At 38.9% G+C, this 144,179-nt stretch overlaps 4 protein-coding genes and 3 pseudogenes across 4 annotated transcripts; all 7 read right to left on the reverse strand.

The window, feature by feature from the left end:
- Window positions 1–8,056: 8,056 nt before the first annotated feature.
- On the reverse strand, window positions 8,057–9,309 carry LOC113054834 (trace amine-associated receptor 13c-like). The gene has a single exon (XM_026220628.1). It carries the CDS (start codon window positions 9,059–9,061, stop codon window positions 8,057–8,059), a length of 1,005 nt encoding a protein of 334 aa, XP_026076413.1. The 5' UTR covers window positions 9,062–9,309.
- Window positions 9,310–39,306: 29,997 nt separating this feature from the next.
- On the reverse strand, window positions 39,307–40,304 carry LOC113054835 (trace amine-associated receptor 13c-like; annotated as a pseudogene).
- Window positions 40,305–67,841: 27,537 nt separating this feature from the next.
- On the reverse strand, window positions 67,842–68,900 carry LOC113054836 (trace amine-associated receptor 13c-like; annotated as a pseudogene).
- A 10,839-nt stretch (window positions 68,901–79,739) lies between these two features.
- On the reverse strand, window positions 79,740–80,798 carry LOC113054837 (trace amine-associated receptor 13c-like; annotated as a pseudogene).
- Window positions 80,799–88,036: 7,238 nt separating this feature from the next.
- LOC113054838 (trace amine-associated receptor 13c-like) lies at window positions 88,037–89,424 on the reverse strand. Its single transcript, XM_026220630.1, has one exon. The coding sequence runs from the start codon at window positions 89,039–89,041 to the stop codon at window positions 88,037–88,039; it is 1,005 nt and encodes a 334-aa protein (XP_026076415.1). The 5' UTR covers window positions 89,042–89,424.
- Window positions 89,425–106,972: 17,548 nt separating this feature from the next.
- Window positions 106,973–108,071, reverse strand: LOC113054839 (trace amine-associated receptor 13c-like). Its single transcript, XM_026220631.1, has one exon. The coding sequence runs from the start codon at window positions 107,963–107,965 to the stop codon at window positions 106,973–106,975; it is 993 nt and encodes a 330-aa protein (XP_026076416.1). The 5' UTR covers window positions 107,966–108,071.
- Window positions 108,072–136,648: 28,577 nt separating this feature from the next.
- On the reverse strand, window positions 136,649–137,668 carry LOC113053912 (trace amine-associated receptor 13c-like). Its single transcript, XM_026219081.1, has one exon. It carries the CDS (start codon window positions 137,666–137,668, stop codon window positions 136,649–136,651), a length of 1,020 nt encoding a protein of 339 aa, XP_026074866.1.
- Window positions 137,669–144,179: the final 6,511 nt, after the last annotated feature.

A 144,179-nucleotide genomic window follows, 5' to 3' on the forward strand; every position in this document is an offset into this window, starting at 1 on the left:
ACTTTAATTACACTTTCAGTTTTGATCGTACAGATAAGAGCAATACATCAATCGAATCTGTAAAGGGACTACTTTTTTTTTAAACAGACATAATACATATTCAGAGGCGCTGTAGTGTACGTGATTACGTCATCGCATTTTGAGAACATTGATTTGTCAGAAGAAACCAATGCTTTCGTTCCTCTGAGCCAAACAGAATTTTATTTTTGACGCTTAGTCCCACCCCGTGCCCAGATTGGTTCAAACTGTCCCATATTAAACCAATAAGTAGTCTTTTAAACTACTACTTAACATATTGCTTTGGTAAATGAATTAAAATAAAGTGAAAGTAAGGCCTGTAGTGAGTGCATGAATACAAACACACATTAGCATGAGAAAATGCTCCGAAAAAGCACAAAAAACTTTTGACAGAGTACTTTGACATAAATCAAAAACAAGGATGAAACAGTGGTACATATCTGATAAAGCACTGGAATTTATGTCTTGGGTTGCTATAGGCGATGTCCCGGTAAAATCGATTCTGACACAGATTAAAGCCATTGGATCGATCATTTATTTTATATATATTATGTATAATAAGTAAATCATTATATAATTATACAGTTCATTTGTTTCTGTTGCACTCTGAAGATTTCTCACTCATTTTGTGTGTAGTTTTTGAATCATTTGCACTGTTTTTGTAATGTATTGTTGACAATTTGTGCATTTGTTTTTACTATTTCTCAGAAGAAAAAATAAATGCAATTTTTGTTAAACTTTTAATAAATTGCTGTGAAAATGTATAAGTGTTTTGATTTAAATTAATTAGACATGCTTTTTGATGTATACAATTAAATTTAACCATTAAAAAGGATTTAAGAAAAAATAAAACATATTTTATAGGGCCCTAAATAAAGTAATAAGTAGTGAAGTTACTTTTCAAATGCAGTAACTAGTAAAGTAATCTCATTACAATTTACAGAAGTAACTAGTAACTGATTAAATTTTTTGAGCAACTACCCCACACTGATCATTTGGTGCATCCGCAGCAATGTGTGAGAATTCATTCTCCACTCTGAAAAATGTTTTTTCGGAGCACAGACGCACAATGCTACACGAGAGAAAGGCCAGGTTAGTGCAGCTTGCATTCGAGAAAGACTTGACACGAAAATGCACAAGCGAATGGAAGGACACAGTACTTAGACAATTCAGTAGCAACACTCGTCGCCTGCAATTCTTCTGAGGGTAACTTGTTTGTTCAATGCATTTATTGAAGCCACCCCTGGCTTTCATAAGGCCTACTAAGCAGGTGAATTGTTGATGAATGTTTGTGGCTTCTAACTGCATTTGTGTTTTGTACTTGGCTGTCTGTAAAGATATATAGGCTTATGTCATCTCTGCTTGGTGCATGCATAAACTGCTGGGAGGTGTGTAACCCAGGTTAAAAACAAGTATTACCATAAAGTAAAAGCAGAATATGCATTTATTTTTGTCCTTTATTTATTTGGTTTAGAAAATGAGTCCTTTAGAGTATTTAAAATCCTTGAAACCCTAAGAAAAAATGGCTCATTATATTTGTGACATCCTTATTCTCTGCAGGCGAATTTTAGTCTTCTGATTTAACTTGGCCATACGCAGACATTTGTGTGATGATGTCCACCTCGTTTTATGAAGAAAACAGCCTTAAGTTTTCAGAAACATCTATACAAAAGTACTTTGTCTGATGGGGACATTTTTTTTTTGCTGGTTTTTCAAAGCTTCAAACTGATTCAGTGTTTTATTTTTGTCGTCGTAATTTGTATAAAAAATATATAGCTATTTATTGCAGGCCTATTCTATGTTTTTTTTATTAAGCCTATATTATTTTTATATTATTATTTTCTGTCCTGTTCTATTGTTTAGGCTATCTGTTCTGGGTCGGGCTTCCCGATAACGATCTTTGCGCTTAAGCGATCTCTACGTGCAGGGCCGGCCCTGACCAATTTGCTGCCCTAGGCAAGATTTTACCTGGCGCCCCATGCATCACAGCCCATTTTTCCCTGTAAATTGTGTCCATGATTTAGCCTATACAGTATGTGCACAGTTCCAAAAACTGCGCTTTACATTTTGCAAGATTGACATGCTAAATGGCTAACTGACCTGGTTTACTCTCATCAGTTTTGTTAAGATAAGATATGTACCAGTTTATTGCGTTTACGAACGACATATCTGTTTAATCAACTCGACATGTATACCGGTTTAGTCCTTTCGTTCACGAATAAGAGCTCTCGATCTCTGAGACTCATATGAAACTTGCTCATTATGGATGACAACTCTGAAAGATTCTTCATGAATGAGTGTAAACTGAGAACGATTCGTTCGCCTAAAAGATTAATTCAAAAAACGATTCTTTCACGATCGACATATCATTACAACGCACGGTCTTCGCCGCTAATGGAGGCAGAATCGAACGGCGCCATAGCTGAAAAAGTGAGAGAGGCTTGCTGCGGTGAGAACTGGAGCACGGCTGCGATCCAGCATTATAAGAGAGCCCGGTCCTGGCTGGATAATTATGTTGTCGAGTGAGGCGGGCTCGGGGATTTGCACGATCTTTTGGCCACAACGTGTGGCTTGGCGAGAAGAGCAGCTGACGCAATGATGCTTGTTGGTGTTCAGCGGATTGATATCTTTGTCTGAAGGAAGATTGGGCCTGTGATAAGATGACAGATAGAGCGAACCGAATGCTGACAGAGCAAACCGAATGCTGACAAACGGTCCATGCCGAAAAACTGCTGTGGGACAGGAGGTAGGAAGACCGGATATATATACGCTTGTGTTCTATTTAAGATGATTAGCTAAACGAGATGCACCTGTGCCAAATTGGATGATTATCTGATCGTGCTACTTCCGAACTTTGTTAATAAAACCACATGTTGAGACCGCTGGGAAGGACGTTGGGTTGAAAATCGGTCTTGGTGGGAGCACGGGACTTGAAATAGAGCACGCACGTCACATTCACATCATATGTCTCCAGTGCAAGAATACGCCATTTTCTCAGCGAGAAAGAAGCGAAAAGCGAATGAAAGACATTAAGGTAAGTAAAGATTCAAAATGTAAGTTCCCTTTCAGTCACGTTCGAAATAACGAATGGGATCTCGCTTGAGAACCCAATCACCTTTGAGTGGTACAAAACGAGCCAATGGTACACAAAGTACCTTGGTCTGCGGGATTTGCATAGCGAGCTCCGCCATGCAGAGCGGCTATATAAGGAGCAACGCGAGCAACTCACATTCAAACTTCAAGCTTCAGAGCTGAGCACATCGCTTGCTGCAATCACCGGAGTGTTACAAGCAAGAGCTGGTGTTGGTGTGACGGTGTGATTCAGCGGTTCGTCTGGGTTTCCTGTGACAGCTCCCGCGTTCAACTGAGCGCTTCATCAACTCTGAAAGAGCCAATTTCTTTTACAAAAGAGATAGGGGCCGATTTGAGTCTTTTTAAAGATGTCATTTCGCCCGTGTGTTTCTGGGTGCGGTCGATACATTGCTCCTCTTGGCGGTCACGATCGCTGTGTCACGTGTCTGGGCTTCCAGCACGCTAAGTCTGCATTCGTGGATGGGTCATGTTCTCATTGTGGGGACATGACCATCTCGGCGTTGAGATCGAGACTTGATTACCTTAAAAGGTATAGAGTTCCCTCTGCCACACCCCGTTCTAGCTCTTCTTCTCGTAAGAGGGTTACTTCGGCTGGTGGCCAGGGTGATCTGAGGGTTACTGTGTGGGCTTCCCTGATGAGCCAACCTCCTCGGGCCACACCCCCTTCACATACGTCGCAGCCGGTTGAGTTTCTGGATGAGTTTGCTGGACCCTCTCAGGCTCCTGACATCTTATTCGGGGCTCGCGAAGAGGACTGTATGTTGATCACCACATCACAAGTAGGGATGGGTACCGAAACCCGATATTAAAATGGCCCCGGGGCTAAATTATGAAAGACCGTAGTATCAGTAAGATCTGACGGTATCGGTTATAGAGCTGTAATCGGGCCTTAAAAGTTAGGCCCGACAGGACCCGAGCCCGACAGGTTTCGGCCCGAGCCCGACAAGTACATTTTGATTGACAGCTTTTTTAAAGCCCGAACCCATTTACAGCCCGAGATTATTCAAATGTGCGCATGCACACAGCTCTTTTGCCTTTTGTCAACAATGAGTAATTTATTCATGTTTTAACATAATTTACTCATAAATAACGTAGACTAGACCACTTGGAAGTTGGAATAAAGAAATAAAATAAGTCCTCTGTGACATCGTAACATCTCAGCATTCTAGACATAGGCTCATTTAACCTATAAATAGACCGACGCACCAATAAAAACGAGTCTTTTAAAAATTTTTTAATTAAGATAAATTTTAAATTAAGATGGGTATTTGGCAATAACGAAATTAAGATAAAGGCTTCGCCAGATTTGCTTTATTTAATAAAAGAATAATGCCAACATTATGCATTTAAGTCTCAATGAATATTTAGTTATCATTTGTAAAACCTTTACTCACAGAGATTAGGCTAGGTCTACATGTTTTTGTGGAGGAAAATGATTGAATCTACTGTAGATGTCTTCAGCGCGTTCCTGCGCTCACTGATGGTGCGTCATTATTCACTTATTATTCTCATTATAAGCATGGTCAAAACTTTTCCACTTCTCGCTCACGAGTTTGCTTTAGTTGCAGGTGCCTGCTGGTGCAACCAAGACGTAATCACCAGAGGCAAGCCTCCATTACACCTGCTCAGCATTCATTTTCGCATCTTTCTCGCGCTAATCGAAACACATCACATGACCGCTCGTTTACCTCGCAAACCGGAGCGCAAGCCCGAGCCCGCGTAAGTTGATAGAAATTAAGCCCGAACCCGACCGAACTCTTCGGGTCCCGACGGGTCCCGTCGGGTTCGGGCAAAGATCTTCAGCTCTAATCGGTTATGCTTTCGTACTGGAGAGGAAAAAATTAATGTACTATGTATTTTGCTTAATAATGTTATTGTGCACATTTTATCTCACCAAACATTTCTAATGTGCGATCATATTAAGATGTTTGTCTGTGAAATCTGCGAGATCTCTCATGTGCGCCGTGGAGGCTTTCTGTCAGTCACACACACACACACACTCACACACAACAAGAACGAGCGCGGCGCACACACGCATAATGGGCCTTTCACACAGGACGCGATATGTGCGGGGCTTGCTGCTGGGTTCAGCATTGCCCTTCAGATACAACGCGATTTGCGCTGCGCTATGGCGTAGGCGGAGTTTTAAAAACTTTTAGCGGGAGCTCTTTCATAGTCTGTTGCAAACATGTATCTGTTCCGTTGTAAGAAGCAAGCGACAGCACTAGTCCTGCTGATGAGAATTAAGAAAGAATCAAGGAAGAAGAGGCTGTGGGTACATACAGCTATCGTACATCTCAGGAAATTTTGACATACAGTACTAGTCGTTCATCCATTTTGATTTCCGTGCTTGTTTAGATCCCCCGATTCTATTGGTCGCGCTGGTAATCGTCACAGAGCGCAGCGACAAAAGTTGAACTGTTTTGAACTTTGACCTCGGCGTGCATGCAAGCAGGCAAATGATGCGCACCGCTGCGGTTGCACTTTGGTCGACGCAGCAACAAAACGTCCTTGCGCAGCGCAAGCCATTGAGATGAATGGGTTTTATAGCGCAGTGCCGCGCATACCACGTCCTGTGTAAAAGGCCCATAAGTTGCCATCCACATCATGTCTTTTGCGCGCTCGAGTTCGTTATTTCAAATGTAGGCGCGCGGTATGCAGGCTCATAATGGAAGCGATGTGTTCGCGATGCGCACGCCGTGCGATGAGCTTGTTTTTTCCAAGCGCGTCTGCACCGCATCGAGTTAAAAACATCTCAACTTGCCGCAAGCGCACCGCAAGTAATGTAACTTCTTCATCTTTTCCATAACAACGTTGAAAGCTCAGCCAAAATGAAGTAACAGCGGATAGCTGTATGTGGATTTTTAAATTAGTTAGTAGCAGTGCTACTGCAAACAGTTTTTAGTGCTTCAAATCCATTTATCCATTGCTGAAATTTCTGCGTCTTCATGGAGAGAGCAGGTCATGGTTGCTTAGCAACGGCAGACTCCTCGGGAGCACAAGTGCCCGAAGGCTTTGGGAAAAAAAAAAATCAGAAAGCGGCGTGCCTAGCGTTTTCCACACAAATTTTAGACGAGATATGTGAACGGCCCCTTACAGTATGAAAACTCCTGCTTAATACAAAGAGTGTTGATGGCGGACACAGCAAAATTTTCCAAAGTGTGGTTATACTTCACTAGAGTTGATGCAGACAACGCTGACTGCACAAGCAATCTGTCAAAGCATCTTTCAAAAGTGCATTATGTGCAGACAGAGAAATTCTAAGTTTTCGACTGCCTAACACAACTAGGGATGGGTATCGTTAAGTTTTTAACGGTATTACTACTTTTACCGATACTGCTTAACGGTCCGGTACTTTAACGGTATTCTTATCGGCACTTTGTGTTGTGTTAGGCAGTCAAAAACTTTGCTAAAAACGTGTGGAAAACGCTAGGCACGCCGCTTTCTGATTTTTTTCCCCCAAAGCCTTCGGGCGCTTGCGCTCCTGAGGAGTCTGCCGTTGCTAAGCAACCATGACCTGCTCTCTCCATGAAGAAGCGGAAATTTCAGCGATGGATAAATGGATTTTCAGCACTAAAAACTGCTTGCAGCAGCAAGCATAATAATAATTTTCTGGTGGCACGTTACTTGATAGTGCATGAGAGTAAGTCAGTTAGATAGTCAGTTAAATTGTCAGGCCTAACTTAATCATTATCCTTTATTTTTCTAGGAAAGTCGGACCCACTTTATATTAAGTGGCCTTAACTACTATGTACTTACATTTTAATTAATAATTTAATACAATGTACTCATTGTGTACATACATGTTTTTACATTGTACTTATATATATATATATATAAAAACTACATGTAATTACATCTGTATTTAATTTCTGTAATTACATTTATAATTACACTGTTGACCCATACTTTATACCTTAACCCACCCTTAAACTTACCCATACCTCTAACCCTCTCCCTAACCTTACCCCATCCCACCTCAATAGCAGCAAAAGTGTTTTACAATACAATATGAACACAATAAGTACATTGTACTTATTTTTTTATGTAAGTACATAGTAATTAAGGCCACCTAATATAAAGTGGGACCACATCAAATTATTAAAGGTGCAAAACAAACACAGGCAAACACACACAACAGACTAATTTAACAGCTGCCACTTTCTACTGCAGAGTCAGTGTTTTAAGAATTATTTAACAATTTAATATATAAATTAATCGATACACTAAAATAATTGGTGTACACCATTTAAATAATAAATAAAAAGATAAGTGTGTGAGCTTCAGAATTTACTAGATAATTATGGTTTGTATAATTTTAGCCTTTTGTTTGGATCATAAAACAATCGGCCTGCTATACACATTAGTTCATTTGAAACAAACTTTACTTCAATAAACATAACTTACTTAAAAAGTTAGAATAAAATACATATTTAATATTTTTATTGTTAAACTTTACCTTTGTGTGTAGCTCAAACCTTTAAATGCCTTTTGGATGAATCTGAAGTTGCTTTGATTCAGATGTTTTAATCTGAGGTGTGTTGTAAGCCATTTCTATCATTCTCTTTGTGAAGAACCACCATACTAATACATTGGTACTTATACAATAGTTTCTATATGACTGTACTCTTTTTGTCATTGTGTTTTTAATTTATATCAACACATTAAGCATGGCTGATACAAGATTCGTTATTCTTGCTCAATTTTCCTAATAAGCTACTGCAACAGAACTGAACATTTTGTCACTTAAACTTACTGTGTGAAAATAAGTTTGCTTAGTTGTTAAATTCTGATGAAACCTGCATTTAAGCAGAGTATAATTATGACAATGATTCTCGATGAAACAAACTATATAAAATTAAAATTATAATTATAACTATTATAACTTTATGATAATTGCAGTTTTTGTGAAATTGTTTGCCGAATGATGGCTTTATCAGTTTATTTATAATTGATGTTCTGTAAGAATATTGACCATAGAGGATGCTGCCTGAAATATTTTAAGAGTTAAGATGAGTTTAACTGTCTTTTTAAACCAGGGATAAAATAAAGCATAGATCATAGGATTCAGACCTGAGTTAATAAACAAGACCCATGACAAAACATTTACGGTCATGGAAGAAACTGCGGTTAAGAAACAGATATAGTACGGAATCCAACAAAGCAGATAAACTGTGACAATGATTCCTAATGTCAGAGCAGCTTTGCTTTCAGATTTCCTCCTCACAGAACCTTCATTTATGCTTTTGCCACTCTTCATCAGAGTGTTTATAACTTTCACTTGCTGATGTACAACATAGAAAATCCTCAAATATAATGATATGATCAGGATACAAGGAAAAATAAAAGACATGAACAGATCAGTAACTCTCCAAGCAAAACCAAGCAAAGCAAAACACTCTCCAAAGCACTTGTTTGTTTTGTGTAACATTTCAAAATAGCCACTATTAATAATAAAGGCACTGTTATAAGCTGAGATGCAAACCCAGCTCAGACAGATGCTTATTAATGTTTTAGTAATGGTTATTTTCTGTAGGTACAGTAAAGGGTGACAGACAGCCACATAACGATCAACAGCAACTAAAACTAAATTATTAAGAGATGCTGTGAGAAGCATACAAATAAATATAGAATAGAGTCCACAAAAAGTGTCTCCAAAGTACCAACACATCTCAATGAGCTTTATGGCCTCTATGGGCATCACAAGTCCAATGAGCATGTCAGTCACAGCCAGAGAGAGAATGATCAGGTTGGTTGGAGTGTGAAGCTGCTTGAAGTGAGAGATGGAGATGATCACCAGTAGGTTTAGAAACATAGTCCACGCTGACAGCACTGATACAAACACATAAATTATATTGTTTTCATGTCTGGACCGTTTTCCCTTGATACATGATGAGTTGATGGCAGGAAAGCAGTATTGCATCTCATGATCCTCTGTCTCATAGGCCATGTGTGAGTCTTCTCCTGTTTGTAGTTTGTTCTGCTCTCCTTAGTGTCCCTTCATTTATACAGTGTCTGGATCAGACTGACCAACCCATCTACCGCCCACTCTGATGCTGCATAATGACATAAGATCCAACACTTTCAACCTTGATGTGATCATTTAGGACCACAGTATATTTGCCATTATTTATTTAGAATATAGTGGCCCTTAATAGTTTAATTTGTGCCACCACGGTTTCATAATGAGCCAACGCCCCTGACACTCCCGAAGAAGAAAAAAACAACAACTTATATGTTTATGTTAGGCTACTCAGTCAGGCGCTCGCTCACTCAGCACGCGCTGAAGGCTCGTTGCAAAATGGCCAATGCGTTTAACAGACCAGAAATAGAAGATCCTCCAATAACCAACAGGACTGGTGTTTGGGTGCACTTTGGATTCCCTGTAAGCTATAATGGTGATGGCAAGTGAGTGGTGGATAAAAACAACAACGGTATGTCGCATCTGCTACATAGCATTTAGTCAGACATTTCCAACGGATTCAAACAGGGCAAAAGATATCACTGCGGCGATTGGTAGGCTTACATTACATTTACATTTTAGCCGACCTTACTATTTACCATTCATTCTGTCATCACCATTATAGATTACAGGGAATCCAAAGTGCACCCAAACACCAGACCTGTTGGTTATTGGAGGATCTTCTATTTCTCGTCTGTTAAATGCATTAGACATTTTGTAACGAGCCTTCAACGCGTGCTGAGTGAGCGAGCGCCTTAGGGGCCGTTCACATATCGCGCCTAAAAACGGGTTGAAAACGTTAGGTGCGTCTTTCTCCTCCTTTCCAAAGCGCTCGGGCAGAAGCGCCCCTGAGGCGTATGCCTTTGCTAAGCAACAATGACGTGCTCTCTCCATGAAGACGCGGAAATTTCAGCAAACGATAAATGAATTTGCAGCTCTAAAAATCGCTTGCAGTAGGCTAGCTCTGCTACTAAATTTATTTCAAAACTGCAATCCATATACAACTATGATCAGCTGAAAAGTTGAGATGTTTTTATATTTTGCTGTATCTAAAACTTACCGAACCGTACCGTTTTAAAAAAAATTTAGTTGCCCCCCAAAATATGCGTGTAGGGAAGAAAATGCAGAGCGACCGGGAGAGCCCGAGCAGTGTTCGACGAGAGCTGCGGCTCACAACGCCTTACCGGCGAGCCCTCCGTGCCGCTTATGAGAGGAGTACGATGCCGGATATCAAGAAATGAGGGACTCTTGCTGCCTCCGAAGGAAGCTGCGGCTCTGCTACACCGGAAGGGGGAGTCCCCCATTGCGGGTTTATGTGAGGCATGTTTTTTTTCGCCTCAGAGGGTTCTCCCAGCCTCCGTAGGGGGTTCACAACTCTGCAGCGGGAGTGCTGCCCCGGAGGGGAGAGCCCTGATTGACGCTAACTGGAATACGACTGTTGGAGGGACTCTTGCTGCAACCTAAGGGAGCTGCGGCTCTGCTGCACCGGAAAGGCGAATCCCCCTTGCGATGTGAGGCATGGCTTGATGCATCTGATGGAGGGCTCTCACTGTGACTGAAGGGAGCCAGCAGCTCTGTTCCACCTGGAGGGAGATCCCTGTCCGCCATTGAGCATGCAACATAACTCAGACAGGGGGTTCACCCTGCGACCGAAGGGAGCCGTGGGTCTGCTGCACCGGCAGGGGATCCCCATCTGATGCGGAGTAGGCAAGAAAAACGCGACTGATGGAGGGACTCTCACTGCGTCCGAAGGGAGCTGCGGCTCTGCTGCACCGGAAGGGAGAGTCCCCCTTGCGACTGTATACGAGGCGTAATTTGATTCATCGGATGGAGGGCTGTCACAACGACCGAAGGGGGCCTGTGGCTCTGCTGCACCGGGAGGGATAATCCCATCTGCCGCTGAGCGCGCAGCACAACTCAATGACAGATGAAAGGCTCACACTGTGACCGAAGGGAGCCACTGCCCAGCTGCACCGGAAGGGAGAGCCCTGTCCGATGCTGAAATAGGCAAGGAGATTGTAACGATGGCTGGAGGGCCCTTACTTTGGCCGAAGAAACGATAACTGAGAGGCTTCTATTATTCAAGTACACAACATGACTTAAGGAGGAATATTTATTTATTTATTTAATTTTTTTATTTAATTGTTTTTTATTAATTTTTTATCGGATTATGTGAGAGGCCCCTTTTGAGCTGCTTAAGTTTAGGGCTGAAATGATTCCTCAAGTAACACGATTACAAAAAAATGATGTAGGCAAATTCCTCTGCCTCGAAGCCTCTTTTAATTTATTCTAAATCCCACGTCAGGTTCTTTCGCAATGATTTATTGTATTTATTTATTTATTTTTAAATGTGACAATTTTTTTTTTTTTTTTTGGCGGAAGGAGACAAGCGCTGCATCCGAAAATCACGTACTACAAGTAGTCAGCAATGTTTTGATTTGAGGACATAAAGAGAACATCGTGGCATGTGTCCATTGCAAGATAGAGCTGGCATACCACGACTAGGGCCTTAAAATTTCCACGATGCAGAAAACGTGGAGGGAATCGCGGAATCCAGTCACAAAAACAGAATTTACAGTTGAATGCGGAATGGCACAGAACTTGCCAATTATTTATTTTAATTAATTAATTAATTTATTATTATTTTTTTATGTAAATGTAAATCTTGCATGTTCTGTGTGTCTCTGCCTTTATCACACAAACTGAAGCGCGCGTTACGCTCGCAGTAATATCTGCATCTGCTGTCTCACTAAATAAGGACTTGAACACATGAACAACATCTCCAGAACTGCTCTGACAGTCAGTTCATGAGCATTTGACCATTTGATTTAAGTAAAACTAGCGTCACATCACATACACAGAACTGAAAAGGTACGTCAACCCATCGAAATAAAAGTCGGTGTCCTGACATTTTATCCTACCCATCAGATTTACGATGCATGCGCACATCAGTATAATTAAGCAAAAACACATCTTATTACTCAATGGAATCGTTAATGAAGGGAGGGTCCAGCGCGAATTTAGATTGAGCGTTCCGGAGTTGGACATAAATGTGAGCCTGATGAGGTTGAATTGGAGAATCGACATGAAATTATTGTTATTATTATTATATTTTTTTAATTTATTTTTTTTTTATTTTTTTTATTATTATTATTATTTTTTTTGAGGCTCCTGCGGGAGCGAGAACTGCGGCAGTAGGGAAGGATGGAAAGAGCTCCTGCGGGAGCAGACACTGCTATGGCAGTGGTGAAATATAGGTAGAGGCTTCTGCGGGAGCAGACACTGCTAGGGCAGTGGGGAAATATAGGTAGAGGCTCCTGCGGGAGCGGAGACTGCTGCGGCAGAGAGTTAAAAACAGAAAAGGCTCCTGCAGGAGCGGACAATGCTGCGGTGGTGGGGAGATATAGAGAAGGCTCCTGCGGAAGGATGGCTGAAGTGAGGATTGACCGTTACAGATTAAGTCATAACGTCGTTTAACAAACTTTGGTGTCTTCATAATCGCATTCTATATATATAGTCAAATTGTTCAGGTGAGCAAATCACAAGGTTTTCTTGCATAATTAGCATTTTAATTGTTTGGTCAGACGGTTCATATATTGGTCTATATATTATATACGTTATAAATTGGGGATTAAACGTGGAATTATCTTTTGTATGCTAAATATGTAAACAAGCATATGTGCACAGTACCTATAACTGCGCTTTACATTTTGAAAGATTGAAATGCTAAATGGCTAACTGACCTGGTTAGCTCTCATCAATTTTGTTAAGATAAGATATGAACCAGTTCATTGCGTTTACGAACGACATATCTGTTTAATCAACTCGACATGTATACCGGCTTAGTCCTTTCGTTCACGAATGAGAGCTCTCGATCTCTGAGACTCATATGAAACTCGCTCATTATGGATGATAACTCTGAAAGATTCTTCATGAATGAGTGTAAACTGAGAACGATTCGTTCGCCTAAAAGATTCATTCAAAAAACGATTCTTTCACGATCGACATATCACTACAACGCACGGTCATCGCCGCTAGTGGAGGCAGAATCGAACGGCGCCACGGCTGGAAAAGTGAGAGAGGCTTGCTGCGGTGAGAACTGGAGCATGGCTGCGATCCAGCATTATAAGAGAGCCCGGTCCTGGCGGGACAATCGTGTTGTCGAGTGAGATGGGCTCAGGGATTTGCACAATATTTTGGCCACAACGTGTGGCTTGGCGAGAAGAGTAGCTGACGCGATGACGCTTGTTGGTGTTCAGCGGATAGAAATCTTCGTCAGAAAGGAAGATTGGGCCTGTGATAAGATGACAGATAGAGCGAACCGAATGCTGACAAGCGGTCCATGCCGAAAAACTGTCGTGGGACAGGAGGTAGGAAGACTGGATATATATATACGCTTGTGTGCGACCAAAGTACCTTGGTCTGCGGGATTTGCATCGCGAACTCTGCCCCGCAGGGTGGGTATATAAGGAGAAGCGCAAGCAACTCGCATTCAAACTTCAAGCTTCGGAGCCGAGCACATCGCTTGCTGCAATCACCGGAGTGTTACAAGCAAGAGCTGGTGTTGGTGTGACGTTCTCTGGGGCTCGCAAAGAGGACCATATGTCGATCACCACATCACAAGTAGGGATGGGTACCGAAACCCAGTAATAAAATGGCCCCGGGGCTAAATTATGAAAGACTGTAGTATGAGTAAGATCTGACGGTATTGGTTCCTCTTTCGGTACTGGAGGGGAAAAAAATAATGCACTATGTATTTTTGCTTAATAATGTTATCGTGCACATTTTATCTCACCAAACATTTCTAATGTGCGATCATATTAAGACGTTTGTCTGTGAAATCTGCAAGATCTCTCATGCGCGCCGTGGAGGCTGTCTGTCAGTCTCACACAAACACACACACACACACACACACACACACACACACACAACAAGAACAAGCACGGTGCACACATAATGGGCCTTTTACACAGGACGCGATTTTTTTGAATTTTTTTTATTTCAAATGTAGGCGCACGGTATGCACGCTCATAAGGGAAGTGACGCGGTCGTGACGCGCACGGCGTGCGACAAGCTCATTTTTTCCAAGCGCGTCCGCACCGCATCGAGTTAAAAACATCTAAACTTTTCAGGTCATGTAACTTCCTCACCTTTTCCGTAACAACGTTGAAAGCTCAGCCAAGATGAAGGAATAGCTGATAGCTGTATGTGGATTTTTAAATTAGTTAGTAGCAGTGCTACTGCAAACAGTTTTTAGTGCTGCAAATCCATTTCCGCATATTCATGGAGAGAGCAGGTCATGGTTGCTTAGCAACGGCAGACTCCTCAGGAGTGCAAGGGGCCGAAGACTTTGGGGGAAAAATAAAATCAGAAAGCGGCGTGCCTAGCGTTTTCCACACGTATTTTAGACACGATATGTGAACGGCCCCTTACAGTATGAAAACTCCTGCTTAATACAAAGAGTGATCATGGCGGAGACAGCAAAATGTTCAAAAGTGTGGTTATACTTCACTAGAGTTGATGCAGACAACGCTGGTTGTCATAAGTTCAACAAAATTTTTGCATGTAAGGGCGGAAACACAAGCAATCTGTCAAAGCATTTTTCAAAAGTGCATTATGTGCAGACAAAGAAATGCAAAGTTTTCGACTGCCTAACACAACTAGGGATGGGTATCGTTAAGGTTTTAACGGTATTAATCGAGCGCAGCGTCAGTTCAGTCAGGCCACAGAGGCAAGGCTGTGAACAGCTGATGCGGTCAGCTGTCAAATCGCTCCAATTAGACAGGGGACATATATATACGTGCCACTACTGTTCGGTAAGTATGCTCAACAACTCGCAAGGCTCGAACTGCTCACGAGAACCTTTGCTCAGGAACTATCAGACGGCGAATCTATCTCAATACAAGCGTCAAATCAGGTTTTGCAGGATTTCCACAGAATATCTCACCAGATTTCAGTCGCGAACTTAAGCGAATTTGCCGTGTTGTTTGTCAAGCAGCAGACTGAATTTATACAAGTAAGCTTGATATAGACTTTCGCACGCGATTCATCGTCAGTGTGTACTAATACGACCGAATCACAACCTACACGAGATCTGCTCCTCGCTGGAAGAAGCTATATATTCAACAAACCAAAGCATCCACGAACAACTGACCATTTCAACTTTAATTCATCTTTGGACGTCTTCACGAAGCTAAGCAAAGTATTTCATATTTACAAACTAGTGCTATTAACTAGTGGCGAACATGCTTCAGACATTGTTTATTGAAAGGCTATTGTTCAGTTACGTTGTGATGCATGCTATCATATTACCACACCGGTAACACAGTTAATATACCCACGAGCCTCGTTAATCTTTGGTCAATGCTGTCGATAATAACGACTGCTGCTTCAGGGATGCTTCATCAAACTTCTCTGACAACTACAACACACTGGGTTTAATCCGCGATTTGCTGTTGCTCAACACAATGAAGTGCTTTATACTACATGTACAGATCGTAATTATGCTCATATAAATGCTAAAACGTATGCTGTTGCCTAAATGAAAGTCTGACCATAAAAAAAAAAAAAAGGCCTTCCTGCTTTACAGGTGCACGCTGATTTTCAGCTGTTTAAAGAGCACCCTTCGCTACTCCTATTTCCGACTGCCGGCGATCCCGCCCCACTCCACACACTAAGAAGATATTTGTTTAAAGCTATCAAGATATGGGACTGCTTGCTTGTGAGGTTTATATATTGTCCAAAATCACGTGCTAGTCCTGCTGTGCATCGGAGGGATTAATGCTTTTGCCGGCTCAACTGCGAGCCTCCGCTGACTGAGCGCGCACCTGATCAAACGCTTGGCTAAACTCTTTGGCTCACACGCGTCACATTCGCCGTCGTACAGGGTCATAGTACGGGTGTCGAATCCTCGAAAATGCTGAAAATTAATGCAGTGTTTTCAGGGTTAATTGTATAAGCACTTGGATTCAATAATTGCCTGGAAATGCGCATATTTGAGTTAATATTTGCTCTTATGGGTAACCATGGTTCATTTTATAAGCAGCTCCGCTCGAGTCTGCACCTGTGGCTATGGTTGCTCTATTACGCAAAAATAAATAAATAAATAAATATTCCCTGCTCAGTTAAACTACATTCTAAGACCGCAATGCATACAATCATATGCAGGGTAGGTATTATTGCCATTTTATAATCACACACGGTGTTGGATGCTACAGTCGTGTCAGATCATGTCACTGGACTGGACTCTCTCGAACATCGTCATCACTACAGCGGAATAATGTAAACAAGAATTAATTGTGGCTAGTCCGCGAAATGCAGTGGAATCGTCAGTCATCAATCAGGGAAATGTGCAAGTCTGTAAATTAAATCCAGAATGGATTAACCATTTGTTATGCTACAAAAATCACATATCGAAGGACGTATGAACATGTTGTGTCATTCTCCCACAAACATTAATCGTCTTTGGGACAAAATCCAAGGACATCATTATTGTAAGGACATCGAAGCACTGTACCGGGCCAAGTGCGCAACCTGTTGGCAATTTGATGATTTGTCTAGAACAATGAATTGCTTATGCACCTTAAAATCCAAACGTTTTACAAGTAAGGGTGTCCGTTGGGTTTCTGTGCATGTGCTTAACTAAGGTAAGAGTATTTTTGCAGCAAAAAAAAAAAAAAAAAATAGGTAATTTAAATGTCTCGGAAGTGCTTGGATTTACTCAAGGTCGTAACAACCCTGGTGTACCTTCTTGGAAAAACAGAGGGCGACGACTAACCATACTCCGAAACCATCAGGAATCATTAGTGAGAATTACTGGCTGCATCCGATCTTGAGCAGCTGACTCGATGAGCATCAGGTGTGTTCGAAAATGCAAACCAATCGCAAATCTGACTGAAGCAGTGCATACCGGGTAGAATTGTCTGACTAAGACTGCGCCGACGCACATGACCGTCACACGTGCCATCAAGTATCGCGAGAGTGTTCGAGAGCAGCCGGCTGATTCAGCCTACACTTCTCCCGAGTGACAGCTGGAGCGCCTATGACAATACAGCTGTTCACGATTGGCCAGACTCACCACATGACTACATTCACGTGTGCTTCGGGGTTTATTCAACATTTCAGTCCAAAAAATGGTCACAAATCTGCGTTTAGAAGGTAAGAGCGTTCATGTAGTCAGCTGTTGTATTGAGTCACGTCATCCAAAAAAAAAAAAAAAAAAATCAAGTGACCTTATTCTTGAAATATATGGCACCGTATTAAGTAGTGTTGAGTATCTGTGCTCACAAAATGTTCTGAAACGCCTGCGTATTTGACAATCTGGATTTTATTACTTCATATTGATAAGTATGTGATTCTAGACATGTCTGTTTCTCCTCATGAACCGTTTTTGGACAGGCTTCTGAAGCAGAGTAATGTTTTTAGCTGATCTACAGCTAAATATCGTTGGTTATAACCAGTGGATATTTTGTACTACGTACATTCAATAATAATAAAATACGACACTGACCGCAAGGGAAAAAGGAGAATGAGGAGGAGGATGAGAAGAATGAGGAGGAGGATGAGAAGGAGATGAAGAATGAAGAGGAGGATGAGGAGGAGGAAATGAAGAATGAGGAAGATAATAAGGATAAGGAAGAGGATGAGGAGATGGAAAATGAAGAGGATAATAAGAATGAGGAGGAGGATGAGAAGAAGGAAATAAGGAGAAGAAAAAGGAGAAGAAGGAGATGGAGGATGAAAAGAATGAGGAAGTGAATTAGAAGGAATGGAGAATGAGAAGAATGAGGAAGGAACTGCTGCTTAGAGAAAACCCACACTGCTACGTAAAAAAAAAAGGGGGGGGGGGGCTGCTGTTTTGTTAATGGAGATGGAGAAGGCAAAGTTGAATGAGAAGGAGATAAAAAAAAAATATAAAAAATGTTAAAGGAAAAGGGGCTGCTGTTTTCTCCTGCTGGGAGATTACCCCTTGCCGCGATACCTGAGGGGGCCGCTGTTATCCCTCAAGCGAGGGATGAACTCCCTCTCAGAAGAAAGGGACCTGCTGTTCTCTCCAGCTGGAGAGAGCACCCTTTGCTGCTATGGCTGCAGGGGACTGCTGTTCATCCTACAGCAGAGGATGAACACCCCTGCTACTTAAATGGAGATGGAGAAGTTGAATGTGGAGGAGAAAAAAAAAAAAAAAGAATTACTTATAAATTCAAAGGGGCTGCTGTTTTCTCCTGCTGGGAGATTACCCCTTGCCGTGATACCTGAGGGGGCCGATGTTATCCCTCAAGCGAGGGATGAACTCCCCCTCAGAAGAAATGGACCTGCTGTTCTCTCCAGCTGGAGAAAGCACCCTTTGCTGCTATGGCTGCAGGGGACTGCTGTTCATCCTTCAGCAGAGGATGAACACCCCTGCTACTTAAATGGAGATGGAGAAGGCGAACTTGAATGAGAAGGACATGAGAAAGTAAATGAAAAATAATAATAATTATAAAGGAAAAGGGGCTGCTGTTTTCTCTCGAGGAGATCACCCCTTGCCGCGATACCTGAGGGGGCCGCTGTTATCCCTCAAGCGAGGGACGAACTCCCCCTCAGAAGAAAGGGACCTGCTGTTCTCTCCAGCTGGAGAGAGCACCCCTTTGCTGCTATGGCTGCAGGAGACTGCTGTTCATCCTTCAGCAGAGGATGAACACCCCTGCTACTTAAAATAAGAGGGGACTTGCTATTCTCTCCCTCGCTTTAGACATGAGAACACGCCTCTCCTACCATAGGCTGCTTAAGGACTTCTCCATAACATTATCTTTCTTTTTTGCAGGAAGGAAACGCTACTCTCCTACCACTCATACCAAGCTTAGGGACATGCTGCTCGTTTGCGGTTCTCCCGCTGGAGAAAATACCTTCGCTGCTATTACCATCTACCTTAATTATAGAGAGGCCCGCTATTTTCTGCCTCATAAGAAGGGAGATACCCCTTCGCTAGCCAGTAGGTTACATTTAAGGATATCTCAATAACACTGTCTTTTCTCTTTGCAGGACTGGAACAAGGTTGGTTTTGGGGGTTCTTCTTCAGGCCATAATACTCTCATTATGTTTTGGGGGTTAATGTTAAAGCTCTTGTATGTTCAATTATTCTGGGAGCAAGAACCCCCATAAGGAACCATACCGCCAAAGATAAATTGTGTTCAATAAACTCAAGTAAACATGCCAAAGTGGTTCCTGTCTGAAATCGAGCGCAGCGTCTGTTCAGTCAGGCCACGGAGGCAAGGCTGTGAACAGCTGATGCGGTCAGCTGTCAAATCGCTCCAATTAGACACGGGACATATATATACGTGCCACTACTGCTCGGTAAGTATGCTCAACAACTCGCAACCCTCCCTCCCTCCCCATTATATGCATGAGCACATTACTGGGCACCTTCTGGCTGTTGTCTTGTTTGTTTCAGATCACTAAGGCTTCCAAAAATCTTAGTTGGCATGGACCTCTTTGCGGAGAGACACCCATCTTCATAACCAGGCTACAGGATAGACGTACCACTGCCACATCTACATGATTATCATCGTTTGCTTTAAAGACTTTATTAAAGTCTTAATTATTACGTATTTCTAAATTCATGGTTCCGGGGGGTTAATGTTAAAGCTCTTGTATGTTCAATTATTCTGGGAGCAATAACCTCCATAAGGAACCATACCGCCAAAGATAAATTGTGTTCAATAAACTCAAGTAAACTTGCCAAAGTGGTTCCTGTCTGAACTACTCTTACCGATACTGCTTAACGGTCCGGTACTTTAAAGGTATTCTTATCGGTACTGTGTGTTGTGTTAGGCAGTTGAAAACTTTGCATTATTATTCATAGGGGCTGTCATCGAGTTGCGTAAAAAAAACGTTAATACCAAAAACTTAAAAAATAGGTCTTTAAGACCATTTTTGAGACATTTAAAAAATGATATACATATCTTGAGTGATTTATGTATATATATGTACTATATATATATATATATATATATATATAATCTGAATTAAAATGTGTTTGATTTAAGCCTACTTCAAAATTTGTGTCATAAAATTATATCCCACATACAGCTCAACTAACGCGATCGTTATAAAGGTGTTTAAACACCAATACACTTCCACTTGCATGTATTTGACAATCGGAATATCAGATATTTAATTTCATAGCTAACACATTTGTGAATATGGGCCTAATCTAGGCTATCCATTTTTTTTTTTTTTTTTTTTTATTGCATCTGAAAATTGTTCAGCTCATTCACATGCGCCTTCTGGCGCAGATCCGCCTCTCACGATGCTCAGCTATGAATGACTTAAAAATGGGTGCGTTCGACACCAACAACCTGAGACGGTGATTTGATTCGCTTTTTTGTTGTTATGTTTTGTTTCAGGATCAAAAATACAACAAATGAAAGCGTTTATCTGTATTCCGACTGATGAGAACTATGCATATACATTCATAAGTCAGTCAATCTTGTATTTTATTACCAGATACTTTATTCTAATGTGATCAGTGACTCAAGCACTGATGGACCAAAGAGCACGTATTTGCAGTAAAAACGTGAAATATAAATTCTCCCGAAAATGCATTTAATACCAATATACTGAAACGTCTGTTTATATACTCGATTAATAAAAGAGTCCAGACAATGGAAAATATCAGTCCACATGCCTTTTATACTTTATATGATGGAAATAGACATGCATGCATGCGTGAAACAAAAAATATTTAACTTTTAGGTAGCATTTTTAAGTATTTTTTAGTAATTCTGTCAATTACACTAAGGTTATTAGCTACACTGTCTGCTATATATTTGCTTCTTATTCATTAAATACGGGCAATTGATTGATAAAACATTGATCAAAATTAAGATAAAATGTATAAAAAATGAATATCTTTTAAAAAGAGTTTTCCATAAATAATTTCTGACCTGTCAATAAAATTTGCGGGTCGGGTCGGGTGCGGATTTTAATTAGTGCTGCTGTCAGAAAACGGGTTTGGGTGCGGTTTTAAGGTTTTAAGCGGTGCAGCGCTCTGCAACAATATATGTTCAAACTTCATCACCTACTCTTATCTACGTCAAATCACTCTCCTTCTCTTCACTGGACTCATAGTGTTGCTTCTTCATTTTAAAACATTAACACTGACACAAACAAAGTTTATCAAAAGTTATTACAGTTTTTCTCAATTGCTAAAACACAATTTCTGAAACCTTGCTCCATTTTCTGAAAACATTGAACACAAAACCTCATCTTCAAGCACTATTTACAAAACCTCTGACTCCTCTTGCAAAATGAAACTTTCGCCTCAAAACAGTTTTATCTGTGTTTAAAATCAAACACTGCTCTCAAATCATGAACAAAGTGATCAAAATGATATACACTATCAAGCAGTCAGTAAACAATACACCAACAAATAGAAAATACATTGTTCAAAACATAGTTCTCAGGGAGAAGTAAATTTTTAATCTCAAAACAAAGTTCATATTATTCCGTCATTTGTCTTTTGATGAACGAAAACATGTTCTATCATAGTAGCTCAAAATTGATCAGAAATTACTACTCTGCTTTGCTCTTTGCATGTTTTTTTTTTGGTTCTTCCTCCTTCTACCCCTATTTTTACAGTACTGTACCCTGCATCTCATAAACTTGTGCTTGGTCTCTGTGATAGTTTAATTATTGTTATTTGTTGATATGAACCTGCAACCATTCATAATCTATTGAGCAGTCAGTACTGTTCACAAATGGAAAGCACAATGTTCAGGGCCAAACAATTTGTTTATTGTACAGTATACAGCCTACAATGTACTGTAATATAAAATCAAAGGAGTTAGCATGTGATGATCAATGTGCTTCTTGTCTTTGGGCTGGGTCAGGCCAGAGCACTTCATCGACGTCACAAGCAATATTGTCCCTCCTGAGGCAACGGGGGAAGAAGCCTCTTGTGTGCCGTATCCAGCCCTGACATGATTCCTCACCTATATCACCACAGGCTAAATCCATGGCTTGCAGCAGATTTACTCTTGTGTAGGGTTGTCTATCATAAACTTTCCATCTCCAAGAGGAGAAAAACTCCTCAATCGGATTCAGGAAAGGCGAGTATGGAGGGAGGTACAGGTTCATAAACTGCCCATTGATGTTAAACCATTCCCTTACCTGAGCAGCTCGGTGAAAACTGACATTGTCCCACACTATCACATAGGTGGGAATGGGATTGTCATTTAGCTCTTGACCCTGCTGCTCTTGAACCTGCTGCTCAAATAAAATATCTCTTAGATTTGCAACAAATCTTAGAAGAAGCTGGGTATTATATGTCCCGAGTGTAACATGGTGATGCAGAACACCATGGTTGCTGATAGCAGCACAGATTGTGACATTGCCACCTCGTTGACCAGGGACTTCAATAATGGCCCGCTGTCCAATCATGTTTCGGCCTCTCCTTCTCCTCTTCGTTAGATTGAAGCCTGCTTCATCGACAAAGATGAACTCATGGGGTCTGTCCAAGGATTCCAAGTCAAATATTGTCTGTGTAGAAATACAATATACTGTATTTAGAAGTTTGTAAGTTGTACAGAGAGAGTGCTATACTGTAGGGTACAATTAGGCCTACTGTATGCACTTCTGATTCACATACATTGTACTGAAGAGTAATGTCATTCACATAGTATGTGTTAGTACTGTAGACAATCTGAATTACAGTAAATGTTTCTTACAGTAATGTACACTTACTTGCACATACTGAGCTAGCAGTTCTTTCACCCTTGGTGAGTTGCGCTCAAAAGGTACTCTGTAAACTTGTTTTATTCGCATCCTGTTTCGATGGAGGACACAGTCAATTGTGGAAATGCTCACACTGTCGATTCCCTGGAAGTGTGTGTTGTCTTGTATCACTCGTTCCTGGATTTCTCTAAGTCGTATTCGATTATCTTGAAGGACCATGCCCACTATAACGGCCTCTTGCTCCCGAGTGAATATAAGTGTCCTTCCACCTGCATGTGGCAGCCTTACAATTCTACAAAAAGTAGATGTGCAGTTACAAAAAAATATTCATGCAGTACTATATACAGTGATGAACTTTACAAATGTCTATTGAAATAGCTGCATATAGTGTAGTACAGTAAATTTGCAATTACAAAAATAAAGTAGTATACTGTACCTGTTCTCTTCTCTGAAGGTCCTTACTATGGTGGACACAGAAAATCGGCTCAAATTGGGTTGCACTCTAAGTCCTGCTTCCCTCATTGTCAGTCCATGGACAAGAACATGGTCTATGACTGTTGCTCGAATTTCATCAGATATTTCCACTCTTTGTCTTCCTCTTTCTCTTTGTCCTCCTCCTCCTCCTCCTCCTCTTCTTCCTCCTCCTCCTCCTCCTCTTCCTCTTTCTTGCCCTCCTCCTCCTCCTCCTCCTCTTCTTCCTCGCCCTCCTCCTCCTCTTCCTCGCCCTCCTCCTCCTCCTCCTCCTCTTCTTCCTCGCCCTCCTCCTCGCCCTCTTCTTCTATTTGTATAGCGCTTTTTACAAAACAAATCATTACAAAGCAACTTTAAAGAAAATTATGTTTCTACAATATTTAGTAGTAGCTAGTAGTTTGTGCACATTTGACAGGATTTTAGAAAAAATAAAAATAATAATAATAATAATACAAGACATAGTCAGCTAGACGATGAACTATCAATATTATTAATTAAGTTATTATATGATTCAGTCACACATTTAGCAATAATTGTTAGTTCTGTTTGTTGATTCAGGGTTAGCATCATCTGAGGTCCTCTGAGGGTCAGCATCATCTCTTCTCAGGTGTTCTGGATCCAGACTGGAGCTTGTGTAAATCCTAGTTACCACGGGATGTAAATCCCGTATCGAAACATAGAAACAAAATACAGACATCATTAGCATAGCTGCTGATCCAACAAAGTAAAATTAGTTTAACCCAAGCTAATGAATAAAAAAGCACCTTTGATCAGATACAACTACACTCACAATTTAAAAGATACATTATTCGAATGCTTGGCGAAAGAGATGTGTTTTTAATCTAGATTTAAACAGAGAGAGTGTGTCTGAACCCCGGACATTATCAGGAAGGCTATTCCAGAGTTTGGGAGCCAAATGTGAGAAAGCTCTACCCACTTTAGAGGACTTCGCTATCCTAGGAACGACCAAAAGTCCAGCGTTTTGTGACCTTAGGGTGCGTGATGGGTTGTAACGTGGTAGAAGGCTAGTTAGGTACGCTGGAGCTAAACCATTTAGGACCTTATAGGTAAGTAATGATAATTTGTAACTGATACGGAACTTAATAGGTAGCCAGTGCAGAGACTGTAAAATTGGGGTAATATGATCATATTTTCTTGACCTCGTAAGGACTCTAGCTGCTGCATTTTGGACTACCTGTAGCTTGTTTATTGACGAAGCATGACAACCACCTAGAAGTGCATTACAATAGTCCAGTCTAGAGGTCATGAATGCATGAACTAGCTTTTCTGCATCAGAAACAGATAACATGTTTCGTAGCTTGGCAATGTTTCTAAGATGGAAGAATGCAGTTTTTGTAACATTGGAAATATGATTTTCAAAAGACAAATTGCTGTCTAATATAACACCCAGATTTCTGACTGTAGAGGAAGTAACAGTACATCCGTCTAGTTGCAGATTGTAATCTACAAGATTCTGTGTAGTGTTTTTTGGTCCAATAATTAGTATCTCTGTCTTATCAGAATTTAATTGGAGAACATTTTCTGTCATCCAATCTTTTACATTTTTAACACACTCTGTTAGCTTAGATAATTGGGAAGTTTCATCTGGTCTCGTTGAGATATATAGCTGAGTATCATCAGCATAACAGTGGAAGCTAATTCCGTATTTTCTAATAATATTACCAAGGGGCAACATGTATACTGAAAATAGAAGGGGACCTAAGACGGATCCTTGTGGCACTCCATATTTTACTGATGATAAATGAGATGACTCCCCATTTAAGTAAACAAAATGGTAGCGATCAGACAGGTAGGATCTAAACCATCTTAGAGCCTGCCCTTGAATACCTGTATAGTTTTGTAATCGATCTATGAGTATGTCATGATCTATGGTGTCGAACGCAGCACTAAGATCAAGTAAGACTAGAAATGAGATGCAGCCTTGGTCTGACGCAAGGAGCAGGTCATTTGTAATTTTAACAAGTGCAGTTTCTGTGCTATGGTGGGGCCTAAAACCTGACTGAAATTCTTCATACAGATCATTTTTATGTAGGAAGGTGCTCAATTGAGCAGACACAACTTTTTCTAAAATTTTAGACATAAATGGAAGATTTGAAATAGGCCTATAATTTGCCAGTACACTAGGATCTAGTTTTGGTTTCTTAATAAGAGGCTTGATAACCGCCAGCTTGAATGGTTTTGGGACGTGTCCTAAAGATAACGACGAGTTTATGATATTGAGAAGCGGTTCTTCGGCTACAGGTAACAGCTCTTTCAGTAATTTAGTGGGTACAGGATATAATAAACATGTTGTTGGTTTAGATACAGTGATATGTTTATTTAGCTCTTCCTGTCCTATGGTTGTAAAGCACTGCAGTTTATCTTTGGGTGCGATGGATGAAACTGAAGTGTTAGATGCTGTAGAATCTACATTCGCTATTGTATTTCTAATGTTATCTATTTTATCAGTGAAGAAATTCATAAAGTCATTACTATTTAACGTTGGTGGAATATTTGAATCAGGTGGCGTCTGGTAATTTGTTAACTTAGCCACTGTGCTAAATAAAAACCTTGGATTGTTTTGGTTATTTTCAATGAGTTTGTGTATATGCTCTGCCCTAGCAGTTTTTAGAGCCTGTCTATAGCTGGACATACTGTTTTTCCATGCAATCCTAAAAACTTCTAAGTTAGTTTTTCTCCATTTGCGTTCAAGACTACGAGTTACTTTCTTGAGAGAGTGAGTATTACTGTTATACCATGGTACAGTACGTTTTTCTCTAACTTTTTTCAATTTGATTGGGGCAACAGCTTCTAATGTATTAGAGAAAATAGTGCCCATGTTGTCAGTAATTTCGTCTAATTCATGTGTATTTTTGGGTACAAATAGCAGTTGAGATAGATCAGGCAGGTTATTTGCGAATCTTTCTTTGGTGGCTGGAACAATAGTTCTGCCCAGACGGTATCGCTGCGACATATAGTTAATATCAGTTAGACGCAGCATGCACGATACAAGGAAATGGTCTGTAATATCATCACTTTGAGGTACAATATCTATAGCAGTAAGATCGATTCCATGCGATATAATTAAATCTAGTGTATGATTAAAACGATGAGTGGGCCCGGTGACATTTTGCTTGACTCCAAAGGAGTTTATTAGGTCAGTAAACGCAAGTCCTAATGTATCATTTGCATTATCAACGTGAATATTAAAATCTCCCATGATTAGCCCTTTATCAACTGTAACTAGAAGGTCTGAGAGGAAATCTGCAAATTCTTTTAGAAATTCTGTATACAGCCCTGGTGGTCTATACACAGTAGCCAGAGCAAGAGATACATTAGATTTCTTTTGCATGTCTGACAGAGTAACATTTAGCAGAAGTATTTCAAAAGAGTTAAACCTGTATCCTGTTTTCTGGGTAACATTGAGAACATCACTATATATTGTTGCAACACCCCCGCCACGACCAGTCTGACGGGGCTCATGCTTATAACAGTAGTTTGGTGGAGTAGACTCATTTAGACCAAAATAATCATTTGGTTTTAATGTGTTGAGGTGCTCAAAAATATCAGCAAGATATGCAACTCGTACGAGCCACATTTCGTTGTCAAACAGTTCTGCATACGGGGAGTTAGTCTCTGAGAGGAATGTGGCGATTTCTGTTTTAAGTTCGTAAAACATGACAACACGTTGCCCCTCGACAGCCAGAGGACTTCTGAGTGATACAGCACCTGCATGTGCTCAGAGCCCAGGTCTTTACATAGATGTGAAAAGCAATGGCTATTTTTTGCACTCCGTTTTATGTGGTTCACCACTTTGATGACATTAGTTAAAGCTTCATCAAGTAGAGGCACCATATTCTTAGCCGCCAGCGCTTCTCGGTGCAAAAAGCAGTGGTTCTATGTCGCGTTAGGTGCCCTCTCCAGAATTCGCTTCACCACTCCGGAATGTTTCCCGGTCATAGAGGCAGCTCCATCAGTGGTGATTCCCACACAATATTCCCAACTGAGGCCCAGTGAGCTCAAATACAAGTCCAGGGTGTTAAGAATGTCCTCTGCTTTTGTAGTGGTAGGGAGGTCTCTGCTGTAGAGAAATTGTTCTTGCAAATCACCGTCCCACACATGCCTCACATAAACCAATAAAATGGCATGGTTAGCGATATCTGTCGATTCGTCCATCTGTAAGGCCTAGTAAGGGCTTGCCTGGATGCGGGCTGTGGTCTGTTGTTTTATGTTACCAGACATGTCTTCAATCCGCCGAGCTATGGTATCATTGGAAAGTGGTATGGTTATCAGTTTATCCGCCGCTGACTGATCCAGCACCTCTCTTACCATATCCATTGCAGCAGGTAAAATGAGCTCTTCGGCTACTGTGTGGGGTTTCTTGGCCTTTGCAATGCAGTGAGCTACTAGGTAAGATGCCCAAAGAGCTTGTTCTTGTTTGGAGCAAGACGCTGTCAGACACTTTTGTGATGCCCTCAGCTACTGGAGACGTCTTTGAAAAAACTCCACCGGCTTGTCTTTCGATGCGGGATGTTTTGTTTCTAAATGGCGCTTCAGTTTGGACAGTTTCATGCTCTCATTGGCAAGCACTTCACTACAAAGCACAGACTGGGGTTTCTGTCCATTTTTATCCTCAATGTATGAAAATCCATTTTTTAAATAGTTTGGGTCATATTTGTGCTTCGCCATCTCGAATCTGAATGTCAAAACAACACAGGATGGTTACCATGGCTACCATAGTAAACTACCACACATCTCTGACGAATGCCTGTCAAAATAAACCCTTTTTAAAATAAAAGACCAATCAAACATAAGACGCATATCATTTTTTTTTTTGACCAGCTTACCGAGACCCACCCAAAACAGGTCTGCGACCCAGTTTTGGGTCGCGATCCACCAGTTGAGTATTTAAAGTCTTTGAAACCCTAAGAAAAAATAGCTCATTATTGTTGTGACATTCTTATTCTCTTTTTTTTATTAAGCCTATATTATATTTATATTATTATTTTCTGTCCTGTTCTGTTGTTTAGGCTATCTGTTCTGGGTCGGGCTTCCCGATAACGATCTTAGCTCTTAAAAGAGCTCTCTACATGCAAGGTTATGAACGTTAGCTGCAATTCCTCGCGTGTTTCCCAAAAATGTAGGCTACTGAACTCGCAGAACGCGAGAACAGGCTACTACATGCTAGTCGCTGTCCATTCGCAAAGTGCTGAATTAGGCTCCTAACCTTATATGGAATTGTATTCTGAACGTTTAACCTAACATACGTCATCTGTTGTGTATTAGGAATCAAGACAGGTAAAAATAAAAAATAAATGATATAATGACATTCTATATAGATAGGTCATTGGAGCAAACTGACTCTTGTCGTATCCGGTCGGCAAAACAGCAAATTTCAGCGCTGTCTTCTGTTCCTCTTTTAGATAAAAACCCAAGACTAAATTGTTCATTGTCATTCTATATAGATCTTTCAGATTTAGGTCTGGATTTACATGCTACTATGATGTTGCCAATGCGTCAACTTTTATCGAATGACAGTGCCCCCCCCCCCCACTGATGATCCAATGAACCCCCAAGTAGATCTGCTCTGACTCCGACTCTGTACCAGTCTCAAGAACAGTTGATCAGGGAGGCTCACAGAGAGCATCAAAACCTGTGCTACGAGGATGAGGAGGCTCAAGTCACTAGCCTCCTTCATCAGTAATGTAGATAACCCACATTATACACAGTTCCTATTGTGTAAATTTAAACAAAAAGGAATTCTGGAAGAAAAGGCATTTTCTCGTGCAAACGCTGACCTTTGCTCTAGTAGCTCTGCGAATGCAACATCCTTCTCTCTTGTGAGTCAAACACATATGTGCTACATACACAAGGTCTCTTGAAGACAAAAAAGAGGATGATGTGTTCATAGGCTTCAGCCTGCCAATGTCAAGTTCATTGTTGTTATTTCATTCATGCTTCAGACACCGGTCACGCTGACAGCATTCCAATAGCGCTCTCTACAGGATACAGCGTGGGCTTCCCTTTCGAAAGGGAACTGGGCTTCCATACCACCTCAGCAGTGCCATAAACCAATCACCTCCATCCCATGCCGAACTGAGGCAGTAATTAAAGCAAAAGGAGCACCTACCAAGTATTGAGTACATGTACAGTAAATGAACATACTTTCCAGAAGGCCAACAAATCTCCATTTTTATGATTATTATTGGTCTTATGAAGTATTCTTATTTGTTGAGTGAATTGGTGGGTTTTTGTTAAATGTGAGACAAAATCATCACAATTAAAAGAACCAAAGATTTCAAATATTTCAGAATATTATGACCCCTTTAATCCACTAAATTAATCCAAAGGTGGCATAGAAATATTAAATAATAAATAAAAGGAAAATTGTGTGAGCTTTGAAAACTAATCATAATTTTATTCTTTGTTTGGATCATAATATAAATCGGCCTACATTAGGTCATGTTTAGCAGTTAAAGTATTCATTTATTCACATCATTTATATGAAACAATAAATATTACTTCAACTTATGTACTTGAAAAGTTACAATACATGCGCAACTCTGCATATAAATAGTGATTAAGTAGTGAATAGATAAATAGTGAAGTAAAAAGTGACATATAGATAATATAGAGTTTCCCAAAACAGTACTCAAATATCAAAGCTAGAGTGTTTAATCTTCCTGCTGATTGCACAGTTTGTCCGAAAGGTGATGTTTAACATGCTGTGAAAGTGAAACAACAATAATCTGGGGCCGTGGATGATCTTTGACAGCAAAGGGGTTAATTCTGACAAAACCTGCAACAGTTATGTAAAGTGGCAATAAAATTCGAAACAAACTATAATATTAAAATGCATGGAATGTATATTATAATTATTATAATTATTTACCTTTATGACTTAATGAAATTGTTCTCAGAACGATAGCTTTATCAGTTTAATTAATGTTCTGTAAAAATATTGACCAGAGAGGATGCTGGCTGAAATATTTTCAGAGTTAAGATGAGTTTAACTGTCTTTTTAAACCAGGGGTAAAATAAAGCATAGACCATAGGATTCAGACCTGAGTTAATATACAAGACCCATAATAAAACATTTGTAATTGTTGAAGAAGCGGCTGATATGGAATAAATATAGAATGGAATCCAACAAAGCAGATGAACTGTGACAATGATTCCTAATGTCAGAGCAGCTTTGCTCTCCGATTTCCTTCTCATTGAACCTTCATTTACACATTTGCCACCCTTCATCAGGGTGTTTATGGCTTTCACTTGCTGATGTACAACATAAAATATCTTCAGATATAAAATTATAATCACAGTACAAGGAAAAAGTAAAGACAAGAACAGATCAGTCATATTCCAGGCAGAGTTAGCCATAAAGGGACACTCTCCATAGCACCCATGTGTTCTGCTTGATGGATCTGTTGCGAAGGAAATATTGTAGGCTGAAGACCACATCCAGCAGATACATATGATAATCAAAGTTTTAGTTGTAGTTATTTTTTGTTGGTACAGTAAAGGGTGACACACAGCCACATAACGATCAACAGCAATTAAAGTCAAATTATAAAGAGATGCTGAAATGAGCAGCCCTGTTATTACCAAAAACACTCCACAGAAAGTGTCCCCAAAATGCCAGCACATCTCAATCAGCCTCGTGGCCTCTATGGGCATCACAAATCCAACAAGCATGTCTGCCACAGCTAGAGAGAGAATGATCAGGTTGGTTGGAGTGTGAAGCTTCTTGAAGTGAGAGATGGAGATGATCACCAGCAGGTTCAGAAACACAGTCCACACTGACAGCAATGAAAAAAACATATACATGATATTGGATTCATGCCTGAAGTGTTTTCCCCTGATACATGATGAGTTGATGGCAGGAAAGCAGTACTGGATCTCATGATCCTCTGTCTCATAGACCATGTGTGAGCCTCCTCCTTTTAGGAGTTTGTTCTGCTTTCCTTACAGTACTTTCATTTATACAGAGTCTGGATCAAACTGGCCAACCCATCTACCGCACACTCTGATTTTGCATAATGAGATTTAATTATTTGGTGTATGTATTAATTTATTCGCACAGTAGTCTGTTCAACAGCTCATAATAATGTTTTTGGTAACACTTAACTTTCGAAAAAGGAATAATTATTCAACATTAACTGTGACTTTCCCTTCAATAAGCTCCTATTTCACTGCTTATTGATAGTTAGTAAGGTAGTTGATAAATTTAGGTGTTGGTTAGGATTAGTGATGTAGATGTAATTGTCCACAGAAAACCCTCAAATATACAGTTAAGTGTTACAACACATCACTCTGAAGACAGAGTTGAACCCAATTTGAAACTGAGGAAACGGGTAAATATCGAAAGGTGAGTATGCAAGCAAGTCAAAAATCTTTCCAAACTGTCTTTGGTAGATAAGAGTCACACATAATGAAGGTGATCTAACGATTGCTACAAACATCCAGGTAATCAGAAAAACAACACTGGACATAACAGAAACAGTCACTCTCTGAGAACATTGCTAGAGAGCTGGTTGGAACATCCATACTCAGAAATCAGGTACAGTAGGTATCTTGAAGCAAAATATAACTTAAGAGTATGTGTTGAAGTATTTTATCAATCAAAATATGAATTAATAATGTATAATCAATGTGAATCTAGCCATTTATATATGCGGTTATAGTTCCATTATAATCATTTGGGCCTGTGTGTAAAAAGGAAAAAAAGCACGCATAGCAAAATGCAGACCCTCAGATCAAAATATCTGGAAACGTACAAGTGGCAGCAGAATTGAGGACCACTTTTGGATTGACTGACGAGTAAAATAAACAACGGTGGCCACCATAAAATAAGGGAAGCATTTTTGCTTATTGTAATGATATAACCTTTGTAATCATCGGGAAGAAGGAGGCGGGAACCGGCGCACAATCGAAATGAAACTTTAATTATTCAAAATAAACACAAAACAGCACACCAGCCCCTCACGGACGATTGGTGCGCATAAATCAAAACCAAAACATAAAATATGGTCCAGGCCTGGTCCTCTCTCGTCCTTCACTATAGTCGCTCCAGTTTTATATCCTTCCATCTCCTACGTGGAACTCGATACCGGCGGTGGGGCGCAGGTGCAGCTCATCTCCAATCACTACACCTGGCCTCACTCCTCGTTCCCACGCCTCTAGGCCCCGCCCCACTCGCCACACTTATATAATAAGAGTGTGTTGCTTGCCGGTTGGTTAGGATCTGCTCTTCCAAATGTAGAAATAAATGATTAAATAAATAAATTAAAATGTTTTTTTTTTTATTCCAGAAGAAATAACTGCATGCACATATTTGGTTTACTGTTAAGAAGGCCTTGACAGGAGACCTAAGTTGAAACTAGATGGTGTAGGCAGAAATACATTGCATGCAATGGTCTGTGTTTATTGTAGACTGGGCCTAAAAGGGATGGCAATAAACGTGAAGCAGACATAGTAAGAAAGCGTGTAAAATTCCACAGATACCACTGGGCATGAATCCCTGCTGGCCACTGATTTTTTTACTGAGTTGATGGAGATTTTCAGTGAAAGAGCGAAAGAGTGTCTGTATGCATGTCTTTGTGAGTGAAGGTGAATATTTGAATAAACAAATAAATTCCATTTGTGTTTGCACAAAACGAAATAATTATCTGAGATATCATCGCTTTGCTGCCTAATTTCAACATCATCAACATCAATTTGATGTCACAGTATTAAATCTAGAGTATATTTTTTTGACAATGAGTAGGTCCAGGGATGTGTTGTCAAACCCCAATAGAGTTCAAAATGTCTTTAAATGCTGATTTCAATGCATCTTTTTCATTATCAGCATGGATATTAAAATCACCAAAAATTTAAATGATATCATCAGCCAGCACTAACTTGGATGTAAAATCAGCAACATGAAATATCACATAAAACAAAATCACATAAACTCTTGGTAACACTTTATAATAACTGCACACTATTAATCATTAATTAAGCATTAGTAAACATATAATTCATAATTTATAAAGCATTAATAGACAGTAATAATCGGTTTATAAATACAGATATAAATGCTTTATTCTTGATTTAAAAGCATATCTACTGTATAATGTGTAATTTCATACTTTATTCATGATCAATTTATAATTTCTCAATGAAGTATAGCATTATTTACCAACCAGTTATTTAGGAGTTGCCAGTGATTCATAAGATCACAAGAAATGTAGTAAATTCAGGTGGTTATAAAGCACTTAGTAGTGGCCAGTTAACTATTTATGTGAGCTCATCTAAAGTGAGGACTAGTTATGCCTTGTAAAGCATTTATAAAGGATATTTAAAGGCTCAGTTATCTTATAAAAAAAAAAAAAAAAAAAAAAAAAAAAAAAACAGAAACAAACACAACACAGTGATACAGAACATAGAAATATTAACAGCCTTTAAATCTCATTTGTAAAAGCTTTACAAGGCATAAATAGTCCTCACTTTAGATGAGCTCACAAAAATAGTTAACTAACAACTACATATGTTTTATAACTACCTGAATTAACCCTGAATTACAGTAGAAATACATATTAATAAACCATTTATTAACACTATAAGTAACTATTACTAAATGTTTGAATAAAAAGATGTATGACTGCACATTTAAATAGTTTATTAATCATTTACTTAAAATTTCTAAGTGATATTATGAACCACTGACAACTCCTTAATAACTGGTGTGTAAATAATGCTATACTTAATTTAGAAATGATAAATTGATCATTAATAAAGTATGAAAAAAAAAAATTATTAAATACATTATAGATATGCTTTTAAATCAGATATAAAGCATTTGTATCTGTATTTATAAACTGCTTATAAATGTCTATCAATGCTTTATAAATGATGAATTAACTGTTTCCTAATGCTTAACTAATGATTAATAGCATGCAGTTATTATAAAGTGTTACCAAACTCTTTAATAAAGCCTACGGTGCCCTGGTGGCCTGTATGCAGTAGCCAGTACAAACATCACAGGGGATTTATCATATTAACATTTGTTTCTCTGGATAATGTTATATGAAGCACCATTACTTCAAATGCATAATACTTGAAGTCTGCCCTTTCATGAAAACATTGTTATAAATTGAAGCAACACCTCCCCCTTTATCATTTGGATGTGGCTTATGTTTATGACAGTAATCTTAGGGGGTAGGCTCATTTAAAATAATGTAATCTATTACTAGCACTCACTGTAATGCTTCTATCTACTTTTATTCCTTTTCTCTCTCTCTCTCTCTCTCTCTCTCTCTCTCTCTCTCTCTATATATATATATATATATATATATATATATATATATATATATATATATTTCTACTACAGGAGAATGTCATAGAATGCATGAATCTGACTGACAAACATTCTAAGGTATGCAATTATTTTCAGGCAAATGCATGGCAAACAAAGTTCCAAGCAAGTCTCATTCTAATCAATATCACTTCAAAAACTGATTTCAGTTATTTTAAAGGTTCTTACAGCCCAAAGCAGCAAAATAACCAAAACCCACAACAACACTACCCAAGCAAATAAACATAGTAAATAATAGAGTAAAATGACAGATTATTTCCAAGTGTGTCTAGTTTCTTCCCCATGTGTTCCATGTCCCAGTTAATTTAGTCATTCTATACACCTGTGTTTTCCTCATTATCCTGCTTTTAAAAACCCTAGTCCTTTCAGTTCAGTTTTGTTGGGTCTACCAGTTAAGTATGTGTGTCTTCCTTGTGTCTTCCTATTTTTATTGTTGGCTTTACCCCTGTGTTGGGTTAATAAACACTGTCGATTATTCCTCGGCTCTGTGATCCTTCTGGCAGTGCAGTGAGACAGAAGAACCGACTGAACAAAAGTAAGTTGCGTGTGTCCCCTGTGTTTTGTTGGTCAGTTTTTTCATTCCGTTGAATGTACTATGGAGCCCAACCCATCAGAGCAGGTGTGAGAGCCATCTACAGTGCCCACTGCAAGAGAGACAGCTGCAGATGGTGTGAGCGTGGAGTGGAGTGGAACCCTCTGTATTCCGGCTGAGGGTGAGCCGAGTAAGGAGCATGGTTGGTGTCAAAACCAGGAGGGGGATCTAACTGACTGGAAATCGGAACTGGAAATTTAACTGCCCCCTTTCCTCCCTCTGCGTCTCCGCTGGTCTTGTCCAGCCCTCCTTCATCCTTGGTTTCCTCATCCAGCTCAGATAAAATAAATTTTCAATTGACATTACAACATGTATTTGACTGTTTTCCTTATTTGGTCCTTCCGATGTCTGTCTTACTGAAGTATTCGTATCCAGCTGTGTCATAAATTAGTTAATTTGTTCCCAGGTGTGTTCTAGTATGTCGTGTATAAAAAGTGTTCCCTGTGTTGAGTTTTCTGTCTGCTGTTAAATGTTAAATTTTTTAGGAGATTCCAGTATGGCTTCCTGTGTCTCCAGATCCACTATGAGCTTCCGGTCCCCCATCTGCCATGGCAAACCGAACTGCCTGCTCTGCCAAGGCTTCCTGATCCGCACTGGAGGACCATGACAGGGTGGAGACAAGAAGAACCAAATACCCCCCCCCCCTCCCCACCATTGTATTTTTATGGTGCAAAATGCGTCGTCACATGTATGTTCAGGTTTTCCTTATTTGGTCCTTCCTGTGTCTGTCTTAGTCATGCATATTTTTTCCTACTTCTTTCATTCATAATTATGTTTCATGTGAATGTGAATACAAACACACATTTGCATGAGAAAATGCTCCGAAAAAGCACAAAAAAAAAAAAACTCGACAGTACTTTGACATAAATCAAAAACAAGGATGAAACAGTGGTACATATCTGATAAAGCACTGGAATTTATGCCTTGGGTCACTATAGCCGATGTCCCAGTAAAATAGATTCTAACACAGATTAAAGCCAATGGATCGATCATTTATATTATGTAAAATAAGTAAATCATTATATAATTATACAGTTCATAAAGTACATTTTGTTTCTGTTGCACTCTGAATATTTCTCACTAATTTTGTGTGTAGTTTTTGAATAATTTGCACTGTTTTTGCAATGTATTGTTGACAATTTGTGCATTTGTTTTTATTATGTCTCAGAAGAAAAAAGTAATGCAATTTTTGTTAAACTTTTAATAAATTGCTGTGAAAATGTATGTGTTATGATTTACATTAATTAGACATGCTTTTTGATGTGTACAATTAAATTTAACCATTAAAAAGGAGTTAAGAAAAAATAAAACATATTTTATAGGGCCTTAAGTAAAGTAATAAGTAGTGAAGTTACTTTTCAAATGCAGTAACTAGTAAAGTAATCTCATTACAATTTACAGAAGTAACTAGTAACTAATTAAATTTTTTGAGTAACTACCCCAACACTGATCATTTGGTGCATCCGCAGCAATGTGTGAGAATTCATTCTCCACTCTGAAAAAAGTTTTTTTCGGAGCACAGACGCACAATGCTACACGAGAGAAAGGCCAGGTTAGTGCAGCTTGCATTCGAGAGAAAGACTTGACACGAAAATGCACAAGCGAATGGAAGGACACAGTACTTAGACAATTCAGTAGCAACACTCGTCGCCTGCAACTCTTCTGAGGGTAACTCGTTTGTTCAATTCAGTTATTGAAGCCACCCCTGGCTTTCATAAGGCCTACTAACCAGGTGAACTGTTGATGAATGTTTGTGGCTTCTAACTTGATTTGTGTTTTGTACTTGGCTGTCTGTAAAGATATATGAGCTTATGTAATTTCTGCTTGGTGCGTGCATAAACTGCTGGGAGGTGTGTAACCCAGGTTAAAAACAAGTATTACCATAAAGTAATAGCAGAATATACAGTTATTTTTGTCCTTTATTTATTTTGTTTAGAAAATGAGTCCTTTAGAACCTAAGCCCTAAGAAAAAATGGCTCATTATTGTTTTGACATCCTTCTCTGCAGGCAAATTTTAGTCTTCTGATTTAACTGGTCCATACGCAGACATTTGTGATGTCCACCTCGTTTTATGAAGAAAACAGCCTTAAGTTTTCAGAAACATCTATACAAAAGTACTTTGTCTGATGGGGACATTTTTTTTGCTGGTTTTTCAAAGCTTCAAACTGATTCAGTGTTTTATTTTTGTCGTCATAATTTGTTAATTATTTAAGTAAAAAAAATATATAGCTATTTATTGTAGGCCTATTCTATGTTTTTTATTTAGCCTATATTATATTTATATTATTCTTTTCTGTCCTGTTCTATTGTTTATGCTATCTGTTCTGGGTCGGGCTTCCCGATAACAATGTAGCCTAGCCTATCTTAGCTCTTAAAAACGCTCTCTATGTGCAAGGTTATGAACATTAGCCGCAATTCCTCGTAGGTTTCCCAAAAAAAATATAGGCTACTGAACTCGCAGAACGCGAGAACAGGCTACTACATGCTACTTGAGTCGCTGTCCATTCGCAAAGTGCTGATCTAGGCTACTAACCTAACCTTTCGTTTAACCTAACATTCGTCATCTGTTTTGTATTAGGAATCAAGACAGTGCCCCCCCCCGCCAATGATCCAATGCCCCTCCAGCAGATCTGCTCTGACGGGGACTCTGTACCAGTCTCAAGAACAGTTGATCAGGGAGGCTCACACAGAGAATCACAACCTGTGCTGAGAGGATGAGGAGGCTCAAGTCACTAGCCTCCTTCACCAGTAATGTAGATAACCCACATTATACACAGTTCCTATTCTGTTAAAAATTGAAACAAAAAGGAATTCTAGAAGAAAAGGCATTTTCTCATGCAAACACTGGCAAAAAGCTAGAGTACAGACCTTTGCTCTAGTAGCTCTGCGAATGCAGCATCCTTCTCTCTTATGAGTCAAACATATATGTGCTACGTACACTAGGTCTCTTGAAGACAAAAAAAGAGGATGATGTCTTCATAGGCTTCCGCCTGCCAATGTCAAGTTCATTGTTGTTATTTCATTCATGTTTCAGACACCAGTCACGCTGACAGCATTCCCATAGTGTTCTCTACAGGATGCAGTGTGGGGTTCCCTTTGGAAGGGGAACTGGGCTTCCCTACCACCTCAACAGTGCCACAAACTGATCACCTCCGTCCCATGCCGAACTGAGGCAGTAATTAAAGCAAAGAACATACTTTACAGAAGGCCAACAAATCACTCTTTTTATTATTATCATTGGTATTATGAAGTATTCTAATTTGTTGAGTGAATTGGTGGGTTTTTGTTAAATGTGAGACAAAATCATCACAATTAAAAAAAAATTGTAAAAATTGTAAAAAAAAAAAAAAAAACTAGTTTCAGAAAGGCGGGCATAGAGGAGCAACAATAATGTAGGCCTACATTTTGTGGAAAATAATGTTTTTTGAACATAATGGCTAAAACACATTTAATTACACCAAATACGCAAAATAATGTTCTTTTTAGCAAAATATTATGACCCCTTTAATAAATCCACTAAATTAATCCAAAGGTGGCATACAAATATTAAATAATAAATAAAAGGAAAATTGTGTGAGCTTTGAAAACTAATCAGAATTGTATCCTTTGTTTGGATCATAATATAAATCGGTCTACATTAGGTGATGTCTAGCAGTTAAAGTATTCATTTATTCATTTATTCACATCAGTTTATATGAAACAATAAATATTAATTCAACTTATGTACTTGAAAAGTTACAATACATGCACACTCTACATATAAGTAGTGAAAGTGACATATAGATAATATAGAGTTTCCTAAAACAGTACTCAAATATCAAAGCTAGAGTGTTTAATCTTCCTGCTGATTGCACAGTTTGTCCAGAAGGTGATGTTTAACATGCTGTGAAAGTGAAACAACAATAATCTGGGGCCAATGATGATTTTTGACAGCAAAGGGGTTAAATTCTGACAAAACCTGCAACAGTTATGTTAAGTAGCAATGATATTCGAAACATACTATAATATTAAAATGCATGGAATGTATATTATAATTATTATAATTATTTACCTTCATGACTTCATGAAATTGTTCTCAGAATGATAGCTTTGTCAGTTTAATTAATGTTCTGTAAAAATATTGACCAGAGAGGATGCTGGCTGAAATATTTTCAGAGTTAAGATGAGTTTAACTGTCTTTTTAAACCAGGGGTAAAATAAAGCATAGACCAAAGGATTCAGACCTGAGTTAATATACAAGACCCAAAATAAAACATTTGTAATTGTTGAAGAAACTGCTGATATGGAATAAATATAGTAAGGTATCCAACAAAGTAGATAAACTGTGACAATGATTCCTAATGTCAGAGCAGCTTTGCCTTCAGATTTCCTTCTCACTGAACCTTCATTTACACATTTGCCACCCTTCATCAGGGTGTTTATAACTTTCACTTGCTGATGTACAGCATAAAATATCTTCAGATATAAAATTATAATCACAGTACAAGGAAAAAGGAAAGACAAGAACAGATCAGTCATACTCCAGGCAGAGTTAGTCATAAAGGGACACTCTCCATAACACCCATGTGTTCTGCTCGATGGATCAAAATATCCGTTATCTGTTATGAAAGAAATATTGTATGCTGAAGACCACACCCAGCAGATACATATGATAATCAAAGTTTTAGTTGTAGTTATTTTTTTTTGGTACAGTAAAGGGTGACACACAGCCAAATAACGATCAACAGCAATTAAAGTCAAATTATAAAGAGATGATGAAATGAGCAGCCCTGTTATTACCAAAAACACTCCACAGAAAGTTTCTCCAAAGTACCAGCAGATTTCAATCTGCCTCGAGGCTTCTATGGGCATCACAAATCCAACAAGCATGTCTGCCACTGCTAGAGAGAGAATGATGAGGTTGGTTGGAGTGTGAAGCTTCTTGAAGTGAGAGATGGAGATGATCACCAGCAGGTTCAGAAACACAGTCCACACTGACAGCAATGAAAAAAACATATACATGATATTGGATTCATGCCTGAAGTGTTTTCCCCTGATACATGATGAGTTGATGGCAGGAAAGCAGTACTGGATCTCATGATCCTCTGTCTCATAGACCATGTGTGAGCCTCCTCCTTTTAGGAGTTTGTTCTGCTTTCCTTACAGTACTTTCATTTATACAGTGTCTGGATCAAACTGACCAACCCATCTACCGCCCACTCTGATTCTGCATAATGACATTTAATAATTTGTTGTATGTATTAATTTATTCACACAGTAGTCTGTTCAACAGCTCATAATAATGTTTTTGGTAACACTTAACTTTGGAATAGGGAATAATTATTCAACATTAACTATGACTTTCCCTTCAATAAGCTCCTAATTCCCTGCTTATTGATAGTTAGTAAGGTATTTGATAAATTTAGGTGTTGGGTAGGATTAGTGATGTAGATGTAATTGTCCACAGAAAACCCTCAAATATACAGTTATGTGTTACAACACATCACTCTGAAGACAGAGTTGAACCCAATTTGAAACTGAGGAAACAGGTAATTATTGAAAGGTGAGTATGCAAGCAAGTCACAAATCTTTCCAAACTGTCTTTGGTAGATAAGAGTCACACATAATAAAGGTGATCTAACGATTGCTACAAACATCCAGGTAATCAGAAAAACAACACTGGACATAACAGAAACAGTCACTCTCTGAGAACATTACTAGAGAGCTGGTTGGAACATCCATACTCAGAAATCAGGTACAGTAGGTATCTTGAAGCAAAATATAACTTAAGAGTATGTGTTGAAGTATTTTATCAATCACAATATGAATTAATAATGTATAATCAATGTGAATCTAGCCATTTATATATGCAGTTATAGTTCCATTATAATCATTTGGGCCTGTGTGTAAAAAGGAAAAAAGCATGCATAGCAAAATACAGACCCTCAGATGAAAACATCTGGAAACGTACAAGTGGGCCTTATTCTAACAAGTCTATGGGGCCCCTTTTCTGTAGAGAGGAATCAAATTATATGTATAATGAAAAATCTATGAAATGTATAGAATATGCCTTACCCTGTATAAACAGAAAAAACTATAAATAAGGAGAAGCCGAATAACAATCAGGAATTTTGTGTGATTCTTCAGATTGTAGTGTATTTTAGTCTTCCATGGATCTGAGGAATCAGTCTGATGAGTCTGTGTCGGTTCTCTATTTTATACAGTGCTTCTGAGGCGTGCCCATGCTCAATACATTTCATACATATGGTTCTGTTTATCAACTCTTTTACCTTTTATGGCTGTGTCCAGCTTGCTTTTAGGATGTAGAATTTATTTTAAGTGAAACGAGGAGTCCTAATCATATATTTTGTCTTATGTCAAAATAGGGTGTCCAACTTTACTATATGCTGTATTTTCTTAATGTCTGCACCAAGGAGGTCTGATCATATATTTTGTCATACTGTATGTCCAAATAGAGTGTGCAGATGCACCATATACTATACCCCTGCACTCTCTGCACATTCCATTCTCACGCAGGCCTCTACATACAGTCAAATGCATGATTATAACAGTAGAATAACTTGATACATAAATGGCTAGATTCACATTGATTATGCCTGATTAGTTTACATATTGACCAATACAAATCTTCCACAAGATCAGCGGCAGACGACACTACTTCTGGCACCTCAGATGGGACTGGAAAAAAGCAGCAGAATGGAGGACCACTTTTGGACTGACTAACGAGTAACATAAACAACGGTGGCCACCATAAAATAATGGAAGCATTTTTATGCATATATAGCATATTTTTGCTTATATGATAAGAGTGTGTTGCTTGCCGGTTGGTTAGGATCTGCTCTTCCAAATGTAGAAATAAATGATTAATTTAATAAATGTTTTTTTTTTTTTTATTCCAGAAGAAATAACTGCATGCACACATTTGGTTTACTGTTAGGAAGGCCTTGACAGGAGACCTAAATTGAAACTAGATGGTGTAGGCAGAAATACATCGCATGCAATGGTCTGTGTTTATTCTAGACTGGGCCTAAAAGGGATGGCAATAAACGTGAAGCAGATATAGTAAGAAAGCGCACAAAATTCCACAGATACCACTGGGCATTAATCCCTGCTGGCCACTGATTTTTTTACTGAGTTGAGGGAAACATTGTTATAAATTGAAGCAACACCTCCCCCTTTACCTTTTGGATGTGGCTTATGTTTATAACAGTAATCTTGGGGGGTAGGCTCATTTAAAATAATGTAATCTATCACTAGCACTCACTGCAATGTTTTTTCTATCTGCTTTTATTCCTTCTCTCTCTCTCTCTCTCTCTCTCTCTCTCTCTCTCTCTCTCTCTCTCTATATATATATATATATATATATATATATATATATTTCTACTACGGGAGAATGCCATAGAATGCTTGAATCTGACTGACAAACATTCTAAGGTGTGCAATTATTTTCAGGCAAATGCACGACAAACAAAGTTCCAAACAGGTCTCAACCACGTCAATATCACTTCGAAAACTGATTTCAGTTATTTTAAAGGTTCTTACAGCCCAAAGCAGCAAAATAACCAAAACCCACGACAACACTGCCCAAGCAAATAAACATAGTAAATAATAGGGTAAAATGACAGATTATTTCCATGTTTTACACAAAATTATGTCTTCTGATGTATGAAAAGCACATACTTTATCTCTCTTGCATGCTCTCGAATAACTAGTTATTATGCATTTGCATTTAGTAGACGCTTTTTTCCAAAGCGATTTATAGTGCATTCAGACTATCAATTTTTACCTATCATGTGTTCCTGGGGAATCGAACCACCAACCTTGCACTTGATAGCACAATCCTCTACCAATTGAGCTACAGGAACACATTACTAACTGCATTAGTGTCCGGATTAGTGACATGTCTGTGTGTTTTTGCCCCTGCGACCCAGTTTTTGTATCCCGAGGTTATTCATTTTGATTCCAAGTGTGTCTAGTTTCTTCCCCATGTGTTCCATGTCCCAGTTAATTTAGTCATCCTATACATCTATGTTTTCCTCATTATCCTGCCTTTAAAAACCCTAGTCCTTTCAGTTCAGTTTTGTTGGGTCTACCAGTTAAGTACGTGTGTCTTCCTTGTGTCTTCCTATTTTTATTGTTGACTTTACCCCTGTGTTGGGTTAATAAACACTCTCGATTATTCCTCGGCTCTGTGTTCCTTCTGGCAGTGCAGTGAGACAGAAGAACCGACTGAACAAAAGTAAGTTGCGTGTGTCCCCTGTGTTTTGTTGGTCAGTTTTTTCATTCCGTTGAATGTACTATGGAGCCCAACCCATCAGAGCAGGTGTGAGAGCCATCTACAGTGCCCACTGCAAGGGAGACAGCTGCAGATGGTGTGAGCGTGGAGTGGAGTGGAACCCTCTGCATTGCCGCTAAGGGTGAGCCGAGTAAGGAGCATGGTTGGTGTTAAAACCAGGAGGGGGATCTGACTGACTGGGAATTGGAACTGGAAATTTAACTGCCCCCTCTCCTCCCTCTGCTTCTCCGCTGGTCTTGTCCAGCCCTCCTTCATCCTTGGTTTCCTCATCCAGCTCAGATAAAATACATTTTCAATTGTCATTACAACATGTATGTTACTGTTTTCCTTATTTGGTCCATCTGGTGTCTGTCTTACTGAAGTATTCGTATCCAGCTGTGTGTCATAAATTAGTTATTTTTTTCCCAGGTGTGTTCTAATATGTCGTGTATAAAGTGTTCCCTGTGTTGAGCTTTCTGTCCGCTGTTAAATGTTAAATTTTTTTAGGAGGTTCCAGTATGGACTATGGCCTCCCGGTCCCCTGACCTGCCATGGCCTCCAGAGTCTCCATATCTGCCATGGCAAACCGAACTGCCTGCTCTGCCAAGGCTTCCTGATCCGCCCTGGAGGTTGGTGACAGGGTGGAGACAAGGAGAGCCAATCCTCCCCCTATTGTATTTTTACAGTGCAGAATGAGCCGTCACATGTATGTTCCTGTTTTCCTTATTTGGTCCTTCCTGTGTCTGTCTTTGTTCCTACTTCCTTCGTTCCTAATGATGTGTCATTAATTAGTTCATTTGTTCCCAGGTGTGTTTTATTGTGTCGTGTATAAATAGTCTTCCTTGTGTTGGGTGTTCCCGGTGAGATGCACCCATGGAAGAAAATTTGGAAAAATAATCTTAATTGATGACTTCTGATGAATATTGTGGAAACTAATTGATACATTTAGATAAATATATTCCAAACATTATGCCCGCAGCCTCTCGCTTCTCTTGTGATTTATCTCCTGATGCGTGCCCTCTACTACTACTTAACATATTGCTTTGGTAAATGAATGAAAATAAAGTGAAAGTAAGGTCTGTAGTGAGTGCATGAATACAAACACACATTAGCATGAGAAAACTCTCCGAAAAAGCACAAAAAACTTTTGACAGAGTACTTTGACATAAATCAAAAACAAGGATGAAACAGTGGTACATATCTGATGAAGCACTGGAATTTATGTCTTGGGTTGCTATAGGCGATGTCCCGGTAAAATCGATTCTGACACAGATTAAAGCCATTGGATCGATCATTTATATTATATATATTATGTATAATAAGTAAATCATTATATAATTATACAGTTCATAAAGTACATTTTGTTTCTGTTGCACTCTGAAGATTTCTCACTCATTTTGTGTGTAGTTTCTGAATCATTTGCACTGTTTTTGTAATGTATTGTTGACAATTTGTGCATTTGTTTTTACTATTTCTCAGAAGAAAAAATAAATGCAATTTTTGTTAAACTTTTAATAAATTGCTGTGAAAATGTATAAGTGTTTTGATTTAATTTAATTAGACATGCTTTTTGATGTATACAATTAAATTTAACCATTAAAAAGGATTTAAGAAAAAATAAAACATATTTTATAGGGCCTTAAGTAAAGTAATAAGTAGTGAAGTTACTTTTCAAATGCAGTAACTAGTAAAGTAATCTCATTACAATTTACAGAAGTAACTAGTAACTGATTACATTTTTTGAGCAACTACCCGAACACTGATCATTTGGTGTATCCGCAGCAATGTGTGAGAATTCATTCTCCACTCTGAAAAATGTTTTTTCGGAGCACAGACGCACAATGCTACACGAGAGAAAGGCCAGGTTAGTGCAGCTTGCATTCGAGAAAGACTTGACACGAAAATGCACAAGCGAATGGAAGGACACAGTACTTAGACAATTCAGTAGCAACACTCGTCGCCTGCAATTCTTCTGAGGGTAACTCGTTTGTTCAATTCAGTTATTGAAGCCACCCCTGGCTTTCATAAGGCCTACTAAGCAGGCGAATTGTTGATGAATGTTTGTGGCTTCTAACTGCATTTGTGTTTTGTACTTGGCTGTCTGTAAAGATATATAGGCTTATGTCATTTCTGCTTGGTGCGGCATAAACTGCTGGGAGGTGTGTAACCCAGGTTAAAAACAAGTATTACCATAAAGTAATAGCAGAATATGCATTTATTTTTGTCCTTTATTTATTTGGTTTAGAAAATGAGTCCTTTAGAGTATTTAAAATCCTTGAAACCCTAAGAAAAAATGGCTCATTATATTTGTGACATCCTTATTCTCTGCAGGCGAATTTTAGTCTTCTGATTTAACTTGGCCATACGCAGACATTTGTGTGATGATGTCCACCTCGTTTTATGAAGAAAACAGCCTTAAGTTTTCAGAAACATCTATACAAATGTACTTTGTCTGATGGGGACATTTTTTTTGCTGGTTTTTCAAAGCTTCAAACTGATTCAGTGTTTTATTTTTGTCGTCGTAATTTGTATAAAAAATATATAGCTATTTATTGCAGGCCTATTCTATGTTTTTTTTTATTAAGCCTATATTATATTTATATTATTATTTTCTGTCCTGTTCTATTGTTTAGGCTATCTGTTCTGGGTCGGGCTTCCCGATAACGATCTTTGCGCTTAAAAGCGCTCTCTACGTGCAGGGCCGGCCCTAACCAATTTGCTGCCCTAGGCAAGATTTTACCTGGCGCCCCATGCATCACAGCCCATTTTTCCCTGTAAATTGTGTTCATGATTTAGCATATATATATATATATATATATATATATATATATATATATATACAAACACACACACATTACAGCAGAACTGTTTACAAAACTCATAATAAATCATCATATTAGAATGATTCCTAAAGGATCATGTGATAGACTGGATGTCACATGTGACACTGAAGAATGGAGTAATGATGCTGAAAATTCAGCTTTGCATCACAGAAATAAATCATAATTTAAAGTATAATAAATTGAAAACAAATTATTTTAAATTGTAATAATATATCACAATATTACATTTTTTTCTGTATTTTTGATCAAATAAATGCAGGCTTGATGAACAGAAGAAACTTTTTTCAAAAACATAAAAAATAGTAATGTTTCCAAACTTTTTGCCTGTACTGTATCCCCCCAAAACTGCACAACTGTAGAGTAAAACATTAATAAAAAAGTGATAATAAAAAATGCGTCTTAAAACTGACATGATTGTACAAAATCACAGTCTGGGGACTCAGAACTCAGAACAACTGCTATCATTAAGTTTAAGGTAAAAATAACTGCCATGAAATTATAGTATCTTACTCCTATGCAATAAATTGTTATTTCACTACATCTCTTTACCTCTGTCTTTATCCTCTTCGCTTCTTTTTAGCACTGTATCTATCGCAGACTATGCTCATTTATAATGTGTCATGTAAATTCGGCCTTCCGTCACAATCAGGAAACTTTCACCGTGTCTAGAACTGGCACGAGCTGCCAGGCCCGTTTCTACGAGCTGTGTGTTAACAAAAGCAGTTCTGTCTACATTGGATGCGGCGTCGGGCACGCCACATAACAAATTACCAACAACTGATCGTGTGTGCGCTCTGTTTCTGACGCACTTCAAGCACTCGATGAGCGGGGGAAGATTGAAGAGCCGGAATTTTTTTTTTTTTGCTTTATTTGGTAGTATTTCGAATTAATGGTTTTTAAATAGTAGCCTATTATAAATATATATATATATATATATATATATATATATATATATATATATATATATATATATATATATATGTAAAAAAAAAAAAATCACTCATTCTTGCGCCCCTATGGATGAGTGGCACCCTTAGCATTTGCCTATACCGCCTATGCCGCGGGCCGGCCCTGTTTACGTGCAAGGTTATGAACGTTAGCTGCAATTCCTCGTGTGTTTCCCAAAAATGTAGGCTACTGAACTCGCAGAACGCAAGAACAGGCTACTACGTGCTACTTGAGTCGCTGTCCATTCGCAAAGTGCCGAACTAGGTTACTAAGCTTATATGGAATTGTATTCTGAACGTTTAACCTAACATTCGTCATCTGTTTTGTATTAGGAATCAAGACAGGTAAAAAATAAATATCATTCTATATAGATCATTGGAGCTAACTGACTCTTGCCGTATCCGGTCGGCAAAACAGCAAATTTCAGCGCTGTCTTCTGTTCCTCTTTTAGATAAAAACACAAGGCTAAACCGTTCATTGTCATTCTATATAGATCTTTCAGATTTAGGTCTGGATGTCCATGCTACTATGATGTTGCCAATGCGTCAAAAAATATTTATCAAATGACAATGCCCCCCCCCCCCCCCACACACACACTGATGATCCAATGTCCCTCCAGTAGATCTGCTCTGACTCCGACTCCGTACCAGCCTCAAGAACAGTTGATCAGGGAGGCTCACAGAGAGCATCACAACCTGTGCTACGAGGATAAGGAGACTCAAGTCACTAGCCTCCTTCACCAGTAATGTAGATAACCCACATTGTACACAGTTCCTATTCTGTAAAAAATTTAAACAAAAAGGAATTCTGGAAGAAAAGGCATTTTCTCGTGCAAATGCTGGCAAAAAGCTAGAGTACAGACCTTTGCTCTAGTAGCTCTGCGAATGCAACATCCTTCTCTCTTGTGAGTCAAACACATATGTGCTACGTACACTAGGTCTCTTGAAGACAAAAAAAGAGGATGATGTGTTCATAGGCTTCCGCCTGCCAATGTCAAGTTCATTGTTGTTATTTCATTCATGCTTCAGACACCAGTCACGCTGACAGCATTCCAATAGCGCTCTCTACAGGATACAGCGTGGGGTTCCCTTTCGAAAGGGAACTGGGCTTCCATACCACCTCAGCAGTGCCACAAACTAATCACCTCCATCCCATGCCGAACTGACGCAGTAATTAAAGCAAAAGGAGCCCCTACCAAGTATTGAGTACATGTACAGTAAATTAACATGCTTTCCAGAAGGCCAACAAATCACTATTTTTATTATTATTATTGGTCTTATGAAGTATTCTTATTTGTTGAGTGAATTGGTGTTTTTTTTTTAATGTGAGACAAAATCATCATAATTAAAAGAACCAAAGACTTCAAATATTTCTGAATATTATGACCCCTTTAATCCACTAAATTAATCCAAAGGTGGTATAGAAATATTAAATAATAAATAAAAGGAAAATTGTGTGTGCTTTGAAAACTAATCATAATTTTATCCTTTGTTTGGATCATAATATAAATCGGCCTACATTAGGTCATGTTTAGCAGTTACAGTATTCATTTATTCACATCAGTTTATATGAAACAATAAATATTACTTCAACTTATGTACTTGAAAAGTTACAATACATGCGCACGCTGCATATAAATAGTGATTAAGTAGTGAATAGATTAATAGTGAAGTAAAAAGTGACATATAGATAATATAGAGTTTCCCAAAACAGTACTCAAATATCAAAGGTAGAGTGTTTAATCTTCCTGCTGATTGCACAGTTTGTCCAGAAGGTGATGTTTAACATGCTGTGAAAGTGAAACAACAATAATCTGGGGCCGTGGATGACCTTTGACAGCAAATGGGTTAAATTCTGACAAAACCTGCAACAGTTATGTAAAGTAGCAATGAAATTCGAATTCGAAATTGTTCTCAGAATGATAGCTTTATCAGTTTAATTAATGTTCTGTAAAAATATTGACCAGAGAGGATGCTGGCTGAAATATTTTCAGAGTTAAGGTGAGTTTAACTGTCTTTTTAAACCAGGGGTAAAATAAAGCATAGACCAAAGGATTCAGACCTGAGTTAATAAACAAGACCCATAATAAAACATTTGTAATTGTTGATGAAACTGCTGATATGGAATAAATATAGAACGGAATCCAACAAAGCAGATGAACTGTGACAATGATTCCTAATGTCAGAGCAGCTTTGCTCTCAGATTTCCTTCTCATTGAACCTTCATTTACACATTTGCCACCCTTCATCAGGGTGTTTATGGCTTTCACTTGCTGATGTACAACATAAAATATCTTCAGATATAAAATTATAATCACAGTACAAGGAAAAAGGAAAGACAAGAACAGATCAGTCATACTCCAGGCAAAGTTAGACATAAAGGGACACTCTCCATAACACCCATGTGTTCTGCTTGATGGATCTGTTGCGAAGGAAATATTGAATGCTGAAGACCACATCCAGCAGATACATATGATAATCAAAGTTTTAGTTGTAGTTATTTTTTTTTGGTACAGTAAAGGGTGACACACAGCCACATAACGATCAACAGCAATTAAAGTCAAATTATAAAGAGATGCTGAAATGAGCAGCCCTGTTAATGCCAAAAACACTCCACAGAAAGTGTCTCCAAAATACCAGCACATCTCAATCAGCCTCGTGGCCTCTATGGGCATCACAAATCCAACAAGCATGTCGGCCACAGCTAGAGAGAGAATGATGAGGTTGGTTGGAGTGTGAAGCTTCTTGAAGTGAGAGATGGAGATGATCACCAACAGGTTCAGAAACACAGTCCACACTGACAGCAATGAAAAAAACATATACATGATATTGGATTCATGCCTGAAGTGTTTTCCCCAGATACATGATGAGTTGATGGCAGGAAAGCAGTACTGGATCTCATGATCCTCTGTCTCATAGACCATGTGTGAGCCTCCTCCTTTTAGGAGTTTGTTCTGCTTTCCTTACAGTACTTTCATTTATACAGTGTCTGGATCAAACTGACCAACCCATCTACCGCCCACTCTGATTTTGCATAAAGACATTTAATTATTTGTTGTATGTATTAATTTATTTACACAGTAGTCTGTTCAACAGCTCATAATAATGTTTTTGGTAAAATTTTAGAATAGGGAATACTTATTCAACATTAACTATGACTTTCCCCTCAATAAGCTCCTAATTCACTGCTTATTGATAGTAAGGTAGTTGTTAAATTTAGGTGTTGGGTAGGATTAGTGAAGTAGATGTTATTGTCCATAGAAAATCCTCAAATATACAGTTAAGTTTTAAAACACATCATCATTCTGAAGACAGAGTTGTACCCAATTTGAAAATGAGGAAACGGGTAAATATCGATAGGTGAGTATGCATGCAAAATTCAATTCAAGTTTATTCAATTCAAGTTTATTTGTATAGCGCTTTTTACAAAACAAATCGTTACAAAGCAACTTTACAGAAAATTATGTTTCTACAATATTTAGTAGTAGCTAGTAGTTTGTGCACATTTGACAGGATTTTAGAAAAACTAAAAAATAATAATAATACAAGACGTAGTCAGCTAGACGATGAACTATCAATATTATTAATTAAGTTATTATATGATTAAGTCACACATTTAGGAATAATTGTTAGTTCTGTTTGTTCATTCAGGGTTAGCATCATCTGAGGTCCTCTGAGGGTCAGCATCATCTCTTCTCAGGTGTTCTGGATCCAGACTGGAGCTTGTGTAAATCCTAGTCCGTGGCAAAACATAGAAACAAAATACAGACATCATTAGCATAGCTGCTGATCCAACAAAGTAAAATTAGTTTAACCCAAGCTAATGAATAAAAATGCACCTTTGATCAGATGCAACTACACTCACAATTAAAAAGATACATTATTCGAATGCTTGGCGAAAGAGATGTGTTTTTAATCTAGATTTAAACAAAGAGAGTGTGTCTGAACCCCGAACATTATCAGGAAGGCTATTCCAGAGTTTGGGAGCCAAATGTGAGAAGGCTCTACCTCCTTTAGTGGACTTTGCTATCCTAGGAACTACCAAAAGTCCAGCGTTTTGTGACCTTAGGGTGCGTGATGGGTTGTAACGTGGTAGAAGGCTAGTTAGGTACGCTGGAGCTAAACCATTTAGGGCCTTATAGGTAAGTAATGATAATTTGTAACTGATGCGGAACTTAATAGGTAGCCAGTGCAGAGACTGTAAAATTGGGGTAATATGATCATATTTTCTTGACCTCGTAAGGACTCTCGCTGCTGCATTTTGGACGACCTGTAGCTTGTTTATTGAAGAAGCAGGACAACCACCTAGAAGTGCATTACAATAGTCCAGTCTAGAGGTCATGAATGCATGAACTAGCTTTTCTGCATCAGAAACAGATAACATGTTTCGTAGCTTGGCAATGTTTCTAAGATGGAAGAATGCAATTTTTGTAACATTGGAAATATGATTTTCAAAAGACAAATTGCTGTCTAATATAACACCCAGATTTCTGACTGTAGAGGAAGTTACAGTACATCCGTCTAGTTGCAGATTGTAATCTACAAGATTCTGTGTAGTGTTTTTTGGTCCAATAATTAATATCTCCGTCTTATCCGAATTTAATTGGAGAAAATTCTTTGTCATCCAATCTTTTACATTTTTAACACAATCTGTTAGCTTAGATAATTGGGAAGTTTCATCTGGTCTCGTTGATATATATAGCTGAGTATCATCAGCATAACAGTGGAAGCTAATTCCGTATTTTCTAATAATATTACCAAGGGGCAACATGTATATTGAAAATAGAAGGGGACCTAGGACGGATCCTTGTGGCACTCCATATTTTACTGATGATAAATGAGATGACTCCCCATTTAAGTAAACAAAATGGTAGCAATCGGACAGGTAGGATCTAAACCATCTTAGAGCCTGCCCTTGAATACCTGTATAGTTTTGTAATCGATCTATGAGTATGTCATGATCTATGGTGTCGAACGCAGCACTAAGATCAAGTAAGACTAGAAATGAGATGCAGCCTTGGTCTGACGCAAGGAGCAGGTCATTTGTAATTTTAACAAGTGGAGTTTCTGTGCTATGGTGGGGCCTAAAACCTGACTGAAATTCTTCATACAGATCATTTTTATGCAGGAAGGTGCTCAATTGAGCAGACACAACTTTTTCTAAAATTTTAGACATAAATGGAAGATTTGAAATAGGCCTATAATTTGCCAGTACACTAGGATCTAGTTTTGGTTTCTTAATAAGAGGCTTGATAACCGCCAGCTTGAATGGTTTTGGGACGTGTCCTAAAGATAACGACGAGTTTATGATATTGAGAAGCGGTTCTTCGGCTACAGGTAACAGCTCTTTCAGTAATTTAGTGGGTACAGGATCTAATAAACATGTTGTTGGTTTAGATACAGTGATAAGTTTATTTAGCTCCTCCTGTCCTATGGTTGTAAAGCACTGCAGTTTATGTTTGGGTGCGATGGATGAAACTGAAGTGTTAGATGCTGTAGAATCTACATTCGCTATTGTATTTCTAATGTTATCTATTTTATCAGTGAAGAAATTCATAAAGTCATTACTATTTAACGTTGGTGGAATATTTGAATCAGGTGGTAATTTGTTAACTTAGCCACTGTGTTAAATAAAAACCTTGGATTGTTTTGGTTATTTTCAATGAGTTTGTGTATATGCTCTGCGCTAGCAGTTTTTAGAGCCTGTCTATAGCTGGACATACTGTTTTTCCATGCAATTCTAAAAACTTCTAAGTTAGTTTTTCTCCATTTGCGTTCAAGACTACGAGTTACTTTCTTGAGAGAGTGAGTATTACTGTTATACCATGGTACAGTACGTTTTTCTCTAACTTTTTTCAATTTGATTGGGGCAACAGCTTCTAATGTATTAGAGAAAATAGTGCCCATGTTGTCAGTAATTTTGTCTAATTCATGTGTATTTTTGGGTACAAATAGCAGTTGAGATAGATCAGGCAGGTTATTTGCGAATCTGTCTTTGGTGGCTGGAACAATAGTTCTGCCCAGACGGTATCGCTGCGACATATAGTTAATATCAGTTATACGCAGCATGCACGATACGAGGAAATGGTCTGTAATATCATCACTTTGAGGTACAATATCTATAGCAGTAAGATCGATGCCATGCGATATAATTAAATCTAGTGTATGATTAAAACGATGAGTGGGCCCGGTGACATTTTGCTTGACTCCAAAGGAGTTTATTAGGTCAGTAAACGCAAGTCCTAATGTATCATTTGTATTATCAACGTGAATATTAAAATCTCCCATGATTAGCGCCTTATCAACTGTAACTAGAAGGCCTGAGAGGAAATCTGCAAATTCTTTTAGGAATTCTGTATACGGCCCTGGTGGTCTATACACAGTAGCCAGAGCAAGAGATACATTAGATTTCTTTTGCATGTCTGACAGTAACATTTAGCATTAGTATTTCAAAAGAGTTAAACCTGTATCCTGTTTCTGGGTAACATTGAGAATATCACTATATATTGTTGCAACACCCCCGCCACGACCAGTCTGACGGGGCTCATGCTTATAACAGTAGTTTGGTGGAGTAGACTCATTTAGACCAAAATAATCATTTGGTTTTAGCCAGGTTTCAGTCAAGCAGAGTAAATCAAAACTATTATCTGTGATCATTTCATTTACAATAACTGCTTTTGGTGTGAGTGATCTAATATTTATGAGCCCAAACTTTAAAAATTGTTTTTGTTCATTTACTTTACATTTTTCTGGTTTAATTACGATAAGATTTTTTCTAGATCCTACATTATATTTATATTTATATTTTGACCTCACTATTCTGGGAACAGACTCTTAATAGGTTTTACAGCACAAGTACTTTTATCATTTAAGCGGGTGGAACAAAACTCATCATAATGGTTATTTGAGAATTGACTTACTAGTCACATGGAGCGAAGTGTCCTGGAGATGTTGTCAGAGAGAAGCTCCGCTATGACTCGACTGGGGTGTAATCCATCAGCGCGAAACAGTCTAGGACGCTCCCAGAAAAGATTCCAGTTATTAACAAATAGCAGTTTCTGTTCTTTACACCATGACAACAACCATTCATTTAAAGCAAAAAGTCTACTGAACCTTTCGTGTCCTCGTCGATACGTGGGCAGTGGTCCTGACACGACGATCGTCGCCGCGGGCGTCGTGCTGCGAACCGTCTCGATCAGGCTCCTGAAGTCCCTCTTCAGCGTCTCCGTCTGCCGCAGCGTGGTGTCGTTAACCCCGGCGTGAAGCACGACCGCTCTCGGGCTCTCGTCGTCCTTCAGGATCGCGGGTATCTGCGCAGAAACATCGAGAACACGAGCACCAGGCAAACAATGAGTGTGCACTTTACCTTCGGCTAACGTAGCACTTACGTGTCGGACGATGGAGTCTCCGATGATCACAGCGTCGCGTCCTGTCTCGCGGAGGGGAGCGAAGCGGTTCTGGATGGAGATCTCGAAGGCAGGAGGGGGAGATGTCGTCGCCCGGGACCTGGCTCGCATCCTCCGCTGTGGATGCACCCAGGGTCCGTGGTGTCCCGGCGTCGCAGTGAAGGACATCTGGGAAGATCGCGTCCTGGGTGCACCGGGCCTGCGCAGAGAAACACACGGAGTAGACGTGGTGGGACTGTTAACAGCACGCTGTATACTTACCCCGGACTTGTGAGCGTCAGCCCGGGATGATTCCAGCACGGCTCTCCGCTCTCTCAGCTCGGCCTGCCTCCGTTCCAGGTCGCGAATCTGCTTCCCCACGGCCTCGAGCTCGAGCTGCACAGAGTGGAGACATTCATTAGCCATTAAAGCAAGTAACAGTGAGTACAGCAGTGGTAATGTGTGTGAATAGAGTATTAGCAATGTAAGCTCAGTTAGCAGCAACCACGCTTGCTGATGCTAACTGGCTAAAAGCTAATAGCGGACCCGGGAGATCAAAATAAATCTAGTGATAGCGAGTCGCTCTAATTGTTTTTGTTGTAGAATACAATAGAGGATATATTCACGCGTTATATAAACGGAAACGATGGTGTATAAAATAGATTTTTAAGTTAAAAATAGTCAATGAAAAGAATATAGTGACGGAGCTCAAACGCAGTTCAGCCGTCCGTTCAGCCGTCATTCGTTAAATGAAATACTTCCATTATAATCGTTTGGGCCTGTGTGTTAAAAGGAAAAAAGTATGCATAGCAAAATACAGACCCTCAGATGAGAAACATCTGGAAACGTACAGGTGGGCCTTGTTCTTTACCCTTTTCTGTAGGGAGGAATCAAATTGTATGCATAATGAAAACTCTATGAAATGTATAGAACACGCCTTACCCTGTATAAACAGAAAAAAAACTATATAAAAGGAGAAGCTGAATAACAATCAGGAACTCTTTGAAATAAAGTCTACTTTTCTTGAACCAAAACCAAGACTGAGTTTGATTCTTCAGATCAGCGGCAGATATTTTGGCACCTCATGGGACTGGAAAAGAGCAGCAGAATGGAGGACCACTTTTGGACTCACTGACGAGTAACATTAACAACGGTGGCCACCATAAAATAAGGGAAACATTTTTGCTTATATAACAAGAGTGTGTTGTTCGCCGGTTGGTTAGGATCTGCTCTTCCAAATGTAGAAATAAATGATTAAATAAAGAAATGAAAAAGGATTTTTTTTTTATTCCAGAAGAAATAACTGCATGCACATATTTTGTTTATTGTTAGGAAAGCCTTGACAAGAGACCTAAATTGAAACTGAATGGTGTAGGCAGAAATACATTGCATGCAATGGTCTGTGTTTATTGTAGACTGGGCCAAAAAGGGATGGCAAAAAGCATGAAGCAGATATAGCAAGAAAGCGCACAAAATTCAACAGATACCACTGGGCATGAATCCCTGCTGGGCACCGATTTATTTACTGAGTTGAGGGAGATTTTCAGTAAAAGAGCGAGAGCACAGCAGGTCACTCAGGAAGAGGGTAGTGTTTCATCTGAGACTGTGTCTGTATGCATGTCTTTGTGAGTGAAGGTGAGTATTTTAATAAACAAATAAATTCCATATCGGGTAGGTAAGAGCTGCGAACCCCTCCCATCACTTAAATGTGGATTGACATAGATGGACACAGCTCTTGCCACACCAAGAGGTATGGCGATGTGGTATGAATAGTGAGCCTTATGAATAATGGGACATAGAATGAAAGCATTAGCCTTGTCTGAATGAAGGAATTAGAAGGAGTGAATGTGTTTAGGAAAATAGTTTAGATAAAATTTGAATCAAGATCTTTAATCAATCAATCAATCACCTTTATTTATATAGTGCTTTAAACAAAATACATTGCGCCAAAGCACTGAACAACATTCATTTGGAAAACAGTGTCTCAATAATGCAAAATGATAGTTAAAGGCAGTTCATCATTGAATTCATTGATGTCATCTCTGTTCAGTTGAAATAGTGTCTGTTTTAATTTGCAATCAAGTCAACGATATCGCTGTAGATGAAGTGACCCCAACTAAGCAAGCCAGAGGCGACAGCGGCAAGGAACCGAAACTCCATCGGTGACAGAATGGAGAAAAAAACCTTGGGAGAAACCAGGCTCAGTTGGGGGGCCAGTTCTCCTCTGACCAGACGAAACCAGTAGTTCAATTCCAGGCTGCAGCAAAGTCAGATTGTGCAGAAGAATCATCTGTTTCCTGTGGTCTTGTCCTGGTGCTCCTCTGAGACAAGGTCTTTACAGGGGATCTGTATCTGGGGCTCTAGTTGTCCTGGTCTCCGCTGTCTTTCAGGGCAGTAGAGGTCCTTTCTAGGTGCTGATCCACCATCTGGTCTGGATACGTACTGGATCCGGGTGACTGCAGTGACCCTCTGATCTGGACACAGACTGGATCTGGTGGCCACGGTGACCTCGGAACAAGAGAGAAACAGACAAATATTAGCGTAGATGCCATTCTTCTAATGATGTAGAAAGTACGGTGTTATGTGAAGTGTTCCGGTTCCAGTTTACCTAATTAATGCAGCCTAATAATCCTTTAACGGATTTGGATATTTAAAAGCATATTAGTATGTTATGTGTATGCCAGGTTAAAGAGATGGGTCTTTAATCTAGATTTAAACTGCAAGAGTGTGTCTGCCTCCCGAACAATGTTAGGTAGGTTATTCCAGAGTTTAGGCGCCAAATAGGAAAAGGATCTGCCGCCCGCAGTTGATTTTGATATTCTAGGTATTATCAAATTGCCTGAGTTTTGAGAACGTAGCGGACGTAGAGGAGTATAATGTAAAAGGAGCTCATTCAAATACTGAGGTGCTAAACCATTCAGGGCTTTATAAGTAATAAGCAATATTTTAAAATCTATACGATGTTTGATAGGGAGCCAGTGCAGTGTGGACAGGACCGGGCTAATATGGTCATACTTCCTGGTTCTAGTAAGAACTCTTGCTGCTGCATTTTGGACTAGCTGTAGTTTGTTTACCAAGCGTGCAGAACAACCACCCAATAAAGCATTACAATAGTCTAACCTTGAAGTCATAAATGCATGGATTAACATTTCTGCATTTGACATTGAGAGCATAGGCCGTAATTTAGATATATTTTTGAGATGGAAAAATGCAGTTTTACAAATGCTAGAAACGTGGCTTTCTAAGGAAAGATTGCGATCAAGTAGCACACCTAGGTTCCTAACTGATGACGAAGAATTGACAGAGCAACCATCAAGTCTTAGACAGTGTTCTAGGTTATTACAAGTAGAGTTTTTAGGCCCTATGATTAACACCTCTGTTTTTTCTGAATTTAGCAGTAAGAAATTACTCGTCATCCAATTTTTTATATCGACTATGCATTCCATTACTTTAATAGGCTTTTGCATTTTGGATGTCTGTGTGAAAGAAAATTAGAACATTTTCTGAGATCAGTGCAGTAGAAGTGAGAGCAAGGCATTAAGTTAATATATATATAAAAAAATGTGTGCAGACAAAATAATAAAGAGAAGTAAAGATAAATAATTATTCTTGTAATTTTTTACATTGATAGTAAAATAGAGTTGAGACTGTCAATTCATACAAAAAGTGTAAATACATCAGACAGAATAAAAAACTAAACAGAAAGAGGTATGTCATGGAAATTATGAGAAGTTGGTTAAAATAGTTAAAATAGGTGAAAAAAAAGATCTAAGGAAATATTAAATAATTTACTATATGAATATATCTAAAATTAAATTAAAAACTGTATTGTAATATTATAGGAGAAAGTATGGCAGTCACTCTGGTGGAAATAATATGATTAAAATATCCACTTGTGTAAAGAGCTTACAAACAAGATCAAAAAAAAAAAAAAACTTTTATATTATATATATATATATCGGTCAAAATTAGCTGATACAGTTTGCTGCATTCATGACTGTGAAAGAATCAGCAGAGCTTGTACAAGCTTTTTTCATCGTTTAATCTTTTTCAGACTTTCCAAATGTTGAAATTGGGTTGCGCATCTATCTATACATGATGGTGTCCAATGACTCCGGCAAGCAGAGCTTCTCAAAGTTGGGAATAATCAAAGGAGAGCTGCGGTCCTCAGTGGGGCAGGAAAGGGTAAGCATGCTGGTGCTTGAGTGTGGAATGCACACACACCAACGCAGAGAAAAAAATAGGCCCTTTCTGTGCTGCAGCATCAGGCCCAATTTGGTCTTAATCCAGCCCTGAAGGCGCTACATTGCCATTGAGACTTGCCTATGATAAGTTCACAGCTGAGCAGAGATTTCACTCATTTGCTTCAGCGTCACATTTGCAGATGCCATACTGCTGGAATTCGCGATTGGTTGACAGCAAATTTCAAATATTAAATGGAACGATAAAATAACGTTATTAACCAGTTAATGGCCATTTCAAATTTTCGATTCTGTTCGGAACTATAAAATTAGATTTTGTTTCTGTTTCTGTTCCTGTTAAAATTTCATTTGTTTCCGTTCCATTTTGTTCCTTGAACCAGTTCAGAGTCCTGCTCTCCTATAGTAGAGAATGAGTGGAACTGTTCCTCAGGGGATCTGTAGAGCATTGACTGATGCGATACTGTACTGCTGACGGCTGCATGGTTACAATTTTGTCTCTTAACAGTATTGAATATAGAAGTAAATTAGTTCATAAAGTAATTACTTCTGTGATGTTGAGAAATGTCAATACTTGTTGATGCTTTATTTTTCGTTAATTTAGCCACTGTATTGAATAAATACCTGGGGTAATGTTTGTTTTCTTCTAAAAGAAATGTGAAGTAATCAGATCTAGCAGTTTTTAATGCTTTTCTGTAGGATAGGTTACTTTCCTGCCAAGCAATACAACATACCTCTGGCTTCGTTTTCCTCCAGCTGCGCTCCATTTTTTCCGGGATGCTCTCTTTAGGGTGCGAGTATGCTCATTATACCATGGTGTCAGACTGTTTTCCTTAGCCTTTTGGTTTGGTTGGTTTTAAATAAATCAATAAATCAATAATAAATAATAAATCAAATCACTTTTTCTGATTAATATTGCGTACTTGTTTGATTAGCGACCGGAGTGAACTGTGCTTGGGATTCCATCACCAAAACTCAGTCTTATTATGCCCTGTTAAGAGTCAGCATGATTATTGCACAGGTGTGTCTTAGGCTGTGCAGCCTAAAATGTGCAGTTTTACTGTATTGGGGGGGTCCAAAAACCATTCAGTATCTGGAATGACCACCATTTGCCTCACACAGTGCAACACACATCCTTTGCATAGTTGATAGGGTTGTTGATTGTGGCCTTTACAACATGAGTTACCTGGAGACTTACAGCTGCACTGACAGAATACTTAACACACAAATTCCATATTTTGCACACAATATTTTGCATATTTTAAACACACTTTTTTCACAAGGGAACCTCTGCAGCTAAACCAGAATGTGGCAACAAGAGTAGTCTTTAACAAGCATTGATGTTTTAGGACATTGATATTTGCCTACAAAATATATATTTATTTGGCATTAATATACCTTCATATAGTCACAGAGTTTTCCAGCTGCGATTATGATGTAGATGACATCAAACTGTTCCTTAAGTCAATGAAAAATAAGAGAGGAGTTTTAGTTAGTGAGAATTTCCCAGTTTAGTTTGAAGTGTACAGCAGAAGTGCATGTTTCTCGCCAGAGGCTTTGCTCTGACACATCGAGCCCAGCGTTAGTTCAGTCAGGCCATGGAGGCAGGGCTGTGAAAAGGCTGATGCGGTCAGCTGTCAAATCGCTCCAATCACCACCTCTCTCCTATTAAACACGGGACATATATATATATATATATATGTGGCACTACTGCTCGGTAAGTATGCTCAATGGCTCGCAAGGCTCAAACTGCTCACGAGAGCCCTTTGCTCGCCCATGAACTATCAGACGGCAAATCTATCTCCATAGGAAGGATAAAATCAGGTTTTGCAGGATTCCCACAGAGTATCTCACCAGATTCAGTCGTGAACTTAAGCGAATTTGGCGTGTTGTTTGTGAAAAACAAGTGAGCTCTTGATATAGACACTTCGCACGCGATTCATCGTCAGAGATCTGCTCCCCGCTGGAAGAAGCTATATTCAACAAAATCAAAGCATCCATGAACAACTGACAATTTCAACTTTAATTCATCTCTGGACGTCTTCACGAAGCTAAGCAAAGTATTTAATTTTTACAGCCTAGTGCCATTTGGCGAACATGCTCAGACATTGTTTATTGAAAAACTATTGTTCAGTTACGTTGCAAGGCATGCTATCATATTACCACATCGGTAACACAGTTAAATATTCCCACGAGCCTTGTTAATCTGTGGTCAAGGCTGTCGATATTAACGGCTGCTGCTTGAGGGATGCTTCATCAAACTTATCTGACAACTACAACACACTGGGTTTAATCCGTGATTTTCTGTTGCTCAAACACAATCAAGTGCTTTATACTACATGTTCAGATCGTAATTTTGCTCGTATAAATGCTAAAACGTATCCGACAAGGGCTTATGCTGTTGCCTAAATTAAAGTCTGACCATATGATATATAGCTAGATAAAAAAAAAAAAAAAAAGGGGTACTGCTTTAAAGGTGCACGCTGATTTTCAGCTGTTTAAAGAGCACCCTTCACTACTCCTATTTTCGACTGCGGGCGATCCCTCCCCAGTCCACACACTAAGAAGGTATTTAAAGTTATGAAGATATGGGACTGCTTGCTTGTGAGGTTTATATATTGTCCAACATCATGAGCTAGTCCTGCCGTGCTTTTGCTGGCTCCACTGCTGGCTTGCGCTGACTGAGAGCGCACCTGATCAAACGCTTGACTAACTCTTGGCTCATACACATTTGCCGTCATACAGGGTCATAGTATGGGTGTTCGAATCCTCTGCTGAAAATTAATGCAGTTTTTTCAGGGTTAATTGTATAAGCGCTTGGATTTAATAATTGGCAGGAAATTCGCACATTTGGGTTAATATTTGCTCTTATGGGTAACCATGGTTCATTTTATAAGCAGCTTCGCTCGAGTCTGCGCCTGTGGCTGTTGAGTGCTCTATTAATGCAATAAATAAATAAATAAATATTCCCTGCTCAGTTAAACTACTTTCTAAGACTGCAATGCATACAATCATATGCAGGGTTCCCCAGCATCAGGGTAGATATTATTGCCATTTTAGCACAACAGCGGAACAATGTAACAATAATTAATTTGTGGCTAGTCCGCGAAATGCAGTGGAATCGTCAGTCATCAATCAGGCATATGTTGCACGTCTGTAAATTAAATCCCGAATGGATTAACCTTCTGTTATGCTACAAAAATCACATATCGAAGGATTTATGAACATGATGTGTCATTCTCCCACAAACATTAATCGTTATTGTGACAAAATCTAAGGGCATCATTATTGTAAGGACATTCATACAAACCATTGTACAGGGCCAAATGCGCCACCTGTTGGCAATTTGATGATTTGTCTAGAACAATGAAATTGCTAATGCACCTTAAAATCCAAACGTTTTACAAGTAAGGGTGTCCGTGGGGTATCTGTGCATGTGCTTAACTAAGGTAAGTATTTATGCAAAAAAAAGGGGTAATTTACCCAGTCTGAAGTGCTGGAACATTAAATGTCTTGGAAGTGCTTGGATTTACTCAAGGGAGTAAGAACCCTGGTGTACCTTCACGGAACAACAGAGGGAGACAAAGACTAACCATCCTACGAAACCATCGGGAATCATTAGTGAGAAGTACTGGCTGCATCCGATCTTGGGCAGCTGACTCGATGAGCATCAGGCGTGTTTGACTCACCAGCACTTTACAAACCAATCGCAAATCTGACTAAAGCTGTGCAAACCGGGCAGAATATTGTCCGACTAAGATTGCGCCGGCGCACAGGACCATCATGTGTGCCATCAAGTATCGCAAGAGTGTTCAAGAGCAGCACGCTGATTCAGCCTGCACTTTCTCCAGAGCAACAGCTGGAGCGCTGATGACAACACAGCTGTTCACGATTGGCCAGACTCACCACATGACTATGATCACGTGTGTTTCGAGGTTTATTCAACATTTCAGTTCCAAAAATGGCCATAAATCTGCGTTTAGAACGGTAAAGCTTTTAATGTAGTCAGCTGTTGTGTTGAGTCAAGTCATCATCATCATACACCGATCAAAGCGCATATACCCTCTGTATTAGCATGTAAAAAAAAAAAAAAAATAATAATCATGCAAACTTATTCTTGAAATATATGGCACCGTATTAAGCAGTGTAGAGTATCTGTGCTCACGAAATGTTCTGAAACGCCTGCATATTTGACAATTCTGCATTTTATTTACTTCATAGTGATAAGTATGTGATATAGACATGTCTGTTTCTATTCATGAACCGATTTTGGACAGGCTCTGAAGCTCTACAGCTAAATATAGGAGTGTTGGTTATAACCAGTGGATATTTCGTACTACGTACATTTAATAATAATAAAATACGACACTGACCGCAAGGGAAAAAGGAGAATGATGAAGAGGATGAGAAGAATGAGGAGGAGGATGAGAAGGAGGAAATGAAGAATGAGGAGGATAATAAGAATAAGGAAGAGGATGAGAAGGAGATTGAAAATGAGGAGGAGAGGAATGAGGAGGAGGATGAGAAGAAGGAAATGGGGAAGAAGAAGAATGAGGAAGGAACTGCTGCTGAGAGAAAACCCTCGCTGCTATGTAAAAAAAGGGGGCTGCTGTTTTGTTAATGGAGATTGAGAAAGCAAAGTTGGATGAGGAGATGAGAAAAAAAATATATATAAAGGAAAAGGGGCTGCTGTTTTCTCCTACTGGGAGATCACCCCTTGCTGTGATACATGAGGGGGCCGCTGTTATCCCTCAAGCGAGGGACAAACTCCCCCTCAAAAGAAAGGGACCTGCTGTTCTCACCAGCTGGAGAGAACAACCTTTGCTGCTATGGCAGAGGATGAACACACAGCAGAGTATTCCTTCAGCAGAGGATGAACACACCTGCTACTTAAAATAAGAGGGGACTTGCTATTCTCTCGCTCGCTTTAGAGGGGAGAACACCCCTCTCCTACCATAAGCTGCTTAAGGACATCTCTACAACATTATCTTTTTCTATTGCAGGAAGGAAACAATGAAATGCTACTCTCCTACCACTCATACCAAGCTCAGGGACATACTGCTCTTTTGCGGTTCTCCCGCTGGAGAAAAAAACCCTTCGCTGCTATTACCAGCTACCTTATTTATCGAGAGGCCGGCTATTTTCTGCCTCATTAGAAGGGAGAAAACCCCTTCGCTAGCCAGTAGGCTACATTAAGGATATCTCAATAAGACTGTCTTTTCTCTTTGCAGGACTGAAACAAGGTTGGTTTTGGGGGTTCTTCATCTGGCAGTAATACTCTCATTATGTTTTGGGGGTTAGTGTTAAAGCTCTTGTATGTTCAAGTATTCTGGGAACAAGAACCCCCATAAGGAACCATAACGCCAAAGATAAATTGTTTTCAATAAACTCAAGTAAACTTGCCAAAGTGGTTCCTGTCTGAAATCGAGTGCAGCGTTAGTTCAGTCAGGACATGGAGGCAAGGCTGTGAACAGCTGATGCGGTCAGCTGACAAATCGCTCCAATCACCACCTCTCTCCTATTAGACACGGGACATATATATACATGGCACTACTGCTCGGTAAGTATGCTCAACCGCTCGCAACCCTCCCTCCTTCCCCATTATAAGCATGAGCACATTACTGTGCACCTTTTGGCTGTCGTCTTCTTTTTTTTCTCAGATTACTAAGGCTTCCAAAATCTTAGCTGGTATGGACCTCACTGTTGAGAGACACCCATCTTCAAAACCAGGCTACAGGATAGACGTCCCACTGCCACATCCATATGATTATCACTGTTTGCTTTAAATACTTATAAAAAGTCTTAATTGTTATGTATTTCTTAATTCATGGTTCCAGGGGGTTAATGTTAAAGCTCTTGTATGTTCAATTCTGGGAGCAAGAACCCCCATAAGAACCATACCGCCAAAGATAAATTGTGTTTAATAAACTGAAGTAAACTTGCCAAAGTGGTTCCTGTCTGAACTGCAGTTCACATGCCTAGCATACTGTGGTGTGTTTGTTTAGTGAAGAGTTAACGCAAGCGTTCAGCTCTCGCAGAAATTGGATGAGCTCTGCTGCGCTCATTGTGATGCATTCGTGAGACTCTGAGGGGATATGAGTATTCCATCAAATTTTACCCGAGTTTGTAGCAGCATATTCATGAGTGCGTTCGCCTCTCACCAGAATAGCGATGCATATGCAGCAGCAGTTTTGTTTGCCCTTGATTTCTGTGGTAATCTAGTGAGTGGGCGGAGCATGTTTAATTTCCACTAGAGCAGAATGCATGCTGCGCGTTGTGTCTCGTTGAGAACATGGAAAGGATCTGAAGGGAAATTTCTCCCTATCAGTAATTTCCTTTTGTTTATGCTGTACTCCATCTTTATTTTTTTTTTTATGAAACATAAAAATCATTATCATCCACATTCACAGATTCCAGCATACCAACGCTATCTCACAACCAATTCGTCCTCACGAGTGAGGTCCGAATATGTACGACCTCACTTTTTATACGGTTTGTCTAAACCCCAGTGACAGTTAAGTTTAAGGGCGAATTGTGCAACTCGTATAATACGTATGATTTGGCAAAAAATTTATGAATTTGTGTGGTCGTAAGAATTTGTACGAATAAGCCACCTTGTAAAATATGTACGAATTGCCGTGAGATCGGGTTGAGCATACTGGTTATGCCAACATCGAGGGGATGTGTAAGAATGGTTATGAGAAGATTACACTTGTTAAGGAGATGCTGCCATGCTATCTCTATATGAGGGAAGCATCTTGTCTAAAGATGTAAGTCTATTAAGACTTCTTCCTTGCAAAGCAAGCACTAGCAAAATATTTAGAGGATGTGTGCATCCATGTCATCGTTATTTGATACCCGATGAAAAACCCAATCTTGGCATTGGTTGTTTGGGATAAGAGCATGCACACAATGTCCTTTAGGGGAAGATTTGCGTGCATTTGTGAGTGTTTTTTCAACAACAACAACAACAACAAAAGTCTCCACTCTCAGTTGTCTTTCTAATTAAGGAAAGAGGGGCAGACGTCTGCTTCTCGTGAGCTGTTGGAGGTTATGTATCATGCCACGGCAAGGTTTGACTTGCCGTGGAAGCGTGCTAAGAAGGTGACACCGCGAGGTCATCTCTATGAGCATTATATTCCTGGCCATTGCCCTCCAGCTCAGGTGAGCCCTCCATTTCTTCCTGATCTCCATACAGAGATTGACTAGAAAAGGAAGAAGTCATTTTTCTTATGCATCCATCGATTCCAGCATATGAGTACGCAATATCAAGGTGATGCGCAAAAACGGTTTCAGGATGAGGTAGCTGAGTTGCGCCACCATGGCAGATATCCGGAAGAAAGTAAGGCTTAGGCATAGAGGAGCAACAATAATGTACATTATGTGGAATGGTTTTTTAGTTTTTTAGTTTTTTTAAACTTAAACTGCAAAAACAAATTTCCTTACACCAATTACACAAAGCAACGTCATATGACCCCTTTAGTCAATCCAATAAAATAATCAATTTAATAATCCATTCCTTTTATTTAATAAATAAAAAAAAGAAAAGAAAAAGAGTGTGAGGATTCAAAACAATGGTTTGCATAATTTTAGCCATTGTTTGGATTTAAAAAAAAACAAATCGGCCTACATGAGGTGATGTTTAGCAGTTACAGTATTTATTCACATCAGTTTAAATGAAACAATAAATATTACTTCAACTTACTTGAAAAGTTACATTCAAATATTTACTATTTTTATTGTTAGGCTTTACCTTTGTGTGTAGCTCCACCCTTTAAATGCATTTTGGATAAATCTGAAGTTACTTTGTTTCAGATGTTTTAATCTGAGGTGTGCTGTAAGCCATTTTAATTATTCACTTTGTGATAAACCACCATGATACGGTAATACATTTGACACTTACACATACTTCTATAAGACTGTCCTCTTTGGCTATGTTTACATGCACATTTTTGGTTCAATTGAACTGAATTCATTCCGATTGATGAATCTGAATGTAGTGTTTACACGAATGCTAAATAAGTGATCGGGTTGATGTGCATGTTATGTCAAAAGCTTCAAATCGGAATCAGTTTTTTTATACATGCACACTCTGCACAAATATTGAAAGTGAAAATTCAAATGACATATAGATGATTTAAAGTTTCTCAATGTTTGCACATGATAACCACTCTCCTACATGGTTTCTTTATAAGTTTTTAACAGCAGAATTAATATCTATCCATTTATGGATAAATATTAATATAAACCACTGTGCTGTGCTGCTCGTAATAATCACAAAAAAAAGCCCCTGTGGATGAGTATCTGAAACAGGGTTCTCCTGCTCCACTTCACAGTTATTGAGTGAGAGTTTTAAAATGACAGGACACGTTTATACATCACTTTAAATATAAAAGGAAGAGCCACTCGTTCCGTGCATCATCAGTATAACATTATTTCTGCGTCATTACAGTCCTTTCAGTTTCTGGGTTCTATCCGATCGGGTGTTTATATGCACTCTCATTCGTATTAGAAGAGGAATAAACCACCCGCTTCAATCCGATTGAGCTCAGTTATAACAAGTGCAATTAAGCGATTTAAGGTGTTTAAATGAAGTGTTTAAATGAAGGCTTTTCAGTCCGAATGAGCAGTCAGTCAGATTACAAACGGACTATTTGGTTGCATGTAAACATAGCCATTGTGTCTGTCATTATGTTTTTGCATATCCATCTTTACCTTTTATTCTATTAGTCTGAAGATTTGTGATTAAATTTTCCTAAACTAATGCAACACAACAGAACATTTTGTCACTTAAACATACTGTGTAAAAATAAGTTGGTAATTCTGACAAAACCTGCAAAAATTTTGTACAGTAGCAATGATACTCGAAAAAAATCTATAATAATAAAATGCATGGAGTGTAAATTACAACCATTATGATTATTTACCTTAATGATGATTGCTGGTTTTTTGAAAATTTTCTCAGAATGATGGCTTTATCAGTTTAATTACAATTGATGTTCTGTAAAAATATTGACCAGAGAGGATGCTGGCTGAAATATTTTCAGAGTTAAGATGAGTTTAACTGTCTTTTTAAACCAGGGATAAAATAAAGCATAGACCATAGGATTCAGACCTGAGTTAGTATACATGACCCATGTCAAAACATTTATGATTGTTGAAGGAACTGCTGATATGGAACAGATATAGTAAGGAATCCAACAAAGCAGATAAACTGTGACAATGATTCCTAATGTCAGAGCAGCTTTGCTCTCTGATTTCCTTCTCACTGAACCTTCATTTACACATTTGCCACCCTTCATCAGGGCGTTTATAACTTTCACTTGCTGATGTACAACATAGAAAATCCTCAAATATAAAGATATGATCAGAATACAAGGAAAAATAAAACACAAGATCAGATCAGTGACTCTCCAAGCAAAACTAATCATAACAGAACACTCTCCATAACACATATTTGTTTTGCTTGAAATGTCAAAATAACCATTACCAATTGCAAAGGCAGTGCTAGAAGTTGAGGAAAAAACCCAACTCAAACAGATGCTTATTAATGTTTTAGTCGTGGTTATTTTCTGTGGGTACAGTAAAGGGTGACAAACAGCAACATAACGATCAACAGCAACTAAAACTAAATTACTTAGAGATACTGAAATAAGCAGCCATGTTATTGTCAAAAACAGTCCACAGAAAGTCTCCCCAAAGTACCAGCACATCTCAATCAGCCTCGAGGTCTCTATGGGCATCACAAGTCCAATAAACATGTCTGCCACAGCCAGAGAGAGAATGATCAGGTTGGTTGGAGTGTGAAGCTTCCTGAAGTGAGAGATTGAGATGATCACCAGCAGGTTCAGAAACACAGTCCACGCTGACACCAATGAAGAAAACATATACATGATATTGGATTCATGTCTGGAGCGTTTTCCCCTGATACACGATGAGTTGATAGCAGGAAAGCAGTATTGAGTCCCATGATCCTCTGTCTCATAGGCCATGTGTGAGGCTCCTCCTTTTAGGATTTTGTTCTACTTTCCTTACTGTCCTTTCATTTATAGTGTCTGGATCAGACTGACCCCAGCCCATCTACCGCCCACTCTGATGCAGCATAATGACATTTAATTAGTTATTGTTTGTATTAATTTATTCACACAGTAATCTGTTTAACAGCCCATACTAATGCATTTGGTAACACTTTAGAATTGGGAATAATTATTTAGCACTAACTATGACTTTCCCGTCAATAAAATCCTAATTTTATGGGGAGGGGTTGCATGTACTTTTAAATGTGTACTTGAGCAGCGCAGTACACTGTGACTCCATGTTGCTTTGAGCACATCATTCTGCACCCACAATGTGCATACGCGCATTGTGCGGTCTGTTTTGAAGCGTTTCGTATTATCATGGTTTTGCGCACTGAAAGATTATTAAAAGCCTATATTTTTATACCTAGCCTACACAAAACAATTAAAATTAGGATAATTTAATTGTATATTATTTGTGTGTAGTGTAGGCTATATAAATACATACACTTCGTAGCTCTTGACATTATAAACATAAAATTGTGATATTTGGGTGAGGGCTTCGATAACTCACTCTTTTTTGACCATACATGGGTTTGCATCCCTGAATGTTTGTGTCACTTTTATTAGACAGGGTTGTATTATGTTTGTGTTTACAAATAATATGCATCTTGAAGTTGCACTGGCAAACAAGTTGAAGCACAAGTTGTAGAGCATAAGTATGTGCTCCTTAATAGCTTATATTTTGAGCACGTTGTTCATTGCACTTTAGCAATTTCTCAAATAAAGCCACAATTGCAAAAGTAAGAATGTTTTTATTCGCGGCTTTTTTGGAGTAAAACAGTGATTCCACTGTTACCACTTTATCTGCGTGTAATGTTGTAGTAGCTCAAAGTTTTTTGCTGTTTAAACTTTAAACCATTCCTTTATTACTGTGATTACTGGTGAAAACAGACAATGTGCTGAAATTTTAGAAGAGCATCAATTCATGGAAAAAATATAACTTGAAATATGTGGATAAAAGGTTTCTGCCCAATGCGACCATGAAGTACAGCTTGGCAGCACTGCTTCTCCATCAATGAGAAAGTCAAGTTTATTATGCAAAGCTTTTAAGGTTAATTGTTGTTTTATGAATTGCAACACTCGTTACAACCTGTCAAACCTAAGTCCATTTCCAATACTTTTTAACCTAAATTAATTTGTTAAAGAGCCAGTAAGATGAAAATTCTAAGCTTCCTATCACTGTTTATAAGTCCTGTACATTAGGTTTAAATCCATCCAAGGTTAAAAACATTGTCATTTTGTCAAAATATCATTTTAAAATTACCTCAATTCTCAGAGATCCCCAAACGGTTTGCGCGAAGCTGTTCAAAAGATTCAGTTTCCTTTTACCCCACCTTTCGGTAGCATACTGTGTTCTGATTGGTCAACTAACATAGTCAGTTTTGATTGGTTGTTCCACACACACCTTCATGGTAAACAATGCGTTAGCATCTGTTTGGGGTGAATTATGTCTTATTCTCTCACTGCGAAGCAAACAGTAAAATAAAAAACTTGAACATTATCGCTGCTTTTTCTTCTGTGCGGGTGTATTCAAGCCGCGTGCTTCAGTTTGAATCTGAATAGCGCGTTCAGCGCGGGGGCGTGGTCACATTAGATAAAACGAAGGGAGACATGAAAAACAGACATCGTGTTGTGTTCATATGGATTACTTTATCACAGAATATCTGTTTTCGGCAGCACTTGTTTAGTTTTAAAGTAGACATGTCAAGCTTTCTATAGATATCTCTCTCATGTCTCTTCGTTGAGTATTCACAGAGTTACACTTCATTTTAATGACGTGTTTGTAAATGAAGATCAGCTCAGACAGGCTGCAGACAGCACACATACTGATAAGACGCTCGGGAGAAAACAGACACATAACTTCATAATCATACTTCGTGTTGTGATTCGGAGATGCTCGTTGTTCTAAATAAAGTTGGTAATGAACCCTCTTTTATGGCCAAACGCTTTGAAAACCCCACCTTGTATTAACTGAGATTAGAAGAGCAGTCATCAGTGAAATGTTGTGAACCCAACAAAAGGGATTTGTTGTACTGCTCTGGTATTGTGGTAAAAATGAATTTTAGCCATTGGTTCTTCTGATCTTCATTCTTTGGCAGTGAAAATAAAACAAACTTGCCTTTACAATTAAAAACACACTGTCTCCTCGACATGATGCTATCACACCAACCAGAGCGTCTGTGTGGGGGGGTGGGGCAGGTCAGAGTTCCGTTTCTCCCAAGACGGTAGGCAGAGATTATTATGCAAAGTGTTCTAGTGACGTACATAGGGATGGGCAAAAGATTTGAAATCTATAACGACTTGTTTCAGTGATTCAGAGTCGACTCCTTACTTTAGAAGCCAATAACTTTATAAATCGTGTACTTTTTGGTTTAATTACTTTGCACATTGTTTACACTGATGGACAGCTACATCATACATTGTAATACAGGTAATTTTTGATTTCCCATCTGTGTGGCTCTTTAAAGACTACTTTTTGTTTTTGTTTTAATAAAATTGGCTAAAACTTGACTAAAACCTTTTTGCGTTTTCGTCGACTAAAACTTGACTAAAACCTTTTTGTGTTTTCGTCGACTAAAACTTGACTAAAACCTTTTTGTGTTTTCGACGACTAAAACTTGACTAAAACTATCACGTTTATAAGTGACTAAAATGTGACTAAAACTAAAAAGCATTTTCGTCCAAAAGACTAAGACCAGGGATGTAGTGGGGACTAAACGCACGTAAACGCCGTTTACGCACCTCCCAAAATTCGGAAATTGCGTTTACCCACCTCCAAAGTGCGTTTATCCACCTCTAAATTGAGGTCTAAATCTAAATCGTTTCGGTTTCATATTGTTCATTATTAGTTTCATACTGTAGGTTGTTTGTTGTTAAAGATGAAGTCTTTCATATTGTGCTGCAACTTGTCAGTGTTGACCAATGCTTGCGGTGTTGCCAGTAGTAGTGGGAAGTTTGGATCATTTTACTGACTCGGATCTTTAAATCTCGTTCAGTAAAATGAACTAATCTTTTCTCTTCCCATCTCTATGGGACTGACAGGAAGAATAAAAGACCCGGACCTCACTTGTCGATTCAGAACCATAGACAGTAAAAGTTCAGAACCCATATGGTGTGTAATGCGCATGTGCGGTCAACACAAAATGAATGAATCACTCGGTAGTCCTGAGTCATATTAAAGATTCGTTCAAAATGAACAACACGCAACAGACTGCATCAAGATTCAAAAATGGATATCCGGCAATTAATAATAATAATAAAAACTTATTATCGTTATTTTGAATAGAAATCATCACTCATACAGCAGCCATTCATTTCATCTCCGGTTTATTTGTGTTCGTATACATACAATATCCACGATCCGCCAGGGCTATATCCCAATGGTGCGCACATTTGAATAGATAATAATTTTATGACTGTTTGTTTGTAAAATATTTCGTCATATAGAATAACATTTCTATTAATTTTACACTGATTTATGCGATCTGAAGAACTAAAACAGCTAACAGAGCTAACGATTACTCTCGTATTGATTCGCGTCAGCTATGACATCAGTGTGATATCATTAGTTTGTAAAGCTGTCAATCATCTCACGTGAATGACGTGATCAAAAGGATGTCCTTTTGCAATGAAGTTGTCTGTGTCATTGCAGTCTGTGTCATTGATAAAATATATGAAAGACAAAAGTGAAAAAAAAAATATTTGATTCCAGCTTGTTAAATGTGAATATGTTCTACTGTTTTCTCTCCTCTGTGACAGTCAACTGAATATCTTTGAGTTGTGGACAAAACGAATCATTTGAGGACCATTACTGGGCTTTTGGGGAAACACTGATCCACATTTTTATGACATATTATAGACCAAACAACTAACCGATTAATTGAGAAAATATTCAACAGATTAATCGACTATGAAAATAATCCAAAATCCCTAATCATTGCTTACAAGTGCATTGCATTGGAACCCCTGGATATAAGCCTCCCTCTCTATTCCTCTTTTTTAAAAAAAATTTCTCTCTGTTTTATCATTTAGTAAACTTTATAGATTTCAACCTTATTATTCCTTCTTGAGTCTCTTTAACAATAACTTAGATTAATGTATGAATTGAATAGTGATTGTGTGACCTATATGAGGGAACAACCAGTGATACCCTTGGTAGTAATATCAAATGATAGCCTATAGCGATGTCATCAGGATACACATACAGCGGTAGGCAGCGGCCCACCTTACTGTGACCACGATGTGGTCACCCAGAATTTGTAATTTATCCACCTCTTTTTTTACCACTACACCTCTGACTAAGACTAAGACTAAAACTAAAAGGGCTGGCAAAAACAACACTGGTGTCTGTGCAATCATTTGCAAAGTCAACAATATCACTGTAAATGATGCAGCAGTGTCTTTGCAGCAGTAAAAAAATACAAAATTGCCTAAGACTTAACCTAGAATAATTTTTAAAATAAGTTTGAGGTACTTCTGTGAGCAAGCATTTTTGCATGATTTGTCTTGCTTTGACTGGGACAGAATTGCACTTATAGATAAAGGTGGAGCTAGCTTGGAAATATTTTTATGAAGGTATTATTAGTATTGTGGACAAGCATGCTCCCTTTCAGAGGTTAAGAGTAAAGGGACGTGAAAATGCGTGGTTTACCCCGGAGCTGGCTAATCTTCTTTAGCAGAGGAACCAAGCCTGGGCTAAAGCCAGGCAGTCTGGGACAAATTTAGACTAGCTCAGTTTTAGACAGTTGCATAATCATTGTGCATTTCTTATTAAAAAGGCATAATCTGATTTTTATTTAGCAGCCACAACGGAAAACCTAAACAATCCCTGTAAATTCTGGAAAGTCCTGAAAACGGTGTGTACCTCAAATTGTCATAATTAATTACCTCCATGTATTATTAAGGATAAAACAGTCATATCAGAAAAGTCTGCAATTTAAGAGTGCTTTAATAAGCACTTTTTTTCTAAGCAGGTTCCTTTTTTGAACGTCAACTCTTAGCCTTTCTCTGTTGCTGATGTGAAAACAGCTCTTATTGCTTTGGACCATAGTAAATCTCCTGGCCCTGATACTTTAGAGCCTTATTTTTTTTGTGAATAAATGCTTATTTTATTGCTGAACCAATATAAATTGTTTTGAATCAAATCCTAGTCAACAATGAGATACCAAGAATTCGGAAATTGGCATATGCACTCCCTCTTTTAAAAGGAGGAGATTCCTTGTCTTTGGATAAATATAGACCAATTTCCAAATTACTGATTTAGCTAAAGTGTTAGAAACATTGGTTGTTGATCAGTTAAAAGAGTATTTGGTTTCCAATCATATTTTGTCTGACATACAGTCAGGGTTTTGAAGGCAGCGTAGTACTACTACTGCTGCAATGAAGGTCATTAATGACATTATTGAGGCAATGAAATGAAAGCTTTAGCCTAAGTTCTGCCAGGAAGACTCAGTTACTTCATCACTAATTACCTTCATCATTATCCAATCACGTCTTTATACTTCAGTATATAAGATTGGTACTTACACATGTTTGAGTTCGCAGATGCCGACGCGATTGTTCCTTGCTCAAGCTGGCGCGTTTATTGATTTACTTGCTATAGTTAAGTTTGTGTCCTGCAAACTATCGCAAGTTGGACGTTCCTCTCAAGATGCACACGGGATCGTTGGCTTTGCTCGATGTCACGGTGACTATCTGTGTTCATTCTTGTTGGATGATATACAGGCTTTCGGCTTTCTTGGCAGAGGATGTGAAACATTGGCGGAGTTCCGTGTGCTTTCCAGGGTTGCCAGGTTTTCTCAAAACCGCCAATCACTACTAAAAACTAGCCCAATCGCGTTCAAAAGTGGTTTCCCGGTAGAATTCATATTCTAGGGGCTAAATATGACATTATTGGGGTCACCTCAAACCCCGGACAGGAATAGCAACCTGCAGCAGCAAAAAAAAAAAAAAAAAAAAACTCGGTTTTGGCTTTCCGAGATGTCGCGTCAGTGCTGCTTGGGTCTCAACACCTGAAAGGACTTTGGTCTCAATCAACAAATATTTTCATCTGTACGCTCATGTGAACCTGCACAAATTAAGTCTCTCTGGACCAGCAGACTGAATCAAGGTTCTTTTGGCATCTCGCCTCCATCACTTCATCAGTCTACAGCATTATAAGTATCATTTTTGTTCTATGCACTTGTGGCGCCGGGCATTAATTTTTTATTCTGCAAGGTTTTATACTCATACGTTCAAGATAAAGCACTGGCCGTTTCGTGCTTATCTAGCAGACTCGCACTGCATAATTAAGATGTTGATCATATTGGGAAGTCATGGCCTAATGGTTAGAGAGTCGGACTCCCAATCGAAAGGTTGTGAGCTTGAGTCCCGGGCCGGCAGGAATTGTAGGTGGGGGGAGTGCATGTACAGTTCTCTCTCCACCTTCAATACCATGACTTAGGTGCCCTTGAGCAAGGCATCGAACCCCCAACTGCTCCCTGGGCGCAGAAGCATAAAAATGGCTGCCCACTGCTCCGGGTGTGTGTCCACAGTGTGTGTGTGTGTGTGTGTGTGTGTGTGTGTTCACTGCTCTGTGTGTGTGCACTTCGGATGGGTTAAATGCAGAGCACAAATTCTGAGTATGGGTCACCATACTTAGCTGAATGTCACGTCACTTTTCACTTCACGTCACATATTGCATGCAATGTTTTGAATAACTCCTTCGTAATGCGGCATTTTAAGGCTTGTAATAAAAGCCACAATATTTTATAATGATAAAGATTGTTGTTCGTATTAATTTCTGTAAAAAAATACTCTTTGTCTAGAACACTTACGATCGATTGTTTAAGATCAAAAAATAAAAAATAAAAATAAAAAAAAAACCTTGGCTGTGCGTTCTATACTAGACTAACTGAGACTTGTCATGGCACTTGTATACTGTTGTTGTTCTCTTGTTGACCTGACTGCTTCTATTGTTCTCATTTGTAAGTCGCTTTGGATAAAAGCGTCTGCTAAATGATTAAATGTAAATGTAAGATATTTGTTGTCTTAATCCTATGCTTTAATCTCTGTTTTTCAGTCATTGTTTCATTTGCGCCTATTCCTGAATGCTTCGTACTGGAATGGGATTCTATGGCTTCAGATGCAGAGAACCGTTGCTCTCACCTCATCTTTACACGGCTTACTCTCGGACTAGCGCTATTATGAACACTGGATCTATCAAGCTGATGTATATATGGACCCTTTCATTTGAGTTATAGGTAAGATTCAGCTCAATGCTCAGCAGGCATCTTAAAGTCCACGTGACACGGAAGTTGCTGCTGACTTTATTTCAGAGTGGTGACATATCTCCAGTTTAAACCGAATATTAATTATATGGTTTTGTTCACGCTCTGGTCTCTGTCTCACTCATAGCAAACTAATGGCTGGAGGGGTGTGTTATATGGATGTTCTGCACATGCTGTCAAACTGGCGTCAACAGAAAAACTATGCATTACAGAGTGGAAATGTTCAGATTTCGATTAAAGATTACGAAGACAAACAATGATTAATTGTTTACATCAAGATTAGCAATATGTGCTAAATTTCGATTTTATGCGGACTTTAAGCTACAATGAAGGCGCATCTACCGGTGTTAGTTCATTCTGTCTCTCATACCATTGACTTCAGTATTACTTGGCTGTTGCGGCCTTCACATTACACGCACTGTTGTGGCACCTTGCATAACTCCTACCACGTGGTCTATCGGGCAAGTTGTTCCAATTACAAACTCCAAGAAGTGATTATGAAAGAATGGGTTGCTATCAGTCAGGATTTAGCCCAGAAGTTGATTGAGATCATGCCCAGTCGAATTGCAGAGGTCCTGAAAAGAAGGGCCAACACTGCAAATACTGACTCTTTGCATAAATGTCATGTAATTGTCGATAAAGGCCTTTGAAACGTATGAAGTGCTTGTAATTTATATTTCAGTACATCACAGAAACAACTGAAACAAGGATCTAAAAGCAGTTTAGCAGCAAACTTTTTGAGGGCTAGTGTTCGTGTGATTCTCAGGACTATTGGCCACGACTGTACACACAAGGCTTTCACATCACAGTTCATCGGGCCTCACTTTACATGGCCTAACGAGGCTTCACATTACTCACCCTAAAGCAGCTTTTGTTCATTTGACCTTAATGTCCTTCGAAAAATTGGCCAGTGATGGTTTTCTCGGCCTAGCTAGGCTTTTCCTAAAGCCTATTGGGGTTGTTCCATCTTCTGTGGCCCGCCGGGGCTGTTCCCACTGCGTCCTCTCGTGGCCCATATTACTGCTCTGGCCTATTGTGGCCCCCATCACTGCTCCGGCCTATTGTGGCCCCCATCTCTGCTCCAACCTATCGTGGCCCCCATCTCTGCTCTGGCCTATCGCGGCCCCCATCTCTGCTCTGGCCTATCGCGGCCCCCATCTCTGCTCTGGCCTATCATGGCCCTCATCTCTGCTCTGGCCTATCGTGGCCCATCTCCTCTACTGTATAAACTAAATCCCTTCAAGATATAATCCGATAAACGCACCGCTCTTTATTTTACCTAACGGAGCACCCCTTTCCAAGGCTCGTTTTAGAACTCACTTAACCACTGTTATCAAAAGCTGCAGTCTATCCCCCTCTCTCTATACCGGCCATTCATTCAGAATTGGGCAGCTACTACAGCAGCTGAACGAGGAATCTCTACGTCAGCTATTAAGATCATAGGCAGATGGTCTTCCTCAGTATTTGAATCATACATCAGACCTGAGAAAAAAAAAAAAAAAAGACATACTCGAAGCTCAGCAAGCTCTCCAGTAACAAATCAGGTAAATTTTCATGCAATTACTGGTGGTGGTGTTACTGGTGGTATATTTAATTAAAAAATAAAATAAATCATTATCCAATCACGTCTTTCATACTTCAGTAAATAAGATTGATACTTACACGTTTGAGTTCGCACATGCCGACGCGATAACCTCCACCCTCCCCACCACCACCAGGATGGTCCTGTCCTTACCTTCCAGGGGGTTCGGCTGTGCCCCTGCCTTCTTCTTCAGGCAGGAAATGCTGGTCCGCTACCCTCGGATTATGAACTATGGACGGGGCCTTCCGCCAAAGAAATGTATAATAATGCTTGCTGTGTTGTCAATGTATGCTTTGTACATTTTATCTCCCGAGTCTTTCTGGTAGAACTGCATGAACACTTGTGTAGCTATTTTTATAGATTTAGCCAAAGCATTTGATACAGTGAACCTTTACATTTTTTTGGAAGAGCTACAAAATGTTGGTTTTCCTGACCATATTGTTGATTGGTTTACTAAATAATTGGCAGATAGAACTCAGTGTGTTTATTTTGACAATTCCAAATCAGAAACTCTGAGTGTACCTTGTGGTGTACCGCAAGGATCAGTCTTAGGCCAATTTTATTTACTCTTTATATTAATAACTTGTGTGACTGCATTTCTCAGGCTCATTTCCATTTTTATGCTGACGATACAATTATTAATTGTGAGGCTGCGACTTTACACCAAGCTTTTTCTTATTTCTAAATCTGTTTTTAACCTTGTTCATATACAACTGTATCGGCTTAATCTAGTTTTGAATGTTGAGAAAACTATTATGCTTTACTCAAAATGTTATCTGTACCTACAGTTCGTACAGAGCTTGGTAAGAAGGCTTTTAGTTATGCAGCCCCGTCCACCTGGAACACATTCTAGTCTGAATTGCAATTGCGAACTCTGATTTATTTGAGTGAATTTAAACAACGCATGAAAGTCTTGGAAATAGATGCCATATATTGTTGTCTGTTTTTAAAATAACCAAATTGTTTTAAACCTATGGTTGGTATAAATTGTACTTTTAAGTAGTCTGATGTTGATGTTGTTTGTTTATGTGTCTGAGGATATTCAATAAATGTCTCTTGTTGTTGTGCATATGCTTGGTGATCATATTTGTAATTATGTGCTGTTTATATATATTAGAGCCACAGTTTAAATTGTAACCACCAGTCCAGTAAAATAATCCAAAAGTAGCTTTCAAAATGAAATAATAAATAAAAGGAAAAGTATATTGTCAAAACTATATAATTAGTCAAAGCATTTGATTAAAAAAAATGGTTTGCATGAATTTTTAGCCTTTGTTTGAATCATAAAAATTCGGCCTACATGAGGTGATGTTGCGCAGTTACAACATTAATTTATTCACATCAGTTTATATGAAACATTAAACATTAGTTCAGCTTAATTGAAAAGTTGGAATAAAATATGTAATATTGTTATTTACCTTTGTGTGTAGCCCCACACTTTAAATGACTTTTGGGTGAATCTGAAGTTGCTTTGAGATGATTTAATCTTAGCAGGCTGTAAGCCATTTAATTTTTCTTTTTGTGACGAACCACAACAATAATAGACATGACACTTACACAGAGTTTTAATTGACTGTCTTTTTTTCATTATGTTTTTGATATCAACACAGATTCAGCATGACTGATAAAAGTGAAGCATAAAGTACATAATATCTGTCTTTATCAAATTTATTCCATTAGATTGAAGATTTGTGATAAAATGTTCCTAATAAGCTATTGCATCACAACTGAACATTTTGTCACTTAAACTTACTGTGTGAAAATAAATTTACTTAATTGTTAAATTCTGACAAAACCGGCAACTGTTAAAAAGCAATGACATTCAATAAAACAAGCTATAATATTAAAATGCATGGAGTTTAAATTATGCCTATTATGATTATTTAACTTTATGATTTTTTTGGCAATTATAGTTTTTGTGAAATTGTTCTCAGAATGATGGCTTTATCAGTTTAATTACAATTGCTGTTCTGTAAAAATATTAACCAGAGAAGATGCTGGCTGAAATATTTTCAGAGTTAAGATTAGTTTAACTGTCTTTTTAAACCAGGGATAAAATAAAGCATAGACCATAGGATTCAGACCTGAGTTAATATACACGACCCACATCAAAAAATTAATGGTTGTGGAAGAAACTGCCGATATGGAACAGATATAGTATGGAATCCAACAAAGCAGATAAACTGTGACAATGATTCCTAATGTCAGAGCAGCTTTGCTCTCAGATTTCCTTCTCACTGAACCTTCATTTATGCATTTGCCACCCTTCATCATGGTGTTTATAACATTCACTTGCTGATGTACAACATAGAAAATTCTCAAATATAAAGATATGATCAGGATACAAGGAAAAATTAAACACATGATCAGATCAGTGACACTCCAAGCAAAACCCATCATAACAGAACACTCTCCATAACACGTATTTGTTGTGCGTGAAAAGTCAAAATAACCATTATTAATTGCAAAGGCAGTGCTATAAGTTGAGGAGAAGACCCAGCTCAGACAGATGCTTATTATTGTTTTAGTCATGGTTATTTTCTGTGGGTACTGTAAAGGGTGACAAACAGCCACATAACGATCAACAGCAATTAAAACTAAATTACTAAGAGATGCTGTGAGAAGCATCGCAAAAAATATTGAATAGAGTCCACAGAAAGTGTCTCCAAAGTACCAACACATCTCAATCAGCTTTATGGCCTCTATGGGCATCACAAGTCCAACAAGCATGTCGGCAACAGCAAGAGAGAGGATGAGCAGGTTGGTTGGAGTGTGAAGCTTCTTGAAGTGAGAGATGGAGATGATCACCAGCAGGTTCAGAAATATAGTCCATGCTGACAGCAATGAAAAAAACATATACATGATATTGGATTCGTGTCTGGAGTGTTTTCCCTTGATACATGATGAGTTGATGGCAGGAAAGCAGTATTGAATCTCATGATCCTCTGTCTCATAGACCATGTGTGAGTCTCCTACTGTTATGAGTTTGTTCTTCTCTCATTACTGTCCGTTCATTTATAAAGTGTCAGTGATCACACTGACCAACCCATCAACCGCCCACACTGATGCTGCATAACAACATTATTTTCCTCCAACACTTTCAACTTTAATGTGACTGATGTGATCTTTGAACACCTTATTTAGGACCATTAAAGTATTCCTGCTATACATTTTTTGTAATTATTATTTTCCCATTAATTATCTAGATGGGTGACCCTCAATAGTCTAATCTGTTCCATCACAATTTCATAATGAACCAAATATATTTATAATTTTTTTACCAAAAGGTCTCTAACATTTTGCTTTACAATTTAATTAAATATATATTTATTCTGTCATGCTGCAAGTCCCTAAGCAAAGCACAGCACTTTGTTTACGCAAGAAGCTGAGTATGTGGTGTTTTCAGAAATCTGGTTCCCAAGAATGCAGCAAACTCAATGTCTGCATTTGTTTTGAATTTAACATATATTTGAGAAAGTAAAGTACCAAAAGTAATTAATGCAATGTGGTTGCATAGGGCCCCATGTCATGGGTGCAGATAGCAATCCTTGGTAACAATACCTTTGATAAAGATTGTGGAAATAAAGTGAGGTAGATAATTGCACATTACTAATGAAGAAAATCAGTATGGATGTGTGCAAGATTATTTGACAACATTTAAAAGATGCACGGAGGAGAAGCCCAAACTAAACTCAACGGCCATATGATGTTGATATAATCATGGTCCATGATATTGGCAAAGAAAGTGTAATAAACAATTATTTGTGGCTGTATATAGTTCTCAAGATGGAAATGACATTTAGCTCCCACTTTATGGTTGGGGTGCCCGGGCGCTTGATCTAAACGGGTTGTCCCTATTCTCTTAATGAGTAATGGGTGTTTTTTGGGCGTAACGTGCAATAAACCAATCAAAGTCTCATCTTCCATTCCCTTTAAGAGCCAGTTGCGCTCGTGCCATGACGAATTTGCTATTTACACGGCGGAATTTGGCAAGTGCGAATACAGAACTTGTCTTCGAGATGAAATGGAGCTGCTCATGTGTGTGCAAATAGCCTAATTCTGATACATGCGATGACTATGCATTATGACATGTAGGCATTTATATATATATATATATATATATATATATATTTAATTAGCCAACAAAAAAAATCTTATGCATTGCAATCCTTACATTTTTTATATTTGCCATGTCTGTGTGCTGCTGTGCATCCCTGTGTTTAATAAGCAGCGTGTGCCATTGCGCCAGACTTTAGACCAGGTTTGAGCTATTGAGTCTATTTCCAGCTCCTTGAAATAGCAATGCACCAGCAATGCACCTGAACACACCTCTTTTTTAGCCCAGTACGCAAAAATTAGTGCAAATGCTTTTGCTAATTAAACAACGTAGCACTGGACTGAAACTAGCAAACACACTTGCGCTGCGCCTTGCATCACATTGCACAAAAAAATGTATTCCATGGCTCTATCTTCCTTATAGCAGCGATCATGACAGAAAACCAGACCAAAACAGTATATTCCTTTTATTTTTCCATTATTTTTCTGCACGGTGCTTTTTGTTTCCATTGTATGTTTCTATGGATCACCTCTCCCATCCGGAATACCCCCTCCTCCTGCTGGAGAAGGGAAATAGAGTGTTCCTGGTCCTCGCTGCTCTAATTAGCTGCCAGTTTATACATCTCGTGCAGAGCACTGTCAATCCAAGATAGTCCTTATGCGAATTACGCTGCCTTTGTGGAGTGAATCTCAGGAGAATCTCGCCAGTTCCATTCCTGACCCAGTGTCAAGCTCACCATCTCCCCAATGTTCTCTCGCAGGGAACATCCACGGGGTTGGCCTCTTCATGAAAACCAGACGCTTACCCTACCACCTCACAGGGCACATCTGCGGGTTCGGCCGCTTCGTGAAAGCCTGAAGCGAGCCCTGCCTCGCAGGGAACATCAGGGGACTCGGCCACTTTGTTAAAGCCAGAAGTGAGCCCTGTCGCCTCGCAAGGAACTTCCTGAGCCACTCAACCTCAGAGCCAGGTTTACGTAGTCCTCCAGCATCTCCTGGGGGTGCCAGTATGGCATGACAGTTTTAAAGGGCTCGCCTAGTCCTCCCCAGAAGAAGACCATTAAGCAGGTCTTCTCTGTCGCCGAAAACCGAGCCCTCAATGCTATCAATGTCAAATGCAGAAACATTAACTCATCCATTCATGACCTCAAGGTTAGATTATTGTAATGCTTTATTGGGTGGTTGTTCTGCACGCTTAGTGTTACTAGAACCAGGAAGTATGACCATATTACTGTTAACTGTTAACTCTGCATTGACTCCCTATTAAACATTGTATAGATTTTAAAATCTTGATTATTACTTTTAAAGTCCTGAATTATTGAGCACCTCAGAATTTTCAGTATTTGAAAAAGCTATTATTGCACTATAGTCCTCCACGTCCACTGCATTCTCAAAACTCTGAAACTGACAATTTGATAATACCGCAAATATCAAAATCAACTGTGGGGTGGCAGCCCTTTTCCTAATTAGCTCCCAAACTCTGGAACAACATACCTAACATTGTTCGGGAGGCAGACACACTGTCAGTTTAAATCTAGATTAAAGACCCATCTATTTAATCTGTCTATTTAATCTGTCCGAATTTAATTTTCTCCAATTCAATTTGGATAAGACAGAGATATTAATTATGGGACCAAAAAAAAACATATTTCCAATGTTACAAAAACTGCATTCTTCCATCTTAGAAACATTGCCAAGCTACGAAACATGTTATCTGTTTCTGATGCAGAAAAGCTAGTTCATGCATTTATGACCTCTAGACTGGACTATTGTAATGCACTTCTCGGTGGTTGTCCTGCTTCGTCAATAAACAAGCTACAGGTAGAACTAACAATTATTGCTACATGTGTGACTGCATCATATCATAATTATTAATTAATAATATTAATAATGTTCATCGTCTAGCTGACTACGTCTTGTATTATTTTTTTCTAAAAGTCCTGTCAAACGTGCACAAACTGACAGTCATCACCATAAGCTACTACTAAATATTGTAGAAACATAATTTTCTGTAAAGTTGCTTTGTAACGATTTATATTGTAAAAAGCGCTATAGAAATAAACTTGAATTGAATTGAAAACTTGAATTGAATCTTAAACATAACACACTAACACATTTCTAATATTCAAATACATTAAAAGATGTTTAGGCTGGATTAGTAAGGAAAATCCTGAATTGGGAACATTTCCCATAACACACAATGTACTTGCTACATCATTAGAATGGCATATATTTTTCTGTTTCTCTCTTATTCCGAGGTCTTTGTAGCCACCAGATCCAGTCTGTATCCAGATCCACAGTCAAGACATTGTCTCCTAGATGGCCACCAGGACAAGACTACAGGAAACAGATGATTCTTCTGCAAAATCTGACTGGAACTGAACTGCTGGTTTTGACCGGTAAGAGGAGAACTGGCCCCCTGACTGAACCTGGTTTCTCCCATGGGTTTTTATCCATTCTGTCACCGATGGAGTTTTGGTTCCTTTCTGCTGTCACCTTTGGCTTGCTTAGTTGGGGACACTTAATTACCAACATTTTCGTTGACTTGATTGCACAGATACTATTTAAACTGAACTGAGCTGGATGATGACATAATTTAATTAAATGATGAACTGTCTTTAAGCTTTACTGACAGACTATTTTCCTATTTAATGCTGTTAAAAGCACTATATAAATGAAGGTGACTTGACTTGACAATAAAATACAATGTGTAAACATAAGTTAATAACTTTTACAGCATTTATTAATTTAGATTAATATTCATTTCTACATATACTAATACATTTTAAAATTTCAATCGGCATAATAACAACCAATAGTACTTAATAACTGCCATTGTTATAGTTAATAATAAATTATTATATTATATTATATTATATTATATTATATTATATTATATTATATTATATTATATTATATTAATAAATGTTGTAAAAAAATGACCCCCCCCCCCAAAAAAAAACATCTCTCTCTCTCTCTCTCTCTCTCTCTCTCTCTCCTTAATTAAAAGTTGTGTAATTTGATTATCTCATGTAAATAAACTGTAGATGCAAATGGAAACACTGCAAATATTTCCTGTAGTCCATGGGTTGAAATGTTATTTACAGTAAACTCTGAAGTCCTGTTATGGACATCGTAATTTGTTATTTATGAAATGTGCACCTGAGGATGCTGTTAAGACCTGTGCTACCTGTGCATGCAGAGATGATCCTCAAGTGTATCAATCATTCATTAAAGGTTCAAAAGAAACCTTCTTCAAACACACACAACAATCTGATGCAACAGTCTCACTTCATATTAAGCGACCCTATAATACCTATGTACTTACATATAACTAGAAGTGTATGTAGTATGTAGTCACAGTGTAAGTACAAATTGATACAAAGTATCTACATATGTAATATTTCTGTAACTCCACACATGTAACAACCCTCCGAATGGTTTGTGTTATTAAAAATTTGTAACAGGACATATATATATATATATATATATATATATATATATATATATATATATATATATATATATATATATATATATATATATATATACACGTTGTAACAACAAACAAGAGCAATAAGAGTATAAGAGCAATCAGAACCGTTTGATCTAGTGGGTGTAGATGGGTAGGTTTAGGGATATGTAAAAGTATCTCAAGTTGGATCTCAAGTTGGTGGAGTAGGTGCACCATTGTAGTACCAGTGTAACTCCTCAGCAGCTGTCCGCTTAATATGTAGTGTAACATTCTGGAAACCAACCACTTACACTGTGGTAACATATGTACACATCTAGTTAATATGTAAGCACACAGGTATTAGAGCCACAATGTAAAGTGGGACCACCAGTCTACTAAAATAATCCAAAAGTGGCATACAAAATTAAATGATAAATAAAAGGAAAAGGAAAAGTGTATTAGCGGTCAAAACTATTTAATTAGTCAAAGCATTTGATTAGAAAAAGAAAAAATGGATTAATTTCAGCCTTTGTTTGGATCAAAAAAGAAAAAGAAAAAAAAAGGCCTACATGGGGTGATGTTAAACACTTACAGCATTAATTTATTCAGATTAGTTTAAATGAAAAATTGAACATAACTTCAATTTACTTGAAACGTTAGAATAAAATATGTAATATTGTTATTTATCTGTGTGTGTAGCTCCACCCTTTAAATGCTTTTTGGATGAATCTGAAGTTATTTTGTTTCAGATAATTTAATATGAGGTGTGCTGTAAACCATTTTAATTAATCTTTTTGTGATGAACCACCACAATAATACACATGACACTTACACAAAGTTATAATTGACTGTCCTGTTTTTGTCTGTTATTGATATATCAGCACAGATTCAGCATGACTGATAAAAGTGAAGCCTAATACAGAATTTCTGTCTTTATCATTTATTCCATTAGATTAAAAGTATTTATGATTACATTTTCCTAATAAGCTAATGCATCACAACTTAACATATAACATATGTTATAAAATAAACTCTATGCATTTTAATATTATAGTTATATTTTAATATTATATATATATATATACAGTCTTGTTCAAAATAATAGCAGTACAATGTGACTAACCAGAATAATCAAGGTTTTTAGTATATTTTTTATTGCTACGTGGCAAACAAGTTACCAGTAGGTTCAGTAGATTGTCAGAAAACAAACAAGACCCAGCATTCATGATATGCACGCTCTTAAGGCTGTGCAATTGGGCAATTAGTTGAAAGGGGTGTGTTCAAAAAAATAGCAGTGTCTACCTTTGACTGTACAAACTCAAAACTATTTTGTACAAACATTTTTTTTTCTGGGATTTAGCAATCCTGTGAATCACTGAACTAATATTTAGTTGTATGACCACAGTTTTTTAAAACTGCTTGACATCTGTGTGGCATGGAGTCAACCAACTTGTGGCACCTCTCAGCTGTTATTCCACTCCATGATTCTTTAACAACATTCCACAATTCATTCACATTTCTTGGTTTTGCTTCAGAAACAGCATTTTTGATATCACCCCACAAGTTCTCAATTGGATTAAGATCTGGAGATTGGGCTGGCCACTCCATAACATTAATTTTGTTGGTTTGGAACCAAGACTTTGCCCGTTTACTAGTGTGTTTTGGGTCATTGTCTTGTTGAAACAACCATTTCAAGGGTATGTCCTTTTCAGCATAGGGCAACATGAACTCTTCAAGTATTTTACCATATGCAAACTGATCCATGAACCCTGGTATGCGATAAATAGGCCCAACACCATAGTAGGAGAAACATGCCCATATCATGATGCTTGCACCTCCATGCTTCACTGTCTTCACTGTGTACTGTGGCTTGAATTCAGAGTTTGGGGGTCGTCTCACAAACTGCCTGTGGCCCTTGGACCCAAAAAGAACAATTTTACTCTCATCAGTCCACAAAATGTTCCTCCATTTCTCTTTAGGCCAGTTGATGTGTTCTTTGGCAAATTGTAACTTCTTCTGCACATGCCTTTTTTTTAACAGAGGGACTTTGCGGGGGATTCTTGAAAATAGATTAGCTTCACACAGACGTCTTCTAACTGTCACAGTACTTACAGGTAACTCCAGACTGTCTTTGATCATCCTGGAGGTGATCATTGGCTGAGCCTTTGCCATTCTGGTTATTCTTCTATCCATTTTGATGGTTGTCTTCCGTTTTCTTCCACGTCTCTCTGGTTTTGCTCTCCATTTTAAGGCATTGGAGATCATTTTAGCTGAACAGCCTATCATTTTTTGCACCTCTTTATAGGTTTTCCCCTCTTTAATCAACTTTTTAATCAAAGTACGCTGTTCTTCTGAACAATGTCTTGAACGACCCATTTTCCTCAGCTTTCAAATGCATGTTCAACAAGTGTTGGCTTCATCCTTAAATAGGGGCCACCTGATTCACACCTGTTTCTTCACAAAATTGATGACCTCAGTGATTGAATGCCACACTGCTATTTTTTTGAACACACCCCTTTCAACTAATTCAACTAATTGCCCAATTGCACAGCCTTAAGAGCGTGCATATCATGAATGCTGGGTCTCATTTGTTTTCTACTGAACCTACTGGTAACTTGTTTGCCACGTAGCAATAAAAAAATATACGAAAAACCTTGATTATTCTGGTTAGTCACATTGTACTGCTATTATTTTGAACAAGACTGTATATATAGTTCTCAGGCTGATGGCTTTATCAGTTTAATTACAATTGATGTTCTGAAAAAATATTGACCAGAGAGGATGCTGGCTGAAATATTTTCAGAGTTAAGATGAGTTTAACTGTCTTTTTAAACCAGGGGTAAAATAAAGCATAGACCATAGGATTCAGACCTGAGTTCATATGTAGGACCCATAATAAAACATTTATGGTTGTGGAAGAAGCTCCTGATATGGAACAGATATAGTATGGAATCCAACAAAGCAGATAGACTGTGACAATGATTCCTAATGTCAGAGCAGCTTTGCTCTCAGTTTTCCTTCTCACTGAACCTTCATTTACACATTTTCCACCCTTCATCAGGGTGTTTATAACTTTCACTTGCTGATGTACAACATAGAAAATCCTCAAATATAAAGATATGACCAGGACACAAGGAAAAATAAAACACAAGATCAGATCAGTAACACTCCAAGCAAAACCCATCATAACAGAACACTCTCCATAACACATGTTTGTTTGGCGTGAAATGTCAAAATAACCATTATCAATAACAAAGGCAGTGCTATAAGTTGAAGAGAAAACCCAGCTCAGACAGATGCTTATTATTGTTTTAGTCATTGTTATTTTCTGTGGGTACTGTAAAGGGTGACAAACAGCCACGTAACGATCAACAGCAATTAAAACTAAATTACTAAGAGATGCTGTGAGAAGCATCGCAAAAAATATTGAATAGACTCCACAGAAAGTGTCTCCAAAGTACCAGCACATCTCAATCAGATTTATGGCATCTATTGGCATCACAAGTCCAACAAGCAGGTCAGCCACAGCCAGAGAGAGAATGATCAGGTTGGTTGGAGTGTGAAGTTTCTTGAAGTGAGAGATGGAGATGATCACCAGCAGGTTCAGAAACACAGTCCACACTGACAGCAATGAAAAAAACATATACATGATATTGGATTCATGTCTGGAGTGTTTTCCCTTGATACATGATGAATTGATGGCAGGAAAGCAGTGTTGAATCTCATGATGCTCTGTCTCATAGACCATGTGTGATTCTCCTATCGTTACGAGTTCGTTCTGCTCTCCTTACTGTCCTTTCTTTTATACAGAATCTGCATCAGACTGACCAACCCATCTACCGCCCACACTGATGCTGCATTATAACATTATTTTCCTCCAACATTTTGAACTTTAATGTGACTGATGTGATCTTTAAACCCCTTATTTAGAACCTATACAGTATTCCTTTTATATTTGTTTACTTATTATCTTCCTATTAATTATCTTGATGGGTGGCCCTCAATAGTTTAATCGGTTCCATTACAGTTTCATAATGAACCAAAAATATTTATTAAACTTTTTATATTTGCCCAAAAGGTCTCTAACATTGTGCTTTGCAATTTAATTAAATATATATATATATATATATATATATATATATATATATATATATACACACACACACACACACGCACACACACACACACAGGTCCTTCTAAAAAAAATAGCATATTGTGATAAAAGTTCATTATTTTCCATAATGTAATGATAAAAATTTAACTTTCATATATTTTAGATTCATTGCACACCAACTGAAATATTTCAGGTCTTTTATGGTTTTAATACTGATGATTTTGGCATACAGCTCATGAAAACCCAAAATTCCTATCTCAAAAAATTAGCATATCATGAAAAGGTTCTCTAAACGAGCTATTAACCTAATCATCTGAATCAACTAATTAACTCTAAACACCTGCAAAAGATTCCTGAGGCTTTTAAAAACTCCCAGCCTGGTTCATTACTCAAAACCGCAATCATGGGTAAGACTGCCGACCTGACTACTGTCCAGTAGGCCATCATTGACACCCTCAAGCGAAAGGGTAAGACACAGAAAGACATTTCTGAACGAATAGGCTGTTCCCAGAGTGCTGAATCAAGGCACCTCAGTGGGAAGTCTGTGGGAAGGAAAAAGTGTGGCAAAAAACGCTGCACAATGAGAAGAGGTGACCGGACCCTGAGGAAGATTGTGGAGAAGGACCGATTCCAGACCTTGGGGGACCTGCGGAAGCAGTGGACTGAGTCTGGAGTACAAACATCCAGAGCCACCGTGCACAGGCGTGTACAGGAAATGGGCTACAGAGAAGCAGCACTGGACTGTTGCTCAGTGGTCCAAAGTACTTTTTTCGGATGAAAGCAAATTTTGCATGTCATTCGGAAATCAAGGTGCCAGAGTCTGGAGGAAGACTGGGGAGAAGTAAATGCCAAAATGCCTGAAGTCCAGTGTCAAGTACCCACAGTCAGTGATGGTCTGGGGTGCCATGTCAGCTGCTGGTGTTGGTCCACTGTGTTTTATCAAGGGCAGGGTCAATGCAGCTAGCTATCAGGAGATTTTGGAGCACTTCTTGCTTCCATCTGCTGAAAAGCTTTAAGGAGATGAAGATTTTGTTTTTTCAGCACGTCCTGCCACCTGCGCACAGTGCCAAAACCACTGGTAAATGGTTTACTGACCATGGTATTACTGTGCTCAATTGGCCTGCCAACTCTCCTGACCTGAACCCCATAGAGAATCTGTGGGATATTGTGAAGAGAAAGTTGAGAGACGCAAGACCCAACACTCTGGATGAGCTTAAGGCCACTATCGAAGCATCCTGGGCCTCCATAACACCTCAGCAGTGCCCCAGGCTGATTGCCTCCATGCCACGCCGTTTGAAGCAGTCACTTCTGCAAAAGGATTCCCAACCAAGTATTGAGTGCATTTCCCTCATCATTTAGACAGGCACATATAACTCCACTACTTAAGAAACCCAACCTCAACCCATCTCTTTTACAGAACTACAGACCAGTTTCCCTTCTTCCTTTTATTGCAAAAACACTTGAACGAGCTGTGTTCAAACAAGTCTCTACATTTCTCACACACAACAATCTCCTTGACAGCAACCAATCTGGCTTCAGAAGTGGACATTCAACTGTGACGTCCTTGCTCTCAGTTGTTGAAGCTCTAAGACTGGCAAGAGCAGAATCCAAATCTTCAGTACTTATCCTGCTTGATCTGTCAGCTGCTTTTGACACGGTTAACCACCAGATCCTCCTATCAACGCTACTAGTGAAAGGCATCTCAGGAACAACACTTCAATGGTTTGAGTCTTACCTATCAGATAGGTCCTACAAAGTATCTTGGAGAGGTGAGGTGTCCAAGTCTCAACATCTAACTACTGGGGTGCCTCAGGGCTCAGTTCTTGGACCACTTCTCTTCTCTGTCTACATGGCATCATTAGGTTCTGTCATTCAGAAACATGGCTTTTCATACCACTGCTATGCTGATGACACTCAACTCTACCTCTCATTCCATCCTGATGATCCGACGGTAGCTATTCACATCTCAGCTTGTCTATCTGACATTTCTTCCTGGATGATGGACCATCACCTTCAACTCAACCTTGCCAAGACAGAACTGCTTGTGATTCCAGCAAACCCATCGTTCCATCACAATTTCACCATCAAGTTAGGCACATCAACCATAACTCCTTCAAAAACAGCTAGAAGCCTTGGAGTTATGATTGATGATCAGCTGACTTTCTCAGACCACATTGCTAAAACTGTCTGATCCTGCAGATTTGCTTTATTCAACATCAAGAAGATCAAGCCCTTTCTTTCGGAACATGCTGCACAACTCCTTGTTCAAGCTCTTGTTCTGTCCAGGCTGGACTATTGCAATGCCCTCCTGGCAGGTCTTCCAGCCAATTCTATCAAACCTTTAAAAGTAAATCAGAACGCGGCAGAAAGATACATTTTTAATGAGCCAAAAAGAATACACGTCAAACCTCTGTTTATCAATTTGCACTGGCATCCAATAGCTGCTCGCATAAAATTCAAGGCATTGATGTTTGCCTACAAAACTACCACTGGCTCTGCACCCATTTACCTTAATTCGTTACTTCAGACTTATGTGCCATCTAGAAGCTTGCGTTCTGCAAGTGAACGTTGCTTGATTGTGCCATCCCAAAGAAGCAAAAAGTCACTTTTACGGACTTTTAAATTAAATGTTCCCTTCTGGTGGAATGAACTCCCCAACTCAATCCGAGCAACTCAGTCCTTAGCCATCTTCAAGAATTTGCTTAAAACACATCTCTTCTATCTTTATTTGACCCTCTAACTTTAACACTCACTATTCTAATTCTATTCTATAAAAAAATCTAACTACCTTTCTAATCTTTTTGTATTCTATTTTCTATTCATTTATTATGCAATTGTATATGTATGTGTGTGTGTATGTGTAAAGACCTCTAACTAGCTTGCTTCACACATAGGCTACTCCGTCTGTAGTTCCATGCGTATGCGTATGCGTTTCGTTTTTTTTTTTTTTTATTCACCCAAGTTAACAGATTCCAGCGTTCACACGGTTGCGATCCATCAGTGCTTTCCAAGAGCTTTGCGTCTGCAGCAGGGCAGTGATCGTTTACGTACCGAGTAGCGGACTGCAAACGTGTCCTGTGTGAAAGCACAATGAGTATGAGTCCGTGCTGCTTCAGCACCACATATGTAACTCACACGGACTGTATACACACTGCAGACGGATTACGTGTGAAACAGGTGTGCGTCTTGTGGAGGTTTCCATTGGGAAGCTTGTTTAAAAAAAAAAATAATAATACCCTGAAGCAAACCCAGCGACTTCAGCTGCATCCCTGTTAGCATGTCATGTTTGATGTGGTAATTTCACACTAGGCATACACACAGGTTTAAAGACTCATTCTCGCCCCCTATAGATTCGGCTAGGTATACAACTGCACTAAAATATCATGGTGAAAGTCATCATATCTCGCGTAGTATAGACCCAGCTCTCAACCCAACTCAACAAGAATAGATTAACGGCGATATTTTTTTTGTATCGCCCGATGGGAGTTTCACGTTAACACAGCACGTTAACTGCCCACCATTAATATATATATATATATATATATATATATATATATATATATATATATATATATATATATATATATATATACATATATATATATATATAATTCTGTCGTGCTGTGAGTTCCAAAGTGAAGCACAGGATTTTGTTTACGCAAGAAGCTGAATATGTGGTGTTTTCAGCAATTTGGTTCCAAAGAATGCAGCAAACTCAATGTCTACATGTGTTGTGAGTTTAACATATATTTGGGAATGTAACATCAGAGCTGGATTTACCTACAGTAATTAATGACATGTGGTTGCATAGGGCCCCATGTCATGGGTGCAGACAGCAATGCTTGGTAACAATACCTTGGATAAAGATTGCTTGTGGCAGTGTTAATGTTTTTAAATTAATAAGCAGCACTATCAAGTGAAGAGAAGATGAAAGAAAGTGAGGTAAATAATTGCACGTTAATAATAAAGAAAATCAGACTGGATGTGTGCAAGACTATTTGAAAACATTTAAAAGATGCACTGAGGAGAAGCCCAAACTAAACTCAACGGCCATGTGATGCTGACATAATTATGGTCCATGATATTGGTAGAATTGTAATAAACAATTATTTGTGGCTGTATATAGTTCTCAAGATGGAAATGACATTTAGCTCCCACTTCATGTCATGCCCCTGGACTCTTTCTGTGTATTTTCCCCCCGTCCATGTGCCTGCTCTGACCTAGTTTTCCTATGTTAATTGTTCAATCTGATTTCAGGTATGTCTCCTTGTTTCCAAATTAATTTCTGTACTTTAGCTTTAGTCATTTTAGTCTATGTTTGTCGGATCTACTATGCTGTGTTTATGTCTCATTGCTAGTTACTGAGTTGGATTTACCCTTGTGTCTTGGATCTAATAAAGACAATTTTTTTTTTAATTCCACGGCTCTGTGTTCCTTTCAGCAGCGATCGTGAGAGAAAACCAGCCCGAAACAGTTGAATCCATGTGTTCCCTCCATTTTTTTTCCATTTCTTTTATTTTATTTTTTCACACTGTGCTTTTTGTTTCCATTGTTTGTTTCTATGGATCCCCTCTCCGATCCGGAATAAGTCAAGTCACTTTTATTGTCACATCACCACAGCACATGTGCCTTGATGAGTGAAATTCTTGGGAGCTTGCTCCAGAAATTACAGAAACAATTAACATATAACCAAACAGGCTTCAACAGGTGAAAGTGTGCAATATGCACATACATATAGTCAGTACACACAGTGTACTATTAGACATACTTACAGTTAACACTACACATTATACGCAATATGTACATACATACAGTTAGCACTACAGATTAAACACTATACACGGAATGTACACTATACACCACACTGTACTATATGTACTATACAATGTACAGTATACACAGAATGTACACGTTCTACATTATGTAAACATACGGATAAAAATATGCTAAGGTGCAACAAAGTGTACGTGAACTGGATACAGAAAATGTTATTGATGTGCATCGGATGGTATCCAGTGGTGACGGGTAGGTTATTGTATTAAATGCAGTGTATATGTATAGTCCAGTGTTGAACTGTAAACATTAAAGTGCAGTGTGTGCCATACCATATTGTGGGAGTATGCTGTAGGATGCTGTAGGGTGTATTAGAGTGTATTACTGAGTCTCTGGAATACCCCCTCCTCCTGCTGGAGCAGGGAAATATATAATTCAAGGGCCATATCAGACTGTTCCTGGTCCTCGCTGCTCTAACCAGCTGCCAGTTTAAACATCTCGTGCAGAGCACTGTCATCCCAAGATGGTCCTTGTGCGAATTACGCTGCCTTTGTGAAGTGAATCTCAGGAGAATCTCGCCAGTTCCACTCCTGACCCAGTTTCAAGCCCACCATCTCCCCAGTGTGTGGAATGCATGCCCATGGCCTCCACTGACGGAGAGCACGAGTCCGGCAAGTGACCAACGAGCCATCGGTGCATGGTGCAACAGTGCTGACGATCACTGCAGAGCCAGAGCTGCTAGTGACGTCAGTGCTAGTGATGCGCCTTCCGGGAGGGGGGCGATATGTCACGACCCTGGAATGTTTCTGTGTGTTTTTACTTCTCCATGTGCCTGCTCTGACCTAGTTTTCTCATGTTAATTGTTTAATTTTATTACAGGCATGTTTTTGTTGTTCCCAAATAAGTTGTGTACTTTAGTTTGAGTCTGTTCAGACTATGTTTTTCGGGTCTACTATCTTGCATTCGTGCCATTCTTCTTTCCTGAGTTTGATTTACCCCTGTGTCTTGGATCTAATAAAGACTATTTAGTGTATTCCATAGCTCTGTTTTCCTTCTGGCAGCGATCGTGACACTTTAAGTGAACCTTAGATCTCATCTACAAGAGTGATTTAAATGCCGATGGTGTAAAAGGAGGGGAGACATAAACACAAAACATTACAACAGAAATGTTAAAGTGTTTAAAAAAATATATAAATAAAACATTCTTTATTTTAAAAGTTTATTCTGTGGCATTTAAAAAATATTTGGTGCCTCATTATACTTCTTATGGGAGCCAGTGGCTCCTTAAGTAATTATTATAATTTTTAAAAATATTTTTAGTATTTTTTTTGTTAATATGTTAAAAATAGACATGCTAATAAGCAACTACTTCAATTAATAGGGAGAACTGGTCCCTATACTAAAGTGTTGCCACTTGTTTTTATTTGTTGCTATATCCATACCATTAATATACTGTATGAGTTCCTCAGATATTGAAAATATTTAGAAAAGTTTGTATATTATTGATTTAATTCAGTATTCAAACACTACAGCACAATAAAAAATTGATTTGAGCCATAAATTCAAAATATTGCTAGAATATTGATATTAATTATGTCTACTGTATAAACATCGAAGCCTTGACAAGAACAACAACAACAAAACACAGGACTAGGACTTGTGATTTAAACATTAGCTTGTGCTTTATCAGTAAAGAATAAGAAGTATATGTGTTGGGTATAAAAGCCCACAAAAATTATGATCTATTATAAACTCTGATTATAATCTGTAAAAATGTCAATGAGAGAAGATGCTGTCTGAAATATTTTAAGAGTTAAGATGTGTTTAACTGACACTTTAAACCAACGGTAAAATAAAGCATAGACCAAAGGATTCAGGCCTGAATTAATATACAAAATCCATAATAGAAATCTTACTATTTTGAAAGAAATTACTGTATTCACTGTTAGAGATAAGATGTAGTACGGAATATAGCAAAGCAGATAAACACTCACAATGATTCCTAATGTCAGGGCAGCTTTACTCTCAGATGTCCTCCTTGCTGAACCCTCCTTTATACATTTACCACTCTTCATCAAAGAGTTTATAACTTTCACTTGCTGATGTACAACATAAAATATCTTCAGATATAAAATTATAATCATAGTACAAGGAAACAGGAAAGACAAGAACAGATCAGCCATACTCCAGGCAGAGTTAGTCATAAAGGGACACTCTCCATAACACCCATGTGTTCTGCTTGATGGATCAAAATATCCGTTATCTGTTATGATGGAAATATTGTATGCTGAAGACCACATCCAGCAGATACATATGATAATCAAAGTTTTAGTTGTAGTTATTTTTTGTTGGTACAGTAAAGGGTGACACACGGCCACATAACGATCAACAGCAATTAAAATCAAATTATAAAGAGATGCTGAAATGAGCAGCCCTGTTATTGCCAAAAACAGTCCACAGAAAGTGTCCCCAAAGTACCAGCACATCTCAATCAGCCTTGAGGCCTCTATGAGCATCACAAATCCAACAAGCATGTCTGCCACAGCTAGAGAGAGAATGATGAGGTTGGTTGGAGTGTGAAGCTTCTTGAAGTGAGAGATGGAGATGATCACCAGCAGGTTCAGAAACACAGTCCATGCTGACAGCAATGAAAAAAGCATATACATGAAATTGGATTCATGCCTGGAGTGTATTCCCCTGATACATGATGAGTTGATGGCAGGAAAGCAGTATTGAATCTCATGATGCTCTGTCTCGTAGGCCATGAGTGAGTCTTCTCCTGTTAGGAGCTTGTTCTGCTCTCCTTACTCTCCTTTCATTTATACAGTGTCTGGATCAGACTGACCAACCCATCTACCGCCCACTCTGATGCAGCATAATGACATTTAATTATTTATTATAAAGGGAATTATATTATTATATTATATTATTTATTGAATAGGGAACACTTGTTTTTTTTTTTCACTATAACGACTTTCCCTTCAATAAACTCCTAATTTGCTGCTTATTAATAGTTAGTAAGGTAGTTGTTAAGTTTAGATGTTGGGTAGGATTAGAGATGAAGAATAAGGTCACGCAGAATAAGGCATTAATACGTGCTTAATTAGTACTAATAAATGGCTAATATTCCAGTTATATGCATGCTAATAAGCTTTTTTTAATAAACTTTTTTTTTTCTTTTTTACAAATAAATGTATGAATATTAATTATTATTTAGTATACATTATAACACTAAATTACAATGGTAGGGTATTATCTTGTGTAAACCAGCCTCAGGATAGCAATGATATGAGTGTTATATACAGTATAGTTATGTTATATATACCGGGCCGTTGAATGCTTGAATCTGATTGGCCTACAAGCTTTCTGAGGTGTGCAATTATTTTTTGGGAAACACACGGCGAGCGTAGTTCCAGGCAGGTCTATTGACCGCATTACATTTCCATATCACTTTGCATACTTAACTGTAATAATGGTCATGTACTTTGCACAAAAATGTGTTGTCAGCATTGACCTGGTGATTTTGTGAGTTAGCCTGTGTAGTGTAGCATCTGAATAGCTACACATGACATTTCTCACTGGCGAGGTAATAACAGCACTGTTTAGTGATTCTGCAGCAGAAGAGTGTTGATGGATGCACAGAGCTACGTTAGACTAAGGCCCAATCCCAATTCTATTTTATACCCCTTCCCCTTCCCCAACCCCTCCGCCTACCCCTTCCCCTTGTCCCTTGAAACAGAGTGAAAAGGGGTAGGGAGAAAATATTCCCCTTAGGATTGGGAAACCACTACCATGACGTCACATGCCATCATTCGTCGTCTAGCTCTTACAATACACACATATCCTAGTGTGCATTATCGTTCTGTATTAATGAGCTGCTTACTGACACACACACATATCGGAAATCGCGCAGCTCACACATTCAGGAGAAAATAAACTTGTCAACACTGCCCCACGACTTTTATTAAATACAGTTTATATACAGAATCGCTACATTATATTTTCCAGCGATGAGAGGATACAATCACTGTTTTTAAGTAAACTCACTCTAAAAAGATAAATGCACAGACGTGAATACACGCAACTTCCATTCCTTTCTCTCTCTCTCTCTCTCTCTCTCTCTCTCTCGAATAGGCAATATTTGAGAAAATGGTTTAGCGATTTATAATTATTGGAGGGATTAGCCCCCATCAATGTCTATGGCAGTTATCGCCCTGATCAGACATATGCTGTGGCACTATCACGCAGTCTGTAATGATATGACGTTAGCAAATATTAGCGATTTTTTGACAACATGAGGGTAAGTTATTAATGACATAATTTTGCTATTTGGGTGAACTCAGAGGCAGTGTCAGCCACAATAAAAAAGTTAACAGCTTAAGTCATTTGTAGATTAATGCGTATTGAAGACGTGAACTGTTTAAAACGATTCAATTCAATTTGGTGAACTGGTTCAAAAAGATACGGTTACATCAAATGATTCATTCGCGAACCGGATATCACACACTGCTTTGTTTTGAACTCTCTCTCACAACACGGAAGAGAAGACAATGCTGATATTTTTGGACCAAAATGTATTTTCGCTGCTTCAAAATATTCTAACTGACCCTCTGATGTCACATGGACTACTTTGATGATGTTTTCTTACCTTTCTGGACATGGACAGTATACCGTACACTCAGTTTCAACTGTGACTGAGACTGAGAGCTGGGACTGAGAGCTCTCGGACTAAATCTAAAATATCTTAAACTGTGTTCCAAAGATAAATGGAAGTCTTGAATTTACAAAAAAAAAAAAAAAAAAAAAAAAATGGTAAGTGGTTGCAATCAATTTATTTTAGCTATATTTAAATAAACAAATTTAGTTGATTAACTTTCAGCTAAAGTTGTATATTTAAATGTAGCTAAAAAGAAATTGATTACAACCACTTACCATAATTAGGGGCCAAGCACCGAAGGTGCGTAGGCACCTATTGTAATCGTTCGCGTTATTATTATTCTTCTTCCGCCGCAAGTCTATAGCAGCCCATAGAACCGATTGCGGGAAAGTTGTAAAATTTGGCACACTGATAGAGGACCATCCCAACATTAACTATAGCAAATTTGAAGTCTCTAACACCTACTCTCTAGCGCCACCACTTGTCCAAACTTTCAATGTTTGTATGCTAATAACTTTTGAACTGTAAGCCAGAAAATGGAAATTCCTCTGAATCCTTGGCTCATGCCAAGTCGAATGAACCCCAATATTCAAAAATCGCAAAGTTAAGTTTTTTCACTATTTTCAACTTTTTGAAAAACTTACTTTTTCGAACTCGTCCTAGACGGTTTGTCCGATTTTCACGAAAATAGGCTCAGATCATCTTCAGACCATGCTGGCAAAAAGTAATGGAATTCAAGTTGATTCATTCAACCGTTCTCGAATGACACGTGAAAAAATATGACGAAAAGCACGCAAAAATACACGTGAGGCTATATCTCGGCAACAGTCTGGCGTATTGAGACCAAACTTGGTGTGTGTTATAATCAGCATGACCTGAGCCTACCTGCAGTGTTTCGACACAGCGCCACCTAGTGGTCAGGAGATATGAAAAATGCATATTTTGGCTTATAACTTCTGAATGGTTTGGCCAAAAATCACAAAACTGGTCTCTGTAGATTCAGTGCGTCATGTCGAGTTGAATGATATCCAATTTTCCCGTGTCGGCGATTTTAGGCGTCGGCCATTTTGAATTATGTTTCAAAATGCTGTATTTTTTGAACGCAGCATCGTATCGTTTTGCAAATTATTACAAACATATTCGGCTCCATGCCCTGAAGGTACTCAAAAAGTTTGGTGGCAGCGCCACCTTGTGGCCAATAGTTATAATGAAATATCACATAAATGCTAATAACTTTTGAATAAATTAGACTATTACAATTAAAATGGTCTCACTACATTCTGTGGGTCGATCCGAGAGCGTTGATACCAATTATGCGAAAATTGGCTATACTTCCTGTCCGCCATTTTTATTAATGTTGAGAACCTACTTTTTCGAAGTCCTCCTAGACCGTTAGTCCGATTTTCACCAAATTTGACGTGAATCATCTTCAGACCTTGCTGGCAAAAAGTTATGGATTTCGTGTCGATATACGAAACGGTTCTCATTTAGCGCATCAACGAATTTGCTGGAAGGGTGCCAAAATGCATTTGAGGCTGTATCTCTACAATGCTTTGACATACTTGCACCAAACTTTGTATGTGTCATCACCACCTCACACTGACCATGCCACATAAATTTGGTAACAGCGCCACCTATTGGTCAAGAGTAATAAACCATTCATTAACCATGAATAATTACACTTTTAAAAATGCTAATAACTTTTTATTGCATTAGCCTATTTGAATGAAAATGGTCTCAAAATATTCCCTGGCTTATGCCGATAACATAGATACCAAATATGCCAGTGTTTGCTGAACTTCCGGTACGCCATTTTGATTTATGTTGAAAACCTACTTTTGCGAACTCCTCATCAACCGTTAGTCCGATATTCACCAAAATTGAATCAGATCATCTTTAGACTGTGCTGACAAAATGTTATGGATTTTGTGTCGATAGATAAAACCGTTCTCGTATACCACCGCAACGAATTTGAGGCACAATGCCAAAATAACACTTCAGGCTGTATCTCTGCAATGCTTTAGCATATTGACACTAATCTTTTTGTGTGTTATTGTCATCACTGACAGAACACACCAATATGATTTAATTACAGCGCCACCTGTTGGTCAAGAGTGATAGGCCATTTAGTCTTATTACTAGTGGTTGTATTTATGATTTTTCAGCCATTTTAATTACAATCATCCTAAAATTGCTGTAACTGCTCACTGTTGCATTTGATGTGGTCCTCCATGCCATGCTTACCTCATAAATTTGCAGTTGGAGTGCTTGGCCCCGTAATTGCTGCTTGTTATTATTATTATTATTTTTTTTTTTTGTAAATTCAATGAATCATTTTTTTCAGTGTACTGTAGGTTAAATTGTTATTCATGGCCATAATAACTAATCCTACAACTCTGACCAATCATTGACTGGGTGTATCACTGTTATAAAACACAAAAAGTTAATGATGTCTACCTAATGGATAATGTGAGCAATAATAATTCAACAACTCAGAATAAAAGCATTATTCTCTCCAAAATTATGTCAATGTTTACCCACCCTTGTGTTTTTCTAAAGCCATATGACCTTTTTATTCTACAGAACATTAAATAAACATTTTGAGAGAAAAAAAAAAATCCTGCTCATGCTTGTCCATAGTATGCCAGTGAATGGAGAATACTTTTAAGCTTTGAAAAAATTGGATTAGTATCTTAAATCGATCCCATTCTAACATAACTCTATATGTTCTTCAACTTGCTTCATGAAGCAGGCCTCTGTACTGCTGTATTACAGATTTACTGCAGCCAGTTGCCAGTGAATGAAAGTGATTTAACTGTGCCACAGTCACTGACATACACTCATGTGAAGTCATGGCTGTTGTTGGTGCATCATTGGCCATAAATACAATACCAAATATAGCTGCAAGCAGCAATAACGGGGCCAAGCACTACAGAAGCAAGCTTCAGACGAACGGCAGGAATGAGTAATTTAGACAGTTTTAAGATTATTTTAGGCAAAATGACTTGAAAACAATCAACACAACAACTAGTAATAGGATTTATTCGCTTATCACGTGTAACCAATAGGTGGTGCTGTTACCAAATTAGTTTGGAACGGTCAGTGTGAGGTGTCGATGACACATACAAAGTTTGGTGCAAAAATGTCAAAGCTTTGCAGAGATACAGCCTCAAATGCATTTTGGCACCATTCAAGCAGATTTGTTGATGCGCTAAATGAGAACCGTTTCGTATGTCGACACGAAATCCATAACTTTTTGCCAGCATTTTCTGAAGATGAGCCACGTCAAATTTGGTGAAAATCTGACAAACGGTCTAGGAGGAGTTCGAAAAAGTAGGTTTTCAACATTAATCAAAATGGCGGACAGGAAGTTCAGCCAAATAAGGAAAACTTTGTATCTATGTTCTCGACTTGACCCAAGGAATCTACAAAGACCAGCGTCATGTCAATAGCCAGATTTATTCAAAAGTTATTAGCCTTTACGTAAATTGAGTTATAACTTTTGACCACTAGGTGGCGCTGTTTCAAAATATTTTGAATACCTTCAGGGGATGGTGTTGTTGGCACATTCTGAGTTTCGTAATATTACACCAATGCATTTGTTTAGTATAGCATTTTATTTCACAAAACTGTATTGAAGTCAATGAGAATTTCATGTTTTGTTCTATTATAGCGCCACCAAGAGGCTCAGTCCCACCATTTTTTTTATGTGTGCTCAGAGTGAGCCCATACATATGTGTGTCAATTTTGGTGAAAATATCTCAATTCACTTCAGAGTTATAGACATTTATATGAAAAAGCACGTAAAAAATGACTGACTCTTGACTTTGATTGAATATTACTACCCCTTACTATCAATATTTTGGCATTTGGGCATTGGCGTATAGCTATCGACCTATGTTTCCGAACTTCTGACGGTGGTTTCGTCTCGATCAGACAAGCGGTTTCGAAGATATAGCCAAATGTTTTTTAAGCGCTAAATCACAACGCTACACAAACCGAAAGGCAAAACCTAGCATGTTTGGTATCATAGGACTCGGTAAGGTTTCAGGAGTCCAATTTGATGAGTCTCGTGAAAATAAGTCAACCACACCCAAAGTTATAAGCATTTAAAAAAAGAAGATCACCACTAGGTGGCGCTGTTTTGAAACTTCTCACACTCCTTCAGGACATTGTGCTGATGAACCATACCAAGTTTCGTAACAATCTGCTGATGCGTTCTTAAAATACAGCATTTTAGCACAAAATTCAAAATGGCCGACAGTCAAAATGGCCGAAATGGTCAAATTGGATATCAGTCGACTCGGCATGTTGCCCTGAATCTAACAAGACCAATGTTATGATTTTTGGACAAACTGTTCAGAAGTTATAAGCAAAAATAGCAGTTTTTCATATCTCCGGATCAGTAGGTGGCGCTGCACCCAATCACAGCATGTTGCCTCAGGTCATGCTTGTTATGACATGTACCGAGTTTGGTCTGAATAGGATAAGTCGTTGCCGAGATACAGCCTTACGACTGTTTTTGTAAGCACTACATAAAATTTGTTAGAGCGTTTATCGAAAACGGTTTGACGAATCAATTTGATTTGCATAACTTTTGGTCAGCACTGCCTGAGGATGATATGGTTCAATTTTCGTGTGAATCGGACAAACCGTCTAGGACGAGTTCGAAAAAGTAGGTTTTTAAAGAAATTCAAAATGGCGGTCATATTTCTATGACGGAAATGACTTCGTAGGGTGCAATCGAATCGGCATGAGCTCAGAAATTAGAGGAAAAAAGAATTTCGTTGATTGGCCTTAGGGTTAAAAAGTTATTAACAAAATTAAAGTGAAATTTTGGACAGTTGGTGGCGCTAGAGGGATTGACTTAGACACACCAAAATTGGTGTACTTAATGTTGGCACTGTCCTCTATCAGAATGTCAAACCATTACAACTTTCCCGCATTCGGTTCTATGGGCTGCCATAGACGCCCAGTCGGAAGAATAATAATAATAAATATAGCTGCAAGCAGCAATTACGGGGCCAAGCACTCCAACGGCAAATGTAGTAGCTAAGCATCGCATAAAGCATCACACCAAATACATTAATGAGCAATAACAGCAATTTTGGAATTATTGTATTTGAAATGGCAAAAAAAAAAAAAACACCAATACCACCTCTAGTAGCATGATTACTTGGTTTATCAAGCTTGACCAATAGGTGACACTGTTATAAAATCAATTTGGTGTACTCTGTGTGTCTTTTCAATGACACACACAAAGTTTGGTGTCAATATGCCAAAGCATTCCAGGGATACAGCCTCAAGTGTCATTTTCTCATTGTGCCTCAAATTCGTCGATGTGGTATGCGAAAACGGTTTTGTCTATCGACTCAAAATCCATAACTTTGAATTAGTATAGCCTGAAGATCATTTGATTCGAATTTGGTGAAAATCGGACATACGGTTGATCAGGAGTTCGAAAAAGTATGTTTTCAACATAAATCAAAATGGCGGACCGGAAGTTCAGCTTACCGTGGTATATTTGGTATCTATGTTATCGGCATAAGCCAGGGAATATTTTGAGCCCAGTTTCCTTCAAATAGGCTAATGCATTAAAAAGTTATTAGCATTTTAAAAAGTGTAATTACTCATGGTTAATGAATGGTTTATTACTCTTGACCAATAGGTGGCGCTGTTACCAAATTTATGTGGCATGGTCAGTGTGAGGTGGCGATGACACATACAAAGTTTGGTGCAAATATGTCAAAGTGTTGCAGAGATACAGCCTCAAATGCATTTTGGCACCCTTCCAGCAAATTCGTTGATGCGCTAAATGAGAACCGTTACGTATATCGACACAAAATCCATAACTTTTTGCCAGCATGGTCTGAAGATGATGCACGTCAAATTTGGTGGAAATTGGGCTTACGGTCTAGGAGGAGTTCGAAAAAGTAGGTTTTCAACATTAAGCAAAATGGCGGACAGGAAGTAAGGCCAATTTTCACATTATTGGTATCAATACTCTCGGCATGACCCACAGAATATAGTGAGACCATTTTAATTTTAATAGACTAATTTATTCAAAAGTTATTAGCATTTATGTGATATTTCATTATAACTATTGGCCACAAGGTGGCGCTGCCACCAAACTTTTTGAGTACCTTCAGGGCATGGAGCCGAATATTTTTGTAATTATTTGCGAAACGATACGATGCTGCGTTCAAAAAATACAGCATTTTAAATCATAATTCAAAATGGCCGACGCCTAAAATGGCCGACACAGGAAAATTGGATATCATTTGACTCGACATGACTCACTGAATCTAAAGAGACCAGTTGTGTGATTTTTGGCCAAACCATTCAGTAGTTATAAGCCAAAATATGCATTTTTCATATCTCCTGACCACTAGGTGGCGCTGTGTCGAAACACTGCAGGTAGTCTCAGTTCATGCTTGTTATAACACACGCCAAGTTTGGTCTCAATATGACAAACCGTTGCCGGGATATAGCCTCACGTGCATGTTTGCGTGCTTTTCGTCAAATTTGTTTACGTGTCATTCGACAACAGTTGGACGAATCAACTTGAATTCCATAACTTTTTGCCAGCATGGTCTGAAGATGATCTGAGCCAATTTTCGTGGCAATCGGACTAACCGTCTAGGACGAGTTCGAAAAAGTAGGTTTTTCGAATAATTGAAAATAGCGAAAAAGCTAAACCTTGCGATTTTTGAATTTTGGGGTTCATTCGACTTGGCATGAGCCAAGGATTCAGAGGAAAAAAGAATTTCCATTTTCTGGCTTACGGTTCAAAAGTTATTAGCATACAAACATTGAAAGTTTGGACAAGTGGTGGCGCTAGAGAGTAGGAGATAGAGACTTCAAATTTGCTATAGTTAATGTTGGGACTGTCCTCTATCAGTGTGCCAAATTATACAACTTTCCCGCAATCGGTTCTATGGGCTGCCATAGACTTGCGGCGGAAGAAGAAGAAGAATAATAATAATAACGCCAACGAAAACAATAGGTGCCTACGCACCTTCGGTGCTTGGCCCCTAATAATAAGAACGCCAACAAAAACAAGAGGGTCCTACGCACCTTCGGTGCTTGGCCCCTAATAAACCAAATAAGTATCAACTGACAAGCTGTTAATCGATAGTGGTTGATATTTGTCCTATTGTACATGTTAATGGAGAATGGCTGATCATGCTTAAAAACAGAAGCTATGTATGTATATTGTAGCATGTATGTATTCACAGACACGCAGACACACACACACAGTGTTTTTTTTTTTTTTTTTTATCATGAAATGGATAACAGTAAACTCTGAAGCCCTGTTATGGACATCATGGCTTGTCATTTATGAAATGTGCGCTGAGGATGCTGTTAACACCTGTGCTAAATGCGGAGATGATCCTCAAGTGCATCAATCATTAATTAAAGGATCAAAACAAACACAGAAAAACACACACAGCAGTCTGATGCAACAGCTGCTGCTTTCTACTGAAAAGTCAGTGATTTAAGAATTATTTAATAATTTAATGTATAAATTAATCAATCCACTAAAATAATCCAAAAGTGCCAAACAAAAAAATACGTAATAAATAAAAAGAAAATTCTGTGAGCTTTCAGTTAGCCTTTGTTTGCATTTTAAAAATGTAATTAGGTAATGTTGAGCAGTTACAGTATGGTATTAATTTATTCACATTAGTTTATATGGAAAAATAAATATTACTTAAACTTAAAATTACTTTGTTTCAGATGTTTTAATCTGTGGTGTGCTGTAAGGCTTTTTAATTTTTCACTTTGTGATGAACCAACATGATAATATACTTGACACTTAAATATAGTTCTATATGACTGTCCTCTTTTTGTCATTGTGTTTTTGATCAACACAGCTTCAGCATGACTGATAAAAGATTTGTGTTATTGTTCTATTTTCCATATGAGCTAATGCAACACAACTGAACATTTTGTCACTTAAACTTACTGTGTGAAAAATAGTTTGCTTAATTGTTCAATACTGACAAAAATGGTATTTGAAAAGAGTATAATTATAAAGGAATGATACTCAATGAAACAAACTACATAATGTTAAAACACATGTGTTGTTAATTATAACTTTTATTCTCAGAATGATGACTTTATCAGTTTAATTACAATTGATGTTCTGAAAAAATATTGACCAAAGAGGATGCTGGCTGAAATATTTTCAGAGTTAAGATAAGTTTAACAGTCTTTTTAAACCAGGGATAAAATAATGCATAGACCATAGGATTCAGACCTGAGTTCATATACATGAACCATGTCAAAACATTTATGGTTGTGGAAGAAGCTGCTGTTATGGAACAGATATAGTACGGAATCCAACAAAGCAGATAAACTGTGACAATGATTCCTAATGTCAGAGCAGCTTTGCTCTCAGATTTCCTTCTCACTGAACCTTCATTTATGCATTTGCCACCCTTCATCATGGTGTTTATAACTTTCACTTGCTGATGTACAACATAGAAAATCCTTAAATATAAATTTATGATCAGAATACAAGGAAAAATAAAAGACATGAACAGATCAGTGGCTATCCAGGCAAAACCCACCAGAACAGAACACTCTCCATAACACATGTTTGTTTTGAGTGAAATGTTATTAATTACGAAAGCAGTGTTATAAGTTGAGGCGCAAACCCAGCTCAAACAGATGCTTATTAATGTTTTAGTCATGGTTATTTTCTGTGGGTACAGTAAAGGGTGACAAACAGCCACATAACGATCAACAGCAATTAAAACTAAATTACTAAGAGATGCTGAGAGAAGCATCCAAATTAATATTGAATAGAGTTTACAGAAAGTGTCTCCAAAGTACCAACACATCTCAATCAGCTTTATGGCCTCTATGGGCATCACAAGTCCAATAAGCAGGTCAGCCACACCCAGAGAGAGAATGAGCAGGTTGGTTGGACTGTGAAGCTTCTTGAAGTGAGAGATGGAGATGATCACCAGCAGGTTCAGAAACACAGTCCATGCTGACAGCACTGATACAAACACATAAATTATGTTGTATTCATGACTGGAGCGTTTTCCCTTGATACATGATGAGTTGATGGCAGGAAAGCAGTATTGAATCTCATGATCCTCTGTCTCATAGGCCATGTGTGAGTCTCCTCCTATTAGGAGTTTGTTCTGTTCTCCTTATGGTCCTTTCATTTATACAGTGTCTGGATTAGACTGACCAACCCATCTACCGCCCACTCTGATGCTGCATAATGATTTTTTTTTTTCTACACATTTTTTTATCTACACTATGGTAGCCTTCAATAGTCTAATCTCTTCCACCAGAGTTTCATAATGAACCAAAAATATTTGTTAACATTTTCATTAGGGTTGTCCTTGACAAAAAAAAATCTGGTTCACTAGTAGTCATTGATTTTAAGCATACGTCAACTAATCACATGTATATTAATACAATATTTAAATCTAAAATGCTAATGAGGCTACAGTTGCCTATTAATCGCTCAAGGGCACGAATAAAGCTTGCCACAGCACACCAGCAGAAGTAATGATGAATGTGTCATGGAAAAACAGTAAGATTAAAGTGCATTTACATTTTAATAATCTATTGATAAACTTGTGGATTCAGTTTAAGAGTGACACTGACTTGTCATCCTCACAGTAGTGGATGCGTCTGCATGCAAATTTCATGTGGATTACATAATCTGACAATTTACAGTATATATGTCTATATATTTTTTTTCAGATTTGAAGTAGACATTTCAGTCCGTCTCTCTCTGTATTGCTTTTTTTGTTTAGTTTTTTATGTATGTAAAACAACTCAAGTTCACAGAGGCCGAGTTGGACAATGTGCATCCTGTTTGCACAATGTTTTGTTTTTTCTAGTGAGTGAGTGCACACAAATAAATGCATAGGCTTTACAGATTCCAAAGATATATTACTCTTATCTGTTTTATGCGTTTTTTGTGTTCATGGAGACATGGCAACAGCGTTCCAGACGGCAATATAGAGTGCAATCAGTTGACCTGCTATCGAGTGGACATAGCTCTCATTGCGGGAGGTAAATCACATGGTGGCAGGCTTTGTGTTTACATCAGTGATGTGTGGTGCTGGGATGCTGTTGTGGTCTCCAAACACTCCTCACACCTGGTGGAGATGATGATTATTAAAGGGATAGTTCACCCAAAAATCTAACATAATTCATGAAATAATTTAGATTTTTGGGTGGACTATCCCTTTAAGTGCTTGCCATTCTATCTAATATTGAGGGGCTGTCATGAGGAGCATGAGTTCCGAAAACCAGGTCCGGGTGAGCCAGTAAGGCGCAACCAACAGGACCAGTTCCTCGTCCTCCCTGACCTTGCAAAGTGTCTGTGTGAGCAAGGCTCACTGGGGGAAATGCATACTTGCATAGAGCCCGAGGCCAGCTATGTGCCAGTGCCTCCGTGCCCAAGGGGGCCTGGGACAGGGAACAGTACAGCTGCAGTGGGAGGACTTGTCAAATAGGTCTACCTGGGCTTCCCCAAATCGACTCCAGATCAGCTGGACTGTCTGGGGATGGAGTCTTGAGAGCGCATGGGCTACACGGCTGAACTCCCCCGGGATGTAGATAACACTCAGCGACTTGTGCAGCGTCTGACTCCAGAGGAGGAGATGGCGGGCGAGTAGAGACATGCAACGTGATCGTAGACCAGCCTGTTGGTTGATGTACGAAACAGCCGCAGCGTTGTCTGTGCGGACCAACACGTGCTTGTCTAGCAACAGCGGCCGAAACCACCATAAAGCTAGATGCACTGCCAAAAAACTCCAGACAGTCGATGTGCCAAAGAAGTCGAGGTCCTGTCCAGGACCCTGAAGATTGAAGAGAGTTTCCCTCATCAGTTTGTTTAAAGTAAAAAAAAAAACTGAATGTATTTTTTTTACAAGGAACGCATAGCAGAGCTAAAAAAATGAAACCGTGTGGAAGAAAGATTGGGATGGGGAAGTTTTTCTCAGTCATAAGTTTAGCAATAGTGGTGGAGTGGGTATCTTGTTTTCTAGAGATTTTTTACCCATCTCTTGTGCTACTGAGGAAATCATTCCAGGTTGCTTTTTAAAAATACAAGCTGTATTTGAAAGTGTAAAAATTTCTTTCATAAATGTTTATGCTCCTACTGTAGGCCCAGAAAGAGTGGTCTTTTTAAACACTCTAAATGATGTAATGAGCAACTGTAGTGCTGATGGATACATGTTCCTGGCCCCTGGGTGGTGATTTTAACTGCACTGAGAACACAGCTCTAGACAGAAACCACCCAGAACCACATGGAGCCAGTAATAATTGTCTTGTAAAAGTAATTGAGATGAATTATGATGTGATGTCTGGAGGTTTTTGCACACCACTCAGTGGCAGTATACTTGATCTCATGTTAAAGATAATTTTTTTTGTCTTTGGCTAGGCTTGATAGAGTTTACTGTTTCAAACATCAGAGTTATGTTTTAGGACTAGGTGAAGCAATCCCATTTTTTAGGACCTGAGGTATGAGTGGTGACGATGCATCCATCGGTGTAATTTCCTCACTGTGAAGGTGGTTGAGTGGGATGAGAATGGGGGTTTTAGCTTCATCGGGGTCATCAGGTGGGCACCCTCCTTCTCTGGTGTTTCAATGATAGGCCCACGACACCTCCAGAGGGCTCATCGACAGCACCTGGCGTCCCAGGTGTGCCCCCCTCTGCTTTCAACCCCTCAATGTCTCAGGTAATATTAGGGGCCCAGTTGGAGTCTCCCCTTTTTACCCAAAGCCATCGACTTGCTTCTTCTGCTGCACCTGAGAGGGCTTTGATGGTTCGGCGTAAGAAGGACTCATCACAAATACATTTATAAGGGAGGACTTCATTGACTATTAGGGAATTAACCAGACTCAGAAACACAAACCAAGTACAAACACCTAAGTAATTGCATAAATGTTTATATTAAATATGACCCACAAAACCATCAAAACAGTGAATCAACAATTGAAGATATGCATGGTTTCTGAGTTGCCATAGTGAAAAAGGATAAATGGTAACAAACATATCTGGTCATTGTCCATACCACAAGTGCAGATGAAGGTAGGGGATTTCTCAGACAAGAAAAGAGCAAAAAAGTCCAGTAGTTGATATCAGATTCTAACTTCAGTCAATCCAGGCTTCAGTTCAGCTTACATTGCAATAATGGTGTCCTTGTAACCCTCAACCATCTCAAATCTCAGTTGATCCAAGTCATCAAATGATGATACTGGCATGACTAATTAGTATCCATTAAGAACCAGTACAACATAGGAGGGAATCATCAAGTAGAATAAGAAGGATAACTCTGTAGATGAGGTATCTATGAGAAGTCCTTCTAAATAAAAAACATACAGGTTAACATTAACACCAAACATTACATTAAATAACGTAACCCAGCAAAACAATGAAACCACTTACTTGGATGAGCTTAAAACCACAGTTTCTCAACCCGGACTCTATACATAAGGTTAGCAGAAGGAGGCCATGCTTCTCTCCAACCAAACAATACTCCTACTCTACTTCTTCCTGCCTTTTATCCAGAAAAAGAATCGTCTGGAGAGCCCGCTAGAGCATGGTAGTGGTACTATTGTTCAAAAATTTGCCTAGTTTACGGGGCCTAATCTTTTAACAATTTTAGCAGGGCCCTTCCATTTTGGGGAAAGCATTCTTCAGCCTTTGATAAAGGATGTGTTGGCAGCCAAACTATGTCTCCGACCTGATACTGTATCTCCTGGTGTCGTTGGTCATAATATTTTTTCTGTTTGGCTTGTGCTCGTGCAACATTTTCTTTGACCCTGTTAATTAGGTCTTTCTGAGGTTCCACAGAGGGTTGGATATAGTTGCGAGGGTCAGGAGATAACTGTAACGCCCTTTCCAATGGTCCTTTCACTTTCCTTCCCAAAGCAACCTCAGCGGGAGTAAACCCAGTGCTTTCATGCCAGACCGAATTTATAGCAAACCTAAATTCGGCCAACCACTTGTCCCATTGGCGATGATTCTCTTCCACGTAGGATGCTATCATGGTCTTCAGATTCCTGTTTACTCGTTCAGTGAGGTGTGTCTGGGGGTGATAAGCAGTAGTTAACTTTTGCACAACTCCCCATTGTTTGCACACTGAATTAATTAGCTGAGAGTTAAATTGTGTTCCTCTATCTGGCACTAGATATGCAGGAGTTCCCCATCTAGCAAAGATTTCCTCTATCAGTATTTTGGCAATATTAGGTGCATTGGCGGTCCTTAACGGGAACAGCTCTACCCACTTTGAGCAATAATCCACCACCACAAGCAAATATTCATTTTGCTTGCTACTCCTAGGGAAAGGACCCATGAGATCAATCCCAAGCATGCATCCTGGTTCTACAATTTGGGTGCTTTGTAATAGACCAGACGGCTTCTCCTGAGAAGGTTTGAATTTTTGGCAGGTGTGGCAGTTTTTACAATACTTCCATACATCACCTCGAATACTGGGCCAATATACAGTCTCCAAGAGTCTTAGTAGAGTTTTTAACTTTCCCAAGTGCCCGCTAAGAGGATTGTCGTGTCCATAGTGTAAGAACACTTTTCGATGGAGTTCGGGTATAAGCAGCTGGAGCTTCTGGCCTTTTTTCCCATCAGGAACACTACGAAACAGTAAGCCATTTTCTATCACATACTGCACTTGAGTAACATCCACTAATGGGTGCTTTGCAGCTTTAGATCTCAGCTCTTGAATTTCACTGTCACTGCTTTGTGATGCTGCAATTTGAGTAAGGTCTACTGGCAAATTACATGATTGAGCAGTGGTGTTGGCAACGGTGGTAAGAAAAAGCGAGTCAGATGGGTTTATTGGGTACTTGGTTTCGAGACAACACATCTGGAACTACGTTACACTGCCCTTTTCTGTACCTCACCGTAAAGTGGAAGTATTGCAAACGAATAAGACGTGATGATGGTTTCGGATGTTGAAAGGCCCATGTTAAGGCAGCATGATCTGTTATAACTTCGAATGGACTTCCTTCCAAGTATGGTCTCCACTTTTCCACTGCCCATACCACAGCTAGACATTCTTTTTCTGAGACAGAGTATGCCTTCTCAGCTCCTCTGAGTAAGTGAGAGGCATATGCAATGACATGTTCCTCTCCTTTCGTCTCTTGAGTGAGCACTGCTCCTAGACCAATGTCACTGGCATCAGTCTGAACACGAAAAGGTTTAGTGAAATCAGGGGTTACTAATACAGGTGCTTGTACCAAGTCTTGCTTGAGAATGTCAAATGCCTTTTGACATTGATCATCCCAAGACCACTTGACATTCTTTTGTTTCAAAAAGTGTAAGGGAGCAGCTTTCTCCGGAAACTGGGGTATGAACCTGTGATACCAGCCTGCTAATCCCAAAAATCTTTGCACATCTTTGACATTTTGTGGTACTGGAAATGTCTTTACTGCAGCAACCTTAGTTGGGTCTGTCGTCACTCCTTTTTCCGATACGACATGCCCAAGAAACCTTAGGGAATTCTGAATAAGGTGGCATTTCTTTAGGTTGAAAGTGAAGCCAGCTTTGTGGAGACATGCAAGAACTTGATGCAGATGTTGAAGATGTTCAGAGATGGATTTGGAATACACAACAATATCGTCGATGTACACCATACAACATTTTCCTTTGATTTCTCGTAGCACATGTTCCATTAATCTCTGAAATGAAGCTGCAGCATTTTTTTTTGTCTTCTGCTTACTGTCTGACTCCATCTCCAGTTGCCAGTAACCACTCTTAAGGTTGAGAGTGCTAAAGACTTTTGCTCCATGTAATGACTCGAGGATATCTTGAATTTGAGGCATAGGATAGGCGTCTAAGTGAGTTTTAGAGTTTAGACCTCTATAATCAACGCAGAATCTGGAGCCACCATCCTTTTTCGGAACGACAACTACAGGAGCAGCCCAAGGAGAGGTGGATGGTTGGATAACTCTCCGTTTTAGAAGCTCCTGTATTTCTGACTCAATAAACTGTTGTTTTTCTCTAGAAACCCGGTACGCCCGCCGTCGCACTGGTACCTCATCCGTAAGTTATGATACGGTGCTTCACTATACTAGTCCGCCCAATCTCCTGGGTACACACTGACGGCCAGCTTAACAACAATTATTCCAACTGTTTCTTCACATGGGTTTCGGTGTCTGCTGCTTGAGCAAGTTGTTGTATTTGCTGTCTGGATTCGTATTCGTCTTTGTCCATTTGCCAACAGAAAAGATTGAGCTTCGTTTGACTGATATGGTTCTTGCCAGCATAACTATTTCCATAAGGACTCTTTGATCAATGAGAGGGTACTTCCTGTATCAATAATGGAAACAACATACCTGCCTTGTAGGACTATTGGAATGGCGATGTTCTTATAATTTTGTAGTGATACTGGTTCCTGGCAGGCACGCATCACTTGATTACTTGCATAGGGGAATTTTCATTGATGCTCGGCAGCAGCCATTTTCTTCCTCTGCTTCTCACCATTAGCTTGACACCAGTACTTCTTAGACTCATCGAAATCACGCTCGATTTGAGTTCCTATCCGAACCAGCTCCTCAACATCTTTGATAGTCCCTCTTAACAGGCTAGCAAGTCGGGGATTGCAGTTCCTTAGAATTGCTTGAACTATCTCCTTCTCCGTCATCTCTTTTCTCCATCTCAGGCATAAAGCTCGGTAATGAAAAGAAAAATCCCGGATGCTCTCCTTAACACCTTGCTTTCTTTCCAGTAACTTCCTAGCTGCTACCTCCTTGTGGTCTTCACTTAAAAAAAGAACTCAGGAATCTTTCCTTAAACTGTTTCCAGTTGCTCACTTTTCTTCGCTCAGCCCTCCACCAATCCTTGGCAGTTCCTTTTAGTACAGCTGTAAGCGAGGCTAAAATCTCTTCTTCATTCAAAGGACGTACAGCAAAATACTCCTCACACTGTTCTATGAACACAACAGGATAATCTTCTTGGGAATTAGAGAAACTAGGGAATTAAATTTTTACTGGAGGATTGTATTGTAATGAAGACTGGTTGCTTTGAACAGATTGCTCAATATAGGTAGAGTGGCTGGGTTTTGCACAATGGATGTTAGCTAGAGGGTTCTGGCTTAAGTGAAGTGAGGAGTGACATGTGAAGTGAGGAGTAATGTACTTAAAGGGTGTTCAATACACCCAGTTGGTATTTCAGATCATTGCCTTGTACAAGTTGCTATCTTTGTTAAGGATGTGAAATGTAAAAGTGCCTATTGGCATTTTAATGTATCATTGCTTTCTGATCATGCTTTTAAAGATGCTTTTAAGTGTTTCTGGAGTGGTTACACAAAAGAAAAATCTGAGTACACTTCATTATAAATGTGGTGGGACATAGGGAAGGTCAATATAAAACAGCTATACCTACAGTATACTCTCAATGACACAAAGGACATAACTAGATCCATGGAGAGTGAAATAGTGAAGCAGCAAGATTTGGTAGACTCAACAAGAGAAGGAGATTTCTCTGGTCAAGGTTCTGTGGTTCGCTCAAATCATCAAAATATTGCCTTCTCAATTTTCTTTGGCCTTGAACAAAAAAATGGACAAAGGAGACTTATGCACTATCTGCGGTCTGCCAGTACTGGACAATTGCTGCAGGAGTCCGTGGACATCCGTAAATATGTAGTTGATTTTTATGAGAAACTTTTTAAGAGTGTGTTCCAAGAGAGACCAGCGGTGGCACAGTCTTTCTATAAGGGCTTACCTAAGGTTTCCGAAAGAGGCCAACATGGACTTGGATGCACCGATCTCCGCTGATGAATTGTATTCTGCATTACAGAGTCTAGAAAGCGGTAAACCTCCCAGCATTGATGGCCTTGTGGACTTTTATAAAGCTTTCTGGCCTGTGACTGGCAAATATTTGTTGCTTGTTCTCAAAAGCAGTTTAAGTAAAGGACATTTACCTTTGAGTTGCAGGAGAGCAATCCTCATTCTTCTCCCCAAAAAAAGCGATAAAGAACTGGAGGCCGGTTGCTTTCCTTTGCACTGATTACAAACACAAAAAAGGTGTTGGCAATGAGACTGAAAAATGTTATTCAGCATGTTTTTCATGTTGACCAGACTTATTTCATACCCAATAGGTTGATATCTGACAATGTTATTTTAATTCGTGACGTTTTGGACCTCTCTAAATCATTGGGTTGCAAAATTTACCCGATTTCAATTGACCAAGAAAAGGCATTTGACAGAGTCGAACACTAGTATTTGTGACAAACGTTAGATGCATTTGGGTTCAGCAGTGGCCTAATAAACATGATTCAAGTCTTTTATAGTGACATTGAGAGCATTGTGAAGATCAATGGTGGTTTAAGTGCTCCTTAAATTTCATGGGGGGTCAGACAAGGTTGTTAATTATCTGGCATGCTGTACTCCTTGGCCATAGAGCCTCTTCTGCACAAATTAAGAAAATTTCTTGTTGGTGTAAACCTTCCTGGATGTGAAACCTTTTTTTAAATTATCTGCTTATGACGATGATGTTGTTGTCATTGTCAAAAAACAAGAAGATATTGACACCCACGTAGAAAATATTCATGAGTTTGGCATATTGTCTTCTGCCAAAATTAACTGGGGGGAAAGTAAAGCTTTAACAAATAGTAAGCAGAAAGTTAAGCAGAAAACTTGTTTTACCTGCTGGGTTAATTTGGAACAAGAGTAGTTTTAAATACCTTGGAGATGATACTTTTCTGTGTAGAAATTGGGATGATGTTTTAGAAAAAGTTGAAGGATGTCTCACAAAATGGAAATGGATCTAGCCAAACATGTCTTTTAGGGGTCGAACATTTAGTGTCATCAATGTTGTGGCACCGATTATCATGTGTAGACCCTCCTGCACAACTATTGGCTAAGATACAGGCAGTGTTGTTGAACTTTTTCTGAGACCGGCTGCACTAGGTCCCACAGAGTGTAATGTTTTTGTCAAAAGACCACAGATCCTCAAGAAACAGTAACAAAAACACTGTGACAGAAATGTCCGAAATAGCATATGGGGCTGTGACGTGATTAAGGAATGATTTGAACCCGGAGACTTGTCAATGTTGTGGCACCGATTATCATGTGTAGACCCTCCTGCACAACTATTGGCTAAGATACAGACAGTGTTGTTGAACTTTTTCTGAGACCGGCTGCACTAGGTCCCACAGAGTGTACTGTTTTTGTCAAAAGAGGAAGGAGGGCAGGGACTCATTCATTTTGCCAGTAGGGGCGCTGCTTTCTGACTTCAGTTCATTCAAAATTCTTGTTGGGCCCGTAGACCTTGTCTGGAGACCCTTAGCCAGACCCATATTGATCTGAGGCGGGAATTTGGGTCTTGCTGAGTCTTTGTTTTAATGGCCTTGAGTGCTAAAAAACTGTGTAACCTCCTAAAGTTTTACCATGGACTGTGCTCTTTTTTTCAGTTGTTGCAACAAATGTTCATGATGTTTGGAGATACATTTTCTAAGAATTTATTTATTATTGGTTTTAGGTAAATAATCTTTTCTGTATCTGTATAGCATTTTAGTTTTGTATTGTTTGTAGTGTGATCAACGTTTTACGTATACTGAAGTAACACGTAACATTTTAATTACATTTTGCTAAAATGAACGAAAACTGACTCGAAAAAAGATTCGTTCATTTTGCTGAACGCGACTCAAAAGTCTGAGTCGGTATAATGGTCCGAACTTCCCATCACTAGTGTCTCGACTTCCCACACAAAGTGTCAAATGATTACAATGCATTTTCAAAGAGGTGAGCAATGTAGCCAAACACAGACATGTTTGTCGGTTTCTAAAATGCAATGTCCTATTAGAGCTTTTTTTTTTTTTTTTTGTCCAGTGCTGAGTTCTATAATACTCATAACTTCTTTCTAACAAAGACATTTAAAAAAAAGTTTAATCGTGTGGTCATGTTCAAGTTTTTTATTTATTTATTTATTTTAATTTTTTTTGCCGTAAACAATAATTTATTCAGAATTTAAATTAAACTTGTGTTTTTCATGCTTGACAAGCGGCCATGTACGACACAGACATACAGTAATTACTACACTATATAGGAAAATATAATAATTTCAGAAGCACAGATATTATTGTACAACCGATCTGGTTTGTAAAAAAGCACTATAAAAATATACTTAAACTAGTTCGTTTTGAAAGCTCACACACTTTTCTTTTTATTTAATTTTTGTATATCGCTTTTGGATTATTTTAATGGATTGATTATATTTTTTTTTAAATAATTCATAAATTACTGACTTTGCAATAGAAAACAGTAGCTATTGCATCAGTCTGTTGTGTGTGTTTGCCTGTGTTTGTTTTGCACCTTTATTGCACCTGAATGACTGATGCACTTCAGGATCATCTCTGCATATAGCACAGGTGTTAACAGCATCCTCAGGTGCACATTTTGTAAATAACAAGTCATGATGTAACAGGGTTTCAGGGTTTACTGTAATCCATTTCTTGATAATTCTTGATGTGTGTGTGTGTGTGTGTGTGTGTGTGTGTGTGTGTGTGTGTTTGAGAGAGAGAGAGAGAGAGAGAGAGAGAGAGAGAGAGATTTTTTGAGATTGAAAATCTCTTTATTTTTCAAAACATGAGTTCTCTACAACACAAAGAAATCAATTTCCGAAACGAAACATTTTCCACAACAGAACATAAAACATTTTTAAGACACCAATTGTTTATGTATTCCTCTACATTATTTGTGGTACTGTAGAAATCAAAATCAACTTTCAATGTATATTTCACCATTTTAACAAAAACAGTGTTTATGTCAAATTCTAAGGACTCTTCAATCTTATTTCTTCTACTGAGGTAGCCATTTTTGCTTGACCAAATAAAAAGTTAAACAATTGACATTTCACTCTCCTTTTCTGACTATAACTAAAACCAATAATAAATAAATTTTTAGAAAATGTATCTCCAAACATCATGAACATTTGTTGCAACAACTGAAAAAAAGAGCACAGTCCATGGTAAAACTTTAGGAGGTTACACAGTTTTTTAGCACTCAAGGCCATTAAAACAAAGACTCAGCAAGACCCAAATTCCCGCCTCAGATCAATATGGGTCTGGCTGAGGGTCTCCAGACAAGGTCTACGGGCCCAACAAGAATTTTGAATGAACTGAAGTCAGAAAGCAGCGCCCCTACTGGCAAAATGAATGAGTCCCTGCCCTCCTTCCTCTTTTGACAAAAACAGTACACTCTATGGGACCTAGTGCAGCCGGTCTCAGAAAAAGTTCAACAACACTGCCTGTATCTTAGCCAATAGTTGTGCAGGAGGGTCTACACATGATAATCGGTGCCACAACATTGACAAGTCTCCGGGTTCAAATCATTCCTTAAAGGGACACTAAGGAGGAATTACTCCCATCTAGTGGTGAAATTGTATTTTGCATTCAAACTAATTTTGCTCTCCAGCGCCCCGCTTTTTCAAATGCGCGTTGCATCTACGGTAGGCGATATGTACCAAAAAGCTTTGACAGGATGTCTTCTAATAGCACTTCGTCGAGTTTTCCTTCAGGTGAACAGGTGTGTTATTTCAAACAAACTGCAACATGACAACTAACAAACGAATGTTACAGTATGAATTACTGACTGTGGAAAACATGAAATATTGTAATTAGTAGTTATGTCTAATTTATTCGTTATATTTTCTGAATTATATGCATTGTTAGATAAAAAAAAAATATTATAATATAGATTGTAACACTGACTTACCTGTCGAGAAGAAAACTGGCCACTTCAGCGTCTCTTTTGAAATCTTTATCCAGCATTAGCTCTTTCCACCTAGAAAAAGCTTCCCCGACATTAACTCTTGTTTTCTGTAATCTACGGTCACGTTTCCTTTTACGTTCTATTTTTGACTGTTTTGGCGACGATGTTTTCTTCTCCTGTGGCGCGGCATATGTATGGTCCATAATAAGAATGCAATCCAGACTTTTAAACTTGCCGGTGCAGTTTCAAGTGCCTCTCCCTGCTCTGCACCTGCGTTTCCTGCTCTGACCGAAAACGCGCTGTGGAAACGCGTTGGCTTAGTACTTTTTGTCCCTCTCTGCTATTATAGTTTTGCAAGATGGCGGAACTACATGGAAGCCTCCGTCGACCTACCCGTCCCATGTATATAAAGATAATAAATTCTTCATTTACAAGGATTAGTTTAAACATTGGCATAGGTATTTGTACACCATTGAGGGCATATTTATGAATAAAAATATTGATTTTAGATAATAAAATAAAAAAGTTACTTATTGTCCCTTTAATCACGTCACAGCCCCATATGCTATTTCTGACATTTCTGTCACAGTGTTTTTGTTACTGTTTCTGTTATAATTTAATATGCCTGATGTGATCCTTAGACACCTTATTTAGGACCTATGTATTCGTACTATATTTTCTGTAATAACTTTTTATTTTTGTAATGATTATTTTAATTATGTAGACGGGTGGCCCTCTATAGTTTAATCTGTTCCACCACAGTTTCATAATGAACCAAACATATATATATATATATATATATATTTTTTCTTAACTTTTCATATTCGGTCTCCATCACTGTGCTTTACAATTTAATTAAATATATATTTATTCTTTGCATTAAAGTTTTAGTGGGAAAAAAGACTTACAAACAACCCTCCTCTCTACCAAACACATTGAGAAAACTACAACAGGTAAATTTGTCAGATGTGTGGACCTTAACAATATCATTAACAATTCTAATTTGTACTCAGTACTAATAAGGCTTCTTCTTATCAAGATTTTTGGTCTAAATGCTGTGTTCTGTTAATTTGTGAACTTCATATTATTTGTAGCTCACTTGCCATCAAATAATTACAATAAGTTTGTGCTCTGTTACATTTTTTATAAATAAATTAGTGACCTAGAATATATATATATACAGTATTGTTCAAAATAATAGCAGTACAATGTGACTAACCAGAATAATCAAGGTTTGTAGTATATTTTTTATTGCTACGTGGCAAACAAGTTACCAGTAGGTTCAGTAGATTGTCAGAAAACAAACAAGACCCAGCATTCATGATATGCACGCTCTTAAGGCTGTGCAATTGGGCAATTAGTTGAAAGGGGTGTGTTAAAAAAACTAGCAGTGTCTACCTTTGACTGTACGAACTCAAAACTATTTTGTACAAACATTTTTTTTTTCTGGGATTTAGCAATCCTGTGAATCACTAAACTGATATTTAGTTGTATGACCACAGTTTTTTAAAACTGCTTGACATCTGTGTGGCATGGAGTCAACCAACTTGTGGCACCTCTCAGCTGTTATTCCACTCCATGATTCTTTAACAACATTCCACAATTCATTCACATTTCTTGGTTTTGCTTCAGAAACAGCATTTTTGATATCACCCCACAAGTTCTCAATTGGATTAAGGTCTGGAGATTGGGCTGGCCACTCCATAACATTAATTTTGTTGGTTTGGAACCAAGACTTTGGCCGTTTACTAGTGTGTTTTGGGTCATTGTCTTGTTGAAACAACCATTTCAAGGGCATGTCCTCTTCAGCATAGGGCAACATGACCTCTTCAAGTATTTTAACATATGCAAACTGATCCATGATCCCTGGTATGCGATAAATAGGCCCAACACCATAGTAGGAGAAACATGCCCATATCATGATGCTTGCACCTCCATGCTTCACTGTCTTCACTGTGTACTGTGGCTTGAATTCAGAGTTTGGGGGTCGTCTCACAAACTGCCTGTGGCCCTTGGACCCAAAAAGAACAATTTTACTCTCATCAGTCCACAAAATGTTCCTCCATTTCTCTTTAGGCCAGTTGATGTGTTCTTTGGCAAATTGTAACCTCTTCTGCACATGCCTTTTTTTTAACAGAGGGACTTTGCGGGGGATTCTTGAAAATAGATTAGCTTCACACAGACGTCTTCTAACTGTCACAGTACTTACAGGTAACTCCAGACTGTCTTTGATCATCCTGGAGGTGATCATTGGCTGAGCCTTTGCCATTCTGGTTATTCTTCTATCCATTTTGATGGTTGTCTTCCATTTTCTTCCACGTCTCTCTGGTTTCGCTCTCCATTTTAAGGCATTGGAGATCATTTTAGCTGAACAGCCTATCATTTTTTGCATTTTTCCCCTCTCTAATCAACTTTTTAATCAAAGTACGCTGTTCTTCTGAACAATGTCTTGAACGACCCATTTTCTTCAGCTTTCAAATGCATGTTCAACAAGTGTTGGCTTCATCCTTAAATAGGGGCCACCTGATTCACACCTGTTTCTTCACAAAATTGATGACCTCAGTGATTGAATGCCACACTCCTATTTTTTTGAACACACCCCTTTCAACTAATTCAACTAATTGCCCAATTGCACAGCCTTAAGAGCGTGCATATCATGAATGCTGGGTCTCATTTGTTTTCTGAGAATCTACTGAACCTACTGGTAACTTGTTTGCCACGTAGCAATAAAAAAATATACGAAAAACCTTGATTATTCTGGTTAGTCACATTGTACTGCTATTGTTTTGAACAATACTGTATATATATATATATATATATATATATATATATATATATATATATATATATATATATATATGTGTGTGTGTGTGTGTGTATATATATATATATATAAATATATATATATATATATATATATATATATATATATATATGTATATATATATATATATATATATACTGTATAGGTCTTAGGTCTTAAATGTCTAAAGATCACATCAGTGATCAGTCACATTAAAGTTGAAAGTGTTGAGCAGAATAATGTTATTATGCAGCATCAGAGTGGCCGGTAGATGGGTTGGTCAATCTGATCTAGACACTGTATAAATGAAAGGACAGTAAGAAGAGCAGAAAAAACTCCTAACAGGAGAAGGCTCACACATGGCCTATGAGACAGAGGATTATGAGATTCAGTACTGCTTTCCTGCCATCAACTCATCATGTATCAGGGGAAAACACTTCAGACATGAATGCTCCGGACACTTTCTGTTGACTGTTTTTGGTAATAACAGGGTTGGTAATTTCAGCATCTCTTAGAAATTTAGCTTTGATTGCTGTTGATCGTTATGTGGCTGTTTGTCACCCTTTACTGCAGTGTTTCCCAACCGGGGGAACGTGTACCCCTAGGGGTACGTGAGCAGTCCCCAGGGGGTACGTGGGATGATAAGTCAAAGTACCGTCAATTTCATGAACAATATGTCGTTTTCGGTTTTACGTCCACATCTACTGAACCGCCTCAGCCGCTGTGTTTCCTCTGCGGGGATGTGCTCTCTAATAATAGCATGAAACCAGCCCATTTACAATGTCACCTAAATACCAAGCATCTTTCCTGTGTCGGTAAGACAGCAGAGTTTTTTCAAAGAAAACTATCGGAATTTAAGGGAAGTCAAGAAAAATTAAAAAAAGCGACTGCAGTGTCAACCAAAGCATTGGAGGCTTCATATGCTGTGTCGCTACTTATGGCTAAATCCAAAAAGCCATTTACTGTTGCTGAGGAGCTAATTTTGCCTGCTGCTGTAATTCTTGCAGAAACAATGATTGATAAGAAAGCAGCTGATGCACTGAAATTGGTACCATTGTCCAATAACACAGTGTGCCGGAGGATTGATGACATGACCGTTGATATTGTCGATCAAGTAGTGGAAAATTTAAAACTGTCTGGTTCATTCGCGCTGCAGTTGGACGAATCAACAGATGTTAGCGGAGAAGCCCAGCTTACTGCGTTTGTGCGATACAGAGACATTTCTGAAATTAACGAGCATATTCTATTCTGCAAGAAGCTAATGGGGAGCACTACCGGTAAAGATGTGTTTCACGTTATCAACAGCTTTTTCTCAGAGCACAATCTGGATTGGAAGTCCTGTATTCATGTGTGCACGGATGGTGCTGCATCAATGACTGGGAGGGTGAAAGGATTAATAGCGCAGATTAAGAAAGTAAACCCAGACGTTCAGTGGAATCACTGCATCATCCACAGAGAGGCACTGGCCAGTAAGAGAATGAGTCCCGAGTTACATGAAGTTTTGAATGACGCAGTGAAAGTGATAAACTTTGTCAAATCACGGCCTCTGACTCACAGACTGTTTGAAAGGCTCTGTCATGAAAGTGGCACTGAGCACCAACAGCTACTTCTTCACACCGACGTACGTTGGTTATCGAAAGGGAAAGCACTACAGAGGCTTTTGGAGCTGCGCAACGAAGTAAGCGTTTTTTTTGGCAGAACACTCACATCCCCTTGTTGTTATGTTGGAGAACACAGACTGGGTAGCGCGCCTTGCATATCTCACTGATATTTTTTAGCAAACTGAACAACCTGAATATAACTTTGCAGGGTAAAGACACACACATCCTAAACATGTATGATAAAGTGTGTGGATTCATGAAGAAGATCAAACTGTGGGAGAGTAAATGTGAAGATGGGGACACAAGTTGTTTCTAGCAGCTCAATAGCTACCTTTCTGCAGGTGATGTTGACAGAGCTCCTATAGTGCCACTAGTACAACCACTACTTCCCTGATATTGAAAGCAAGTCTGCCAAACTTGACTGGGTCCGTAATCCTTTCATGACTGAAAGTACGGATAACAACATTCCAACCAGACTACAGGAAAATCTGCTGGATGTGTCCTCAGACCGTGGACTGAAGATGAGGTACTCAGAAACAAACCTGTCACAGTTCCGGTGTGATGTGGAGAAGGAATATCCTGATTTGGGGAAACATGCACTGAATGAACTCCTGCCATTTGGATCTACATATTTATGTGAAGTGACATTTTCATCCATGGCCGTAATCAAGTCCAAGCACAGGAACAAACTTAACTAAAAGCCTGATAGCTGCTTTTGCCACACTGCCCCCAAGACTGACCAAGCTTAAGAGTGAGAGACAGGGTCAAGTTTCTCATTAATTGATGAGTCCTTTTGTGTCATACACAGGTCTAAACATATTTAGAGTAGGCTGCTACTATGTATATAAAATGTGATCTTTGTTTTTGTATAATTGGTCTGGACATGTGAAGATGTGAAAATAAAAGTCACACACATATTGAACGAAGACAAGTATGAGTTATTGTAGGAAGTAAAAATATTATTATTTACAGGTAAATTAGATGTTACACTGTGCAAACCTAAAATTTACACCAAATCTAAAAATCACACCGATCACAAGCGCTTGTGGGGGTACTTCAGGAAGGATAAAGTGTTTTGGGTCTACATACCTCTAAAAAGGTTGGGAACCACTGCTTTACTGTATCCACAGAAAATAACCATGATCAAAACATTGATAATCATCTGTCTGAGCTGGGTTTGCACCTCAACTTATAGAACTGTCTTTGTAATTAATAATGGTTATTTTGACATTACACACTAAACAAATATGTGTTATGGAGATTTTATTTTTATTTTATTTTTCCTTGTATCCTGGTCATATCTTTATATTTCAGGATTGTCTATGTTGTACATCAGCAAGTGAAAGTTATAAACACCCTGATGAGGGGTGGCAAATGCATAAATGAAGGTTCAGTGAAAAGGGAATCTGAGAGCAAAGCTGCTCTGACATTAGGAATCATTGTCACAGTTTATCTGCTTTGTTGGATTCCTTACTATATCTGTTCCATATCAGCAGTTTCTTCCACAACCATAAATGTTTTGATGTGGGTCTTGTATATTAACTCAGGTCTGAATCCTATGGTCTATGCTTTATTTTACCCCTGGTTTAAAAAGACAGTTAAACTAATTTTAACTCTGAAAATATTTCAGCCAGCATCCTCTATATTTAATATTTTTAGAGAAGATCAATTGTAATTAATCTAAAAAAGCCATCATTCTGATAACAATTTCACACAAAAAACTGCAATTGTTGTAAAGTCATAAAGTTAAATAATCATAATAGTTATAATTTACAGAGCCTGAAGACAAGCTAACTGACGCTCCTAGCAATTTACAAAACTCTTTTCAAAATTTGGATATAAATTGAGATCCCCTGTCAGAAACCACGGCTACCGGGAGGCCATGAAGCCAAAAGACGTGATCTATGACAGTGACTGCTGTCTCCTTGGCTGTCGGTAATTTGGGCAAGGGAATGAAATGTGCCACCTTCGAGAATCGGTCCACTACGGTCAAAACGACCCTCATGCCATTAGAGGGCGGGAGGGAGGTAACAAAATCTAGAGTGATGTGGGACCAGGGTCTCGAAGGGACAGACAGCGGTTGAAGAAGCCCATCAGGAGGCCGGTTAGATGACTTACCACTGGTGCAAACTGAGCAAGCCAAAACAAAATCGCGAACGTCACGAGCCATACATGGCCACCAGAATCATTGTTTAAACAACCCATAAGTTCTACTTATCCCTGGCTGTCAAGCTACATTAGAACAATGCCCCACTGGACGACCTCGGACCTTAACTCCTCCGGCACAAATAAACGGTTCGGTGGACAACCGGACGGAGGCATTACCCCTTGTAAGGCCGTCTTGACCTTCGACTCAACCTCCCATACGAGTGCTGAGACCACTAATTTCTAAGGTAAAATACAAATTCGGGTGACTGCAGTGACCCTCTGATCTGGATACAAACTGGATCTGGTGGCTACGGTGACCTCGGAATAAGAGAGAAATAGACTAATATTAGCGTAGATGCCATTCTTCTAATGATGCAGCAACTACATCGGGTGGTATGGGAAGTTCCCGGTTCCAGTTGACCTAATTAAATGCAGCCTAAAAATCCTTTAACGGATTTGGATATTGAAAGCATATTAGTATGTTATGTGTAAGCCAGGTTAAAGAGATGGGTCTTTAATCTAGATTTAAACTGCCAGAATGCGCATGCATCAACAGAAACGGTTTGAGTTTTTTTTTTTTTTCAGCGAACCGTGCCATCCCTATTACCTCAACAATCAATCAATTACGGGCCTAAAACAATCATGCCCGAGCAGACGGATATTAGTACATCTCATCACACCGGCACCCGCGTCTAAATCAGTTGTATGGTCTGATTTTCAGTCTAAAACAGTTGCAGTCTGTTTCGGGAGGTGCGCGCGCAGACAGCGGAGACTTGCACCTCCCAACTCACACCGGAGGCTCGCATATTTTTTTCTCAGATTTTGAAAAATCTTTGCGACCAACTTAAAATGCTTCCAAGATCGACTTTTCGACCGTGATCGACGGGTTGATGACACCAGATATAGATGAGCGACCAACTTTTTTTGAGCAAGCATTGATTATGCGTGACAGTCTCAATTTGTGGGACGCATGAATTTGTCTTCAAACGCTGTGCGCGCACGCGCTACGCAGGACGGGTGGTCACCCTTGCACAGAATACAAACGGACAATTTTTTACAAGGAACACTTTCAAGTGATTCAAACTGTTGAATATGTTCTAGATGCGTCATCTTCAAGAAAGCGTGTTGGTGGAAAGAGAGACATGAATGCAGCGGAATACCCAAGCATGTGGTCCACAGATGCATATACGGCATATCACTGATCAATAACCTGGGAAAATGGCAAATGATCATGAGTCACGTCATATGGAGCGCTCAGATTTTTTAGCACAAGGGTACAATGTAAAGAGATGTGAATTGAATCTCACAAAATTGACAGGAGCGGCTGAGTCTAAGACACACACACACACACACACACACACATACAGAGTCCAAGAGAGGGGTGAAAGAGAGGGGCATGTTTTGGGGGATACAATATTAATCGAGTACTAAGAGGAAACATTTATTAATATATACATTACAGACCAAAAGTTTGGAAACATTACTATTTTTAATATTTTTGAAAGAAGTTTCTTCTGTTGATCAAGCCTGCATTTATTTGATCAAAAATACAGAAAAAAAAATTTAATATTGTGATATATTATTACAATTTTAAATAATTTTTTTAAGTTTATTATACTTTAAATTATCATTTATTTCTGTGATGCAAAGGTGAATTTTTAGGATCATTATCACCTGATCCTTTAGAAATCATTCTAATATGATGATTCATTATCAAAGTTGGAAACAGTTCTGCTGCTTAATATTTTTTCAGAACATGTGATACTTTTTTAGGATACTTTGATGAATAAAAAGTAAAAAAAAAAAAAAAAAAGCTATGTTTTTAAAATATAAATATTTTGTAATAACAATATACAGTGATCAGTAATTTGGGGTCAGTATTTTTTTCTTTCATTCTTTTTTTAAATAAAATAAATACTTTTATTCAGCAAGGATGTGTTAAATGGATAAAAAGTGATAGTAAAGAAATTATATTATTAGAATATATACTATTAGAAATGTTTTTTTTTATTTTGAATAAATGCAGTTCTTTTTAACCTTTTATTCAGAACTGTTTCCAACACTCATAATAAATCAGAATATTAGAATGATTTCTAAATGATCATGTGATAGACTGGATGTTACATGTGACATTGAAGAATGGAGTAATGATGCTGAAAATTCAGCTTTGCATCACAGGAATAAATTATTGTTTTAAAAGTATATTCAAATAGAAAACTATTATTTTAAATTGTAATAATATTTCACAATATTACAGTTTTTTTTCTGTATTTTTGATCAAATAAATGCAGGCTTGATGAGCAGAAGAAACTTCTTTCAAAAACATTAAAAACATTAAAAATATATATAATTTAAAACCTTCATTATACAGTTTATTTATCGGTTGTTTTATTTCCATTTAATTATTAAGATTTTATTTAAAACCTTCATTATGCATCTTTTTTATTGAATGTTTTATTTCTATTTAATTATTATGATTTTTATTTAAAACTTTTATTATACAACTTCTTTATTGATTGTTTTAGCTACATTTAATTATCAGGTTTATATTTTAAAAGTTGTATTATATCCCTGTGAAACGATTTATAAAGTCAGCAGATTATATTTGGGGGTAAATCCACTCGTATTATGATATGAGCTCACATTCTCTTGTTCTTGATTAATTCATCTCAACACGCTGTCCGTATTTTCAAGGAGAAACCTCGCCAAGCACAAATTACTGTTGTGCGGCTTTCTCTGCACCAAAGTCAGCCTTTCCATCATCTCTTCTTCCAAATCCTTCTCTGGGTTTTAGGTGAGTATAAGAAGCCCATGTCTATGTATTTTTCACAGGTCTTTTTCTTATTTCCTGAGAAATTCAAGGGGCCCGTATTTATCTAAGCGTATGCAATCCAATGCCGCCGGCTGCTGGGGAAACCCTGCCTCAAGTGACAGGCCATAAAATCTTTCACCCTAAGCTCACCTGTGGCCTGATGGTCATGCACAGACAAGATTTCTCTTTCACCTAGAGGACACCTGCCGCTGGATTTTACAAACAGATGACTGTAACACTAGTCATTGGTATAATCCCTAATGACATGATATATTACTAAACAGATGACATATCACAGCTGCCGATTATTTACGGATGTTGTAAATATTGAGTAATTTCTTGGCTGATGACATATGAACATGATTTATTACAAACAGATGTCATATCACATGTTGTAACAACAGCTGTGACCATTAAAAGGTCAAAGCCATGCTGGTGGGGGAGGGGTAAAGGTCAAAAGGACAAAGCCATGTGGGTGGTCTGGGAGGGGTAGAGGTCAAAAGGCCAAACTCATTAATCAAATTTTTGAAGGGGGTGTAGTATACTCACTACTCTAATTTCCAATGACATATATTATACATATACATGCTGTTAACACCTGTGCTACATGCAGATGTGATCCTCAAGTGCATCAATCATTCAGGTGCAATAAAGGTGCAAAACAAACACAGGCAAACACACAACAGACTGATGCAATAGCTACTGTTTTCTATTGCAAAGTCAGTGATTTAAGAATTATTTAAAAAATGTATAATCAATCCATTAAAATAATCCAAAAGCGGTTTACAAAAATGTAATAAAAGAAAAAGTGTGTGAGCTTTCAAAACTAACTAGTTTGTTTAATTTTATAGTGCTTTTTTACAGACCAGATCAGTTGTACAATCATATCTGTGCTTCTGAAATTATTATATTTTCCTATGTAGTGTAGTAGTTAGCTTTGTCTTTGTCGTACATGGCCGCTTGTCAAGCATGAAAACTCACTTTTAAAAACCAGTTTAATTTAAATTCTGAATAAATTATTGTTTATGGCAAAAATAAAAATAAAAATAATAATTAAATAAATGAATAAAAAAAAAACTTGAACATGACCACACGATTAAACTTTTTAAAAAATGTCTCAGTTAGAAAGAAGTTATGAGTATTATAGAACTCAGCACTGTACAAAAAAACTGACAAACATGTCTGTGTTTGGCTACATTGCTCACCCCTGTAAAAATGCATTGTAATCATTTGATGCTTTCCAAAGCAGAAGGGCAGATCCACTGTATTGTTTGCCAAAATATATTTTGCTATGCTATTATTATAAACAAAACAGGTCCCTAGACCAGGGGTTATGGGCAGCTTTTGTGTTTGTATATTAGAGCTTTTAACATTTCCCAAAATTTCCAATTCCCATGAATTCCCAAAAATGTCCATAATTTCCTGTTAAGTTTCAAACTTGTAATATTTCCAAACCCCAGTGTTGATGGTTTACCTGCTAAAAGCGCAAGCTACATTTGTTACAGTTGAAATCGAAAATGACATAAAAAGTAAAAATACACAACATGAGTGAGCTACAAAAGGTTAAGCTGTCAGGTGTGTGGAACATTAACAATTTTGTTAACAATTCTAGTTTATAATCAGTAGTAATAAGGCTTCTTCTGATCAAAATCTTTAGTCTAAATGCTGTATTCTATTAATGTGTAAACTCTTCAAATCTGTGAAGATGATGTGCGCCAGGTCTTCAAGAAGAACAAAAGAAGAAAAGCACCAGGCCCAGATGGTGTTACACCAGCCTGTCTGAAAATCTGTGCTGACCAGCTGGCCCCCATCTTTTCACAGATCTTCAACAGATCCCTGGAGTTGTGTGAAGTACCTTCCTGCTTCAAACGCTCCACCATCATCCCCATCCCAAAGAAACCCAAGATAACAGGACTTAACGACTACAGACCTGTGGCTCTAACGTCTGTCGTCATGAAGTCGTTTGAAAAACTGGTTCTGGGTTATCTGAAGGACATCACTGGACCCTTACTGGACCCCCTGCAGTTTCTTACCGAGCAAACAGGTCCGTGGATGATGCAATCAACATAGGATTGCACTTCATCCTGCAACATCTGGACAAAACAGGGACTTATGTGAGGATCCTGTTTGTGGACTTTAGTTCGGCTTTCAACACCATCATCCCAACAACCCTCCAGACCAAACTGACCCAGCTCTCTGTTCCTAGCTCTATCTGTCGGTGGATCACCAGCTTTCTGACAGATAGGCAACAGTTAGTGAGACTGGGGAAATTCACATCAAACAGCTGCTCCACCAACACTGGCGCCCCTCAGGGATGTGTTCTCTCCCCTCTGCTCTTCTCCCTTTACACCAACGACTGCACCTCTAAAGACCCCTCTGTCAAGCTCCTGAAGTTTGCAGATGACACTACAGTCATCGGCCTCATTCAGGACGGTGATGAGTCTGCTTACAGACAAGAGGTTGAGCAGCTGGCTGTCTGGTGCAGTCTTAACAACCTGGAGCTGAACACGCTCAAAACAGTGGAGATGATCGTGGACTTCAGGAGAAACCCCCCTGCACTTTCCCCACTCACCATCATGAACAGCCCTGTGACTGCAGTGGAGTCATTCAGATTCCTGGGAACCACCATCTCTCAGGACCTGAAGTGGGACAATCACATTGACTCCATTGTAAAAAAGGCCCAACAAAGGTTGTATTTCCTTCGCCAGCTGAGGAAGCTTAACTTGCCACAGGAGCTGCTGAAACAGTTCTACTCAGCCGTCATTGAGTCTGTACTGTGTACTTCTATAACTGTCTGGTTTGGCTCAGCAACAAAATCGGACATCAAAAGACTACAGAGGACTGTTCGGACTGCTGAAAGGATTATTGGTACTCCCCTGCCCACCCTTCAAGAACTGTATACATCCAGAGTGAGGAAAAGGGCTCATAAAATCACTCTGGATCCCTCACATCCAAGTCACCCCATTTTTGAACTTTTGCCATCTGGCCGGCGTCTCAGAGCCGCAAATACCAGAACAGCAAGGCACAAAAACAGTTTCTTCCCCCAGGCAATCTACCTCATGAACAGTTAAATGTTCCCCACTTATGCTTATGCAAACAAAAGTGCAACATCCTTATATTTATTTGTTACCCCTCCATCCTAGTACATCCCTGCATCTTTTTCAATCCTATCCCATTATCATTTATAGCACAATTGTTTATACACTTATTTATTTGACTACATTTTGTTTTTGTTTTTGTTTTTGTTTTTTTCTGTGTGTTGGTGTCTCTGTGTACTGGAAGCTTATGTCACTAAAACAAATTCCTTGTATGCGCAAACATACTTGGCAATAAAGCTCTTTCTGATTCTGATTCTGATTCTAAACTTCATATTATTTTTAGCACACTTGCCATCAAATAATTAGAATAAGCTTTGTGTTTTGTTACATTTTTAAATAAAAAGTAATCAGCTAGAATGTGTGTGTGTGTGTGTGTGTGTGTGTGTGTGTTTGGCTCCAAAATTTAATAAATCCACTTTGATTAATTTGAGAAAAAAAAAATATATATATATTTACCAAGAAATTGGCAAGATGAAAACCACTATTTTCTGTTTCAAACTTTCATTAATTTTTATTTCAAAATTAATTACAACAATAAAATAAAATTTCATCATGAACAAGAAGATGAAGAACAATATCACATTAGACCACAGAAATTCCAAAATTACATTTCCCTTACATTTAACTTCCAAAAGTGCATTCATCTTTGCCATGTTACATTCATTTAGTTGACTAGTGCAATGCGCTGAATAGAGCATCACAGTCCCGCCCACAGCCCGAGAGAGCTCTGGTGCCGGAAGTAAATTTCCCATTCATTTCTCCCATTGACTTTAGGGAAAATCCGTATCTAAAGAGTTTTAGAGCATGTGTGAGGATAACCAGCTACGGCTGAACTCAAAATCATATAACATATCATTTAGAGTGAAAAAATTAAGAGAAAATCCAAAAAAAGTCAAAGGTACAAGACTGTGTACATATTTTCATTTCGAGCGCAGGAACTACTCATCCCATAAACCACCACGCCTCACTGTGTACATATTTTCATTTCGAGCGCAGGAACTACTCATCCCATAAACCACCACGCCTCATTGAATTCGACTGAAGCCACAACCGCGAACGAGCCTTTTGAGCGACTTACAAATCTGATGACGGCCGCTCGCACAAACTTTTTCCTCCAGTGAATTTTATTTTATATAGTGAATGTAGTGAATTTACAATCGTGTAAATAAATAGTGTTTTTTCATCGTGTATTTTATATATGTGCGTGTGTGAAAGTGGTTAAAAATAACGTCAGCAACATGGTGCAGTGCTTTGTACCTGACTGCAATCACCGCTCAGTCGTCAACACATGTCGTTGCCAACTTGCCATTACACAAATGTTCAGTAAATGCACAAAAAGGTATGCCTAGGCTAAATATTGTTTTGACAGTGGCATTATAAAATGCTCGATATGACTCATACCATATGAAGGCTACAGTAGCCTAGCTAAGTTACCAACCTCCCTGCAAAACTCTCATGGCAGCCAAGGAGATCATGATTGTACTGATAAGTCTACCATGCAAAAACGCAACACAGGTTTTTATTTTTATTTTTTTTATTATTGATCTTCAGTCTCCCCCCTTCGCGGGGTTTAACCAGACGGTTACACAAGCTCCACTAATCAGATGCATCACTATGGGATTGTGGGATTGTTCAGGATTGTGGGTAATGAAGTACTTAGCCAAGACATCGCGAATAAAAGGCATTTATATCAAAACTTAGTTAGTGCCCCATGATCCTTTTGCGTTTATATGAGCATATACTTTCGCTTAGTACAGCCGTAGCTGGTTTTAAGTCTACCATGTATGGTTACGTTTTTATGGCTTATACCCCAAATGTCAATGCAGAAATTTCATTGAAATTTTACTTCCGGCACCAGCTGTGGGCGGGACTGTGATGCTCTATTAACAGAAACTTAAATGCCATTAATAAATCACTAACACTGACAAGCTGTGCAATATCCAATGAACGCGATATATCGTATTATTAAATGCATCTGAATAATTTCCATCTGAAAGGATGTGGGGCAGCTGTGGCCTAATGGTTAGAGAGTTGGACTTGTATCCTCTAGGTCACAGGTTTGAGTCTCGGCCCTGGCAGGAGTGGTAGGTTCGAGGGAGTGAATGAATAGTGCTCTCTTCCACCCTCAAGACCCATGGCTGAAGTGCCCTTGAACAAGTAACTGAACCCACAGTTGCTCCCTGGGTGATATATAGCTGTCCACTTCTCTGGGTGTGTGTTCACTTCTCACTGTAAAAGGAAAGGCGATTTGCAGTGAATCATTTAAATGCATTATACTCACTGCTTCTTTAGGTGAGGCTGGATCATTAATGATTCATGCCAACATAAACGCATTTAAGTAGATCAAGGGCACTTTTCGGCTCACTCAGGGCGGGACTGAGGTCCAGTCTGTGCTGAAAAGCTGCTGTCAATCAAATAATCATGGGAGGGGCCCCCGACCGTGTGATGTCACACGGTCAGATGGCTCGATTTGAGAAAGGGGAAAACATTTAATAAGATTAAAAAAAAAAAAAGAAAAAAAAAAAAAAACACTTGGTGGATTTGTATCATTATAGGGTGGTTGTGTACACACACTGCCAACACACATTTCAGTTCAAACAACTTGTAAAAGTGCATGTAGCATTATATGACCCCTTTAAATGCAGAGCACCAATTCTGAGTATGGGTTACCATATTTGGCAAATGTCATGACTTTCACTTTACAAGTAATCACAGTACCAGCTTTACTGATGAGATGTGCATGGCAATCACAAGCGATTTATAGTACAGCCCTTGTTTGTTGAAGTTCAAAAACATAAATCAAGGCACAATTTTGCAGGAATTGTAATCAAGCGCTAAAAATAATACCCATTAAAAGTTTTTTTTTTTTTTTTTTAAGACAGATCACTCGGGCTTCTAAGCGGACAAGATTTAGAGACGGGACTGAATTTCTAATTGACCCCAGAATATCTACAAGAGAGATTTAAAAACTGATTTTGTAAAAGGAGATGAAACATAAACACACAACAGTATGACTGAAATATTAATGATTTTAAAAAATAAATAAATAATAAAACACATTTATTCTATGCACTTAAAAGGAGCCAATGGATTTTTGTTGTTGTTGTTGTTGTTTTTGTCTGGAGCCCTGCAATATGTAGTATATAACCAACTAATTCATAGTGAGAACTGGTCTCTATACTAAAGTGTTACCACATGTTTTTATGTGTTGGTACTGTATATCTATAACAATATATACAGTATCTCACAAAAGTGAAGTTTCACCCTAAGTGAACATGTCAAAACTGTGAAAGTGTCAATATATATAATGCTTGGCCAAGCCATTACCTTCAGCTTCCTCAGCAAGGCAGCTGTCATCTTGGTGGTGTTTGGGGTCATCAAAACTGCCAATCTACCCAGTTTCTAAAAGGAGGGCATCATGTTTTGCTTCAGAATGTCACAGCACATGTTGGAATTCATGTTTCCCTCAATGAAGCGCAGCTCCGCAGCACCAACCACACTCATGCAGCCCCAGACCATGATGACACCACCACCTTGTTTGACTGTAGGCAAGACACAATTGTCTTGGTACTCCTCACCAGGGTGTCGCCAAATATGCTGGACTACAGGACATGGTTCCAATAACACTTGCGCTAGGACAGATTGTCTTCAGCAAACTGTTTGCAGGCTTTTGTGAGCCAGCTTCAGAAGAGGCTTCCTTCTGGGATGACAGCTGTGCAAACTGACTTGTTGCAGTGTGTGGCCTATAGTCTGAGCAATGACAAGCTGACCTTTCACTTCTGCAACCTCTAAAGCAATGCTGGCAGCACCTGTGCATTAGTTTTTTGAAGTCAGCTTCTGTACCTGATGCACAGCATGAGGATTCGACTTCTTTGATCGACCCTTGCAAGGCCTGTTTTAAGTGGAACCCTTCTTGGGAAACTTCTGTATGACCCCGGCCACTGTACTGCCACTCAGTTTCAGGGTGTTACTGATCTTCTTACAGCCTAGGCCATCTTTGTGGAGAGCAACAGAAAAAAAATATAGATTTTCTGATTAAAAAATTACTTTGTGCATATTTAAGCCTTGTACTGTAATACTGAGTCTCTGTAGTACAGTATTACGGTTTCCAACAGCCACTGACTGTAGCACACAGACTACAGTAATAGAACACAACAGTGCTAGCATTTCAATATTTGCTGCTAAGAATAGATGTGTGCATCTGTAAAATATCTTTTGTTATGTTTTAAAAAGTCCTAAATTATATAACAAACATCTTATAATTTGAAGAGGTCTTTAATGTGATTATTAAAATCAAAATGCCATAATTTCATAATATAAACATGAGCACTGCATGTTTTAGATTGAAAATGAGGCGCTGGTGCATGGTCTACAGGCTCGCTTTTATGGTGACTTCTCGGATACTGCTCTTTTGGTCACTAAATTTTGCAGGACAATGCGGAACGTGTGACAAAGAAAAATTTACTACTATCAGACTATGTAAATATTGATAATGATTGGACGATAACATTCTTTTAATCATCAGTAAGTTTTGTTAATGGTAACCAACTCAGTGACTGCTGCTCAGTTTGCCCAAGTTCAAGTCAGACAGTTTAATTTACTCCATAGAACAAAATCCCACAGCAATTATTATCTATTATAAACTCTGATTATAATCTGTAAAAATGTCAATAAGAGAGGATGCTGTCTTCAATATTTTAAGAGTTAAGATGTGTTTAACTGACACTTTAAACCAACGGTAAAATAAAGCATAGACCAGAGGATTCAGGCCTGAGTTAATATACACAATCCATATTAGAAATCTTACAATTTTGAAAGAAATTACTGTATTCAATGCTAGAGATAAGATGTAGTACGGAATATAGCAAAGCAGATAAACACTCACAATGATTCCTAATGTCAGGGCAGCTTTACTCTCAGATTTCCTCCTCGCTGAACCTTCCTTTATACATTTACCACTCTTCATCAGAGAGTTTATGACTTTCACTTGCTGATGTACAACATAAAATATCTTCAGATATAAAATTATAATCACAGTACAAGGAAGCAGGAAAGACAATAACAAATCAGCCATACTCCAGGCAGAGTTAGCCATAAAGGGACACTCTCCATAACACCCATGTGTTCTGCTTGATGGATAAAAATTTCTGTTATCTGTTATGAATGAAACATTGTATGCTGAAGACCACATCCAGCAGATGCATATGATAATCAAAGTTTTAGTTGTAGTTATTTTTTGTTGGTACAGTAAAGGGTGACACAGTGCCACATAACGATCAACAGCAATTAAAATTAAATTACTAAGAGATGCTGAGAAAAGCACTGCAATAAATATTAAATAAAGTCCGCAGAAGGTATCTCCAAAGTACCAACACATCTCAATAAGCCTCAAGGCCTCTAAGGGCATCACAAGTCCAACAAGCATGTCAGCCACAGCCAGAGAGAGAATGATAAGGTTGGTTGGAGTGTGAAGCTTCTTGAAGTGAGAGATGGAGATGATCACCAGCAGGTTCAGAAACACAGTCCACACTGACAGCAATGAAAAAAACATATACATGATATTGTATTCATGACTGGAGTGTTTTCCCTTGATACATGATGAGTTGATGGCAGGAAAGCAGTACTGAATCTCATGATCCTCTGTCTCATAGGCCATGTGTGAGCCTCTTCCTGTTAGGAGTTGTTCTGCTCTCCTTACTGTCCTTTCATTTATACAGTGTCTGGATCAGACTGACCAACCCATCTACCGCCCACTCTGATGCTGCATAATGACATTTAATTATCTATTGAATGTATTAATTTGTCAGCACACTATTCTTATTTATTTTCTTTTTTTACAAATAAATAAATTAATATGAATTATTATTTACTATACATTATAACACTACTTACACTGGTAGGGTATACTCAGGTATAAACCAGCCTCAGGATAGCAATTTAACTGATATGTGTGTAATATATACTTACATAGTTATGTAGATTAATTGCTTTATACAGTTTGTTATAATTTTGTAATGATCAAAGAAGACATACCCATTCTATTCAGGCAAAGTGGATGAGTTAACAACTTAATTTGAATTAAAAATGTTTTATCAAATAGCTACTACAACATTAGATCAATTAAATATTAAAAAAAATAAAAATACAAAACATCATTTTGTAAGTCAATTTAGTTAAAAGCTACGCATACACTGGAAAATATACTGTACTGGAAGATATAATTTTTGAACTGTATTTGAACCAAATTCCAAACTAATTCCACTGCCTCCTAATGGGGTGGCCGCCACTGCCCCCCCCCCCCCCCTTTTATTGAAAGAAACTCCCTATATCTTTACTTCTTTTCATGGCTTGCCACAGCTCTCTTCCCTGCCTTCAAAAGAAACACTTATGTGTGTCTGTTTTTCTCAATCTCAAAAAAAAAATTCAAATTGTAAATTAAATGCATCCACAACATTTCATGTGTAAATGGCTAAGTTAGGCCTGACAATTTAACTGACTCTCTAACTGACTTACTCTCATGCATTAACAAGTAACGTGTCACCAGACAAATATTATTATGGAACATTCTGTGCATATTGTCATTTGGTGCAATCTTGCTATATGTGGTCACTGTCACAAAATAAACGGATACAAAATATGCAAATCAACATGACATGTTTATTGTTTGATAGCCCCCCATCGTATTTTACTTTTATTGTGTTTTATTAAACGTTGACTGAACATTCGATTGAAATCAACCACGACCAACGCGAGCAGAGCCTGACGGGGTAAAAACATTGATCTGAGAAAACCATACAAACATTTTAAACCATACATAAAGGTTACCTACCAGCTCTTTGTTTGGTGTCTTGTGATGTGTCGTTCTTGAAAATGCAGTCCATTTTGAACGACGAATCTTTAATGTGACTAGGGAAAAACAAGTCGTCTCTATGACGGCGACATCACTTTGATTGTTTTTTGTTTTGTTTTTTTACAGTGGATTCTAATCTTCAAAAATGACCGTGTTGTATGATTTATATCTTTTGAGTTCACCCTTCAGATTAGACTATAGAACTGTAGTGTTACTTGTTTAGGATTCAAAATGTTGTTTGCTTTTAATTTATGTCATTATGTCCTTTTTGAGCAAGCATCTTATACATATATTATTAAAAATGGATTAAAAATTAAACTAGGCTATAAATACTTTATTCGATTATTAGATTATTATATAGCCTAGTGTTTATTTACTGATAGACAGTCAAAAAGACAAATTAATCAATATTTTATTTATTAAAAGGTTTTATTTATTTATAAAATAATAACATCACAGATCCTCAAGAAACAGTAACAAAAACACAGTGACAGAAATGTCAGAAATAGCGCATGGGTCTGTCACGTGATTAAGGAATGATTTGAACCCGAAGACTTGTCAGACACGAGGTGAGTTAATCACAGACTGAAGACCCAGGTCAAGAATTAATTAATTAAGTCCAAGATCGCGACGAGCGTTGTTTCTCTGAAGACGCTGCACTTCTTTGAATCCCGAACTTCAGTAGAGTCTATAGACTGATTTGCCATAAAATTAATCAATCACAAGACATCTTATAGGGGGGGCACCTGGGGTGGCCAATCGAATTTCAGGGGGGGCCAGTGCCCCCCCTGGCCACCACGTAGACCCGCCCCTGCCTCCAGGACATCTAACACAGGCGGAGTATAAGGAAAGTCCGGAGGATCATCAGTGATTCCAGCCACCCCTCCCACAGACTGCTCTCTCTGCTGCCCTCAGGAAGACGTCTCCGTAGCATCCGATCCCGCACTAGCCGACTGAGGGATAGCTTTTTCCCTCAGGCTATCAGACTGATGAACAGTAAGAAATTATACACACTACAGCATACTCCCACAATATGGTTATGCCACACACTGCACTTTAAGTTCAACATTTCAACACTGGACTATACATACACACTGCACTACTAGAATACCCTACACGTTACCGCTGGATACCATCCAAAGCACATCCATTACATTTCTGTATCCAGTTCACGTACACTCTGTTGCACCTTAGCATATTTTTATGCATATACATGTTTACATAATGTAGAACATGTACATTCTGTGTATAATGTATAATCTATGTGTACTGACTGTATGTATGTGCATAGTACACATTTTCACAACAAATGACTGCACAACGTCACCCAACTCCAACCTCTTTATTAAGTTTGCGGATGACACGACTGTGGTGGGTCTCATTAGCAAAAAAAGATGAGACAAACTACAGGAGTGAGGTGAGCCGCCTGGCCAAGTGGTGCAGTGACAACAATCTCTCTGAACGTGGAGAAGACAAAGCAGAGTGTTGTTGACTTCATCTCATTAAACGTTGTTAACTCGCTATTGTTTCCGGACTGTCTTTTCACCAGCCGTCACAGAACGATCTCAACCAACATTTACATTTACATTTATTGATTTAGCTGACGCTTTTATTTTATTTTACAATTGCTATATATGTCAGAGGTCACACGCCTCTGGAGCAACTAGGGGTTAAGTGTCTTGCTCAGGGACACATTGGTGCCTCTCAGTGGATTCGAACCCGGGTCTCTCACACCAAAGACATGCGTCTTATCCACTGTGCCAACACCACCCCAACATGGAAGTAGCGAGCACCAATACCCTCACCGACTTCATGCACCACAGTGGTCAACGCATGGATCAGCAGCAGGAGAGCATCTCTAACACCGGACGTGCTGTCCGAGCGCTGGAGGCAGAGGTGTCAGAGCTCACCCAGCGGATCCATCAGCTCAAATCTCCCACTGCACCCATCGCACCGCCTGCGCCATTCGTTCCCTTGGGGATTCCCCAGGATCACTTCCGGCCAGAGCCGCGACTTCCGGCGCCAGAGAATTATGATGGTGAGCCAACTTTTTGCAGAACATTCCTTAACAAGTGCTCTATGCATTTTGCCCTGCAGCCCCGCACTTTCGCCACTGAAGAATTCAAGGTAGCGTTCACGCTCACCCTTTTATCGGGCAAGGCAGCCTTATGGGGAACGGCGGTGTGGGAAAATCAACATCCGTGTTGTGCCTAGTTCCACCTCCTATCTGACGAAATGAAGAGAGTCTTCGACCGGGCCACGACCGGCAGGGAGGCCGCCCATCGCCTCTCGGAACTCCGGCAAGGACATTCATCTGTCACCGAGTATTCCATCGAGTTCCGTACCCTGGCGGCCGCGTGCCAGTGGAACGAGGCGGCGCAGTGGGATAGATTCCTGCATGGGTTATCCGACCGTGTTCAGCAAGAGATCTACCTCCTCGAGCTGCCCCCTACTCTCAACGAACTCATAGACCTGGCGTTGCGGGTGGAGGCCAGGTTTAATCGCCTGGGCCGCCAACACAGTCCTTCCAGACCTCCATTCTCTCCTGGTAGGGGGCGCTTGAGTCGAGAGAACATGGTCGGTTCTGTCGACGATCCCAAGCCCATGCAGGTGGGTCGAGCTCGGCTGTCCCGGAGGGAGAGGGAACGGCGGAGGTCCCAAGGACTATGTTTATACTGTGGAGATGCTGACCATAACATCTACTCATGCCCGGTTAAAGGACCCAGCCCGGTAGTAAACCTGAGGCTGCTATCGGGTGGGATCTCCGCTGAGAAGTCCTCACCTACATCATCGACCCTCCTTCCGGTGAAACTGCGGTGGAGAAATCAACATCACGAGTGTCACGCCCTTCTGGACCCCGGAGCCGAAGGTAACTTCATGGATTCTTCACTGGCACATCACTTGAACATTCCTGTCCTTCCTGTGTCTCTCCCCATCCATGTCACCGCACTCAACGGCCAGGAACTGCCTCTCGTCACCCACCATACTGATAACATCACACTCATCACATCTGGCAACCATCAAGAAACCATATCCTTTTTCCTAATGGACTCCCCTGTTGCTCCCATTGTATTAGGTCACCCCTGGTTGTCCAAACATAATCCACGAGTGGAATGGGGTTCTAACACTGTCACATTGTGGAGTGAAAGATGTCATGAGTCTTGTCTGGTTTCTGCTTGTCCAGTTATTCTTGTTTCTGTCTTAAAGAAGGAGACCATGGCTTTGCCAAACATGCCCGTTGAGTATCTGGACCTGAAGGAAGTGTTCAGTAAGTCCCGGGCTGCTTCTCTTCCTCCGCATCGTCCCTACGACTGTGCCATAGACTTAGTGTCAGGTAAATCTCCGCCTAAGGGCAAGTTATACTCTCTTTCTATTCCTGAGAGGGAGGCATGGAGAAATATATTTATGATTCCCTAGGCTCTGGGTTCATCCGTCCTTCCTCTTCTCCAGTGGGGGCGGGGTTCTTTTTTGTGGGTAAGAAGGATGGTTCTCTGCGACCTTGTATTGATTACCGAGAGCTGAACAACATTACTATTAAGAATACTTATACATTACCACTCATGTCTTCAGCTTTTGAGAGGTTGCAGGGAGCATCTGTATCCACAAAATTGGATTTACGTAACGCATATCATATGGTCCGCATCAGGAAGGGGGATGAATGGAAAACTGCCTTTAATACCCCTAGAGGGCACTTTGAATATTTGGTGATGCCGTTCGGGCTCTCCAACTCGCCCGGGGTTTTTCAAGCACTCGTGAATGACATGTTGAGAGATATGGTAGATCAGTTTATATATGTTTACCTGGATGACATACTGATTTTTTCTTCATCTCTCCAGGAACATGTTCAACACGTCAGACGAGTGCTCCAGGGGTTATTAGAGAATGGCCTTTTTGTCAAGGCGGAGAAGTGCGTATTCCATGCACAGTCGGTCCCTTTCCTAGGGTTTATCGTGTCGTCTGAGGGAATACGAATGGACCCTGACAAGGTAAAGGCTGTGATAGATTGGCCATCTCCAGATTCCCGTAAGGCCCTACAGCGGTTTCTGGGGTTCGCCAACTTCTATCGGCATTTTATTCGCAATTACAGCCAACTAGCCTCACCTCTGACAGCCTTGACCTCCCCCAGTACTCCGTTCAGGGGGTCTGACGCAGTTGAGACTGCGTGCTCTAACCTGAAGAACCGCTTTGTTTCGGCTCCCATCCTTGTCGCCCCTGATCCCACACGGCAGTTCGTGGTGGAGGTCGATGCATCAGAGGTGGGGGTAGGAGCAGTGTTGTCCCAACGTGCTGCTTCAGATGATAAGGTCCACCCTTGCGCGTTTTTCTCTCATCGATTATCTCCTGCCGAACATAATTATGACATTGGCAATAGAGAGTTGTTGGTGGTCAAATTAGCGTTGGAGGAGTGGCACCACTGGTTAGAGGGTTCAGGGGTTCCCTTTATTGTTTGGACCGATCATAAGAATTTAGAGTACATTAGAACTGCTAAAACACTCAATTCCAGGCAGACTCGGTGGGCACTTTTTTCGGCCGTTTTGAATTTACCCTATCGTACCGCCCGGGTTCCAAAAATGTTAAACCCGATTCTTTGTCACGTCTTTTTGATCCCTCCGCCCGTCCCGTTACTCCTGAGTGTATTTTGCCTGAGAGATTAGTAGTCTCAGCACTCATATGGGAGGTCGAGTCGAAGGTCATGACGGCCTTAGAAGGGGTAATGCCTCCGTCCGGTTGCCCACCGAACCGCTTATTTGTGCCGGAGGAGTTAAGGTCCGAAGTTGTCCGGTGGGGTCATTGTTCCAACATGGCTTGTCATCCAGGGATAAGTAGAACTAATGGGTTGGTTAGACAACGATTCTGGTGGCCACGTATGGCTCGCGACGTCCGCGATTTTGTTTTGGCTTGTTCAGTTTGTGCCAGTGATAAGTAATTTAACCGACCTCCTGATGGGCTCCTTCAACCGCTGTCTGTCCCTTCGAGACCCTGGTCACATATCGCTCTAGATTTTGTTACCGCCCTCCCGCCCTCTAACGGCATGACAGTCGTTTTGACTGTAGTGGACCGGTTCTCGAAGGCGGCACATTTCATTCCCTTGCCCCAATGACCGACAGCCAAGGAGACAGCGGTTACTGTTTTAGATCACGTCTTTCGGCTCCATGGCCTCCCGGTAGACGTGGTTTCAGACAGGGGATCCCAGTTCATATCCAAATTTTGGAAAGAGTTTTGCAAGTTATTAGGAGCATCAGTTAGCTTGTCGTCGGGTTATCATCCCCAAAGCAACGGACAATCTGAGCGAGCCAACCAAGATTTAGAAAGGACG

Source organism: Carassius auratus, chromosome 35 (assembly GCF_003368295.1).
Source record: "Carassius auratus strain Wakin chromosome 35, ASM336829v1, whole genome shotgun sequence".
In the NCBI taxonomy this organism is placed as follows: domain Eukaryota; kingdom Metazoa; phylum Chordata; class Actinopteri; order Cypriniformes; family Cyprinidae; genus Carassius; species Carassius auratus.

Bases quoted from the DNA above. Each gene is read 5' to 3' on its own strand.
- LOC113054834 (XM_026220628.1), bottom strand. From the start codon at position 9,061: ATGGCCTATGAGACAGAGGATCATGAGATGCAATACTGCTTTCCTGCC.
- LOC113054838 (XM_026220630.1), bottom strand. From the start codon at position 89,041: ATGGTCTATGAGACAGAGCATCATGAGATTCAACACTGCTTTCCTGCC.
- LOC113054839 (XM_026220631.1), bottom strand. From the start codon at position 107,965: ATGGCCTATGAGACAGAGGATCATGAGATTCAATACTGCTTTCCTGCC.
- LOC113053912 (XM_026219081.1), bottom strand. From the start codon at position 137,668: ATGGCCTATGAGACAGAGGATCATGAGATTCAGTACTGCTTTCCTGCC.